This window comes from Peromyscus leucopus, chromosome X (genome assembly GCF_004664715.2).
Source record: "Peromyscus leucopus breed LL Stock chromosome X, UCI_PerLeu_2.1, whole genome shotgun sequence".
NCBI lineage: Eukaryota > Metazoa > Chordata > Mammalia > Rodentia > Cricetidae > Peromyscus > Peromyscus leucopus.
In genome coordinates, this window is record NC_051083.1 from 20715658 (window position 1) to 20828041 (window position 112384).

Here is a 112384-nt window from a genome sequence, read left to right on the forward strand (position 1 = left end):
GCTCTTAACCATCGTCACCTTTCCAACTCCTTTTATTGAATTTTGTACTGGATTTTTTTTTGAGACAAGGTTTTATTGTGTAGCCCACTCCTTCCTCGAACTCCCCACACACACACTCCGATTCCCAAGTGGAGAGATTACATCTTTTTTGGTTTTTGTTTTCAAATGACTCTGTATACTCTAGAAGTGATAATATAATTATTCTATTTGGCCGGCCGCCGCTGCCGCCTTTAATCCCAGCACTCGGGAGGCAGAGCCAGGCGGATCTCTGTGATTTTGAGGCCAGCCTGGGCTACCAAATGAGTTCCAGGAAAGGCACAAAGCTACACAGAGAAACCCTGTCTCGAAAAACCAAAAAAAAAAAATAAAAAATAATAAATAAATATTCTATTTGAATTAAATAATATGTTAGATTCTATTAGTAGATTTCCTAGTATTGAAATGATTCTTACATTCCTGGAATAAACTCCACAGAGTCATGAATTCCATTATTTAGGATTCTGTACCAGTAATCATAAGTGAGGCTAGGTCTACATGATTACCTTTACTCATGGGATCTTTGTCAGATCTTGTTATATTTACTCCATAAAATGATTTAAAAGTTGTAGATGGTGGTGTCTCAGGCCTTTAATCCCAGCACTCAGGAGGCAGAGGCAGGTGGATCTCTGTGAGTTCGAGGCCAGCCTGGCCTACATAGTGAGTTCCAGGACAGCCAGAGATACACAGTAAGATCCTATCGAAAAAAACAGAAACAAACAAAAGATTTAAAATGGTTCCTTGGGCTAGGACTGCGGCATAGTGGCAAAGTACTTTCCCAACATGAATGAGGCCCAGGGCTTGATCCCCCACTCTCCCAGAGCCACATAGAACAAAAACCATTCCTTCTTTAGGCTTAGAAAAATCAAATTGGCATTGGGTTTATCTGCTTTTGGTGTTAATTTCCCCCTGCTTGAAAAGATCTCAGACTAGTACTGCCAGGGGGCAGACAGCTCCATAAACATCTCTGTGTCTTCCAAGGACATTGTTCCATATGGAAATTTTGTCTCTTTGGGGCCAGTTTTGGTAAGTGACATTTTCCTGTGACATTATCCATTTCTTCCTGGCCTTTAAAACCTTTTGCACAGAGTTATGTAAAGGCTTTATGGGTGGGCAAAGTGCTACATTTCTGTAATCTCAGAACTCAGGAGTCTGAGGCTGGAAAGTCTCAGCTTGTTCAAACCAGTTTGGAAAACATAGCAAGACTGAGGCCAGCCATAGAAGACTCTCAAAAAAAAAAACTTTATGATGTTTAAAAAAATCTTCTTACTGTAGCCATATCCAAACTTTTCATTTGGCTGGGCAGTGGTGGTGCAAACCTTTAATCTCAGCACTCGGGAGGCAGAGCCAGGCAGATCTCTGTGAGTTTGAGGCCAGCCTGGTCTACAGAGAGAGATCCAGGACAGGCACCAAAAGCTACACAGAGAAACCCTGTCTCAAAACAACAACAACAACAAAAAAACCTTTTCATTTCTTACTTTGTGATTTGTGCTTTTTCCTCTTCTTGAATATATGAGCTATTTTATTTAATAGCTTTTCAAATTTAGTAGCTTTTAAAAACAGAATCAGCTCATTGATTTACTTGTTTATTAGTACCATTGCTGTCTAAAGCTTTATTTATCCTCTTACCTTTGTTGTCCAGTGTGGTGGTACCTGCCCTGAATCCCAGCACTTGGGAAATAGAGGCAAGAGAATCAGAAATTGAAGGCCAGCCTGGACTACGTAGCAAGTTGGAAATCACCCTATACTATATGAGAGCCTGCCTTTAAAAAGAAAGAAAGAAAGAGAAGCCAGGTGATGGTGGCCAGAGCTGTTACACAGAGACACCCTGTCTTAGAAAAAAAGAAAGAATTGCCGGGCAGTGGTGGCGCACACCTCTAATCCCAGCACTCGGGAGGCAGAGGCAGTCGGATCTCTGTGAGTTTGAGGCCAGCCTGGCCTCCAAAGCGAGTTCCAGGATAAGCACCAAAAGCTACACAGAGAAACCTTGTCTCAAAAAAAAAAAAAAAACAAAAACAAAAAAAAGAAAGAATTAAATAAACTTTTACCTTTAATTCTTTGTTTCCCTTTAATAATTTTTTCCTGTAACTACTTTTTTCTTCTTCTTTTTTTTAAGCTACTCTGTGTAGTTTTGGAGCCTGTCCTGGAACTCACTCTGTAGACCAGGCTGGCCTCAAATTCACAGAGAGCTGCCTGGCTCTGCCTCCTGAGTGCTGGGATTAAAGGTGTGCACCACCACTGCCCAGCTCCTGTAACTTTTTGAGTCTAATATTTGTTCACTGTGATTTTTCCTTTTTATTTGGTACTGGGCAAACACATTACTGTTGAGCTATATATCCCTTGTTTTGAAACAAGGTCTCACTAAGTTGTTCAGACTGGCCTTGAACTTGGAATCTTCCTCATGCTTCAGCCTCCCAGGTGCTGGGAGTATAGGCCTGTCACCAGGCCTGACTTCCCTGGTTTTTAATTTAAGTGTATATAGCTGAGAACTCACATCCTCTGTTTAAAGCAGAGGGGGCACACTTGAAGTAGAGCTTAGGAGGAGGGTTTAAGCTTTCAAATCCTACCCCTGGTGACATACTTCCTCCAGCAAAGACAGCCATACTTCCTAAACCTCCCCAAACTGTGCCACCAACTGGGGACCAAGTATTCAAATACTGGAACCTATGGGAGGGTACTTCTCATTCAAATCACCACAGTGGTGTTGCCCTGTCATTGTCTAGAAATTCAGCATTCTAGTGGAATTTCTCCTTTGACCCCAAAATTGAGGGTTTTTTTCCATATTCAAATGGAAGATACATTTAGTATTGATTGCTTGTTTTATCCAGTTGTGAGCAAAGAAGATCGTCTCTCCTAGTGTTGCTTTTTGGAACTCACTGAGATTTTCTTAGGGGTTAGTATTGATTTGTGGTTTCCATTTTCGGGATTGTTGCTGTCATGTGACTTTTCCTGGAGAGACATGAACAGTATCTATTGTATACCAGATAGGGCACCAACAAGAAACCAAAGAAACAGTCACATCTGAGTCTAGCTTAGCAAACCAGTGGGTTTACCAAGCAAGGGTCCTTACAGGAATGTGGCTGACTCAAAGGCAGCTGCCACACAAATGAGGCCATATTCCCATCCCTCACTGGCAGGCATAGGTCCTAGGATGTCCGCCTGCACAGGACAGGTTGACTTATGTGCTTGTCCCATCAGGGCCTCCATCTGTCAAGGCTATAATCAGGATATATTGTATTGCCATGGGATGTTCTGTATGTCACATGTGTTGCTCTGATTGGTTAATAAATAAAACACTGATTGGTCAGTAGCCAGACAAAAAGTATAGGCGGGACAAAGAGAAAAAAAAAAATCTGGGAGGTAAAAGGCTGAAACAAAGAGTCACTGCCGGCCGCCACCTTGAGTAACAACATGTAAAATACCGGTAAGCCATGAGCCATGTGACAAGGTATAGATTTATAAAAATGGGTTAATTTAAGATAAAAAATAAATAACAAGAAGCCTGTAACGGCCATACAGTTTGTAAACAATATAAGTCTCTGTGTTTACTTGGTTGGGTCTGAGCGGCTGCGGGACTGGCGGGTGAGAGAGATTTGTCCTGACCGTGGGCCAAACAGGGCTTAAAAAAAAACTCCAGCTACAGAGCAGGCCCATCACATTTTCATCCACACACAGGAGATGGGGGTGGGGAGTTGGCTGAGGCTCCATCGCTCAAAGCTGCCCCCAGTGACATGTGTACTTCCTTCCTCTAGCAAGGCTCCACTTCCCAAAGGTTCCAAAGCCTCCTCAAACAACACCGCTAACTGGCGAGCAAGTATGTAAATATGGAGCCTATTTGGACTAGTCCTCATTCAAACCACCACAGCAATCCAGCCCTGTTAGCAGTGCCTCTACTTATACCCTCTATGTACAAGACAGGAATGTGTGATGTCCCTTCCAAAACTGTATCAGTTCTTCAGTTATTGGAGAGGGCTTGGTGCCTTGAAATGACACTGGTCTTGGCACAGTCTGCATGACATTGGTGACAGGGCTTGCAGACACCCCATTGAAGTTGCTATAACTATGCATGCCACCTTTGCAGAGTTTAGTTCTGTGTCTTAGGGTTACCATTGCTGTGATGAAACACCAAAACCAACCTGGGGAGGAAAGGGTTTATTTCACTCACAGTCCACCATCAAAAGCAGTGAGGGTGGGAACTCACGCAGGGCAGGAACCTGGAGGCAGGAGCTGGTGCAGAGGTCATGGAGGAGTGTTACTTAGCGGCTTGCTCCTCGTGGCTTACTCAACCTGCTTTCTTATCGAAACCAAGACCACCAGCTCAGGGATGGCACCACTCACAATGAGCTGGGCCCTCCCCATTAATCACTAATTGAGAAAATGCCCTACAGGCTTGGCTACAGCCCGATCTTACGGAGGCATTTTTTCAATTGAGGCTCCTTCGACTCTGCTGTCTCTAGCTTTTGTCAAGTTGACATAAAACTAGCCAGCACAGCACCCCCAGAAAGACGCTTGACTAAATGGCCTCCAACCCAACCTTTAATTGGATGCGCTGTTGTAATTGTTACAAAGTGGAACCAGTGCGGGATTCCACCTGTTGCACTTCTCATCCGCAGCTAGCAATTGTTTTTCTCCAGTTGTAAATTGAGCTTTTGGCCATTTCCACAACTGGAACCAAAACTCCACTGGAACCATTTGCTCAGGATGGTTTTTTTTTTTTTTTTTTTTTTTTTTTTTTTTTGGTTTTTCAAGACAGGGTTTCTCTGTGTAGCTTTGCGCCTTTCCTGGAACTCGCTTTGTAGACCAGGCTGGCCTCGAACTCACAGAGATCCACCTGGCTCTGCCTCCCGAGTGCTGGGATTAAAGGCGTGCGCCACCACCGCCCGGCTCAGGATGGTTTTTTGTTTGTTTTATTTTGTTTTGAGACAAGGTCTCATTATGTAGCACTGGCTAGCCTAGAACTCACTATCTAGCCCAGAATGACCTCAAATTCATAGAGCTCTACCTGCCTCTGGCTCCTAAGTGCTGTCTACATGAATTCAGCGGCCCACACGCACTCACACTCACATATACACAGTACACACATACACCATACATCCCTCAAACATAAAATAATTAATTAAAAATAAAAATAATTGGCCAAGAGTGTAACACAGTGAGAAAATTATTGCCTAGTAGTCTAATGTGCATGAGGCCCTGCATATGAGGCCCTCAGCGGCTAGCCCCCTAAACAAGAAGATAATAAAGTGTTTCTTGAAAGTCTACTGCAGAGCACCTGTAAAACCTTCTGAGCCTGGGATGATGGAGAAGGGAGGTCTCTGACTACCATTTTAGATTGGATTTTTTTGAGATAGTCTCTCATATAGCTTAGGCTGACCTTGAACTCCCTATGTGGTCAAGGATGTCCTTGAACTCCTGATTCTCCCGCCTCCACCTCCCAAAGGCTAAAACCATAGGCATGAACCATAAACCCAAAGCTTTGTACATGCTGGGCAAGCCCTCTACCAACTGAGTTATGTCCCCAGCTCATGAATTACATTTCAATGTTGTTAATCTGCTCAAGTTCTTTTTATAATACTTTATAACATTTTTATTATTTTATGTTTCTCTATCATATTCAAAATTTCAGATTATTTCTGTCTAGTTCCTAAAAGTCAGGATTTCTGGCTGGAATGCCTGGCAGTGCCTTCACAAAAGCAGGGTGGAGGGATCAGGGGGACAGTCTGCCTGTCATTTGGGGTCTGGAGGGAGTTTGGCTCCCTTGCACTTCCAGAAATTGGCTATGTGTAATTCCATGACTTTGAATATTTGTGATTTCATGATTGCATATACTCATCTGTGAATGCGTGTGTTTATGCACTATGTTCTGCTGTCCTCCTGAGTAGACAACAATATAAGACTAAAAGAGTTTTCAAAGGGAAGTCAGTGGGGTGCCTCTGTGTAGCTATTCTTCTGTATCAGTTTGCACAGGTCTCTGAGCTGGAAGGGGCAATTCCATGGGTTTTCAATGTCCCTGTGTATTCTTGCATCTCTGCCAGCAAATGATTAATCCTGTGTGCTTTTCCATGCCTCTGAGTTTCTGCATCTGTGAAAATCAGTGATTCTAAGTATTGTCATGCCTCTGCCAGGGTGTGGCTCACTAATAATGGTGGGTTCCGAATGCAACTCTGAGTTTCACTGCATATATATATATATATATATATATATATATATATATATATGGAGTGCACGTGCTACGTGGCAAGTTTAGACTCTCCACGTCTGGAAGAAACATTACAACAGGAAATACTCTAGATTCCAGCTTCCGGATGGAATTTCACTCTGAAAACTACCCCTTCCCAGACCTCTCAATAAATGCAGCATTCTTTGTCTTTCTTCAAGAGGCTGAGTTGAGGGGGTTTATGCTAACCTTGACCTCAGAGGCCATGCCTTTCAGGAGGTTTTGGCAGAACCATGAAATTCCACACCCTGCCACTTGCCTCTTGCCAGGCCTACTTCTTCCTCCTGAAGCCTTTTATAGCTTCACTTTATCTAGCAGACTAATTCCAGTGTAAACTGTTCAGAGTGGCCAGATGAAGACACAGGAAGATGGGACAAATGCACAGAGCCAGGTTTCTGTGTTGATTTTTGTTTCTAGTAAATACATATAGGAAGACGGGGATAAGAGACAGATAGAAAGATAGGAAACAGAGACCAAGAAATAGGCTTTGAAAGATTGGAGCAGACAATCAGAAATGGAGCGCAAAACAATAGACAGGCGGAGAAGGATCCACAGAGAGATCAAGTTAAGCTTTTGTGACAGAGGACCTAGCTTAGATGAGACTAAAAGTAAGAAGAGACACACTCAGAGGGATGAACACGGAGAGTGCAGTCAGAAGAGCAATGAGAGCGGCCGGCGGTGGTGACGCACGCCTTTAATCCCAGCACTGGGGGGCAGAGCCAGGTGGATCTCTGTGAGTTCGAGGCCAGCCTGGGCTACAGAGTAAGTTCCAGAGGGACAGGCACCAAAGCTACACAGAGAAACCCTGTCTTGAAAAAGAAAAATAAAAAATAAAATGAGAGCAAGATGGCTAGGTGTGATGGCATACACTTCTTTTCTTTTTCTTCTTCTTTTTTTTGTTGGTTTTTCAAGACAGAGTTTCTCTGTGTAGCTTTTTGGGAAATGAGGGCAGAGACCAGGCATAAGGGGTGCACATCTGTAATCCCAGAACTCAGAAACCTGAAGTAGAAGGACTGGGAGTTTTGAGGGCAGCCTGGGCTACACAGTGAGACCCTATCTTAAAAAAAAAGCTGGACATGGTGTCTTTTACCTATAATCTCCACATTCAAGAGGCTGAGGCAGGATGATTATCATGAGTTTGAGGTCAACCAGGACTACATGGTGGATTGCAGTACAGCCTGGGCTGCCATGTCAGGCCTTATGTAAAAGAGAAATAAAAGAGGGCTGGAGAAATGGCCCAGTGATGAAAAGCACTTGCTGCTCTTGCAGAGGACCCAGGTTTGGTTCCCAACATCTACACGGCAGCTCATAGGCATCTGTAACTCCAGTTCCAGGAGATCTGCTGTCCTCTTCTGGGCCTTCTATGTACTGCATACATGTGGTGCTCATACATACATGCAGACAAAATATTCATATGCACAAAATAAAAGTAAGTCGTTTCAAAGGAAAGAAACAAAAGGTAAGAAGCATAAGTACTGCTATCATTAGTTTTTTTGTTTTGTTTTTGTTTTTTTAGTTTTTCGAGACAGGGTTTCTCTGTGTAGCTTTGCGCCTTTCCTGGAGCTCACTTGGTAGCCCAGGCTGGCCTCGAACTCACAAAGATCCCCCTGGCTCTGCCTCCCGAGTGCTGGGATTAAAGGCATGTGCCGCTGCTGCCACCACCCCACCCCCCACCCCCGGCATTAGTCCTTTTTTACAGATAAGGAGACCACAGCAAGGCAGTGGCAGTGCTAAGGCTGAATGCAAACAGTCTAGCACAGGGAACATGCATTTAACTGCTCTGTCATGTTGATGACATGAACACGTTGACAGGGACGAAGAATCCGAATGGGGGAGGGCGGAGGTGAAGAAACTGGAACAGAAAAGTTAGACTAGAGAGAGACAGGAGGAAGTAAATAGACGGATGCAGCGACATAATCAGGCAGAAGAGTTGGAGATAACCAGAGAGGAGAGAAATGAGAATAAAGTGTAGGGACAGGATGTGAGAGAAGTCAAGGAACCAATGGAAAATGAAAGAGAAACAAGACAGGCATTCTGGAATGCAGATGGGGGAGAACAATGTAGTCCGTGCATAAGGATGGAGAGACAGACCTAGATGAAGAACATGTGTTAGGGACAGGACACAGACAAGTGGCCCAAAACATAGCTAGAGAAAGTACGAGAGAAAGAACAAGCTGGGGGAAAATCTTGGAAAAAGAGCGGAGGGGCCGCAGAAATGGCACTGAGGTTAAGAGTAGGGGCCTGTTATTCATGGCTGTGTCCTCCATCCATATAACAGAATACTAGTTATGGGGAAAGCTCTCAACATTAGAATTGGGGACTGTGCATGCATTGATTTTTATTATATCCTTGTCTTAGTTAGGGTTTCTATTGCTGTGAAGAGACACCATGACCATGGCAACTCTTATGAAGGAAGACATTTAACTTGGGCCGGCTTACAGTTCAGAGGATTAGTTCATTATCCTCATGGCAGGAAGCATAGTGGCACTCAGGCAGACATGGTGCTGGAGAGGAACTGAGAGTTCTACATCTGGATCCACAGGTAACTAGAAGAGAGAGAGAGAGAGACAATGGACCTGGCTCGATCATCTGAAACCTCAAAGCCCACCCCCAGTGACATACTTCCTCTAACAGAGCCACACCTATTCCATCAAGGCCACTTTCTTAATAGGGCCACTCCCTATGGGCCTATGGGGCAATTTTCTTCCAAACCACCACAGTCATCAAATCCTCATAACTGGTATAGAAGGTATTATTATCATCTCCAGATGCAGAAACTGACACTCCAAATGATGCATAAGTGCGAAAGGTCACAAGGTATAAAAAGCCAGGTTCCTTTAAGATCCACTCAATATACTTAAAACTACTCAACTCAGATAACATCACTCCTTAAGTATACTACCAAAAGTGTTAATTGAGAAAAGCAGGAGAAAATAGTTTTAGTTTACTCAATATCACATGCTAGAAGAAAAGTTTGCATGAGAAACACTGAAGAGGTAATTTTTTAATCCAGATTTCACAAACTCATGGTGCAATGTGGGTCACATGTACTTTTCTGGAGAACTCAAAGGTGCTAGATCCCTGATGCAAAGAGAAGCATTTCTCATGTTCATTCTAGTTTATATTTTCATTTAAATCTTTAGGTTAAGTTTAAGCTTTTTAAAAGTTAGTTTTGAGAATTGAGACACAATACTAATACTGTAGGAATTGGTGAGGCCTTGACTTAAAGCTTTCTTTGTACTGTGATTTCCTTTTGGGTGTATTTTGCTAAGGGAAACTTGTTAAATTTTTTGTTAACTAAATTTTTTTCTTTTTTTTTTTTTTTTTTTTTTTTTTTTTTTTTTTTTTTTTTTTTTGGTTTTTCGAGACAGGGTTTCTCTTGTGTAGCTTTGCGCCTTTCCTGGAACTCACTTGGTAGCCCAGGCTGGCCTCGAACTCACGGAGATCCACCTGGCTCTGCCTCCCGAGTGCTGGGATTAAAGGCGTGCGCCACCACCGCCCGGCTCTAAATTTTTTTCTTAAAATAAAGACTTTTTCACAATGAAAAAAAAAGCCAGGTTCCAGAAAGGTCACAAGGTATAAAAAGCCAGGTTCCAGTCAGCCTGCTTCTAAGGCCTACATGTTTGGCCGGGGCATTCTGTTTCAGTGAAGGCTTGTTGGACACTTCAGGGCCTCTAAGACAAGTAAGTGGTCTTGGTCCTCTGGAGCCTCCACCATCTACTGGAAAAGACAGACTTGGTTATATCAGAGTGGGAAAGTCCTATGAATTGCAGAAATAACCCTCTGTGAGATAAAGTTGCCTAGAGAAAGCAAAGAAAGCTTCCTTAAGTAGGATAGTTGAGGGGCAGGTTTACATGACAGTTAGTGACCTCTTGTTTCCATGGATCTCTTCAGGGCTTTGATTAATGAACAGTGAAAAATCTAGAGTACTAACTTATCTTACAAGAAAAGTGAAATCTCAGGGCTGGAGAGGTAGCTCAGGGCTTAAGAGCATGGTCTGATCTTCCAGAGGACCCGGTTTTAATTCCCAGCATCTACATGGGGGCTCACAATTGTCCATAACTCCTGTTCCAAGGGATCTGATACCCTTTTCTGCTCCACAGGATCCTGTGTGCATGTGAGGCACATATGCTCACACAAGCACATACACATAAACATAAAAGATAAGAAAGTAATTTTTAAAAAAGAAAAGTGAAATCTCAGCTGGTCACGTGAGCTTATACCTGTAATCCCAGCACCTGGGAGGCTGAGAGAGAAGGATCTCCACAAGTTCAAGCCCAGCCATGGGTACATAGCAAGCAAGACTCTGTCTCAAAAATAGATTAAGATGCCCTAAAATCTTACACTTCATATGTAAAAGAAACAAAACAAGTTCTATCAAATTTGACACCAGTTCTAAAATGTACACATTTATTGCTTGCTTTAAATCTTTTTGCCCAAACTTGTTTTGTTTTGGGTTTTTTTTTTTTTTTTGGCGACAGGGTTTAACAGCCCTGGCTGGCCTCCAACTCAGAGATCCACCTGCCTCTGCCTCCCGACTGCTGGGATTAAAGGCACTACTGCCCGGTGGTGGTGAAACTGGAACTTTTTAAACTACTAATATTAAAAAAACAAATTTCTGGGGCCAGTGAGGGAGTTCAGCAGGTAACCCACAAGCCACCAAGTCTGAGGATCTGAGTGACTCCTGCAATTTGTTCCCTGACCTCCACTCATATATATCCACTCCCCCAACCCCCCCACCCCCTGCCGCCCCATACACAGAAAGGTAAAGTTTAAAAATCAATTAAAAAACAATTTTCTGTCAACTACAGTATTCAGGACTGAATACTATTTTTAGTCTCTCTGTAGAAAATGACCTTATCATCTCATGCTTTGGTGGCAAAATAGAAACCATCAATCAGATCCTAAGAATTGTTACAGAGCTTTAACCCGAGCATTTCGAAGGCAGAGGCACGAAGATCACTGTGAGTTTGAGGCCAGCCTGGTCTACGTAGGGAGTTCCGGGGCAGCCAGCACTACAAAGAAAGACTGTCTCAAAAAATAAAAATAAAAATAAAAAAGCTGCCAGGCGGTAGTGGTAGCACACACCTTTAATACCAGCACTAGGAGGCAGAGGCAGGTGGCTCTCTGTGAGTTCGAAGCCAGCCTGGTCTCCAGAGTGAGTTCCAGGACAGCCTCCAAAAGCTACACAGAGAAAGCCTGTCTCGAACCGCCCCCCCCCCCCCCCCCCCCCCCCCCCCCCCCCCCCCCCGCCAAAAAAAGCTACAGGACCTTCATCTTCCCACCATCTCCTATTTGGTTGTTAACTATCTCCTCACATTTATTGCTTGCTTTAAATCTTTTTGCCCAAAGTGATAATATTCATAGAAACTCATCTCATCCTCTTCACATCTGAAACTTATTCTCTGGGGTCCTCTCTGGATTCCAGTGACAAGTATTTTCTTGTCCCCTTGTCCATCTGGTCTGGGCTGGGCTCCATGGGGCTCAAAGAAGAATCAGATATGGAGTTGCCCTCCAGGGCTCTTTTGCTGGGGAGAAAAGAGGAGACCAGCAGTCCCATCTGGGAGGAGGGAAAGCTGCCCCGGGGGATAAAGGGCTCTTGGAATTTGGGCTGAAGAAGATGATCTGAACTTGCACCTTTAAGCACATGCTACCTCCCAACATGTCTTGAATTATTTTGTATGGCCCTCACTCCAGTGCTCCCTCTCCACAAGCCATTCTCCAGCTCCTGTGAGACAGGGCTGGAAACCCCATGGGTATGTGGCAGAAGCTAGGCTCCATAGGCTTCAGCATTCCTTTCCGGGAAGCCAGGAGTCCAGGATAAAATCAGACGCCTTGGCTGGTGGGTAAGGGTCTGCTCTGAGCTTGCAAGCTGGCCCCCTGAACACCGAATTCTCTCAGGAGAAGATGAACAAGTCTTAACATGGCAACAGGTGGAAGAGGAAAAGATCTTGATTTTTTTCCTGAAGCTGAAGCTATCTACAGCTGCCCAGGAGGAGGGAGATGAAAAAGAAGATAAAGAGACAAAGTAATGCTTTTGAAGCTAGAAGCCAGGAAAGCGGCCAGGCTCAGCAGTAGATGTCTGAGAGTCGCTGCATGGCTGTGGTGTTGAGACAGAGACAGAGACAGAGAGACAGAGATGGGGAGAGAGACAGAGAGACAGAGCCGGAGGGAGGGAGGGAGGGAGTGAGGGAGAGAGGAAGAGAGGATGCAGTGTCCTACAAGGAGAGTTAAGATCTTAGTGTCTGCTCGAAGGGAGATACCAAGGCTGAGTTCGAACTCAGAAAGCAGGCAAGCTTAGCAGTGAATCTACAGACGCCTGCTAACTCCATCAATTTACATGTTTATCCTTTTCAGGGACTATCAAGTAGGGCAAGAAAGACAGAGGGTGGGTTCTCCTTTCTTAGGCCCAGTGCCCCAAATCTCACCTCCCCCCACCACCACCCATGTCAAGCCCAGTGCCTCAGATCCCTGCCTCCACCCTTTCTCCCACACACACCCCCACTGGGTGTCATGTAGTCTGGGCTGGCCTCAATCTCCCTATGTAGCTGAGCACAACCATGAACTGTCTCTACCTCCTTAGTGCAGATTCCAGGCATGTGCCACCACACTCAGTTTATGCAGTGCTGGGGTTCAAACCCAGGGCACTGTGCACACTAAGCAAATACTCTCCAGAGTGAGCTACATCCCTAGTCCCATTTCTCTTTCTTTCTACTGGATCATTCCCAGCACAAAACAACCTGGCATCTCCTGTCTTAGAAAAAAAATCACTCTTGCTGTGCATGATGACTCATGCTTTTAATCCTAACACTCAGGAGGCAGAAGCAGGCAGAAGTAAGTTAGAGGCTAGCCTTGTCTACATTGAGTTCCTGGATAGCCAAGGTTACATAGTGAGACCCTGTCTCAAATATAGATAGATAGATAGATAGATAGATAGATAGATAGATAGATAGATAGATAGATAGACAGATAGATAGACAGATAGATCACTCTTGGGTTGGGCATGTTGGAACATTCAGGAGGTTGAGGTTGGGGGATTATGAAATCAAGGCTAGCCTGATCTACATACTGAGACCCTGTCAAACACAGAAAAAAAATAATTATTTACCTATCTCCTAATATGACACCCTGTTTCTTGACTCTGTTTTCTTTTACAGCATAGTTTCTCAGGGGGGTTGTCTACATAGCTAGCCCCACTTCAGTGAAGAGGAGGGAAGGGGTTCTGTTTCTTTGACCCCAGTGAGAATTCTGGGTCAAACTTCTCGACAACAAGCACTGTAGTCCATCAGTCCTGTTTGTATAATATAATGCATATTAAACTGGGTGTGGTAGCTCGCACCTTTAATCCCAGCACTTTCAAGGCAAAAGCAGACAGATCTCTATAACTTCAAGGCCAGCCTGTTGTACATAGTGAAGTGAATTCCAGGCCAGCCGAAGTTACATTTGTTTTTCATGATATACTTTATAAAGTTTAGAATACTATTATATGTACAGTTTGAATACACAATAAAACAATTACCCTTCCCACCAAGCTTCAAAACCAGATTATTTACTAATGACAAAACCCCCTTTGGAACCTTCCCCGATTGTATCTCTCTCTCCTACTTGAAAGGTAACTACTATCCTGGAATTTTCCCTTTCCCTTCCTCTTCTGCATGCTTTTAGAACATATTGCTGCATGCATGGATGGTTTAATTTGCATGTATTTCTTTAAATATATTACCGGTAACTTTTAAAATCAGCATTAGATTTTCAAATCTTGCCAATGTTGGTACATGTAGCTACACTTCATTATTTTTTTTTATTTCCTTTCTGTGTTCTAATATATAAAAGTGTCTCACTGTATTCATTTTGTACTTGCCTTTCCCGTTTCTTGCTGTAATAAATAGGCTTTTGTGAACCTTATTATGTACTCTCAGTGTGTATGTGCAAGGAATACTGTAGGGGACATTTCTCAAACTCTTGGTCCCTAGGTTCACTTCCCATTTTTGAGAGAGAGCTTTGCTGTGCTGTCCAAGCTGGCATGGAACGCTCCAGCTCCACTGATCTGCCTGCCTCTGGCTAGCAGGGAAATGTTGTGTACCACCATGCCTGGTTCCTGTTTTAAGAAGAGTCATATTTATTTGGGTGAGTATGTGTGTCTGTGTGTGTGCCATGTGAGTGAAGGTGCTCATGGAGGCTGGAGGTATTGGATCTTCTAGAACCAGAATTACAGGCAGCTGTGAGCTGTCCAAGAGAATTGAATGGGGAGCTGGGAACTGAACTCAGATCCCCTGAAAGAGCAGCAAGCACTCATAACTGCTGAGCCATCTCTCCAGGCTCCTGGTTTACATTTGTTTTTTGTAAATATTTTTTTTCCTTTTTTTAGTTTTTTTTGAGATAGAGTTTCTCTGTGTAACAACTCTAGCTCTCCCTGAACTCACCCACTCTGTAGACGAGTTTGAGGCTGGCCTCAGACTCAGAGACCCGCCTGCCTCTACCACAGCTAAACTATTGATCTCCCCTTGAAAACCTGTTCCTCTTTCTGTTATTTCAAATACCAAATAATAATAATAATAATAATAATAATAATAATAATAATAATAACAACAATAAAACCAGCTGAGTATGGTGGCACATGGGTTTAATCCTAGCACAAGGGAGGCAGAGGCAAGGTGGATCTCTGTGAGTTCGAGGCCAGCCTGGACTACAGAGTGAATTCTAGGCCAGCCTGGTCTACAGAGCGAATTCTAGGCCAGCCAGGGCTACAGAGTAAGACCCCGTGTCAACAAAACAAAGTAATAAATGAAGGTAAATAGTAAAAATTATTTTTTCAATAAAAAACTATGATATACTACAGTTTCTTTGGGCTTTTGTTTGTTTCTTAGTATTGAGGATTGAACTCAGGGCCTTGTACATACTAGGCAGCCACTACTGTCTATTTTTACTTTTTTTTATTTTGAGACAAGATTTCACTAAATGGTACAAGCTGGCCTTGAACTGAACATAACCCAGGCAGGCCTTGAACGTGTGATCCTTCTACCTCAGCTTCCCCAGAAGTCAAGGTTACAGGCCTGTGCCATCATGCCTAGCTCCACTATATTCTCTACTCATTTCTCAAATTGGCTTTCGTGTTTCCCCAAGTTTGAGCCACAACTAAAATGACTACTTCATGGGCCAGGGAGATGGCTCAGTTGGTAAAGGTACACGCTTTACACAAGCCTGATGGACGAACTCAGTTTGATCCCTAGAACTCACATAAAGGTAGAAGGAGACCAACTCTTACAAGTTGTCCTCTGACCTCCATATATGTACTAGAGAGTACGCCCCCCACAGCAATAATAATATTACTACTATTAAAAATTAATTACGGGCTGAGGAGATGGCTCAGTGGTTAAGGGCACCGGCTGCTCTTGTATAGGACCCAGGTTCAATTCCCAGCAAGCACATGGCAGCTCACACCTGTCTGTAACTCCATTTCTAGGGAATCCGACATTCTCATCAGACATACAAGCAGGCAAAACACCAATGCACATGAAATAAAAATAATTAAGAAATAGTTTTAAAAATTAATTAAAAATGCTGGGTGGCGGCGGCGGCGACGGCAGTGGCGGCAGCGGCGGCGGCGGCGGCTGCTGCTGCTGCGGCCTCGCACACCTTTAATCCCAGCACTTGGGAGGCAGAGGCAGGCAGATCTCTGTGAGTTTGAGGCCAGCCTGGGCTACAGATGCAGGACAGGCACCAAAACTACACAAAGAAACCCTGTCTCAAAAAAAACAATAATAATTAAAAGTAAAATTACTACCTTAATACATTTGCATTGTTTTTAGAATGGAATTCATTGTCCTTAGCATGGTCTAAAAAGCCCTACATAATTCACTTCTGTCTACTTTGACCTCATGTCCCAATATTCTTCCTTTGACTCACTACACTGTAGCCTTCCCATGGCTCCTAACTAAAGTTGTCCACCCAATGGATAGCAAACTGAAGATATTCAAATCCCTTATATTAAAATGGCAAAGTCTGTGGAACATAGCATGGATCCGTCCCCAAAAAGCAAAACAGTCATAGCATTTGTAACTAAACTATACATATCATCCTATATGCTTTTTTTTCCAGCACTGAAGTTTTTATTCATGTGAATCATTAAAAATGGGCATCTAGACCAGTGTCAAACGAGGGTGGGAGAGGAAGGCAGGGTAGACAAGAAGGAATTTCCATCTATTGGTAATAAAGCTCCAGGTTCATCCCATTATGGATTTCATAATCTCCCAGAGACACGTGGTCCTTAAAAATCGTGTACCACTTTTTAAGATCGATCTTATTCCAACGGGTGCCAGTTTGGGCCGCAATCAGTTTCTTCAAGTTCCCGAAGGTGTCCTCGGTGTTGCACTTGACCCAGACTTTCCTTCCTAGCTGGTCGTTGCAAACCACCTCAATCATTGTGGCTGGAGCTCTAATCCCCTCGAACTTATCGACGACACAACTGCTATCTATCTATCTATCTATCTATCTATCTATCTATCTATCGATTTATCTATCTATCTATCTCTTTTGGCTTTTTGAGACAGGATTTCTCTGTGTAGTTTTGGAGCCTGTCCTAGAACTCACTCTGTAGACCAGGCTGGCCTAGAACAGAGATCTGCCTGGCTCTGTGCCCCAAGTGCTGGAATCAAAGGCGTGTGCTATCCCTGCCTGGTGGTGCTTCTTCTTCTTCTTCTTCTTCTTCTTCTTCTTCTTCTTCTTCTTCTTCTTCTTCTTCTCCTCCTCCTCCTCCTCCTCCTCCTCCTCCTCCTCCTCCTCCTCCTCCTTCTTCTTCTTTTTTGATACAGGTTTTCTCTATGTAGCTCTGGCTGTCCTGGAATTTGCTCTGTAGACCAGGCTGGACTTAACTCAGAGATATGCTTGCCTCTGACTTCCAAGGACTAGGATTATAGTCATGTGCTACCATACCGAGTCTTTTTCCAAGTCTTTTTGACTTGAGGTTGGCTGAATCAGTGAATGCCAGTTCTCCAAAAGGTCTTTCTACTTCCTGAACCCTTCTCCTGGGACATTTTCACCTCCTTTCTTCATTGGCTGATTTCCATTCTTTTAGTCTTAACTTCAGTTTCAAGCTTTACCACACCCCTAAAGCTAAACACCAGCAATCCCCATATTCTTTTCCCAGCTCTCTGTTCTGTTCATTCATAGCTTTTGCAGTTTGCAATTGTCCGTGTTTATGTGTTGTGATCTTGTGTTCATTTATGTCCTATCGTCTCCAGTACTGGGCTGTGCGTTGTGAGGGTGGGGTTTGTCCAACACTGTCTGGTTTGTGATTCGCACTGCCGCATAGCTAGAGCCTCACATGGAGCCCAGACTACATGCTCAGAAGACATTCACGGAGTCAGCTGGAACGCAGATAAATGAAGTGGAATTAGGGGAAGGTGAAGAGAGCTCTGTGCGAAAGGAACACAACGTGCAAAACCTCAGCTATGATCTAACACTCAGGAGCCTGGAGCAAGAAGATTGATGCAAGCTCCAGGTCAGCCTGGACTGCAGGGTGAGGCTGTCTCCACAAACCAGACCAGCAAAACATAGCAACCCAGATCCTTCAGAGGCTATGTGCACGTATGAAATCGGCAGAGAATATTGTTAAAAGGAGAAACAAAACAAAACAGAACCCCAAACCTCCCGAGGCTCAGTAGGCCAAGCAACAGTCTTAGAATTGTTTCAACTTTGACTCAAGCACCGGGTTTAGAAAGGCTGGTGGAAAGCCAGCTCACAAAGAGCTCCGCTGAACCTCCCATGTTCAGGAGAGTTAATATTCTTTTGAACCCATGGGGACTTGAAAGATTCCAAACATGTGAATGATGTGATTTAATTTCAAAAGATAGAGACTGGCCAGGTGTGGTGGCACAGGCCTTTAATCTCAGCATTCAGGCCGCAGAAGGATCACAACTTCAAGGCTTGCCTGGGATACATAGTGAGACCTTGTCTCAAAAAGGGGGTGAGGGCTGGGGAGATGGCTGCTCTTCCAGAGGTCCTAAGTTCAATTCCCAGCAACCACATGGTGGCTCACAACCATCCGTAATGAGATCTGGTGCCCTCTTCTGACCTGCAGGCATACATGCAAATAGAGCAGTTATGTACATAAAATACATGAATAAATAAATCTTTTTTAAAATATATTTTATTTTATTTTTATGTGCATTTGTGTTTTTGCCATGCATGTCAGGGTCCCCTGAAACTGGAGTTACAGACAAGTGTGAACTGCTGTGTGGGTGCTGGGAATTGAACTCACATCCTCTGGAAGAAGAGTCAGCGCTCTTAACCCCTGAGCCACCTCTCCAGCTCGAATAAATAAATCTTAAAAAAAAAATACAGACTGCTGTCTTTCTGTGTTTCCTCTCTGCACTCTCTTCCTGTGTTTCCTCTCTCTGTTCCTTCTCTGCTCCCTCCCCCAGGCCTGGCTCTCTCTCCCCTCTTTTCCTTTCAATAAATTCTCTGCATACAGTATAGAGAATAGATTCCAGGACCCACTTGCTTTACAAGTGAGTGCATTTTGCCTAGCTTGCATGAGAGCCTGAGTTTGATGCCCAGAGGTGAAAAATAATTAAGAATAGATTCCAGGGAACAAGAGTGAAACAGGGAAACTGTGAGGGTAATGCACATTAGAAATTGTGCTGGCCTAAACCCGGGCAGTGGCAATGGAACTCAAGAGACTGTATAAATAGACTTTGGAGATATTCCTGTAAATGACAGGACTTGGTAATTGCATGGGGGTGTGTGGAAGAGAGAGAGAGAGAGAGAGAGAGAGAGAGAGAGAGAGAGAGAGAGAGAAGAGCCAGGGTATAGTTAGGGTTTCTACTTTGTCTGGATGTGAAGTATTTCAGAGTCATCAGCAAAGAACTGACAAGGGAAAAGACCAGAGAGCCCAAGAGACAAGGAAGAACCTGAAAAGGAAGAAAGGAGAAAAATAAACATCGTGTTATGCCATAGGGAAGTAATTTCAGGGGGAGGGAGTGGTCATTACCCAAATGCTACCCCAAAGCCAAGTAGGATGACCTCTGAAAAGATTCTTTTGGATTTCCTGACAGAAGCTATGGCAGACGTTTGGGGGAAGGAGTCAAGGTGAAGTGGAGCAAGGTTAAAGGTAAGTGGGAGGTAGGAAATGAGGCACTTGAGAGTGAGCAAGTCTTGAGTCATATGTAGAAAGAACATTTTTGGTGATTGTTTTTTTAGATGAAAGATACCTGAGTGTATTTAAAGTCGTTGAGAAGGAACTCGGGACAAATCCAGAGGTTCGGCAGTAAGAATTCAAGACCTCTTCTCTCGTGTCTCCTGTTTATTCCATGTAGTAAAGAGGTAAGGCACAAGTGACTTGTTTCTCTCTCCACAGGACATGCCTATAATTGGCTCAAAATGGGCTAAGTACTGGGGGACAAATCAAGATGTTGGGGAGACTAGACTTGAAATGGCCACTGTGGGTGAGAGTTAACTAGGAAATGGTGGGGAAATGGAAGAGAAAGTTGACTACTAATAGAGCGACAGGTCAGTTCGGAGGGACTTGTAGAAGCTGGAAACTGAGGGTTTATCATGACACAAAACTGGAAAATTGTAGTAGTATCCAGTAGTGTTCAGCTGCCTGGGCACAAGTATTGGGGCGGAGGGGAGGCAAACAGTTGGACCGATTCAGGATTGGGTTGCTGCCAGTCGAATAACGGACAAAACAAGGAACTAAGGCTAAAAGACTGGGAAAGTAAAGGACGGTGAGATCTGGCCTGAGGAAAAGAAGGGTAGCAAAGGATCACTATGAGCCAAGCCTAGCTTAACTCTGAAATACGTGGAAAGGCTTCTGGGAAAGAGAGTGATGGGAGAGCGGAAGAAGACATGAGATGCGACGGAAGGGTAGATTTTTGGAAATTGAGCCGGGAGATTTGCTTCTGTGGGACCAGGGAAGGATGGGAAGGAAAGGCGAAGGGAAGTTCAGGGCCAGCAGAAGGAGGGCCTTAAGCTCCTGCTAGAGGTGAAACTGGCCCTAGCGAGGGGGCGTGGCCAAGCTCAAATCCCGACGAGGGGGCGGGACTCTAGTAACTGGGTCCCAGCGCCGCGGTGGCTGCGGCTGTCTCAGCAACGGCTCGCGCCTCCCCATCCCCCCGGTTCCCAGGGCTCTTCCCGCCCGCCGCGGTGGAGACCCAGGCCGAAGGCGGGGAAGCCCGGTCTGGCCCGTTCCTCTGCCCGCACGGCCGGAGCATCGTCCTGGAGGACTGCCCGAAGGCAAGCCTCATAGTCGGAGAGCGCGGCGCACACGCGCGCCTCCCGGCCACGGCCGTCCTCTCTTCCCTCCTTCCTCTCCTCTCTCCCCTCCCCTCTCCTCCGCCCCCAGCCTCCGCTGCGGCGGGAGGAAGAACCCTTCCCGACCAGCCCAGAGAACCCAGGTCGATTCTCATTCCGGGCGAAAGGAGAGACCCCCGCACTGGGATCCAGCTGGCCGCTCGCCCCCGGCCACGGAAGTGACTGGCCGTCCATCAGGAGAGCGCGCGCCTAGCGCAGCCCCCGACCCTCGCCCAGCCGCAGCCGCATAGACAGCGCTCCCCCGCGGGCCCCCGGCCCCGCCGAGCCCACTCCCCGCTTGGGGCCGGGGCCGGCGATGCCTGGCGCGGCAACGGCAGTGGCCGCGGCTGCTGCTGCTGCTGCCGCCACGGCTGCTGGCCGGAGCCCGGGTCGGGGGCTCCAGGCTCCGCAGTGGGGCTGAGCCCGCAGCCCCGCCCCCCGAGCCTGAGGCCGCTGCTCCGCCGGGCGCCGGGCCTTCTCCGCCCGCGCCTCCGCCCCAGGAACTGGAGCCAAGCGGGGAGCCCGGGCCCCGCGCCCAGGCCCGGACCATGCATGGCCACCGAGTCCCGGGGGGCCCTGGGCCTTCGGATCCCGAACGCTCGGCGGCGAATACCCCTGGCGCCGCTCCACTGGCCTGTGCCGACTCGGACCCTGGAGCCCTGGAACCCGGACTGCCGGTGCGCAGGGGCTCGGGCTCGGCTCTTGCAGGCCCTTTGGATCCGCAGTTTGTCGGACCCTCGGATGCCAGCCTGGGAGCTCCTCCAAGCTCCCGGGTCTTGCCCTGCGGCCCTAGTCCACAGCACCACCGGGCCCTGCGCTTCTCCTACCACCTGGAGGGCTCGCAGCCTCGGCCTGGTGAGTGATCCAGACAGCATGGGAACCTGGGCCACGGGCCTGGTACTGGGAACGGGGTCTTGTTCCAGGGCTTGGGGCCGACGTGCTCACCCTAGCCCCTTGGGTCCCCTCAAACGCTATTCCTCCCCCTCCGGCAGCCTTCAGCCCGGTTCTTTCAGCCTTTTGCTCCTTGCTCTTGTCTGTCCCTTGCGCCCTCAATCCATAAGACTCCTTTCTCTTCCAACTGCTGAGGCTAACAGGAGAGGAAGCACTCCCAAGGAAAGGGGCAGGATTTCAAGGCAGCAATGGGGATGTGGTTGGGGGAATAGGAGAAAAGAAGTCTCCCATTAGCTAAGTGCCTACATTGGTGCATGGCATTGAACTGGGTACTTTTACGAGGATTCTTGTTTCAGCTTCAGGAGCCATCTGAAGTGAATATCATCAACCACATTTTTAGGGGTGTAGATAGAGGCTCGGGGAAGTAACTTGTCCAAGGTCACACTGTCATTATGGAATCCGTGGTCTTTTTTGCTTCCCCAGACTGAAGCTGGAGAGTAATGCCAAGCTTTCTACTTAAGTGATTTCCCCCTTATAGACTATTCAGTAGCCCTGAAGTATGAGAAAAAGAGAGAGGGAGATGGTGGGCTGACCCTAGACTGTGCTCTTGCTAGGTGTGTGTGTGGCCAGAGTACAAGGGGGGAGGGAGAAATAGGAGATACTGATGAGAGAGAAAGGTGGAGATGAGCCTGGAGGAAAGGACTGAAGGGGCAGGTAGGCAGGAGAACAGAAAGGTCAGAAGGGAGAGCTGCAGGGCCAGCAGATTGTTTGGAAAGATAATCAGGATGGTTGTTGGGTTTGCAGTGGTGGGACAACTCTAGGTCAGGCTGGGGCCACAGACGTGCTTGGGCCTTTTCAGAGCCCTGAGTATCTGAGCAGCCCAGCAGAGAGAGCCTCTGGGATATTCTCACATGGGCCTGAGGCTAGGAGCCTTGAAGGAAGAGCAGTGCATACCTGCCCTGTCTTCACTGCGACTGAAGGAGGTGCTGAGCGACTAGCTGTTTCCAGAGCTCCTATCTCAGCTTCCACAGGTCACTAGGACTGTGGCTCAGTACCAGGTAACAATTAGTAAAGCACAAAACATGGGCAGGATGTGCCTCTCACTGCTGTCCGTTGTTTGGATAGTTATGGAACCTCTGGGAGATTTCAACACCCCCCACCCCCCATCCCCCCACCCCACCCCCACATTGTGAACTGGAGATAGCCAGCTGACAACCCTTTTAATGCTCTGCTTGTCGCTTCTGCTGGCTTTCCAAACTCCCCTGGACACATGCTGCGGAGAGGGGGTTACCCCTGCATACTGACTTTATTTTAGCTCCTCCCTTCAGATCCCTGAACACCCACAACTCACCCACTGCAAAGCTCTTGCATTTGCTCTGCCTTGTGCCTGCTAGCCCTTCCCTCAGCCCTCCACCTGGCTTGCTCCTCATCTTTCTGGGCTCAGCTCAAATGTCCCCTCTGAGAGACCTTCCCTGACCACTTCTAAGTAGGGCCCCTCTTCTGAATCTCCATCACAGCTGCCAGTGTGTGTCTATCCTTACATTTAATGCCGGCTGAAAGTACCCTCTTAGATGTGTCTACTTGGTTATGGCTGTTCTTATGCCACCAGAATGTGAGCTCCTTGAGGGCAAGGGGTTTGTGTCTGTTTTGTTCTGTACTGTATACCTAAGGGACTAACTAGTGTAGTACCTTGTACTAGTGTAGTACATGGCAGGCACTCAATAAATGAAGACGTTTCTTTAGCAAACGTCTGAATAGATGGTAAGGAAACACACAGTGGACCCTCTGTAACTATTGCCTAAGAGGACACCGAGTTCCCACTCAGCAAATACTCTTGGTCTGGGAGTCAGTAGCTAGGAAGGTCTTGACCCTTGGCCTCTGCCCTCTCTAGTCAACATGGAGTGGATACTGAGCTTGCTTTTCTCCTCCAGCAGTTAGTTCTTCCAAATTCCAAAGCAGAGTACCCTTCCCCAACCGTTCTCCTCTTCTCCCCAGATCAACACACTGCTTTCAGGATCCTTTGCCCCAGTTAAGTCCTTGCCTCTATAATAGCATGATGGGTGTCTTTTATTTTTTTAGCTTTTTTAAATTTGGATTTTTGAAACAGGGCTTCTCTGTAGCCCTGGCTGTCCTGGAACTCACTCTGTAGACCAGGCTGGCCTTGAACTCACAGAGATTTGCTTGCCTCTGCCTCCCGAGTGCTGGGACTAAAGGTGTGCGCCACCACTGCCTGGCAGGTGTCATATATTCATATATATATATATATATATATATATATATATATATATATATATATATATATATATATATATTTAGGACAAGAGGTTTCTCTGTGTAACAGTCCTGCCTGTCCTGGAGCTCACTTGGTAGCCCAGGCTGGCCTTGAACTCAACTCACAGAGATCCGCCTGCCTCTGCCTCCCAAGTGCTGGGATTAAAGGCATGCACCACCACTGCCCGGCTAGGTGTCTTTTATTTTAATAAAAGGTAAAGATTGGGAATAAAAACGGTGTCAGGAAAAGACTTGCTCTCCCATCTAGCCATTCCTAACTTACTCTATGACCCTGGATGAATGGCTTCAGTTCTTGGCGCCTCAGTTCCCCTCATGTAGAGAATGATATCTAGGAATCTGTAAGATTCTTGTTTGCAAAGCCCTCAGCCACTGAGGACTTAAGAATACAGTATGAAGAGAGAAAACCCTTCTGAAGAAGAGGCCGAGGAATTTCTCAAGTCCTGACAAGGCGGGCACTGAGCCATATGATTCACAGTAGCATGGGTTGTGAGAGGCCCGCCTCCCCCTCTGCACAGCCAGCCCAGGGGTAGGCACAAGTGACTTGCTTCTCTCTCCACAGGACTTGCCTGTAATTGGCTCAAAATGGGCAGGATTGGTGGTTGGAGGGTGTGTGTAAGAGGGAGAGAGACACACACAGAGATACACAGAGAGAGACAGAGACCTGGACTCCAGTGAAAGGGCTGGAGACATTTTAGTCCACATGTTAAGCTATTCATGTGCCTGCTGGCTTCCTCCTTCCTTCTCCTGAGGCTTTTATTGAATCACCAGCCTTTGGTCCCAGTGGCATATCCCAGAGCAGCAGGGGGTGGGTGGTGTGAAAATAATAATTATGTCTTATCCATTTGAAGAGCTCTGAATTACCTCTGGGCCCTTTCTTTTGGTTATTCTGTCCTGTTTCTGGTGGAAAGTGTTATGCTCCTTTCCTAGGTTGATGAAGCCCAAGGCTTCCTTGGGTCACTGGGATAACCAAGTGAGATAGATACCAGAGAGCTTGTGGAGAGGGTTAGCATAGGGATTTGGAAGAATCCTACTGAATCCTCAGAACTGAGGCCCACAGTGTCTTCCCACATGCTGGGGCTTGGAGACAGCTTGAGGCCTGACCCTAGCTCAATCAAGGGAGTTGGACTTGTTAGGGCCATTTTGTTTGTTTGTTTGGTGGTTTTTTTGTTTTTTTTTTTTTGAGACAGGGTGTAACAGCCCTGGCTGTTTTGGAACTCGCTCTGTAGACCAGGCTGGCCTCGAACTCACAGAGATCTGCCTGCCTCTGCCTCCCCAGTGCTGGGATCAGCTGTTTTGTGGGGGGGTGAGAGAACAGCTAATGAAAGTAGCAGAAGGAACTGGTTCGTTCTTGGTTACAGCTTTAGAGACTCAAATTGTTCAGTGCTACAAAGTCCCTAGACACTGGCTGCTTCTGGGCTTTCTACCCTCAGTAAGCAGTAGAATTCTTTGTTGACCTTGAAGAATAAATGTCATTCTCAGAGCTCCAGAGTCTTGGAGTTAGAATCCAGGAATCTGGTTTCAAAAAAGATTCCCAGATAAGGGACAAGTGTAATGGTGCACACCTTTAATCTCGGGCAGAGGCAGAAGGATCTCTGGGTTCCAGGCCGCCAGGACTACATAGTGAGACCCTGTCTCAACAAGAGCAACAAAAGATTCCCAGAAGATTTTGGTGCATAGCCTAGGGGTAGAAAGAAGCCAGGCTTATTTTCCGATTGAGTCAATGGAGACTCAGAGAGGCGGTGATTCAGCCGTGGTCCTATAGCGGGTGAGCATTGTCTCTGAAGTCTTCTTCCTAGAGTCACATATGAAAGTCCTCAACTCACTCCAAGCTCAGAAAGGAAGCATGCGTTTTAAAAAAGGGACTTAATCCCTTGCCCCCATGTACACAAACACTGGGTGCCTCAGTTTACCTTTCTCTCCTGCTTTTGTGATGGCTGACAGTTGACTGTTGTTAACTTGGAAGAAAGTTGAGGTTCTGGAACTTTGGGCATAGGAAATTTGGTATCAGCAGTGCCCAATGCAAGGCTCCATTCTGTCTCAAGGGAAGGGACTTAGAAGAATGTCTACTAAGGCTCATAGACCTAGAAAACATGGAGGTCAGTTCAGCTAGCAGGTCTGGTGTCAGCAAAGACAAAGCAAACACGAGGCACTGATTAGAGGCCCTGATTAGAGGAGCGGTACTGGGGAAGAGTGGAGGGATAAGGCTAGCGAAGGGACTTTGTCCTGAGGGCACGCAGGCTGGTCGAGGGCTTATTCATGGGGAAGTGATGTGCTTAGGTGCTGGTGTTTCAAAGTTTCGTTAAGCGCACATGGAAAATGGATGGAAGGGATTAAGAGTAGAAGGGTGTGCTTGCTTTAGCAGCATGTATGCTAAAATTGGAATAATACAGAGAAGAAAAACATGGCCCTGTGCAAGGATAACAGGCCAATTCAGGAAGCATTAAGCCAGGCGGTGGTGGCTCACACCTTTAGTCCCAGCACTCTGGGAATGTGAGTTCCAGGCCAGCCTGGTCTACAGAGCCAATTCCAGGATAGCCAAAGCCACTGAAAGAAACCCTGTCTCTTGCCGGGCGGTGGTGGCGCACGCCTTTAATCCCAGCACTCAGGAGGCAGAGGCAGGGGGATCTCTGTGAGTTCAAGGCCAGCCTGGTCTCCAAAGCGAGTTCCAGGAAAGGCGCAAAACTACACAGAGAAACCCTGTCTCGGAAACCCCACCCCCAAAAAAGGGGAAGCGTGCGGAGAGGACAAAGTTGTGAGTACCATGTATTTTGTGAAAGGTGATGGTAGTGTAGGTTAAAGTTGCAGCAGGTAGAAAGTGGATTGGAAGAACATTTAAGTTCCAACATGGACAAGCCTTGGTAATGGCTGTAGAGGTCAAGGAAGGAGGAAAAATCCAGGATGGTTTTGGGTAGTTTTCTGAAACCAGCTGTCGTGACCTAGTGGATGATAGTGGAGCCATCTACACAAGAGAAGGAGCCAGTTTAGGGGAAAGTGATGGGTTGCGTTTGAGACTCGCCAAGTTTGAGACCTAGGAGGATAGCTAGGTAGTGATGGTCAGCAGACATTTGGATTTAGGGTTATACATCTCCAGAAAGGTTTCTATGTGAGAGATGTTTGGGAGTGTTCACCACCAACATACACCGTAAACCACAAGGTGGCTCTTCCGCAGGGTGTGAGTCTGAGGTTCTGTTGCATCCTTGAAGACAGATGCTGAGGTCAGTAAAGCCACATTCTGATAAGTCTCTTTGTGTGTGGCAGCTTTAAAAACATTTGCATGGGGGAAGAGACATGGCTCAGCAGTTAAGAGCACTGACTGATGTTCCAGGGGACCCGGGTTCAATTCCCAGGCCGGCTGGTGTCTGATCACATCAGGATTTTTTAAAAAAAGCCATTTGCATGGAGCTGAGGCCTATTGCACACACACTGAGAATAGCTGGCTTTTGCAAAGAACTCCTGAAAGGCAAATCAAGTATTACCGGAAAAGTGTTTGTGTGGCTCCTTCCTTGTTTTCCATGGTGAGGGCATCTGAGAAGCCTCAGGAGGTTTGGTTTAGTTTGGTTTCTTGGAGGAAAACAGAGGGGTCTCAGGCTAGAAACAGTGATGAGCTAGGTGGTGAGGTTTGCAGGATTTTTGGAGAGCCTAGGTTTGGGAAACATCTTAGATTTGGTTCCTAGTCAGCTGGAGCTTTTCAATTAAACAACAAAATGTCAAGACTGGGTAGGTGGGCAAGAGGGCTTCCCCGGATTAGAGGGATTGAACGTTTCCAGTGTAGCTGCATGGCGCTCCACTCCTCAGCCCTTTCAGATGTCCTATCCAAGGAAGGCCCAGTGAGGGCTCCCTCCTCCCTCCAGGGTGAGTGACAGCTAACAGTACCCTACTCAGACACAAGCAGTGGCTTTCTGCAGCCAGTTAGCTAAATGCCTTAGGCAGATGTGGTGCTGGCCAGACGCTGGCTGGGTGGGGCTAGGACCTGTCTGGAATGAGGGCAGGAAGCATAGCCTGTCGTTGGCTAGCCTCTTGGATTGAAGTTCCTTAATGCAGAGAGAACAGACACCCCTCGAGCCACAAATCCAGCCCTCCGGGGCTCTAGTGTCCCGTTCCTTCAGCCTGGAAGGCATTATACCTCCAGAATACCTGGAGTCAAGGTTCTAGGGCATCCACTGACAGGTTCCTTATGCTCCCCGGCCTCACTTCCCATCTCACAGCTTAGCTTCCCCATCTCTAATATTGCTTATCCCATTTGCCTGGGGTATCATATGACAGCCGTAAATACTTGGTGAACCTTGAAGAGAGAAAGTTGGGGAGAGGAGGCTGTTTCCATAACATGTCTGTCGATGGCCTACAGTGCGCTCAGCGTTGTGAGGTGTGCTGAGACATGTCCCTGTCCTCATGGAGCTCACATCTAGCAGGAAAGACACGCTGCAAGTCATTCCCAGCACAGGTGTTTCAGGGACACATGGAGAGGAGGCAGGTGACACATTACTGTTCAGACCTGAAGGGTAAGTAGATGTTCAGGCTGCAGAATGAACGACTTGTGCCAAAGCCCCGGGCGGAAGAAAGCACTTTCGAGGAATAGACAAGAGGCCATTGTGGCCCAAGGATGGGTGTGGGGCAGTGTTCATGAGCTTAGGCCTTTCTTGTTCCTCTTTTCTGGAGTTCAGAGTTCACCCCAAGGCTAGAAGAAGCCTGGCGGGACTATGGAGAGTGAGGGCCCTGAGGATGGAGGGAAACAGAGACTGGAAGCGGACATTGTATGGACTCCAGAGCTACTAAAGGGTCCCTGTCTGCAGGACTTGGGAGTTGGTTGGTAGAATGAGTTAAGGAGTGGTGGAGAAAGGTCAGTCTGTGACTTGGACCGCTTGGGTGAATGGAGGTGCTTGCTGTTCTTGGAATGGGAAAGGCAAGAGGAGGAGGAGGAGCCAACTGTTGGCTGGGGTAGGGATGTTTATTGTTTTTAGGATACACTGGGTCTTAGGAGCCCCGACGTAAGGCTTCATCTAGAACAGTGTGCAATAGGCACCAGATGTATCTTCCTGGGCCCCCAAGTAAGGACAGGATGTAAGTCACAGGTGTGTGACTGGAGCCGCCAGGGCACAGGGGGCTATCCTGCTGCCTTTTCCCTTTCGGCTGTCTGCCCCACTTCCTGCCTTGTGCTTCACAGTGGCCCTGAAAGGGAAAGGGTTAAGTCGCTGAGCAAAAGTCTGCTCTGGAAAGTGGGAAAGGCAGGGCTGGCAGGGCTGGCCGGCCTGGCCCCTGGGAGCTGCAGCTGGCATAGAAGCCCTTCCGCTAGCCCATCAGGCCAGCGCTGCCGCCGCCGCCGCCGCCGCCGCCACCGCCGCCCACGCTGCCTCCTTTGCTTTGCCTTCACCTTCTCTGCCCGCTCCCCCCCCCCCAGCTTCTTCCTGGCTCCCCCAGCCCGGGCCTCCCTACCTAATACATTCCAGGTGTAGGTACAACCCCTCTCACACTGCAGGGCAGCAAGGGAGAGAGTTAGGGAAGGTGGAAGTCTCCCTCGCTGTGCGTCTTTTAGGGTGAGTTTCCCAGTCTCTGGGACTTTCTCTCTCCGGAGAATTCCTTCCGGGATCTTTGAGCCATGTCTCTTGCAGTGATGGGGAGAGGCCCCCTCCCAGACCCACGTCTGCTACCTTGGAAAGTTTCCTGTGGTCCTGCTTCTCCGTACCTCAGTTTTCTTAAGTATAAAATGCCTTGCAATTCCCACCTCTTAGGGCTATCGTATGGATTAAATGCCACAGGCAAAGCCCAGAGGACCATTGTGGCCATGTTCAACAGATGGTCCTGGCCTGCCATTTTGCCTGCATCCCTCGGTGACTTCCATGCCCCATGCAGACCACCTTGTGTCCATCTCCATTCTGACTTGTCCCATTTTCTGTCTTTCCTCTCACATCTATCTGGGTTTCTGAAGGTTTCCTGCCTCCTGCTTCCTTGTCTTTGTCCCAGAATCTTTCTTTATTGAGGTTTGTTTGTTTGGGTTTTGAGACAGGGTTTCGTGTAATCCAGGCTGGCCTTAAACCTGTTATGTAGTTGGGCTGGCCTTGAACCCTTGGTCCTGCCCCTTGTCTCCCAAGTGCTAGGATTACTGCCATGTACCACCATGCCCAGTTTTCTTTTTATAGCGTTTCCTCTCCTAACTCCTCTGTGTATGCGGTTCTCAGATTGGAGCAGGCTTCTAGTGGGTGGGAGGGTGGATGCATTGGTTTTAGGGGGACAACCCTGGGGTCAAGACAGGGGTCAGAGGGATCATCCCTCTAGTGGCTTTGTCCTCACCGGGGAGGGTAATTCCAGCCAGCGTGGCAGCCCCAGCACTGGGTAATTACTGTCCCCAGTGCTCCCAGCTGCAGCTCCACTCCCTTCCCTTCCTGTCCTCTGAAGTCCCCAGCTCCTCCCAGGGGTGGAGCTACCCCCTCTGTCCAGAGAAGACCAGAGGAGGTGGCCAGGCCCTAATAGCAATCCAGCAGATAGAAACGGGATGGGCCACATGTGCTCTTCGGTGGCAGTGGTCCGTCTCCCTCTCTCTGTCTCTCTGTCTCTGTCTCTCCCTCTCTCTCCCGCTCTCTGTCTCTGTCTCCCTCTCCCTGTCTCTGTCTCTTTCTCCCTCTCTCTGTCTCTCTGTCTCTCTCTGTCTCTGTCTCTCTCTGTCTTTCTCTCTCTTTGTCTCTCTCTGTCTCTCTCCCTCTCTCTGTCTCTGTCACTCGCCCTCCTTCCCTCTCTCTGTCTCTCTCCCTCTCTCTGTCTCTGTCTCTGTGTCTCTCTCTGTCTCTGTGTGTGTGTGTGTGTGTGTGCCCGCGCACGCACGCACGCACGCACGCACGTGTGCCTGTCCTCTTGACAGTCTTTGTCTCCACGGGTTGTTTTCTGTCTTACTGTTCTTTCTGGATGCTTGTGTCTAAGTTGTCTGTGCATCTGTATATGTGCATGTGAGTCTTTGCATCACTGTGTGCTGTGTGCTCTAGATTATGTCATTTGGCTCCGTCTTAGCCCTGGAAGTTTCTAGCTGCTTCTCTGTTGGGTCTGCCTGTTTTATCTGTGTATGTGCCACTATGCTCCCCGAAGTCAGGGTTCTAAGAGTGTGGCTGGGGTAGCATAGGGGTGCTGGCCTGCATCTTTTTGGCATTTCCTGCCAATCCTTCCTATTCTGGAACCTTCTTGCAAACCCAGCACACTCTATCCTTTAGTCACCTGCTTTCCTCATCTGTACACCTTTCCAGGCATCTGCACTTTTCTTGTCTGTAGGACCATTCTGAGTCCATCTGTGTATACAACAAAAACACACCCTATTTGGGACAGCGGCTCAACTTAAAACCACCTCCTTTATAAAGTCGTCCTCTTCCTCCTCCCAAGTATGATTTCTTTCCCAGCTCAGCAAAGCCCCACGAACGTGCTCTGTGACTACACACAGACACACCTAGGATCCAGCTGCAGCTCAGTTACTCCAGCTGTGCAGCTTCAAGTCAGTTACTTTGCTGCTTTTTGCCTCCCTTTCATTTCCTTCCTTCCTGTCCTCCCTCCCTCCTTCCTTTCTTCCTTCCTTTTCCTTTTCTGTCATTTTTTTAAAAATTGCAACACATTCTCACTGTGTAGCCCTGGCTTTCCTGGAACTCATTATATAGACCATGCTGGCCTCCAACTCAGAGAGCCACCTGCCTCTGCCTCTCTGAGTGCTGGGATTAAAGGTGTGTGTCACCACCACACCTGGCTGTACCTGTCTCTTTATGTATACAGTGGAATTAATGGCTCATAGAGTTATTAGGAGCATGCCACAGGAAAGTGTCAACACAATGCCCGACCTAGAATAAACGTTCACTAAACATTTGAATTTCCATACCTCATAGCATCTATTAAATAGCAGCTTAGTGTAGCGCCATTGGTAGTGTGCTTGATTGGCACACACAGAGCCCTGTGTTGGGTCCCCCCAGCACCGCATGAACGCCGTGCACTGGTGTCTATCTGTAATCCCAGCACTCTGGAGGCAAGAGGATCACTAGGAGTCTAAGACCAGCCTGGACTCACTATGTAGTGAGTTCCAGGCTAGCCTCGGCTACAAAGTGAGACCTTGCTAGAAGAAGAACAAGAAAAGGAGGAAGAAGCTGAGGAGGCTGAGGAAGAAGAGGTCCCTGCTGCTAGGTCAGACATGGACTCTGTAGATGGAGACGGAGATTATAAACTCAAGATCATTCTGGACTACATAGGGGTTTTTGAGGTCAGTCTAGGCTAGAGACCATGTCTTAAAAAAAAATATGACAGCTTAAGTTCTAGAGAATTCTATATATTCTTCAGTCCTCAAAAGAGATTTGAATTCAGGGACTGCCTGACAAATATTATATGAAATAGCTTCCTTGACATTCTAGGTCCAGAAGAGGCTTGGCCCCTTCACGAGTTGGGACAAGGAGCCTCTAGGGCTGCTACCCAAGGCCAGAGCCTATCAATATAGGGTAAACAGCAGGGCTGGCACTGTGTTTTAGTGGGTAAAGACACTTGCCTTGAAAGCCTGTTGACCTGAGTTCACCCCCAGAACCCATGTAAAGGGGGAAGGAGAGAACTACCTTCACAAAGTTGTCCTCTGACCCCCTCTGTAATAATAATAATAATAATAATAAATAATAATAATAGATTAACAAATTTAAAAAGGTAAACTCCACAGGTATAAGAGGCCTAAATAACTTCTTAACATGAAAAGCCACGAGTTGCCCTTTCAGTATTTTTGTTTCAATTGGCCTGCTCCCTTTTTTTTTTGGTTTTTCAAGACAGGGTTTCTCTGTGTAACAGCCCTGGCTGTCCTGGAACTCACTCTGTGGGCCAGGCTGGTCTCGAACTCACAGAGATCTGCCTGCTGCTGCCTCCCGAGTGCTGGGATTAAAGGGGTGTGCCACCACCGCCTGGCAGCCTGCTCACTAGGGGATTCCATATAAAACTCTTGGAATATTGGAAGCTCTGAAATACAGGGCACTATTCCTGTGAGGATGGAGGATGGACGGTGTCTGTTGCATTGTGAGGCATGTGCTCTATAGTTTACCTAGTTCCCACCATTCCCTATTACTTTATCCTGTCTTCTTCTACAGAAAGCTCCTCACTTCACACAAGGGTGTACCCTTTATAGAAAACCCTTTACAAGAAAAAAAGTTCCTCTGTTTTTTTTTCTTTCTGGAGCTGAGGACCGAACCCAGGGCCTTGCGCTTGCTAGGCAAGTGCTCTACCACTGAGCTAAATCCCCAACTCCAGTTCCTCTGTTTTATGGACAAGCTTTCTCCCCTGTCAGTCTTTCACTCACTGACAGACCATCTGCTTTCTAACGGGTTTCTGTAGAATTCTCCTCACTTACACAATATCCCTCACTTGGAAGAAAGCTCTTCTATTTTACCCAAATTCTTCCTTCCACAGAGGAACCTTAAAAACAACAAAAACAAGGAGGTAGAAGCAGGAAGATCAGGAGTTCAAGTTTGTTCTCGTTTAAGTTTCAGGCCAGCCTGGGCTACATGAGACCCTGTTTCAAAAACAAATAAACAAAAAGTTGAAGGAGGACAGCAGTATACAACTGTAAACCCAGTGTTTGGGAGGCTGAGGCAGGGGAATTATCATGAGTTTGAGGTCAGTCTAGGGTACCAAATGAGTTCTATTTTTTTGTTTTTTGGAGACAGGGTTTCTCTGTGTTGTTTTAGTGCCTGTCCTGGAACTCACTCTGTAGCCCAGGCTGGCCTCGAACTCACAGAGATCTGTGTGGCTCTGCTTCCCGAGTGCTGGGATTAAAGGCGTGCGCCACCACCACCCGGCCCAAATGAGTTCTAAACCAGCCTGGGCTATATTAATGAGACCCTGTCTCATAAAAACAAACCAAAACTAAAAATCAAAGAGACCTTTTACAGAAACCTGTTTTGCAGGAGGGTGCAGTCCTTGGGAAGCTCCTTGCTTGGCAGACAGTTCCCACTTTCTAAAAGTATCTTTGCACTACCGAAATCACCCCATTTTATACAGTCCCCTTATAGTCAGGAGACTCGCAGACTTCTGAGAAGGAACTGCTGGACTCCCCTTGGGGTCGTTGCTGTAAAGAACACATTTCGCAGAGCTGTGTGCTTGCATTTTTCCGAGGGGACGTCTGCTAGACCAAGCACCGTCTGGATGCAGTGCTACCCTGAAGGTGGCCTGAGACAGTGGAGCTGGAGCCCATTCATGTTTGGGGGGCAGCTGGGAAGGGTTGGGGCCGCTATGCCTTCAACCTTTCCTTTTTCCCTCCAGCGGGGACTCTTCCTTCTCCTGCAGACCTGGGTACCCGAAGAGTGCTTTCCTTTTGTTACTGCTCTGTCTTCTCCACTCCCTCTGTTCTCTTTCTCTGCCCAGCTCCGACCTCAGAAATTCCAGCTGTTCCCAGGCAGCACCTCTTAGCCGGGAAAGACAAAATTTGGGGAGCTGTTAAGAGGAGTTTGCATCATCTTTGAGGAGCCCCAACTGCTGGGGCCATCTATTACTCTCCCCAGTCTCACAAGGACCAGCACACACGTCTTGTCCCCAGTTTGCATATGGGAAAATGAGTCCAGAGCTGTGTTGCTGTTTGTCCCAGGTTATCAGAGAGTTAACAGCCAAGGCCCAGTCTGCAGCTCTAATGGTTGTCTTGAGATGAAGCCAAGGCTACAGCTGGGAGAAGGGAGACAGGATGCTGCTGGCCAGGGAAGGAGGGAGAGTTGGCAGCTGAACTTTCCAGAAAGAGATGCGGGAGACGCAGGGTCAGGTTCCAGTGAGAATGGGCCAGAGGAGGAGTCTTTGTCTTCAAATTCAGCTAGAAGGTAGACCTGCTCTGCCATATAAACGCAGAAACACGTCCTAAGGGCACCTGCCAAACAGGCACATGCCAAAATCAAAACCAATATTTTGAATATTTTGCTATTTTTTTCTGTTCTTTGCATATTTCATGCAATGTGTTTTGGTCATACTCAGCCCTCTTCCCTGACTCCTCCCAGAGCCCCCCTTCCCTATCCACCCAGCTTGCTGTCCTTTTGGATTAACTCTATCAAGTCCAATTTGTGCTGCCCATATATTCTTAGATCTGTGGCCTTCCACTGGAGTCTGGTTGATCCACCAGTGACTACAGTCTAAAAGAAATCAGTCTCTCCCTTTCCTGGCAGCTATCCAGCTCATCACCACCCAGCTCATCTCTGACTCTTAAAATATTTTTGCCCCCTCTTTTACAATGATCCCTGAGCCTTGGGAGGAAGGGTTGCAATATTGTATATATCACAATCCTCCCATCTATCTATCCGTCCATCTCATTTAGGGCTGAACACTGCACACTGTCTTAGTCTCTGCACCTTGACTAGTTGTGGGTCTCTGTGTTAATCACCATCTACTAAAAAGGAAGCTTTGACAGGGTGGTGGTGACTCATGCCTTTAATCCCAACACTCAGGAGGCAGAGGGAAGTGGATCTCTCTGAGTTCAAGGCCAGCCTGGTTTACAGAGCGAGGTCCAGGACAGCTGGGGCTGTAACACAAAGTAACCCTGTCTCAAATATATATATTTCTCTGATGAGGGTTGATAGGGACAGTAATCTGTGGGTACATTGACAAGGATTTAGGAATCAGTTTAATATCATGTCCAATTATTCCCTCCTATGCCCTGCAGTTCCATCCCAATCCTAATTTAACCCTTCATCTTCCATTATTTTTCTTTAACCCTTTATATCACTGAGTTCTGTCTCCCATTGAAAGCCCCCTGCCCTGACCTCTTACTAATTTCCTGACCACCACAGATATTCCAAGAGAAACACAGATCTGAAGATTCAAAGCTAACACTCAGAAGTAAGAGAAAGCATTTGGTGTTTGTCTTTTGGGTTCTGGGTTATCTTACTCAGAATGTTTATTTCTAGCTCCGTTCATTTACCCATGATTTTCACTTTTCTTCACAACATTCCATTGTGTAAATATACTACATTTTCTTTATTCATTCATCAGTTGATGAACATCTAGGCACCTTCCATCTCCTGGCTGTTGTGAATAGAGCAGCAATGAGCATGGATGAGCAGGTATCTCTACAGTAAGATATAGAATCCTTTGGGAATATGTCTGAGAGTGATGTAGCTGTATCATACCGGTAATCTGTTTCTAGGTTTTTGAGGAACCTCCACAAGGATTTCCATAATGGCCTCACCAGTTTGCTCTCCCACCATCAGTGACTAAGTACTCCCCTTTCCCCACACTCATGCCAGCAGACAAGGATCCGGTCTGACTCTTCTGCATGCATCTGTCCAGTTTGACTCTTCTGTCTTTCCTCCAGTGTGTATCTATAGGAGTGTGGGCTCTTATGTGAGTTCTCAATGCCAGTACCATCCTGTTGTTATTACTATACTTCTGTTGTTTAACTTGAAGGGTAAGGGTCAACATTGCTATTTCTTGAGCTGGATCTCAATGGTAAAGCTCTTTGCTAGTGTGTGCTAGGTTACAACACACACACACACACACACACACACACACACACACACCAAAAAAAAAAACCAAACCAAAAAAATCAAACCCCCAAAATCATTGCCCTTATAGCCAGTTGAGGGCCTAGGGGTTGTAGAGGTAAAGTAAGTGTATACCCCACTTTCACAGCTGAGCTTGGGAGTATGTGGGCAACTCCTAGGATGCTAAGGGTATTTGCTTCCTGTCATTGCTAAGAGATAGGGAGTACAGCAGTGGTTGTGTAGTGCATGTTGTGCTGAGCACACTGCACACCGGCAGGATCCATGGGGTGGCTCTCTGGTTCTCTCTGGGTCTTAGATGGCTGTACATAGTTGGCAGACGGTAGATGGGGTGCCGCAAGATTTATGATGACTTTATATGTGAGTGAGAAAAGGTGGGGACTCTGGTAGAAGCCGAGGTGGAAGGAACAGCGCTGGATGTTCAGAGCCTTCATGGGGGCGTGGATGTGGGTCTATGTGTGTTAGCAAATGTTGTCAATTATCAACCGTAAGAAAAGTAGTCTGGAGAAAACCAATTTAGGATCTAGGTGGGTGGGATGGATGGGGAAGTAGGAAACGCTGTGGTTTTTAGAAAGGAGGAAGTGGGTCCTTCTCTAGCAGCTCCCCTGAGGGCAGGAATGAGATTTTCTCAGTCTCCGGACGGAGTCTAGCAGCCGCAAAATACAGTTAGCTTATTTAACCAACCTGAGGGAAGCCAGAGAGTTCAACAGGGCCATAACGGCCACAGAGATCTAGTGAAGATGGGTAGAAGGGAGTCATGGAAAATTGTGCCAGTAGGTTGTGAAGAAGATGCCACCAAGAAAGAGCACGTCTGGGACAAAGCCCACTGAGGGAAACTAGGAGAAACTGAGAAGAAGGAGTCTACAGAAGGAGGAGACAGGGATCTTGAATCTGTTTGCCTTCAGTAGGACCTCACCTTGGCCATACCCAGACTCCGGAACTGAAACCCTGCTGTCCTGTGGACAGGGTTAGGGGTATCCCTTTCAGTAGCCACACTGCTTTTCTATAATACCAGGGTCCTCTCATGTCCCCTGTGGCTTTGGAGAGCACGGTTAGGAAAAGAACCCAGACCAGAAGCAGTCTTCCTGAAAGTCAGCTAGTACCTTGTTGTGTGGCCTTGGGCCAGCCACCATGTCTTTCTTTGTCTTCATCTCTGCATAAGAAATTGGACATAAAATCGCTGCCTCCCTCATCTGGGACTCCAGGGTATCCCTGAGTCTGAATTTCATCCAGCTGTCTATTCTATAGGACTGCTTACAAGGAGGCACGGAATGGAGAGGCAGCCTGTGTAGCTCCCATGTGAGGGTCAGGTGGGTAATGAGAGGAGAGGGCCAGGGCAGAGCCATGGAGAATGATAGGCCACCCCACTCTGAGAAGCAGCAGGGGACATAAGGGCAGAAGCCCCACAAGAGCCCTGCTGCCCACCTGCTGGCCTGGCGGGGAGGGCTTGCCCAGGGCAGCTCACCTGCTTTGAGGTGTTAAGATCCGGGGAGCAGATGGAGAGCCCTTGGGACCCTGGCACCTGTGTCTATCTGTGGAGGTCTTCGTGGCAGTGGTGTCGGACTTTTCTTTGGGCTGTCAGCTCACAAATAACAACACGGAGACTTCTTATTAATTATGAAAGCTTGGCCTTTAGCTTAGGGTCTTTCCAACTAGCTCTTAGAACTTAATTAACTCCTGTTTTAAATCTACATTCTGCCATGTGCCTCTTTACCTCTCCTCAAGATGGCATGTCTGACTTCTTCAGAGTTTGGCTGGTGTCTCCTGTGTGCCTAGATCATCTCCCCTTCCTCTCTCTCCCCAGAAGTCCCGCCTATTTTCTCCTGCCTAGCTATTGGCCATTCAGCTCTTTATTAAACCAATCAGAAGGCGCCTTTCACACAGTGTGAGCATATATCCCACAACACGGCAGTGTGTTCGGCTTTGTTCAGTAGCTTTCTGGCCATCATCATCACTTTCTCTGGCCATGTGTCTTGGCAACTGTGTCTACACTTGTGCCACCCTCCAGGTGATTCATCTTCTTCAACCCTGTGCCCAGAGAGAGGACAGGGCAGGGCCAAGCAAGATGTGCTGAGCTGGGCAAGATCAGCCGCTCTACTGGGCCAGAGGTGAGGAGAAGAAAACCCTTTTGAAAGGCACAGCCTGGGCCCTGCCTGCTCAGGTGGGAAGGCACAGGAGGAAACTTCACCCAAAGCCAGGGACAAGGTAGAAAAAAAACCCACTGGGACCAGGATCTAGAGCACGTGTTCCCTCAGGCTGGGAAGGCTCCATGACTACCTGGCCAGTCTGTAGCTGGGATAAGGTCAGGAGCTCAGGGAAGCTGCTGTAGAACCCCTCGGTTCCCTCCAACCACTAAGAGACCTAAAATCCCCTGCGACTCTGTCTGCATGTGTGACCTTGTAAGGGAGGGTATGGATGTCTCAGTGGGTGAAGACAGCATGTGACACTTTGTTTAGAGCAGGAAGAGACAAGTGTCCTGTGTTTTGTGACTATATTTGTGTATATCCCTGAGCTAAGACCCTCAGATACCATGGACATGTTTGTTGCAAGAATGTGCCCTATGCCGGGCGGTGGTGGTGCAATGCCTTTAATTCCAGCACTCGGGAGGCAGAGCCAGGAGGATCTCTGTGAGTTCGAGGCCAGCCTGGACTACAGAGTGAGTTCCAGGACAGGCTCCAAAGCTACACAGAGAAACCTGTCTCAAAAAACAAAAAAACAAACAAAAAAAATGTGACCTAGTAAATTATGAAATGTATCTGATTTGTGTCCATGTTTCTGGGTATGTAGTGGCTTATGACATTATTCTGTTTTGATGTTGTGTGTAGCTTTTTTCTGACCTGGTATAATGGATTCTGTGTGGTTATGATATTTATTTGTAACTATGTTTGTAGGTATTCAAAGACATGTTAATGATATATTTGAAACTCCATGATCCTGTAATGTAATGTACCTTTGTAACTTGGTGAAACTGTGCTTGAGTAATATATAGTGCTATATAAAGTTATATGACCGCATGTGGTTAAGTGATTTGGTGTAAGACCATAGGACTGCCATTGTGTCTTCATTATATGTCTTTGTAACTGTGCTTGACTTTATTATTGATGATTCCCTAAGGCTATGTGATCATATATGGAATTATAGCTGCTAGTCTATGAAATTGTGTATGTATGCCCAGTGAGGATATGTGTTTGGATGTTTGACTTTGTGTGACCTGGCAGTTATATAAAGCACTGTAAATTCCATGTGCTTTTGTGACTTAGCGGACCCCCTTATGAGACTGGACTGTGACATGGGTAAAATCCTTGAGATGAGATGCCATGTGGCTGTGACACTGTAAATTGTGGCACAATGTATCTCACCCTGTGTGCTAGTTATAGCTGTGGGACCTCTTGTTTGTTTGGTTTCAGTTGGGTTTTCAGTATGTAGCCCAGGCTGGCCTTGAACTCACCATCCTTCTGCTTCAGCTTCCCAAGTGCTGAGCTCCTAGGCATGTGCTGCTGTGCCTGGTGCTCCAGGAGCTCTTGACTAGACTAGTACTCACTCCCTTGGCCTCACACCTGACTGCATGCATCCCTCCTTACACAGGGTTTTCATGACCCCCTTCACTACAGAAAAGATGAGCAGCTCTTGGTTCTGGCATCCAAGACTTTCCCATTCATCTCTAGCCCTACCTGACTTCTCTGTTATCTCGGAGGCAACCCCCACAGCCTCCTACCCAGCCACAACCACACAACTCCTGTACTCTTTCACTTGGGACATGTGGAGTGTGTGTGTGTGTGAGAGAGAGGGGGGGGAGGTCCATCATTGTTCCCCAAGCCTAAATCTTTCTTGTAAGTGTGATCATCATATCCTCTAGGGCCCCAAACTAGGGTTTAGGGGTCCTTATGTTAAGGAAGGAGAAAGTAAGAAAAGGATTCCTCCTTTTCAGAATTTGCTACTTGCTGCTTTAAAGCTGTTCTTGTACCTGCATTCTGGATACTGGTGGGGGGTGTGGGGGGAACGTGAGGTGGATGTGGAAGTAGAGGAAGGTAAAAAAAAAATTGGTAAGACCCTGAGATTTTAAGAAGCAAATGTTTGCTTATGAAATATGGTTTCACCAATGTGTATGTGTGTGTGCATGCAATGGGATTGGAACCTAGGCCTTATAAATGCTAAGCAAGTGTTCCATCACTGAGCTAACTCCCTAGTTCCCAATTTCATCATTTTAAAGACACTTGGCTCTACAAAACTGTAGACAAGTAAGTTCAGATATTCTCAGGGCTTTAAGAAATGGGATGAAGAAGACAAGAATGGTAGCTTATGCCTATGATTCTGGCACTTGGGAAGCTAAAGCAAGATTGTCATGAGTTTGAGTCCAGCCTGGGCTACACAGTGAGACCCTGTCTCAAAAACAAACAAAATAGCCAGGCAGTGGTGGCACACGCCTTTAATCCTGGCACTCGGGAGGCAGAGCCAGGTGGATCTCTGTAAGTTCGAGGCCAGCCTGGGCTACAGAGTGAGTTCCAGGATAGGCTCCAAAACTACACAGAGAAACCCTGTCTTGAAAAACAAAAACAAAATAATAAAATAATTAATAGAATGAAGACTGGCTATATAAACAAGAGCTATAGACACACACACAAACTTTCGGGTATTTACTTCTACTCCTAACCCAGTTAAATTCCTGAGTTTGGTTTAAGTCCTTAATTATCTACGGACATGCATGGAGTCAATATGCTAATCACAGAGAACAATTATTTCTTGGTGAAAATAGCCAGTCTCCACCTTGGGCCTGGTTCTCTGTCTAAGGCCTGGGAGAAGGGCTTCCTTGCAAAACTGTGGCCAGTGAAGGACTCAGAGGAGCCTAGCCCTAGATACCTGCTCAGATATGCTATTTCCTATTTTCCCTGAGGGTAAAATCAGTCACATCATGACCAGTTTCTCTCTTTCTACAGGACTGCACCAGGGAAACCGGATCCTGGTTAAAAGTTTGTCCCTTGATCCTGGCCAGAGTCTTGAGCCTCATCCAGAAGGCCCCCAACGACTCCGTTCAGATCCAGGCCCTCCCACCGAAACCCCCGGCCCACGTCCTTCACCACTGAAGCGGGCACCAGGCCCAAAGCCACAGGGTAAGTGCTTCCATGAAGAGCAGAGAAATGTACCAGAGAGGTGTACAAAAGGAAAGGAGAAATTAATGGTGGCAGAAGAAGAGGGAAGCGCCCTTATCTCAAGGGGCAGTGAGTGATACCTATCTGATGGCCCGAAAGGTGTTGCCTGTGGCTTACATATCCTCCTGGGATTTCACCTCAGTCTTGCTCTGTGCCTACCTCAGGTTGAAAAAAAAACAGCGGTGGTGGCAGCACCTGCCACTACTCCCAGCACTCAGGAGGTTGAGACAGGATCGTTGTTGTGAGTTTAAGGTCAGTCAGGGCTATGTTATCAGTGCCATTAGTACAGGCAAGCTGGGCTGTATAACAAGACTGTCTCAAAAGAGGGATGTAGCTCGATGGAAAAGTGTTTACCCAGCATGCACAAGGTCATGGGTTTAATCTCTAGCACAGAAGAGAGAATCCTGGGGTCTGTGAAATTAGGCATAGCCTGGCTATGATAACCACTTCTACAACCAGTTCAGTGATAGCTCCCTTTCTTCCCCATCCACCATTGCAGTTCCCCCAAAGCCCAGCTACTTGCAGATGTCCCGGATGCTTCCTCCACCTGAGCCCATTCCTCCGCCACCATCGCGCCCTCTGCCTGCAGACCCTAGAGTGGCCAAGGGTCTTGCCCCCCGAGCTGAGGCCAGCTCCAGTTCCGCAGCAGTGTCGTCATTGATTGAGAAGTTTGAAAGGTGAGTCTGATCCCTAGAGGACCCTGGGAGGGAACGGGGGGCGTCTGGGGCAGGAAGGGAGAGCTGTAGGAGAGGCCTCTTGGTCAAGCTCATACCCTGCCTCCATGTGTGTCCATCACCCACCTCAGAGAGCCTGTGATTGTCGCCTCGGATAGGCCAGCCCCTGGCCCCTGCCCAGTTCCCCCAGAGCCAGCCATGTTGCCACAGCCACCCCCGCAGCCAACAGTGTCCCAGCTCCCTGAGGGTGAGGCTTCACGCTGCCTGTTCCTGCTGGCTCCTGGGCCCCGGGATGGTGAGAAGGTACCTAACCGGGACAGCGGCATTGACAGCATCAGCTCGCCATCCAACAGCGAAGAGACCTGCTTCGTCAGTGATGACGGGCCCCCCAGCCACAGCCTCTGTCCTGGGCCTCCTGCCCTGGCGAGTATGCCAGTTGCTTTGGCCGACCCCCACCGGCCTGGCTCCCAGGAGGTTGACAGTGACCTGGAAGAGGAAGACGAGGAGGAGGAAGAGGAGGAAGAGAAGGAAAGAGAAATTCCAGTGCCCCCACTGGAGAGACAGGAGTCTGTGGAGGTACTGACCTATGTTACCCAAGAGGGAGGACCATGTAGAGAAAGAAAGAGCCTGGCATGGGCTTGGTTCTTCCCCCAGCCTGGTATTTCTCAAAACAGGGCATTGCTTCCATTTAGTCTACATAGCACCCCTGGTTTCCCAGTATGGAAGAGCAGTAGGAAAACCCTGCTCCTCTCCCAGATGACTGTGCCCACCCAAGTGACCATGCCTCGTTCTAAATGCCTGTTAGGAAGGTGCTTTCACTTTCATCAGAGAACCACTATGGACCTCAGGGGTTTTGTGACCCCATAGCTGTGTGACACTGGGGATGTCTCTTTCCACTCCTCACTACAAGCCTCAGTTTCCTCGCTTGTATGACCGAAACTCTCATGCTGCAGAGACTTCTCGGCAACTGGAGGAGGGGCAGAGAGCCTAGAGCCCTCGGTGGTTAGGAAGTCTTCCCATGCCCTGTCTACCTAATGTTTCTTCACAAGGTATCCTTGCACTCAAGTAAGGTCTCAGCCAGGATACCTACCTGCTTGGCCAGAACCAAGCTCGTGTGGGGCCGGGGAGTGCTGAGATGGAACGACACTCAGCAAGTGTGGAGCCGCAAACAAAGTGAGCCGACGGGCATAATCTTAGCCATTTTTACATTTCTGTGCCTTTCTCACACCCCACATACTCAGCAAGCCTTTGCTGACAGTGAACTCAATGAGGGAAGAAATAGCTGATATTTGGAGACTGTAATCTGCAGTCTGTTCTGTTTTTATTTATAGGAAATCTTTTAGGATTGGGAATGCGGCTTAGTGTAGATCATTTGCCTAGCATGCATGAGGCCCCAAGTTTAATCCCCAACAGTGCAATAATTAAATTAAAATAAATGAAATTGTCTCCATTACAAATGGACATAGGCTCTATTATTATCTGTCTTTATAATGGGACTCTTAAATACAGAAATAATTAGACAACTCATACATGCAAGTGAATGGTAGACTCGGATTTGAACCCGGGAAGTTGGAATTCCTAGTTCTCACGGTTAACCACCAGACTATGCTCAATGAGTAGAGAAAGCAGAGCAGTGGGTATATGAGTGTCTGCATGAGGAAGTTCATGTCTTCAGAATTGAGGGGCAAGCTTTATGACTGACTGGGAGCCAAGGATGAAGCTCCAGTTAGCTTTATGAATCAAATTGGGGTTATCTCAGGGTGGCACTAAGGTCAGAGCATCATGTGCCCTCTCTGGGGAGCCAGGCAGGATGACATTGCCTGTAATCCAGCTACTGGGGAAACTGATGTAGGAGGATCACTTCAGTCCAAGAGTTTGAGGGTACCCTGAGATACACAACAATACCTGATAAGTGAATGGGGGAGATAAAGGGAGGGGGGGAGAAAAATGGATGGAAGGAGCCAGGGTTAGGGTGGAGATGATGTTTCAAGGGTCGCTTCTCCTTTCCAGCTGACTGTGCAACAGAAGGTGTTCCATATTGCCAATGAGCTCCTACAAACCGAGAAGGCCTATGTTTCCAGGCTCCATCTCCTGGATCAGGTAAATGGCCCCTCTGGGGTCCCAGGGCCCTAGGATGTGGTAGGTAGGTTCCACAGGGCCTGAGCCTAACTCTCCCATTAGGAGCAGAATCCAGAAGTGGTAAGGTCTCTGGCTGACCTTGAAACCAATTCTGATTATGTTTACAAGTTTAATCCTCGCTCCTAACTCTTAACAGATGTGTACCAGCCCTATGATTGTGACCCTGACCCTGCTCACTCTTCCCCACATCTTGAATTTACCCCTCCTCATGGACCTCATTCTGACTCTTGACTCTCTTCTTGGCCCTGTATCCACTAGAATCCCTGAGGGTAGGGATCTTTTGTTTTCTCTGTTCCATCCTAGCCTTCAGGACAGTACTTTACACGGTAGACACTCTTAAAGATTTGTTAAAATAAAGGGCTCTAATTGCAGCTTTCTCTCTGAACCCGGATCGGCCTCTGATCCATCTTGCTCCAGGTCCTAATCTTGGTGAGCTGCAGTTCTCTCCGTTCCCACTCTCCCCAGTCTCAAGACCAGTACTGATCTCAGAAATGCGCAGAGCTGCCCACAAATACTGCCCTTACCTGCAAGCTGCCCTTTTCCCAGCTGAGCTCTGGTCTCAGTTGGACTCAGCACGCCCGCCTTGCTCCACAGGTGTTCTGTGCCCGGCTGCTGGAAGAAGCTCGGAACCGCAGTTCCTTCCCTGCTGATGTTGTCCACGGCATCTTCTCGAACATCTGCTCCATCTACTGCTTCCACCAGCAGTTCCTGCTGCCTGAGCTAGAGAAGCGCATGGAGGAATGGTGAGGGGCTCCAGAGCCAGACTCAGGCTGCTTATTCTGGCCTCAACTTGTATGCTAAGCCCAGATGTATACATGGGATTTCATTCCTGGGCTGGGGATGGAGCTCAGTAGCAGAAATCTTGCATAGAATATGAAAGGCCCTGGAGTCCATCCCTGGCATCATGAAAATAAGTTCATCTTTTTTTTTGTGGTATGGGGGTGTGTTTCTATACAGGGTTTCTCTGTGTAGTCCTGGCTATCCTGGAACTCACTGTGTAGACCAGGCTGGCCTCAAACTCAGAGATCTGCCTGTCTCTGCCTCCCAAGTGCTGGCATTAAAGGCGTGCGCCACCACTGCCTTGTACGTGCTAGGCAAGTGAGCTATACTCAAGCCTTCCTTGTCTTTAAAATAGGGATGATAATAATGGCCTACCTTGTAGGTTTATTTTAAGAATTAAATGTGTTAATACATGTTCAGAGATTACAAAAATTTCTGGCATGTAAGTGTTTGAAGATTATGAGCTGCTGTTCTTTTGTTCTGTTTTGAGACAGGGTCTCACTATGCAGATCAGGCTGGCCTAGATCTCACAAAGATCCCCCTGCCTTTGTCTCCCAAGTGCTAGTATCAAAGGTGTGCACTCCCATGTCTGGCCTGAGCTGGTGTTCTTATCAGTGCCATGGTGGAGGTGAGAATGGGAGATTGGGGATGCAGACAAATGGCCCAAGCCTAGCCTAGGAGTGATTCAAGAAGCGAATGCCCAAGAGAAGGGCAGGTTTAGGGACTGACTGGCCTTCAGCTTCTCTTCCAATCTAGATGATAGTGTCTACACCCCCTGCTTGAATGGTCTTCCCAAACAACAACCAAACTACCTGCTTAAAATTGTCTCCATGTTCCCTGCACTCACAGGATAAAGTGTGCCTCTCTTACAAAGCTGTGGCAGCAGAGGAATAATAACATCAAGTCTAGTTCCCATATCTCCCTTCCCGTCCTGTGACCTGAAATCCGCCTGGTCTCTCCCATCACACTGTGGCCAACAAGAGTTCAGCAAAACCTGGTTACTTTTCCTACCCTACAAGGCAGTGAAGTTCTCAGGGCTTGGCTGGGTATGGCTCAGCACCGTGTCCCTGGCACTACGCAGCTCAAGACTGGGCACGAATCAATGATCAGTGTATGAGTGGTCCTTACAGTATGGCAGGAGTGGGCGTTCCAGGGTGGTATAGTTTCTGGTGCTTAAGCAGGACAGTTGGGCCGGGTGTTTCCCAGGCTGCAGCCAAGAATCAAGCTGAGTCAGCTTCCTTGGCCTGCCATATAAGCAGCATTTCCAAAGAAGTAAGCCAGTTGAAAAATGGCTTTCTTCCTGAGGCTGGAGACTTGGGGGAGGATCAGCAGGACCGTGTCAGCCCCTGCTTCTACTCTAGGGACCGCTATCCACGCATTGGTGACATCCTTCAGAAGTTGGCCCCCTTTCTCAAGATGTATGGCGAGTATGTGAAAAACTTCGACCGGGCTGTAGAGCTGGTCAACACGTGGACAGAGCGCTCGACGCAGTTTAAAGTCATCATCCATGAAGTGCAGGTGAGAGCTGAAACTGGACGAAACACGCTACAGGAGGGGCCTGGGGGAGGTCTGTCAGCGGGCCTGAGCTTTCCTGTTTCTGTTGTAGAAGGAAGAGGCCTGTGGCAACCTGACCTTGCAGCACCACATGCTGGAGCCCGTGCAGCGGATCCCCCGCTATGAGCTTCTTCTCAAGGACTATCTGTTAAAGCTGCCTCATGGCTCCCCGGACAGCAAGGATGCCCAGAGTGAGTGTGTGCCCCTGGGCCTTCCCTGCTTTCCCCATACTGGTAGCTCTAGGCCAGCCATCTGAGGCAGGACTCCACATTTCATTCACAGGCTCGGCCTTCCGACGTTGTGTACTTAAAATCCCAGAATAGAATCTCTAAACTGAAGGGCCTACTACATTGAGGCTCTGTGGTGAGATTTCAGGATGAACCTCCAAGTTCATTACTCTACCTTATTTCCTGGAAAGAACCCAGTTAGGAACGTCAGGCTGGAACTATTCAGTCTAAGGGGCTTGCGCAGTATGCTCCTCTCAGGAGGCCATGCCTTTCTTAGGCTGAACTGGAATAGTCATCTCTGGATGAGGTTGTATTGGAGTGCAAAATGAAAGAGAGCTTAACTCTCCAGGGCCAAGCCAGTGTCACTAATTCTCCCTAGAGTCAGACTTCTGATTTTCCATCCTCCAGAGTTAGAGCTCCACTCGAGGCCCACTGGCCATTCCCAAGAATGAGCCCCCCTAAAGAATTCCAAGCCTGACCCGGAGCCTGATAATTGCCTTTCTAGTACTGATTGTTCCAGACTTCGTGTCCCCATGTTTTGTGCCTCTCAGGTTTGGATCTCTAGGTCTCCATTCACTGAACCACTAGAAAAGCGTTCGGTTTAGATTCCTTCCATATTCACCCCATGTACAGGGCCAGAGCCCAGTTAGAACTCTGGGGTCCAGCCCGTTTGCTCTTCCTTAAGCCCATACTTCCATCTCTTCATCATGAACAAAGAAGCTAAGTGTTTGTGCACTGTTCTAGGCACAGGGAGCTGAGCCAAATAAACGAGGTCCTTGACGCAGGGAGACCCAATAAACCAATGTGACAGGTACACAGGGAAATAGCTGCCCGGTGCTAAGCGTGACTTGGAGAAGGAGAAGAGAGTGACGGAACAGCAACTCGGCAGTCTAGTTTAAATGGGTCGCTTCTATGCAGGGAAGATGGCTGGACCAAAACCTGAAGAACGAGAAAGATGCCACGGGCCAAAGGGAGGGGAATGTTCCAGGCAGCTGTAGTAGCAAATGTAGAGTTCCCAGTGGTTCCCAAAGCAGGGGGAGATGGGCAAGCTGGTAGAGGTAGGTGTCTCTCCATGACAACAAGAAGACCAGCGTGACCTGAGCATGACAAGGGAGGGCGGAATGATAGAAGAGAGGTTGGTGGAGCAAAGCTTTGGAGGCTGAGATGAGGGGACTGATTTATTCTGAGTGCAGCGGATAGTCATGGAAAGGTCATGGTTAGGATTAACTGAAGAGTAGACGAAGGAGCCAGGAAATCTATAAAAAGGGCTTTGCAATACTCTTTTTAAGGGTTACGTTTTATTTTCAAAACTATATATGCAGAGTCTGGTTTGTACCAAACACAGTGGATTTAAGGAAGTAGAGAGTCATGATGACACCTGGGCTTTGCAATATGCTTGAGTGACAGCAGCTGGTTTGGATGAAGATAGTAGCAGCAGAAGTGATGAGAAGTGGTTCCATTCAGTGTACATTCTATTCGGAAGTGGCTGAAAAGTCTAGGATACCATGGATAGAGAGAGAGCTCTGTGGTTAAGAGCATATACCGCCTTATATACCCAAGTTTAGTTTCCAGCACCCACACCCAAGCAGCTGACAAGCACGGGTAACTCTGGCGCCAGTGGAATCAGATGCCCTCTTCTGGACTCTATGGGCACTTCCATACACACATGCACACACAATGAAAAAAGTCATTAAAAAAAAAAGCATGATGGTTCTTGCTGGGTGTGGTGATGCAGCTGGGAGGCAGAGGCAGGAGGCTCGTGAGTTTGAGGCCAACTTAGGCTGCATCATGAGAGCTGTGTGAATGATAGTTCTTGAGAGAGGCAGCTCAGTGAGCTGTCGGGTTAGACAGATGAGTCTAGAATTCCAGGGAGGGATTGGAATGTCAGTAGTCCACAGTTAGTATGCAAAGCCATGGTACAAGTGGGACTTGCCAAAGGGAGTGAAATATAATAAATTGAAGGGGAAAGGGGAGGCCAAGCTTCAAAGCTCAGGAAGGTGGGATCAGCAAAGGAGATGAAGAAGCAGCCGGAAGGGAGCAGGAAAACAGAAAGTGTGCACGTCACAGGGATGGGGAGCAAAGAGTTGGGTCCTGTGCTATGCACACTTCCCGAACCCTTTACTGAGGGCACTTTGCTAGCCAGCCTGGACCTCTTAATAGAGCAAGACCTCTAGAAAGTTTGGTAACTAAGCTCTGCAAACAGCTGCATACTAAGTACTATATTCCTCTCCCAAGTAAGAGTACCACTGAGGTGCCATAGGAAGCCATGAATCCTAAACTTCAGGACTGGAGAGGTGGCTTAGTGGTTAAGAGCACCGACTGCTCTTCCAGAAGGCCTGGGTTCAATTCCCAGCACCTACATGGCAGCTCATAACAGTCTGTAACTCCAAGATCTGACACCCTCATTCAGACATGCATGCAGACAAAACACCAGTGCACATAAAATAAAAATAAATAAATTATTTAAAAAAATCCTAATCCTCAAGAAAGTGTTTTCCAGCTGGGCAGTGATGGCGCATGCCTTTAATTCCAGCACTCAGGAGGCAGGTGTTGTAAGTTCAAGACCAGCTTGGTCTACAAAATGAGTTCCAGGACAGCCAGAGCTGTTACACAGAGAAACCCTGTCTCAAAAAACAAAAGAACAAAAACAAAACAAACAAATCAAAAGTGCCTTCTAGGCCAAGTACTGTGGTGGCACATGTTTGTAATCTTAGCTACTCTGGAGGCCAAGGCAGGAGGATTGACTACCTGGGCTACAAGGTAAATCCAAAGCCAGCCTGGAGAGCTTAAACTTAGTAAGGAAAAAAGTAGGGGCAGGCATGTACTTAGCCGTGGAGCACTAGCCTAGCATGTGTGAAGCCCCAGGTTCAATCTCCAGTAAAAAAAAAAAACCCTAAATGCATGGGGTGGCACACACTTTTAGTCCCAGCACTTGGAGGCAGAGGTAGGTGGGTACAAGGCCAGCCTGGGCTACAGAGTGAATTCCAGGACAGCCAGGACTACACTGAGAAACCTTGTCTTGAAAACAAAAACACAAACACCTAAACCCCCAATCAAACCAAACAATACAACATAAAACCATGTGTGTTTTCCAGCAAACCTCAGCTTCATTTTTCTCACAATATTGTTGCCTACCTCATAGAATTGATTTGAAGTGCTAAATCCAGTTAAAATTTTGGGCACAGTACCTGGCACATGGCAAAGACTCAATAAACATTAGCTAATTTTTTTTTTCCTGTAACTGAGGACCGAACCTAGGGCCTTGCACTTGCTAGGCAAGTGCTCTACCACTGAGCTAAATCCCCAACCCCTTCATTAGCTATTTTTGATGGCTAATGTCATCCATACTGCATTAGCCACTAGGTTGAGTTTATTGACTTCAGTTTCCTGTTCTGTACAGCCTCAACCTTATCTGAGTCTCTAGAACAAATTTCAGTGTTCCCTACATTGACTGCAAATGTGAGCCCTCCCCCAACACACACACAGACAGACAGACAGACACACACACACACACACACACACACACACACACACACACACACACACGCGCGCTTTCTATGATGGTTTTTGGAGCTGTTTTAAGTTAGGACCTCTGACTGAGAGCCAGCTAAGATTTGTCCACTGTGCTCCCTATGTTTTATGTTTCAAAGTAAAATCCATAAGCTGAGCCCCACTGAATTGTCTTTCTGGTTCTGCTGATTGACTCCCCTACTTTTATGTCCCAGACTAAACTCGAGAACCTGGACTCAGTTCCCAAACTGCCTGCCTGGGACTGCTGCCCTCAACTACGTACTTACACTAAGCCCAAGACTGAACTTCTAGACTGAGACCCCAGGCTTCCAAGCCCAGCCTAGGCCCCACTAAAGCATCTAACTTCAGACTAACATCCATACAACCAACTGCACACATGTACAACAGAGACTGTACACATGGGATTCCTGGTTAGGTTGATCTGTTTCCTGCATGGTACTTCACTAGACAGGTCCTGATAGCAAACACAGCCTCCAGTCTGAGCCCAGCCACGTATCAGGCCTAGGTTTATGTGCCCCTAACTTGCCAGTCTTATTGTCCCTATGGCTTCTACTGGGGTACGAAAGATGCAGCATATGTAGGAGAAAAAGCAGCTCTCATGGCACCTCCAGTTAGATAACCACCTCTCTGAGTCTCGGTTTTGTCCTCAGCTAAATGGGGCATAGTACCACCTGTCTTCTGAGGTTCTTTCTATTGGAGGAGCTCAGTTATACTAAGCATCTGTTTGGGATCCCTGAGGAAGGAAGGCAGTGGGAACTCGGCCCTGTCCTAGGAAGCTTCTTGTGTACCAGGGGATTCAGATACAGTGAGTGATGAGCACAGTATGACTTGTGAGACAGAGGGGCAAGGACAGTGCCCTAACTCATCCTTGGAACTTAGAGAAGGCTGCTAGACACAGTGAGCTGAATCCAGAAGACTGGCAGTTGGCCAGATGAAGCAAGACAGGACATGTTTAGGGAGGTGCATGTGGAGGAAGCCTCGGCGGTCAATTGAAGCCAGTAACCAAGGGCTTTGAATGCTAGACAAAAGGGCCGGGTCTTTGCTGTGCTGGCACAGAGTGAAATATTGGCAGATTTAAGCAGAGGGGAAACAGTAAACTGTGTGCAAGAAAGCTCCTTCTGGCCGCCAGAATTAAGGAAGAGTTGGAGAAAGGCCCAGCACCTGAAAGGCATATGGAGACCTGAGCTGGAGCAGTGGCCACAGATCTGCTTGAGTACCAGAATGCGCTCATCTTAGGAACAGGTTTTGGCTTGCCATCCATGTGGACATGTGCTTCTCCAGTCCAGGCATACATTCTGAGTAGGGAATCCACTGTGTAGAGTGAGGGCCATGAAGCTGCAGCCAGACTGTAAGCAGAGGCAGGGTTTGTTTACTATGTGGAGGCCTATGGAGCTTCATTTCAGTTTTTTCCTAACACCTGGTCATGGAAATACGGAAATTACAGAAAAGAAGACAGAAATAAGGGGCCAAGAAGCCACCCATGACCTGAGCCCCGTGATGAATGTTTAGGCATACATTCTTTTTAGATGTATGTATTTTCAAGAATTAGAGCATTTTGTAATATTCAAGTTTGTATCCTTTTCTTAAAAGATTTTAAGAATGTTTTAAGCATTTCACATATTAGTAAAAACCCTACATAAGTATTACTGGGAAAGACTGATATTCCATTATGTGAGTATGTTGTAAATTATGTAACTGAGTGCCTATGGTTGGACATTTAGGTATTGTTAAAACACCACTGCAGTGAAAGTGTATTTGTGCATAGAACATGTGCCTGTAATCAGAATCAGGAAGACAAACAATAGAATCTCTTCCTTCTTCCCGTACTGGTGCACTAGAATTGAACGTAGGGCCTCTAACATACAAGGGCACGTGCTCTACATCAAGCCACATTCCTAACTCCTTTGTTTTTCTGCTGCTGCTGCTGCTGCCGCCGCCTCTTATCTTTATCATTATCATTGTCTTCGTGTGTGTGTGTGTGTGTGTGTGTGTGTGTGTATGTGTGTGTGTGCATGCGCATGCGCGCACGCACTCAGGTCTTATGTATCATAGGCTTACCTTAGACTTGCTTTGTACCTAAGGATGACCTTGAATTTCTGATCCCACTACCTCTCCCTCCCGAGTGCTAGGATTATAGGCATTCACCATCACACTCTGTTTAGGTGATGCTAGGGATGGACCCCAGGGCCTACACATGCTAGGCAGACAGTCCACCAACTGAGCAGCATCCCCAGCGCTCTTGATTTTTAATCTTTTGTTGCTGTGGTTGTTTTGGTTTGGTTTGAGATCACCCAGGGGAATATGGCAAGATTCTGTCTGAAAACAAAATCAAAACCAAAAACGCCAAGCAAACAAAACAAACAAGAACTATCCATAGTTCCAATAGCCAGAAACAACTGTCCAAACACAACCAGGTTTCCTACCAGTTAAGGGTCATAATCATTTTACCAAGCTTACGTCTTTTTCAGCTTTTTTTTTCTTTTTGTCTTTCTTTCTTTCTCTCTCTCTCTCTCTCTCTCTCTCTCTCTCTCTCTCTCTCTCTCTCTTTCTTTTTTTTCCGGAGCTGAGGACCGAACCCAGGGCCTTGTGCTTGCTAGGCAAGCGCTCTACCACTGAGCTAAATCCCCAACCCCCAAGCTTATGTCTTATTGGCTGCCAACTATCCCATATTTCTGCTACTGTGATATTAGTCTGGACAGTTTCTGAGTTGAAATGATTTGACAATGAACGTCTTTTGAGACTGGCATTTGCTGGGAAGGGGCGAGATCTTCATGGAGGAGAGAAGTCCTCCAGAGCTTGCTCTCTGCCCAACTCCCATCTGATCACACTTCTCTGTGCCATAGAGTCTTTGGAGCTGATAGCCACAGCAGCAGAACACTCTAATGCTGCCATCCGAAAAATGGTAAGTGGCCCTTCTAGCCCAGCCCTTCCTTGGCCATCCTCTGTGGTACTCTGCCCTGGGATGGGGAGGGCGGGAGCTTGTGACTTAATGACATCCAAGGGGAGGTGTTGCTCACCCCAAGCTTTACCTTTTGCTCACTGCCAGGAACGAATGCACAAGCTGCTGAAGGTCTATGAGCTGCTAGGGGGTGAGGAGGACATTGTCAGTCCCACCAAAGAGCTCATAAAAGAAGGCCATATCCTTAAGCTGTCAGCAAAGAATGGGACCACTCAAGATCGATACCTCATCTTAGTAAGTGCCAGGTGTGGGCTTGTGGGTGGGCATGTCCTCCCTTAATACACAGAGGACCTGGTAGTCAGCCATTCAAGAATAGACCTCTAGCCAGCTGTCCTTTCTTCCATTGTATTTTCACTATGTGAGCTAGAATTTTTTTGCTTTTTGGATTATGTAACTGCAATTTAGATGTGACTTGGCCAAGGATCCAAGTCCACTAGCAAGTGACTCCCATGACATTTCTTTGTAACATCCTTTCTCTTTCCTCATTATTGCTGTATCCAATTTGAAATCTTTCCTCCATTTATTGCCTCAGATCTTAGCAGTTGTACGAGGGTGGGGGGGACTCACCATCCACACTAAGCCCCTGCACATGCATCCTAAATCCTTTCCTTCCTAGTTCAACGACCGCCTCCTCTACTGCGTGCCCAGGCTGCGGCTCCTTGGCCAGAAGTTTAGCGTGCGGGCACGCATTGATGTAGATGGCATGGAGGTGAGCACCATGAAATGAGAAGTGGAAATGTGGGTGGGGCGTTGGCATTGGGAAGAACATGTCTACTTTGACCCCAGTCTGTGCGTGCATATGCATATGTGCAGGACCCTGTGGAGCTCTGTAGGCTTCACCGTGACCCTTCCCTCTTCCATTCAGCTAAAGGAGAGCTCCAACCTCAACATGCCTCGGACCTTCCTGGTGTCAGGAAAGCAGCGTTCTCTGGAACTCCAGGCCAGGTACCTCTCTCTACTTCAGATATGCTGACACATTCCAGGCCTAGAGATCTATCTTTCCAGAGAAAGAGTGAACACCTTTCCCCAAAGATGTGGACTTGTTCTTCAGCTATGTATGTGTGGGATCCTGAAGACTACACACTTAGGGGCATGGTATGGGAAAAGGTGGCACTTTTGTCAAGAAAGCATTTTGGTGAATGAACAAGCAGCGTAGAGTGGGTTACTTAACCCTATCATGAATAACAGAATTGCAAATGGCTACCACCACACCTGGCTACCATCAGCCCATTTTAAGGTGAAGAAATTGAAGCACCTTGCTCTAGATCTAGCTAGCAAGGATCAGAGCTGAAACTGGAGCTTAGGCCACCTCAGCTTGTCACATGGGCTCCTAACCACTGTCCACACTGCTTTGGGACAGGTGACAGCGTGAACAAGGTTGTGATCAGGGCTGGAGGGTGAATGCACGTCAGTCTGTGGCCCTTCTCTGATAGGCTACATGGAAGTGAGAGGTGACTGATGATTGCATGGAGGGAGGAGGGAGAAGAAGGGGAAAGAAACATAGTAGTTGGAGACAAAGAGAGCCTCCTTGAGGCTTGCAGTGGGGAAGCAGGAAGGAGCAACACATTCCCCGAGACAGAAACCAGGAAATCTAGGAAAGGGACACACCACAGAGACATGGTATCTGCCTAGAGTTAGGGGCATCAAAATAATGCTGGGTAGAGAGGGTCCTACCAAGCAGTGTCTCTTTTCCTCCTAGTCTCAATGGGATGACATGGAGAGGTTACATGTAATCATATTTACTGTCTGTAATTAGCCCAGGTTGGCCTTGAACTCAATCCTCCTGGCTTAGTCTCTGTAGTGCTCAGATTACTGGTGTGAGCCACATACCAAGTTTCTTAAAACTTTGTTGTTGTTTTTTCGTGACAGGATTTCTCTGTAGCCTTGGCTGTTCTGGAACTCGCTTTGTAGATCAGGCTGGCTTCAAACTCACAGAGATTCACCTGCCTCTTCCTCCTGAGTGCTGGGATTAAAGGCGTGTGCTACCACTACCCGGCTCTTAAAACTTTTGAAGGGTTTATTTTAATTATTTTAAAATGGTGTGTGTGTGTCTGTGTGTGTCTGTGCAGGGTGGTGTGATGGTGAATGCAGGTGACTCTGGAGTCTTTAAGAAGCATCAGGTCCACTGGAACTGACAGGTGTAAACTCAGGACATGGGTGCTAAGACCTGAACTTGGGTTCTCTGCAAGAGCAGTACACACTGAGCCATCTCCAGCCAACTAATTTTTTTTCTTAATATAGGGTTTTACTATGTGTAGGCTGGCAGGCTTGCTTATGTAGAACAGGCTGGCCTCAAACTCACAGAGATCCACTTGCCTCTGCCTCCAGAGTGCTAAGATTAAAAGTGTACACTACCACACCTGGTTCCATTAATTATTTAAGTTAGTTGATTGTTGTATTTATTAACAATTTTAAGTGTTTATGGTGTTTTGCCTGTATGTATGTCTGGCAATATGTGCATGCCTGGTGCCTGAGGAGTCCAGAAGATGGTATCAGATACCCTGGAACTGGAGTTACATATGGTTGTGAAGTAGGTGCAGGGAATTGGGTCCTCTAGAAGAACAGCCAGTGCTCTTAACTGCTGAGCCATCTCTCCAGCCACTTAGAATTTTTTTAAATGAAAAATTTCAGCCCGGTGTGGTGGCTTTTGCCTATAATCCCACCACTTGAGAAGCTGAGACAGGGAGATTGCCAGAAGTTCAAGGCAAGACTGGGATACAATGTGAGACTTTGTCTGGAAAAAAATGAGGCTGGGGATTTCAAATATACAAAGAATAGTACAATAAGCGCCCATATTCTTAAGACATAGCTTAGCTGGTTCTCATCTTGGAATCAGCTGAGTGCTTTAAAAAAAAACTGATGCCTGGGTTCCATCCCCAAAGATTCTGATTTAATTGATCTGTGTGTATTCTGAACAAAGGTGATTTGATGTGTGTACCATGACTTAGAACCACCGATTTAAGAGCCCATAACTAGGGATAGGAACAAAGAACTTATTAGCATGCATAAGGACCTGGGTTCCATCCCCAGAATCTCTCCCCTTCCATATACAGAAGACAGTTATTGACACTTTACCAGATAGATCCTTTTTGGTTTGGTTTGGTACTTTTCCCCCGGAAGCCGTCCTTGGAACTCCTGAGTTCAAATGGTCCTCCTGCCTTAGTCGCCCAAATGGGACTAACAAATAAGAACCTCATCCTTATACACTTTATGTATTGGCCACAAATTCCACCATAATTCTTAAAAACCAAAAGCAAAATGTGTTCACTGTCAAGAAATGACAAGTTGAAAACTATAAAAAAGAAATCTTTATATGAATATAGTCAGAATAAACCCCTCTATGCTGGAGTTACAGATACTTAGCACAATCTCTAGCTTTTGTGTGGGTCCTGGGATCTGAACTCGGGTCTCGATGCTTGCATAGCAAGCATTTTACCCACTGAGCTGTTTTCCTAGTCCCTGCTGCCACCTTTTATTATGAACATTTTCCAAAATACAGAAAAGTTCAGAGAACCACAGCCAACACTAGTAAACCCACCATTTAGTTGACAGGGGTTAAATGGTACTGTATTTAGCTTCTCAATATCTATCGTTTTAGCCACCCACCAATCCAATGGCTTTCATTCTTTATTGGTATATGTCAATTGTACATAGTGATAAGTTTCATAAAGACCCTTCTGTTTTTCGAGACAGTTTCTCTGTGTAGCCCTGGCTGTCCTGGAACTCACTGTGTAGACCAAGCTGGCCTTAAACTCAAGAGATCCACCTGCCTCTGCTTCCCAAGCGCTGGGATTAAAGACGTGCGCCACCACCGCCTGGCAAGACATTTTTCATAGAAGTATGAATATCCTGTACTTTGACCATACTTTCCATTCAGACCCTCCCTTTGCTTCTTCCCATCCTTCCTCCCAACAGTCTTGCTTTTTCTACTTTGATGTCATATATAAAAATGATTTTATGTATAGTAAGATCTAGACTCCACAAATGAGATTAAAACACATATTTTTTTTTGCATCTGCCTTATTTCACTTAATATAATGATCTGTAGTTGCATCCATTTTCTGGCAAATTCCATAATACCCCTCGACACACACACACACACACACACACACACACACACACACACACACTCAACACACTCATTCATGCATACACATTTCCTTATCTGTTTGTCAGTTGACACAACCCAGAGCAGATTTCATAATGGCTGTTGTGAATAGTGCTATAATAAACATAGATGGGCATATATGTAGTATATACCTAGGAACTGGGTCAATATCTGAAATATCACCATACCAGATTTCAACTTATACTACAGAACCATAATTAATAACACGGTGCTAACACAAAAACAGACATGTAGATTGATGGAATAGAATAATAGGACCTTGAAATAAACACACACAGCCATACCCAACTAATTTGCTTACTTTTTGGTTTTTTTGAGACAGGGTCTTATGTAGCATAAGACAGCCTTGAACTCCTGATCCTATCTCTACCTCTTAAGTGCTGGGTTAACAGATGTGCCATCATGCTTTACTTAGCCACTTGATTTTTGACAAAGATGCCAAAAACATACATTGTAGAAAAGACAGCTTCTTCAACAGATGGTGCCGAGAAAACTGAATATCCAGTGACTTTAAAAAATTATTTTTAACTATGTGTATGAGTGTGTATCTGTGTATGGGTTTGTGCATGTTAGGGCAATTGCCCGCAGAGATCAGGGGCACTGGATCACCTTGGCATTGGAGTTACACGCAGTAGGAAGTACTCAGTGTAGATTCTAGGAACTGAACTCTGCAAGATTACATGCCCTTAACCACTGAGCCCTTTCAATAACTTTTTTGTTTTTGTTTTTGTTTTTCGAGACAGTGGTTCTCTGTGTAACTTTGGAGCCTGTCCTGGAACTAGCTCTGTAGACCAGGCTGGCCTGGAACTCACAGAGATCTGCCCGCCTCTGCCTCCTGAGTGCTGGGACTAAAGACGTGCGCCACCACTGCCTGGCTCAATGACTTTTTAATACATTTCCAATAAGTTGCAGGCTTTACCATACATCACCCTCCTCAAGAGTCTGGCATGAACATGAACTAGTTTAGTACTTGTTTCAGTACCACCACCACACCCTTTTCTTGGCAGATTCTTCATAGTGAAATGCACAGGTCTTAAGTGTACCACAGATGAGTTTTGACAAACATTTGATTGCAATGAGCATTCATTAGGGTGTGTGTGTGTGTGTGTGTGTGTGTGTTGCAAGTGCTGGAGATAGGACCTCACATGATAGATAAGCATTCAGCCACTAACCTACATCCCCACATCCCTCAATACTGACTCACATCCTAACTTTTTCACATCCTTACTTTTTTATATGGTGGTTTTGATGATGCAGTCAGATTTTCCTATTAGAAAAATACATTTAAGCCGGGCGGTGGTGGCGCACGCCTTTAATACCAGCACTCGGGAGGCAGAGGCAGGTGGATCTCTGTGAGTTCGAGGCCAGCCTGGGCTACAGAGTGAGTTCCAGGAAAGGCGCAAAGCTACACAGAGAAACCCTGTCTCGAAAAAACAAAAAAAAAAAACAAAAAAAAAACCACATTTAAAGCTTCTCAATATAGATGTGGAAGGAAAGTAAGAGTCCAGATGGGAGAGAGCAGAGAGTGAAGGGTCCTATTCCTATTGGGTGGTTGATAAGCTTGCACCAGGGCAGAGGCCTTGGAGAACACAAGGCTGAGGAAGAACCAGGGAAGAGCAGAGGAAGTCAAAGCATGTCTTGTAGCAGACATCATGCTGGGCACTTAAGTATAATGTTAGCGATGCTCAGAACAGAGTGAGAAGCACTGTCTTCACGGAAGGAAAGAAAACCCTGCCCTTTGCAAAGCTGACATGTTAGCAGTCATTGATACAGTTTCGTGTGTGTTCCATACTCTCATATATACTTCACCATTACCCTTTGTCTGAGGCCTAGCGCCTCCCTTTGGAACCCTTTCTTAAGAGCCCCACTCAAACTCAGGCTGAGGCAGGTCCCCTTCTCTGGACTCCTCAGTCTTTGTTTCCTCTAGTCTCAGCACAGATCCCCCTGTGTTGTCTCTAGGTGACTCCTCTAGTACACCATGAGCTCCTTGAGGGCAGGGACTTCTCTGAGGCCCAAGTTCCTAGTACTGGGATCTGGAAGACATTGTTGAATTTAAAAAATGTTATGTGACTTGTCTGAGGTTACATAATTTTTTTATTTTCAAGTATTTTATTTTTTTGTAATTTTATTTTTAATTTTTTAAATTCATTTTACATACCAACCACAGATCCCCCTCTTCCCTCCTCCTACCCACCCCCCAGGCTTCCCCTCCAACCCACCCTCCATTCCCTCCTCTGACAAGGCAAGGCCTCCCATGGGGCGTCAGCAGAGCCTGGTATATTCAGTTGAGGCAGGTCTAAGCCCCTCCCCCATCAAGACTGTGCAAGGTGTCCCACCGTAGGTAGTGGACTCCAAAAATCCCGCTCAAGCACCAGGGATGGATCCTGATCCCACTGCCAGGGGCCCCTTAAGCAGATCAAGCTACACAATAGTCATGCTTATGCAGAGGGCCTAGTCCTCTATTGGTCTAAAGTTCATGAGAGGTTAGGTCATCTTAAGTGAAGAAGTGGAGTGGAACCTAGGTCCTGTAATTCTAAAACACCATTCCAATTGCCTTTTGTTGACCTGCCTAACCCAACACCTTTCTTTTCTCCCCTACAAGGACTGAGGAGGAGAAGAAAGACTGGGTCCAGGTAACACCCATGGTTTTGTGGTAGGGGTCTGGAAGGGTATTAACAGGTCTCTTAGGGGCTGATATACTTTCCCTTAAAACAGAATGGGCTTGGACACCAGCCTTCCAGCAGATGCTATTATTGCCCTCTTACAGAGAAGCAAGCCGAAGTCCTGAGGTCAGATAGAAGCATTCTTTTCAAAAGCCAGCTCCTCTGAATCAGGCTTTCTAAAAGCTTGCACCTAACCAGCCGTCAGGAAGGCGGTCTGAGGAGGTTTTCCAGCCACCACTCCCCTTTCCACATTTTATAATTACCAGATGGAGACCTGGATTGAGGGAGGGATTTTCTCAGAGTCCTGAGTGTGTCAAGGGCAGAGCTAGGTCTAGAACTCTAGGCTAAGACATATGAAGGTGAGGGTAGAGATAGGTGTCTTGTGGTGTGATCTGACCTCTCATTTCTCACACCTCTTCACCAGGCCATCAACTCCACCCTCCTGAAGCATGAACAGACCCTGGAGACTTTCAAACTGTTGAATTCTACAAACAGGGATGATGAAGATACTCCCCCTAACTCTCCAGTAAGAGTCCTACTCTCTCCCGCCCCCTCCTCCCAGTACTGGGATCCCTTTGAGGCTGCATGTTCCCACCTTCCCTTGAGGTGATCTTTTTCTCAGAAAATAGGGACTAGAGAGCAGTGCAGGCCCCTAGGAGCAGTCTTCTGCTGATAGGGCTGCAGACTGTACCCCAGAAAGTAAAAATGACTTACCTCCAATAACAGTGTGGTAGGGTAGAGCCAGACCTTCTGTGTGTGTGTGCTCCCCAACCCTATGGCTCAAGCCTTGGAGAAGAGGCAAGGAGGGTCGGGCTGAGGAGCTGTCTGTGACCAAGACCTAACCCTCCCCCTAGAACGTGGACCTTGGGAAGAGGGCACCTACGCCTATCCGGGAAAAGGAAGTCACCATGTGCATGCGCTGCCAGGAGCCCTTCAATTCCATCACCAAGCGCAGGCATCACTGCAAGGCCTGTGGGCATGTGAGTGTTGGGAGGCAGGGGCAGAGCTAAAGTGGGGGCAGGCTGACAGCCTAAAAGCCCACTTCTGATTGGGTACCCTCCGAGGAGGAGGAGGCTGCAAGTTGGCTGTGGTAGTTGATACACTGAAGGGAAAGGCCCAAGGCAATTAGGCTGTTCTTGCCCACTTGCTGCCCCAGGTGGTTTGTGGAAAATGCTCTGAGTTCCGGGCCCGCCTCATCTATGACAACAACCGTTCCAACCGTGTGTGCACTGATTGCTATGTGGCCTTGCACGGAACACCTGGGAGCAGTCCAGCCTGTGGCCAGCATACACCCCAGCGCAGGAGGTCCATCCTAGAGGTAAGAGTTCCTAACCACAATCCCCAAAGTGTGCCCCCGTTACTGAGCAGGTGTGGTTGAGGTCTGAACATCTCAGACAGTAGGGTGCTGTGTGCACTCACTAACCAGGTGATCCAGGCTTGAGACAAGGAAAATGAGTATAAGGGTTAAAAGAGCCATTTTTATTAAAGTACTTTACACATTTCACCCTCACAGTAACTAATCAACCCATACTCTAATGTTTAATTTACATGTGAGGAAAAACTAAAACCCAGTGAGGGTATCTGGCTAGGTTGCAAGGCAGAAAAACTGCTAGGTTTTGTTTTATCTGAGACAAAGTCTTACTGCATAGCCTAGGCTGGCTTTGGATTTCCTATTCTCCTGCCTCAGCCTATAGGATTTTTTTTTTAAAGAACCAATTGCGTTTTTTATTATGAAATAGTTTAAGTAATACAACATAAAAAAGACATATCCCTTGACCCAGAAGCTGCCATTGTTAATACTGATGCTTCCTATCTTTCTAGGGCATTTTGGGGTGATTGTTTCATAAATAAATCAAGGTATCCCAAATATAAGGGAGCTTACTCTGCACCGGGACTGTTTTAAATGCCTTGTTTATGCTAATTTAAATCTCATAAACACCCTCTGTGCTCTTCTCACAAGTCCTGCATTTTCATCTATTGTTAGGACTGTGGGACAGATGGTGGTAACCACCCACTCATCCCTTTAATCACAATGTTAGAAGGACTTTCTCAGAGCAGGCAATGAGTGTAGAATGAAAGAAGAAAAAAGGTGAGCCGTGAATGTCACTTAGACTGTAGAGTGCCTGACCAGCATTTCAGTGTTCCCACCTCTTCCACTAGCTGTTAGAGGGAGGCAGCAGCCAAGACTAGCTTTGCTACCTTTGTCTGAAACATAATCCATACACCACGGGCCTGTTTAAGCGCAAAGAAGCCTTCTGTCAACACTGATGTACCCTGTGTCTCTGATCACAGAAACAGGCCTCGGTGGCTGCTGAGAACAGCGTCATCTGCAGCTTCCTGCACTACATGGAGAAGGGTGGGAAAGGATGGCACAAGGCATGGTTTGTGGTTCCTGAGAATGAACCTTTGGTGCTGTACATCTATGGAGCCCCTCAGGTGTGCATCCCATTCCTTCAGGTTTTTCCAGCCATCTGACAAAGCCAGGCTGTCCCTTCCTCGTATGCCTTGTCCTTTGGGGACAGGGTGAGCCTAGCAAAGGGAAAAATCAAAACCCCCATCCTTTTGTGACAGAGTATGTAGAGACAAGTGTTTGGAGGCCAAGGTATGGAGGGAAAAGGAGGGTAAAGTGGCAAGTCTAGCTTTGTGGAGCAAACAGGAGCGGAGTCAGGCACCTCTAGGTCTGACTTTAACAATGTGCACATAGAGGAAACTGTCCAAAGACCTGAATCTGTAATAATAGTAAAGACTAGCAGTTGGTTTGGGCATGGGGGAGACAGATATGTAAACCAGCCTGCCTTCTAGTCCTAGTTCAGACATCTTCCTGTTCATTACAGTGAAGGCAAGGGTCTTCAGCAGAGGAAACAAAACGAAGTTGTTTCACTGGGTAGAGGGCACGGTCCAGCCCAGAGATGACACTGGCTCTGTCCCTCCTTCCCAGGATGTGAAAGCCCAGCGCAGCCTGCCCCTCATTGGCTTTGAGGTGGGGCCTCCTGAGGCAGGGGAGCGGCCTGACAGGAGGCACGTCTTCAAGATCACACAGAGCCACCTAAGCTGGTACTTCAGCCCAGAGACAGAAGAACTCCAGCGGCGCTGGATGGCTGTGCTCGGCAGGGCGGGCCGTGGGGACACATTCTGCCCAGGGCCCACACTGTCTGAAGACAGGGAGACGGAGGAGACACCAGTGGCAGCCACAGGAGCCACTGCTGATCCTCCTGAAGCCTCCCAGACCCGAGACAAGACCTAGAGGGTTTGGGGGGGAACTAGAAACTCCTGCCCCACACTCCAGCTGCCCATGTTCAATTGGGGGCTCCAGCCCACTCCCAATGCAGTCAATACTTGAATTCCCATCACGGGCACTTTCAATCCCGAATGCTGGGTCTTGGGTTTTTTAATTCATCTTTTCACAAAATGTGGGCTTTTTAAAAACTATTCCTACATTGATGTTAATTTTTTAAATCCCTCTCCCCAGGGAGGGCAGGAGCTAATTGCTAGACTCACTTGAATTAGGCTGTTTCCTCCCAATACCCCACAGATCCTACTTCCACCCAGTTCCCCACAAAAGCACCAGAGGCAGGAGACCTGGATTCAAGTGCCAGCTCTGTTACTGACCCTGGAACCCCAACCTACCCTTGTCTCCTCAGCCAGTGTCTTCACATGTATGACTTTACATGGGGCGGTAACTAGACCCTTCTTGCCTTTCCCATGGCTTATAGCTTCTACCTAGCCCCAAAGCAATCCAGTATTTTATCGTCCAGACCCATGGCAGGGCCACTGGGGCAGGACGGGAACGGGAGGGGGGAGGACAATGGATACTGTTTTTTAAAGAAAAATACAGTTTATTTCAGGCTTACAGTAACTTTCAGAACACTGATATGGTCCGTTCGTTTGTCCAAAGTCCAAGGCTACTGGGGGTGGGTGGGTGGGTGGGTGGGGTGCAGAAACTACTCTTTCACTGAACTCTGAAGCTCAGCTCTCAGAAGGCTGATTCCAAGGTTAAATCGTGGATTAAACAAGAAGGTGTTGTGTTATTAAGGTCTTAAGCCTCATCCCTGGACTTAAAACAGCCCAACTTTCCCAAGTTCACCATTTAGTCAAGTCCTTCAAACTCTCAAGAGTATTCAGGGTGGGAGCATTCACAGGAGGATGCAAGTTCTGGGCAGGGGAAGAGTTGCTCTGTGGGAGGCTGGGGTGAGGACATTGGGGAGGTACCACACTTACATCTCCTCTCTTCCAACTGCATGTTTATCTCACCATTCCCAACCCAGCCAGCCTCCCACCACTGCAGAATTCTCATCCTTCCCACAAATTTACCTGCCTGCTGTCCACAAGTCTGGCTTCTACTCCAACCATAGCCACACTCATTGTCCATCTTCACATTCACTGCACCTAGGAGGCACTATGCTGGGAAACCTGGTCTTATCTCTCATATGGTACCTAAGGTTCAAAGGGCTGGAATAGGTCCCATCAACACAACCAAGGATCCTAGGGCTTTTCTTCCCCTGGAGGGAAGGACAGGGGAACAAGGTAGGAATATGGTTATCAGGACAGAGGTGTATATAACCCTCTAAAACCGCCCCTATAACTCTCATAATACTTAACAAGGGCCCAAACCATTTACTGCCCTACTCATTTCTTTCTCCGGACAATGGTCCACCCGTCTTCTACTATATCCTCTTCCTTAATAGTCTGGGGGTCTGGATCAGAGGGTTGAGGCTGGGGGCAGACCACATCCGTTGTGGGCCCATCATTTGTAGCTGTCACCTAGAGGGAAAATATAAGAGAGAGCACTAAGTAATTACCCATGCTCTGCTCCCAACTTCCCATGACTATATGAACTATCTTTTTTGATGACACCACCACCACCACCACCTACAGCCATCATCACTTCCCTGGGAACCTAGCTACTCTTCTAAAAAATTAACATTTGCAACACCCCCCACCCCCACCTTGCACACCACACACAGGCACCTCTTTCACCTCCATTTCTTCCACGCTGTCCACATCATCTTCAGCCACATCAGGTTTTTCGGCCGTCTTAAGCGGAGTAGCCATGACCTTGCACTTCTTTTGGTTGATCTGAGCAGTCATCTCCTGCAGAGCAGCCCCATCACCCTTCTGGAAGTGGTGGAACATGGCCTGTAGCTGCTGACTCACCTACCAAGGAAACATCCAAACGGCTTGGAGTTTTCAGACAATCTATCATAAAACCAGCCTCTGTTTACAGCAGACTAGAGGGGTGTGGAATTTTCCAGAAAAAAAGTGGGGTTCTCTTCTCCCTAAGAAGTTCATCCAAGCATCTGGGAACTGGTGGATGCATATAATGGGGAGGCCTCTGAGGCAGGATTGTGAGTTTGAGGTAGACACTGTCAACATAAGAGTGCTGGCCATGTGTTTAATCCCAGCACCTGGGAGGCAGAGGCAGGCAGGTCTCTGTGAGTTCAAGGCCGGCCTGGGCTACATAGCGAGTTCTAGGCAAGCCAGGGCAACATAGTGAGACCCTGTCTCAAAAAATAAAGCAACAACAAAGTCCAGTAGAGCAACCACAAATCAAGAGCTTGGGTGAGAGTGTGAAGCCTTGAGTGAGGGTCTCCCAGGAGAGAAGGTATTAGAATTGCACACCTATAATCCCAGTACTTGGGAGGCTGAGGCAGGATGACTGCTATGAATTTGAGGTTGGCCTGGGCTACATAGTATTTCAGGCTGCCTAGGCTGGAGAGTAAAAAAAAAAAAAAAACAAAAAACTGTCTCAAAAAAAGGGAGAGAAGATGCAAATGAAAGATAATCTCACCAGGGTGAGCAGTGTTAATCAGAACAGGAATGGAATTTGATCTGGCCCAGCTTGTGGCATGTGGGAAAAATCATTGGTTGAGAATGATCTCAAGAGAAATAAAGGTAATATTTGAAAATGCAATAGGGAATCTTGTCTATGCCTCAAGAAAAGAATGGTTACAACCAAGAATCTTGTCCCAGACAGTACGAAGAAGAGCGAGCAGGCAGGGGCCTGACAACAGTTTCCATATGCTCACCTGGGGCAGGCTCCCATCTTCCACAACTGTATCAAACTCAGTGGTCATCAGCTCCCCAAGGAAATCTTCCACTTCTTCCAGATCCAAGTCAGCTAAATAGGAAAGGATAGGACCCTTTAGACAAAGATCAACTTCATCAGCCCTGCCCACTATTCTTCAATACATATCTGCTACATCTGGTTGGGAGGTAAAGGTGCAGTGAGCCTTTATTCACTAAAACACCCTCTTTCACTTTGCCTATTCTAACTGACCTCAGCTTAAGGTGACCTTGAAATAGCCTCAGAGCCTCCACTTTCTCATTTCTAAAGAGAGGCTAATAGGGCCCCCTGGAGGGTCTGTTAGGAGGACTCATCTAACACAATGCTTGGCACAAGGGAGATGAGATCTCTAATATTAATTTGCATCACTTCAGAGCTGAAATACTGAAGTATAGAGACCCTTCACAGCTGTGGCTCCACTAATACAGGAGTTCAGAGACTCAACGGTAGTGGGTAAGAAGAAATGGATATGGTACTCATTGGTTTTTTTGGTGCTGGGGATCAACCCCAGGGTCTGGCACATGCTGGGCAAACAACCACTGAACTACACCCTCAGCTGGATGCACTACTTTTAAAAATGAAATCACAACCTAAACAACCACCTTCAAACTTTATGACTCTGGCTAAGCCCTGTTCACTAGACCTCAGTTATCTTACGGGTCCATGCCTTCTTCTCCCAGACTAGCTTTCTCTTCCCTACATGCCTTCTTCTCCCAGACATAACTCTTCTACACTTGTGCTTTTACAAGCTATTGAAATCTAATAGCCTCCAAATTTCTTTTCCACTCAGGCTAATTATGTATCCAGATGTTAAACAGGTGCCTCAAGTCCCCATTTCCAAAGCCAGATTTATTATCCCTGCCTTCCAAACCAGCATCTCATCCTACAAGGTCCCTCTATCCAAACGAAGTTTCTTTTTTTTTAAAAAAAAAAAAAAAGATTTATTTATTACATATACAGTGTTCTGTCTGCATGTGTCCCTGCAGGCCAGATGAGGGCACCAGTTGTCATTACAGGTGGTTGTGAGCCACTATGTGGGTGCTGGGAATTGAACTCAGGACCTCCGGAAGAGCAGCCAGTGCTCTTAACCCCTGAGCCCATCTCTCCAGCCCCAAAGGAAGTTTCTTTTTTTTTTTAAAGATTTATTTTATTTATCATGTACACAGTGTTCTGTCCGCATGTATCCCTGCAGGCCAGAAGAGGGCGCCAGATCTCATTACAGGTAGTTGTGAAGCCACCATGTGGTTGCTGGGAATTGAACTCGGGACCTCTGGAAGAACAGCCAGCGCTCTTAACCTCTGAGCCACCTCTCCAGCCCCCAAAGGAAGTTTCTTAATCTACCCTGCCACTCACCACAAATGTCTCTTTCCCCAACCCTCTCTATGGACAAGTATTCTTTTTCCTGACCATTGCCACTGCCCTATTTTAGGCCTTATTTTCTAGACCCAAATAGCCTTCTCATGAGTGTTTCCTTCTCATAATCTATACTAACTACTTTCTGAATTTTCTAGCAAACACCATCCTATTACTTACTTTAGAACCTGCTCATGAATTTTATTACCTATTGTGAAGTTTGCCTTTGATATAAATATTCTGCTAGGCTTAAGGAGTTGTTTTGTTTTTGTTACAGGTATCATGTAGCCCAGGCTAGCATCAAACTGTGTAGTCCAAGGCTAGCCTAGAACTCCTGATGATTGGTGATCCTCCTGCCTTCACCTCCTCAGTGCTAAGATTACAAGCATGAATCACCATGCTTGATTAATGTGGCTCTGGGGATTGAAACTAAGGCCTCTTACATGTCATGCAAGTACTCTACCAATTGAGCTACATCCCCAGCTCAATTTTGCTGAGTTTTAACAAGGATTTCCATAGAAAGCTAATGAAAAACAGAGCCAGGATTGATAACACACACCAATAATCCCCGCACTCTCAGGAAAATGAAGCAGGAGGAACATCAATTCCACAACAGCTGGACTATAAAAGGAGATACTGTTCCCAATTACCACCACCACCACCACCATTAATAAAATATCAGCTGGGGGGGGGGGAGAGAACTTATGTAATTTGACTGGAGAAACTTTTTCTGCATTGAACATCTAACTGGACAAGTCTTCTATAGCTTGAATTTTACAAACACCGGCCTAAAGGATATAATCAAAGGCACATAAGGCTTCGCATCTCTTACCCTTTAGGGTAAGGGTTGTCTCTGTACATGCACAAATACTCTACCACTCTTCCATTCCCTTACTACATGGGGGGGGGCTTTTCAAAATACAACACTTAATGTTTCTACCTACATCACCCCTTTTCATTAAGACCCACCCCAATCGCTAAAGGCTAAAGACCAAAAAAAAAAAAAAAAAAAAAAAAAAGGCTGCCAGCCTGGTCTACAGGGCCACACAAAGAAATCCTGTCTTGAAAAAACAAAAAAGGGCTTCTCCTCAGGCCCAGATAACTCAAGAACTCTAAGCACCTCTTTATCACGACACTTGTCATCCAGTATTTTAACTATCCACTTTCTTATCTGAAGTCACTCACGAGATACACCCTCAAAACTACCGCATGTAATACTCCTACTGGGTCCTCGTGTTCTCTTATCTCCACAAAGACAAAGACAAAGCAAAGGGAGTACGTCTTTGCTGGAGAAGTAGCCATATGTGGTTACCAAGCACAAGCACTTGAAATGGTGCTAGTCTCAATTAAGAAACGCCCATTAAGACCTTTAAAACTCCAGATTGTAAAATTTTAATTCTAAAGATGTATAAAATGCTTAATTCTTATGACACACCAAAATACTTTTTTTATGTATATGGTGCTTTGCTTGCATGTATGTCTGCACTCTCTATGGACAGAAGATGGTGTCAGATCACCTGGAACTGCAGTTACAGACAGTTATGAGTTACCATGTAGACTCACTCGAGTCATCTGTAAAAAACAAACACTCTTAAATGCTGAGCCATCTTTTCAGCCGTGTTTCACTTACTTGTCAATTATGTGTATATGTACATGTGTGCAAATGAAGAAGACTGCATCCTCTGGAGCTGGAGTTACAGGTGGTTTGTGAGCTACCAGACAAAGGTACTGGGAACCTTACTCATGTCCTCTGGAAGAGCAGGAAGCTAAGCATCTCTACAGCCCTTTCCTTTTAAGGACAAGTTCTGGCTATGTAGCCAAGAACTCAGAGGAGTTCTCCTACCTCAGTCCCCTTAGTGCTAGAATTACAGACATGGCCCATATGCTAGGCTTTGGATGTGAATTTAATACTATTATAGTTGCTTCTTTCATTTATTCATTCATTCATTTGTGGTAGCGGGGAATTGAACCTAGCGTCTCACATGTAGTAGGTAAGCACTTCCATAGAGCTACATCCCCAACTCTTTATTTTTTATTATGAGACAAGGTCATGGTAATGTTGTTCAGGTTAGTCTTGAACTTGAGGTCCTTTTGCCTCAGGAGCAACATATTATAGGACTGTACCACAGGGCTTGGCTGCCTTTTATTAGAGGCATTGCTTTTAGTTTTGGTGGTACTAGAGATGGAACTCAGAAACATGAGCATGCTAGGAAAGTGCTCTACCACTGGGCTACACGCTTCACCCAACAATCTTAAAATATGTTTACCTGAGTAGGGGGAGTCAGACATCTTAAGTGACTCAGTCCTCTCTTTCCATGTGGTCCCATCTATCAGATTCGGATCACTATGTTTGTTGGCCTTTGCCCACGGAGCCATCTTTCCCTCCCCTGACCCAGCAATTTTACGATATGGCTCGCACAGTTCTATTAGTGGGATCTTTTCATAACCATTTCAGGAATTAAGAGACTCTCTGGAAGGTAAAATGTGTTGGCCAGGATCATAGCACTATATAGTGTTACTGCCTGCAAAGCACCCGAAACGCACGATTCTAATTCCAAAGTCACCATTCATTCGATAAGACAAGCGCGGAGGCGGTTGTGGCGCACGTCTTTAATCCCAGCACTCGAGAGGCAGGCGGATCTCTGAGTTCGAGGCCAGCCTGGTCTACAGAGCGAGATTCAGGACAGCCAGGACTGTTTGTTACAGAGAAACCCTGTCTCGAAAAAATAAAAGATAATAATTTTTTAAAAAGAGAGAGAGAGAGAAAGCACGGGCTCTCTAGGACGAGGCTCCGCCGCTCCAAAACCCGACAGACAGACAGCAACGTCTCACACTCACTCACCATTGGCGATGAAGTAATCCTCCACTGCACCCCCCAGCCACTCGGCCTTCTCCTGGCTGTGCACGCCCCCGAAGCCATTCTCCACAGCGATCTGTGAACACAGGCCCAAGCCAACCATGACAGCATGGAAACCGGAGTGGCGTGGCGTGGCGTGGCGTGGCCTGCCCTGGCCTGGGAGTCTGCCGCCTACACCGCCCAGCCGAGGCTCTGGCGCCTTGCCTGGCCAGCTCCTATTGTGCCCCAGCCCTAATTGTGACCCCCGCCGTGGTCCCACTCACCTGTAAAGCAGGCCAAGCATCCAGAGCCGCGCGGACAGCAGCTCCGAAGAGCACTCGCACGTCTTCCCCAGCGCCCGCCATCATCCGTTTGGATCACGTGGCTCCCCGGAAGCCCAATCGCGCGTCAGATCTCGCCAGGCAAAATGAGCCAAACGCCGATTCTCAGAACGCAGACTCGTTTTCTGCTGACCTGGCAGCAAGACCAGAACAGTTGAAAATTTTGTCAGTGATAGATGGTTGCACTTACCACAGTAAATCTTAATAATTAAAGTTGAACCTGGAGCCGAGGACTTAGGGAGGGTAGCCGAAAGAAAGAGGGAGGGAGAAATAGGTAGGGGGAAGGGAGGACCGGGGAGGGGGGGAGGGAGACCGGGGGGGGGGGGGAGAGAGAGAACCTACAGTTGAGGGCCTGTAAGAGGCTCAATGAATGAAGGCAATTGCCACCATGCCTGATGACCTGAGTTAGAGCCCTAAGTCCCACATGATGGAATTAGAGAACGGACTCCTGCAGTTTCCCCGTTCCCCTCCACATCCTTCTTTGCATGAACAGGTACATGCGCTCACATACAATAAATAAATGTAATTTTTAAAATTTAATGCTACATTTCAATAGCATCGTAACACCTGTATAGAACATTGCCGCCAATAGCAGCAGAATACGTTTGTTTTGTATTTTTAATACAGTATTTGTCTTCCCGGAAACAACTACTTTCCCCATACTTCCTGGGAAGGTACAGGAAACAGAACTGTTTATCCTAAAGATGGGAGGAGAAAGACCACTGACTCAAATCATCATGGCCAAATTAATTAAAGCAAGCAATTAATTAAAACAAACTTTTTTTTCAGTTGTGCACACGGGCTGCCTCCCTGTAAGGTGGGGTTTGAGAGGTCAGCATTGGATGTGAAAAAGACAAGGTTTTTATAGTTCAGGGGTAGAGAGTTTCTAAATGGGAGAAAATAGGTGGGGTTACAGGAGCAGGATAATCATAACAAGTTAGTCATAGCAAGCTCCTGAAACATACCTGATTTCAGGGTGGTCATAAAGTAGCCATAACAACAGGTAGTCCTAACAACCTTTTGAAACAATGGTAGGGTTGCAAAATGGCTATAAACAGCTATTTGAAACAAAGACATAGTTACCACTTCCTGGAACAGGCAGTACAGAACCATTTGCAGTTAAGGTGACAGGTGGGGCATAGCCCAATCCTTAAGAAACAGATTTAATCAGAAACAGGAATGAACCTAGTTTGTCTTTACTATAAGATGGCTTTTAAAAGCCGGGCAGTGGTGACGCACACCTTTAGTCCCTGCACTCAGGAGGCAGAGGCAGGCAGATCTCTGTGAGTTCGAGGCCAGCCTGGGCTACAGAGTGAGTTCCAGCAAAGGTTCAAAGCTACACAGAGAAGCCCTGTCTCAAAAAACAAACAAACAACAACAACAATAAAAAAGATGGCTTTTAAGCCTAATACGGAGGCAGGCTGGTTCTTAAGAACACACAGGACAGAAGAGGCATGCAAGGTCAAACTAGGGAAAGTAGAAGAGGATATGGCTACTTTTGCTTTGCAAGACAAAGAGAATGGGAAAGGGCAAAAGAATGCCATAGCTTCTGAGAGGGCAAAGCCTGGAATCATAGGACTGAAGTATTAGGACTTAGCTCTCCCGACAGGCAGACAGATTGGGAGAGATGCCATGACAAGGTAATAAAGATGGTGAATTTCCAAGACAGCAGCTTGCTTCTTCACCTTCCAACATGACTGGCTTCCTCCTCACCCTAACCAGAAAGAAAAGCCTGACCACTTAGAGGCCTTGTAGGCTTTTTCTCCGGCCAGTAGGACCCCTGCTCGATGGCCTGGCTCAACAAAGTCAAGGCCAGAACAGAACATGTTACACTACAGTTGTGGGCCAATCAGCCACCCTGTCTTTCTTCAAACTGACCAACCCTAAGTTAGGGGAGAAAGACCCTTCAAAGATGTAAACAACACCCACACCAACAAAAAGCTGGCAAGAAGCTGGACTTCTCTTTTCCCATCGGCTTTGCTCTGTATGTTTGCTGTACACGTGTGTCTCCTCACCCCTAACCAAAGCTTCTCTTCACCAGGCTGGTTTGGCCTGCTGCATTTGAGAATTTCCTAGAGGTTACCTGTTGAGCTTGAGATGTTTCCTACTTTTGACTTCTTTAAGTGACAGAGAAAAACAAACCCAATCAAAACCCCAGATGGTAACACAACAGCTGTTGTTTCAGAAAAGGGTTCTCAGCATAACCAAATACAGATCCAATTCCAGCCCCAGAGCCAGCCACTCAACTGCCTATGTCCCAGCCCACAATGGACTTGCCTCCTGTGTGGATGTCCTTTGAAATGGCTCCACTTTGGAAGCGTTGGAGACAGAGAAATAAGGTCAAGGGATGTGTCAAGCTGCCAAGGTTCTTACTTGTCATGGTCTCTGGTCAGTTCAGTGCCACTGAAGGTATCAATGGGTACAGTAGCTAAGAAGGTGACTTCACCAAGGAGCTGGTGGCAATGAACTTGGAGCAGGCATGTTTTCAGAGGTGAGGGGTTGAGGTAAGAGGTGCTCCCAGTCAGAGAACTAGGATGCACATTTTAACAGCAAAACACACATACAAACATATTTTTCATTTATGTGTGTGTGTGTGTGTGTGTGTGTGTGTGTGTTTCTCTCCTTTCACCAAATGGGTTCCACAATAGAACCCAGGTCCGGTCTCAAGCTTGTGGCAGATGGCTGTACTCCCTGAGTCTTTCTCCTCCTCCTCCTCCTCCTCCTCACCTTCTCCTCCTTCTCCTTCTGCTCCCCCTTCTTCCAGAGGCTTGGTATTATCAACACAAAAACAATATTCTCACTTCAGAGGCAACAAGAGACAGTTTATTCTTGTGTCAAATATGAGTTACGGCGGCCAGGATTCAGGTTGCCCAGAAAGATATTTTCTTTTGTGGAGGTGTTTAAATGACATTTTAGTAGTTACAAAGAACGTCATAAGTCAAAGCATTTACTAAATCCTTTGATAGGGACCATAAGTAGTGAGGTGAAGGAAATTCTGCATAGGTTTCAGAAACTGTCTGATGACATTCTTAGCTTTTGGGTTTGTGGATGCTCACTGTCAGCTAAGTATGTATTTTATTTTTTTAATTTATTTTATTTGCCTTGGTGCTTTGCCTGTGTGTATGTCTATGTGAGAGTGTCAGATCTTGGAGTTATAGACAGTTGTGAGCCTCCATGTGGGTGCTGAGAATTGAACCCAGGTCCTCCGGAAGAGCAGTCAGTGTTCTTAATTGCTGAGCCAACTTTCCAGCCCCCAAGCATATATTTTAAAAATTTTAATAGTCACAAGGATTTTAGTTCAGACACAAGGGAAGACAAGGGATGCTTTTCAAAGGCACCAAAAGTAGTTCAAGGTGCTTTGTCTCTCAACTGTAACTTTTTAACTGTCTGTAATCACAAGGTTCAGTCATTTGGCCTTGTAGAACCTTCTATACAGACGTAGTTTTTCTTCTCTGGGAACTTCAGTTTACACTGTGTAGCCATGACTGGTATTGCATGCGGATCCTCCTAAGCTCACCCTCCTAAATCCTAGGACTAGTGATGCACCACCACACTTAACAGAGAATATACATTTTCCCAAAGTTCGCAAGAATGTTCTCCAAGACACACCATACATATGGGAACTTGGAAAACACAGGGAAGCGAATTTGAAAAACACAGCATACCAAAATTTATGTGATGCAGCTGAAGTACTTAGAGGGCAAGTTTTTAACTTGAAACAAGAAAGTTCAAGCTGTAAATATTTTTAAAAGAGCCAGTGGGGACATACAGCCCAGCACTGCCCCCAGCAGCCTGAGTTTTCTCCCCCCCAGGTAAAGCCAGACCCTTGACTACACTGCAGGAAAGAGTTTCAGGATAGGCCAGCATTATGATATAATCATCCAGTTTTATATGATTGTTATGACACGGTCATCATGATATATGATAAGCAAAGTTAGGGCTTATTTAACTACAAGCATTTAGAGGGAGGAATACTTAGGAAAGGAAGGGTTTGTTCTGCTGAACATAAAAATATAATGATTTCTAATGACATTCTGCTGGCCCAATAGATCAGTGTCTCTCACTCAGCCATCATCAGAGAAGCTTCCTCTTGCAGTAGATAGGAATTAATACAGAGACCCCCATCTGGACAATGTGAAGAGAGTGGGGAAGTTTTGAACACTCAGTCTTTTTTTATTTTTTATTTTTATTTTTTTTTTCAGACAGGGTTTCTCTGTGTAGCAGTCCTGGCTGTCCTGGAACTCACTCTGTAGCCCAGGCTGGCCTCGAACTCACAGAGATCTGCCTGCCTCTGCTTCACGAGTGCTGGGATGAAAGGCCTGTGCCACCATGCCTAGCTTGGAACACCCAGTCTTAAATGGGATGTCCTCATCAAACCCCTCTTCAGAACTCTGCAGAAAAGAAGGCAAAAGGGTTATAAGAGCCAGAAGAGATGGAGGACATCACGAAGATAAGGCCTTCAAAACACACCAGGACTGATGCCCACAGGGCCTGCAGAAGTCTAAGCCAGATGGGATTGCAGTGCTTAGAGGGGAAATAGACTCAAGCCCCCATCCCTAATCCAGAAGGTATCTCCAACTGATAACTACTCAGAAAGGAAAACCTACTCTTCTCAGACCACGAGTAAGGGCAGGCTCCACACCCAGCAGTAGATGGGCAATAAAAAAATGAATTCAGTGGTATTTTTGTCTTTCTAGCCTTTTGCTTGTATATTATGGTTTCTGATTTTGTGTTTTTTGAGTTTTGTTTTTTGGGGGGTGTCTGTATGTGTTTCTTGTGCTTTTTCTTTGTTGTTTTTTGTTTGTTTGTTTTTTTAATTCTGTTTTGTTTTCTAAACAGAGAGAAAAAGAAAAGAAGAGTTGGGTAGGTTGGTGAGGAGGAAAGGAGTATCTGGGTGGAGCTGGGGGAAGGGAGGCTGTGATCAGAATGTATCGTATGAAAATTATTTTCAATTATATATATGTGTGTGTGTGTATACAGACATATGTATGTATGTATGTATGTATGTATGTATGTATGTATGTATATAATGTAAGGGCCTGACCAGATAGCTCAGTGAGTTAAGTCACTTGCTGCCAAGCCTGACAACCTGAGTTCGATCCTGGGATCCCTCCCATACAATGGAGGAAGAAAAAAAAACTACCACCAATTGTTCTCTCATCTCCACACATGTGCTGTGACATGTATGTGTGTGCACATGTACAGACACACACACACACACACACACACACACACACACACACACACACATCACTAAATAAATAAAAATGTAAGAAAAAGTTTTTCAAGCGGTGAGCTGAGCTGAGGCATGATGATAACGTGCCTGGAAATCGCAGCACCCATAAAGCAGAGGCAGAGGCAAGAGGATTAAGGCCACAATCGGGTGACCTGATCCACATGAGACTGTCAAGAAAAAAGAAAGCAAGACAGAAAAAGGAAAAGAAAGGAAAGAATAGGCCGGGCGTTGGTGGCGCACGCCTTTAATCCCAGCACTCGGGAGGCAGAGGCAGGCGGATCTCTGTGAGTTCGAGGCCAGCCTGGGCTACCAAGTGAGCTCCAGGAAAGGCGCAAAGCTACACAGAGAAACCCTGTCTCGAAAAACCAAAAAAAAAAGAAAAAAAAAAAGAAAAAAGAAAGGAAAGAATGGAAGGTTAATCAAAGTAAAAAAGATGGGGCTATGTATGGTGGTGCTTGCCTCAGCACTTGGGAAGCAGAGGCAGGGGAATCTCTGTGAGTTTGAGGCCAGCCTGGGCTACAGAGTGAGTTCCAGGTCAGCCAGGACTACATAAACCCTGTCTCAAAACAAAACCACACAAACACAAGGGCTGGAGGGATGGCTTGGTACTTGCTCCTCTTGCAAAGGACCCAGGTACGGTTCCCAGCACCTGCATGGCAGCTCACAACTGTCTGTAACTCCAGTTCCAGAGGATCCACTGCCCTCTTCTGACCTCTGAGGGCACCAGGCACGGATTCAGTGCACAGGTATACACTTGGGCAAAACACTCACACACATAAAATCAAAATAAATAAACCGTAAACAAAACAGATTTCAATTCTGAGTAGCCGTCTGAGCCAGAGCGCAGGCTCACAGCTAACACTGAGTTACCATCTCCCACTGCTGCTTGTAGGATGAGCAGAGTAAAGCAGCCATCCTATTTGGTCATATGCATTCTTTTGTGACTTGAACAAGAGCAGGTTCTGTGGAATGATACAAAAGGAGACTGGAGTTGGCTGAAGGGGAAATGGAGGGTGAAGAAGCGATAAGATGTACCTTGTCATTGGAAGAGCTTGGCTGTGAAAGAAAATGGGCAGTAGGGAGAAGAGCTCACACAGTTCAGAGGAGGTTCTTCATTTTATTTTCTATTTTTTTTTTCTTTTCGAGACAGGGTTTCTCTGTGTAGCTTTGGTGCCTGTCCTGAATCTCACACTGTAGACCAGCCTAGCCTTGAACTCACAGAGATCCGCCTGGCTCTGCCTCCCTAGTGCTGGGGTTAAAGATATGTGCCACCACCACCCGGCTATTATATTTTTCTTGAGACAAGGTTTCATATTGCCCAGTCCGGTCTTACACTTGTTAAGTAGTGGAGGATGACTTTGAACTCCTGATTCTCCTGCCTCTACCTCCCAAGTACTGGGATTACAGGGGTGCACCATTAGCCCAGCTGGGATCTTAATGGTGGGAGATAATAGAGTATGTGATGGTGGTCCCAGGGAGGAGAAACTAGTGGCATTAGAGTTCTGAAGGAACTAAGTCCTTCAGTGGTTAAGAAATAGACATGGAAGCCTGGCATCACAGCTCACTCCTACAATCCGTGAACCTAAGAGGCAGAATCAAGAGGGTTGGGAGTCCAAAGATGCAGAAGTGGAGGGGGTAGTCTTTGACATGAGGTGGCACAGCTCTTCATTGATGTGATGAGTCTAGGTGGTAGAAACATTGTCGACTGAGTGATGAGATAAGGAAATTCTCATTTGAGTGTGTCTATTTGTTCTTGTTCTTTGTGTCTTCTGAGACAAGATCTAAGTAGCGCAGACGAGTAGGAACTCTGATCCTCCTACCTTGGCTTTGCAAGTGCTGGGATTATAGGTATGGGTCTCATTACCTAACAGAATGTGTCTATTTCCTTTTAATTTATTATTATTATTATTATTATTTGTTTTTTGAGACAGGGTTTCTCTTTACATAGCCCTGGCTGTCCTGAAACTCACTCTGTAAACCAGGCTGACCTCAAATTCAGAGATTCACCTGCCTCTGCTTCCCGATTGCTAAAATTAAATGTGTGCGCCATCACCACCCGGCTCTTTTATTTATTTTTAAAGCTATATTTTTATCCCCATCCCTCTCTCCCCACTTACTATGACTATGTGGGTGTTGGGAACTCACATCCTCTGGAAGAGCTGTAAGTGCTCAACCACTGAGTCATCTCGCTGGCTCCTCTTTTATTTTTAATTTTATAAATGTGAATGTATTTATTTATTTATTTATTTATTTATTTATTTATTTATTTATTTTTGTATGTAGTTGATGAGTGTGTGTGGAGGTCAGAGGATTCTTGGGGGCACAGGGGGAATCGGTCATCTCTTTCTACCCTGCGGGTTCTGAGGCTCAAACTTGGATCATCGGGTTTATAGCAAGCGCCCTCACTGGCTGAACCACCTCCCCAGCCTCCACGTTTCCCCCTGTAGACGCTTGAATTCATCCTTCTTCTCAGTCCAAATAATTGTTTCCACTGTCTTCTGTAGAGCTGGCTTAGTGGTCATAAATTCTTTAAGCCTGTTTTGATCGTGGAAAATCTCCCTTCAGAACTTGATGCACTTTATCCCAAGTCCTACTGGCTTTTAAATGTCTATTCAGAAGTCAGCTGTTGTTCTAATAAGCCTGCCTCCCTTTATGACAGTATTTCTCTCCCTCTCTTTTTACTTTTATTCTTCTCTCACACATTACATCTAGACAGCAGTATCCCTTTCCTTTCCTCCTCTCTTCCCAGTACCCCCTTCCCCCCCATTTGCCTCCCCCAGATCAACTCCTCCTCTGTTTTCCTTAAAAAAAAAAAAAAAGATCAGGGCTGGAGAGATGGCTCAGAGGTTAAGAGCACCGACTGTTCTTCCAGAGGTCCTGAGTTCAATTCCCAGGATCCACATGGTGGCTTACAACCATCTGTAATGAGATCTGGCACCCTCTTCTGTATACATAATAAAAATCTTTAATAAAAAAAAAGATCAAGCCTCCCAGGGATATCCACCAAACATGGCCTAACAAGATACAGTAAGCCTGGACACAAACCCTCATATCAAGGCTGGATGTGGCAACCCAGTAGGAGGAAAAGGGTCAAAAACACAGGCAAAAGAGTCAGAGACACCCCCACTCCCATTGTTGGGAGTTCCACAAGAACAGCAAGCTACACAACTATAAGGTATATGCGGAGGACCTAGCTCAGACCCATACAGGATCTGCGTTTTTTGCGTCAATTTCTGTGAGCTCCTATGAGCCCTGCTCAGTTGGTTCTGTTGCCCTAGATCTTGTAATGTCCTTGACCCCTCGGGCTCCTACAATCCTTCCTCCCCCTCTGGTAGTTCTCTCTTGCAGCTTTTAATATAGCTAGTGTTTTAATTATAAAATGATGTGGGAAGTTTCTTTCCTAGTCCTATTTGTCAATTTTGTGTTCTATAGTCGGGTTAAGGTATAATTTTCCTCTGTTACACTGGTATTTAGCACATCAGACTCTATCTCCCCCCACCCACAAGTGGAATACTGTCTCTGACAACAGTTACTATCCAGAGATAGACCCACTTAAAAATAGAGGAATAGTCAGCTACAAAACAAACACTCTTTAAGTGCCATTCATTGTAGGGGGGTAAGGGACACTGGTAGTACTGTGTGTGCTAACATATTGGTTATTGTGGGTAAGATTCTAAAGAAAATGTAAAAAGAAGACAATATGACAAGTGATTAGTACTGAGTTGATGCAAGTAGAGAGGAATGTAGAAAGGAGAACTGTCAGGGCAAGGGGGGGGCAAGAGATGAGGATGTTTTGGCTAAAGGTAGACTGAAAAGAGACAGCTAAAGCTATGTTGTTAGACAACGTAGGGCTGTCCCTATCGCTCAGGAGGCTGAGCTGCAGAGATCCTGCAAACCATGCCGATCTTTGTTCTTTGGGAGAGGAAAGAGAAGGAAATATTAAGGAGGAGGGATGAGAAATATTGGGCAAGAACAGAGCAGGACCATACTGGTGGACTGATTTGACATTGAGTTAAATAAAGCAAGAATATATGTGAAGTTAAATATATAGCTCCTGTAACTTTTTTTTTGTTTTTGTTTTTGTGAGACAGGGTTTCTCTGCATAGCTTTGCGCCTTTCCTGGAACTCTGTTTGTAGACCAGGCTGGCCTCGAACTCACAAAGATCCACCTGGCTCTGCTTCCTGAGTGCTGAGATTAAAGGCGTGCGCCACCACCGCCCACACAAATTCATAGAGACAGAAAGATTAGATGTTATCTCAAGATGGAGAAGAAAGGAATATAGAGCAATGATTTCCTAAGTACAGAATTTCTGTTTTGTGTGATGGAAAAGCCCCACAAATGGACAGTAGTATCAGGACATAATATCATGAATATAATAAATCGTATCATAAATATAGTTATTGAATAAATACTGCAAATGTAATCAACGAATACCACAAATGTAATTAATACCATGAGTGTAATTAATGAATATCATGAGTGTAATTAATATCTTGAATGTAATTCATGCCACTGAATTGTGAACTTAAAAATGGTTACAGTTGCAAATATTATGTTCATTTAAAAAATAAGGTGGAATGTAATCACCATACATTATATGTGTGTATGAAATTGAAGACAGCAATGTTCTAAAATAGAAAGTGGTGATGGTGTCATGGGCCTATGAGGATGCTGGACTAAAGTCTATCAAATTGTGCAAACAGGTAAATTGTATACTATGTGAATTATTTGTCAATAAAGATTTTATAAAATGTAAAAAAATATATGTGAAGGACAGGAAGAGCCATGTGGAGATACAGGACATATAAACTGCCTGGCCTGATAACTGCATTCTTTTTCTTTTTTGATTTTTAGAGACAGGGTTTTTCTGTGTAACAGTCCTAGCTGTCCTGGAACTCGCTTTGTAGACCAGAATATCCTCGAACTCACAGAGATCCGCCTGTCTCTGCCTCCCAAGTCCTGGGATTAAAGGCATGTGCCACTGCTGCCGCCGCCACCCGGCCCTGATGACTGGATTCTATCTGTATTTTCTTGTGTTCCTTTCCTGGCTCCTAGAATCCTGTCTTACTGTTCTGAGCCCCTTTGCAATGGGCAGTCCCAGTTTCCTCTCTAACTCTTGCTTTGGATGATGGAATTGTACTGCTGTCCCAGCCTATGAGCAGTGCTCCACTGGCACAGTTTCAGATGGTGGCGGCACCTCCACAAGTGCCACCATGGTCCCGGTGGCACATGCTGGCATTCCCCCATGCAGCTTTCCCCGGTGTCCCATGAACTGATTGGACTCTGTGCAATAGTTCTACTGTTGTCTTTAGTTCCCACGATGTTTTCAGCTCGCTGAATATTATGTGGATCTGATTCAATGCTTCTTTTCCACAGCCCCATGGCTCTTGGTCTAAATTTCTCACAGAAGGCCTTGGGCTGCCGAGCTGCTGACACAGCAGAAGTCTTTTTGAAATGGCATCTTGTTTCTCTCCGTCAGTTTTCTAGTGCCAGGCACTCAGTGCCAGGGGGAGGAGTCCCCCTACCCCAGTGTCTCCTTCTGCTAATGCTGCTGCTGCCCTGGGAATGGCCTTTTGTCCAGCTGCAGACTGTCTGTTAACTCTTATGACAGCTATTTTCCAGCTTTTCCCAGATTATTCCATGGGGACACTGGCAGACCGTGACTGAGTATCACTGCTATTTCAATTTTTTTCTTTCTCCGTTTTATTCAGGCTGGAACCCAAGCCCATGGAATGGTTCTGCCCACATTTAGGGCATGTCTTTCCTTAATTAACCCGATGTAGAAAATTCCTCATAGACCGGCCGAAAGGTCTGTCCCCAAGGTGATTCTATACACTGCCAAGCTGACAATATTAATCATCACAAAGTCACCACTTGCCAATTTGACACCTAAACATGTTGTTTTTAGGCTACAACTCCCACCCATTGTTCCTTATATACTTATGGTCACCTCTAAATGCAAAATGCATCCAGTCCAACTTCAGAAATTGCCATAGTCATTAACAGCTTCAGGACTGTTCAAAAGTGCAAGGACAGAGTCTCTTCTAAGACTCAGGTAGCCTCTTAACTCTGAGCTCCAACAACATTAAAAATTTACATGGGCTAGGGAGGTGGCTTAGTAGAGTACTTGCCTTATAAACAGGAAGACTTGAGTTTGGGCCCAAAAGCCCACAATAAAAAACGAACAAATGCCAGACAGTGGTGGTGCACTCCTTTAATCCCAGCACTTGGGAGGCAGAGGCAGACGGATCTCTGTGAGTTCGAGGCCAGCCTGGTCTACAAAGAGAGTTCTAGGTCAGCCAGGACTGTTCCACAGAGAAACCCTGTCTCAGGAAAAAAAAAAACCAAACCAAAACCAAAAAAACAAACAAAACCAACCAAAGAAAACCCAGGTATGGTGGCCATGAGGAGGCAGATCCTTGGGGCTCTCTGGCCAGCCAGCCTACCTTACTTGGAGAGTTTCAGACTAATAGGAAGCCTTGTTTCAAGAAAAGTAGGTAGCTTCTAATGAGGGACACCCAAGGCTGACCTCTGAGCACCAGCATGCACACACATGCACACACATGTGCATGTGCAGGTACACACATACCAAGTTACATATTTTCAACATAAAATGACACAGAGTAAACATTTCTCTTCTAAAAAGAAATGGGAAAATATGCCAGGAAATATCAAACAAGTAAGACAGAACCCAGCAGGGAAACTCCAAGTCCTGTAGCTCCATGTTGGGCATCTGGGGCTGGTTATGGTATTATCTGGGATACTAAGGGAGCGCTGCACAGTCAGCCCTGGTACCTGCAACACACATGGCCTCTGTCTTGAGCCAGCTCTACTCCGTGCCTGCAGGTTTCTTCAGTAGATGCCCCACAGTCCTGGCATCTCTAATACTCTGGGCTCTCCATTGAAATCTAGGCTTTACCTTCACAACTTTACACAATGCCTCTGAGGGCCTCCTTGAAGGCAATCCAATCCTGAGTTACATTGCTTGGCCTCTGTGGTCTTCTGGAACCTTGAAACAAGCCTCCACGAACATCCTTACTCTTGCATCTATCATGCCTATAAAACCAACAAGTACCATGTGGATGGAGCTGCCAAATTCTGCTGCCAGTTTGAAATATAGCCTGCCCTCGCCCCCCACTTTGGACCACAGCCTCTAGGCTGGCCCTGGGCAACACTTTCCTATGTGGTTGTTTTCCCAGCAGGGAAGCCCTTGACAGCATTTGCTATTCAAATTTCACCACCAGTTTCATAAGATGGAGCTTCAGAACATCTTATCTCCCTTTTAAAATCTCTTCCTCCCCACATGGTGTGTGTGTGTGTGTGTGTGTGTGTGTGTGTGTGTGTGTGTGTGTGCAGGTGCCTGTGGAGTATGGAAGAAGGTGTGTCAGATCCCTTGCAGCTGGAGTTACAAGTGGCTGTGAGCCACCCGACATGGGTGCTGAGAACTGAGGTCCCATCCTTCACAAGAGCAACATGGGCTCTTAATCACTGACTCATTCCTCCAGCCCCCAGGGGGGTTCTGTTAATGGCACTAACCTTTTTATCTGTCTCTCTGTCTATCTCCATCTCTTAGATTTTCATTCTTTTTTCCCTTCAGTCTTTTGTTTTGTTTTAAATTTAAGTTTTTATCTTTGATATTATAGTATAGTCACATTTTTCCCTTCCCTTTTCTCCTGCCAACTCTCCCACATTACTCCCCCCCCCCTTCAAAGTCATGGTCTCTTTTTTCACTAATTGTTATCGCATGGATAGATGTTTGTGTATATACGTATATATTCCTAACTACAACCTGTTCAGTCCATATGATGTTACTAGTATGTAGATGTTCAGGGTTGACCATTTGCCAATCTCTTTAGCCGTTACAAGGTGCTTTCTCATGGTCCATCTCATCTGCACCTTTAAACTTTCACTTTTCCCCAGCAAACATCACATTTTCTATCTTTTTGCTCCACCTGTTGCTCTGACGGTAGGCTTGGCTAGGCAGTGTCATTGTCACATCCAGAGCTCCTCCACGAAACAAATCCATCCATCACTTTTTTTTTTTTTTTTTTTTTTTTTTTGGTTTTTCAAGACAGGGTTTCTCTGTGTAGCTTTGCGCCTTTCCTGGAACTCACTTGGTAGCCCAGGCTGGCCTCGAACTCACAGAGATCCGCCTGCCTCTGCCTCCCGAGTGTTGGGATTAAAGGCGTGCGCCGCCACCACCGCCCGGCTCCGTCCATCACTTCTGAATTGAGTCCATCACTTTTGAATTGAGCGTCACTCCAGTTCTCAGGACACATGTCATACGAAGCCAGATTCTTTGCTAAAACACAACTCCAATGATCTTTAGCCTGGTTCCTGGTAGAGTTCTTATTCCCTTTTGAAACAGCATGAGCTGGGCCTGTACTGCCTGGGTTTTTCTCAGTATCCTTGCCTTCCAAACTTCCATAAGAATGCCCCATTAAGCTCCACTTATAGCATCCTTGGGCTTTTTTAGCCCCGAATCCCAAACTCTTTCATATTTTATTCACAAACCAGCCCCAGAGGTCTAAGAAATTTACAGTCAGTGTCCTAGTGTGTTTTCTATTGCTGTGATGAAGACCACGACCAAAAGTAACTTGAGAAAGAAAGGATTTATGTGGCTTACACAGTCCACCTTGAAGGGAAGACAAAGCAGGAACTCAAGGCAAGAACCTGAAGGCAGAAACTGAAGCAGAAGCCATACAGGACCACTGCTTACTGGCTTGCTTTCCGTGGTTGCTCAACCTCATTTCTTTCTTCTTTTTTAAAAGATTTATTTATTTATTTATTATGCAGAGTGATCTGCCTGCATACATGCCTGCAGGCCAGAAGAGGGCACCAGATCTCACTAGAGATGATTGTGAGTCACCACGTGGTTGCTGGGCATTGAACTGGGAGGGGGGGAGCCAGTGCTCTTAACCTCTGAGGCATCTCTCCAGCCCCAGCCCTATTTCTTATCGTACCCAGGATCATTCACAAAAGGGTGGCATTGCCCACAGTGAGCTGGACCCTCCGTTAATCAATCAATTAATCAAGAAGATTCATGTTTGCATTGCCCACAGGACAATGTGATGGAGGTTTTTTCTCAACCTGAGAAGATCTCTTCCCAGCTGACTTTGGTTTGTGCCAGCTGATAACAATCTAACAAGTACCGTCAGGTTTCTCAGGGCAATGGCTCCCCATCTTGGTTCCAGTTGTCTGTATTAGGTACTCTTTGCATTGCTGTGACAAAATACCCATCAAAGCAACTTCAAGAAGTAACGCTTTGTTTTGGTTCACATTTCGAAGGTCTAATGCATCGTGGCAGTGAAGCCATGGTGACAGGAGGGGGGTGGGGGGTGGGGGGGGTGGCTGCTCGTATTGCGCACGCACTCAGGAAGCAGATAGATGAAAGCCGGTACTCAGCTTGTCTCTCATTTTTATTCAGTCAGGGACCCTAGCCCATGGAATGGGGTCTTCCCACTTCAACTAACCGAATCTAGAAAGTCACTCACAGACACACTCAGAGGTTCCCTCCTCCCCCAGACATTCTAGATCTTGTCAAGTTGACAATCATATTAGCCATCAAAAATAGCCAGCACCAATAAGTAAGGAAATGAAGTTCAGCAGGATGCCATACTCCTGCAACCCCAGTGCTCAGGAAGCAGAGACAGGAGAATCCTGAGTTTTAGGCCAGCCTGGTCTATACAGTGAGATTCTATCTCAGCACCACCAGCACCACCACCACCACCACCAAGTTTAGGCACAGGTTAGCTAGGTCCTCTGTGCAGGATTTTACAGGCTACCATCTTGTATGTGGCTCAGGCTACAGTCTGTTTTGTTTTGTTTGAGACAGGCCTTCTCTGTATAACAGACGTAGCTGTCCTGGAACTCACTCTGTAGACCAGGCTGGCCTCCAACTCATAGAGATCTGCCTGCTGCTGCCTCCAAGTGCTGGGATTAAAGATGTGTGACACCACCACACTAAGCCCAGGCTACAATCTTGTAAGGTATATGGGTCCTCTTTCAAGCTTACATAATTGTAGGTGTAGAAATAATACCTTCAAATCCTGGGAGCTATCTTTCATATGACCCTTTCTAGAAGGAAATATGACTTAAACAAGAATTTTTTTTCTTTATAGAATAGTTAAGTCAACTTGGACTAGGAAATGATGATTGGAGAATGGCATGCTTGGACTGGAATTTGAGGAGATGGTCCATTTTGCTGAGAACAAGGGCTTAGATGTCACCATGGTAGCAAGAGGTTGACTTGGCCAGAAGATAAGTTTGCTTATGGAGAAGTTGAGCCTAACAGTGCAGGATGACATATGGGGCATCTATAGCTAAGTCTTAAGCATTTAGAAGAGCTCTGTGAACTCTCAGCTGGAGCCCTCAAACAGATCCTAAGGTACAGCTCCAAAGATTTCATGGTTTTTCCAGATCAAGTCCCAAACTGAACCTAGAAGAAAGTACACATGGGTCCAAGTAAACTCCCAGGGAAAGGTTATGGTCCTGATTTGTCAGAATTCTTTTCCTACAAAAATTCATGATATGAGAACCCACCTGGAGCTCCCAACCAACTGTCAGAAGGAATGTGCTATCAAGTGTGTGTTTGGTTTGTTTTGTTTTTTTTGAGACAGGTTTCTGTCTCCCGCGTTCTGGGTTTAAAGGTGTGCGTCATCACACCTGGCTCAAGTGTTTGTTTTTGAGACAGGGTCTCACTCTGTAGCTCAGGCTGGCCTGAAACTCAATACCAGACCAGGCAGGCCTGGAACTCCCAGTAATTTGGTCACCCTCTCCCACGTAGTTGGATTACAGGCGTGAGCCACTAAACATGGCTATTTGGTGTTTTGGGGGACACATAGACAGACAGACAAGCACACACGCATGCATACACACACGCGCACACGCGAGCGCGCACACACACACAGAGTTTACAGAATGAAGGAAGACTGAAGAGTGTGGTTTTCAGGTTGCTGTGGTTGGATAAAGGCACCCTAGCTATTGCCCACTCGAAGGATGATCTGTGGACCAGCAGCATTAGTGTCACTTGGGAGCTTTAGTAGGGCAAAGGCTCTCAAGCCCCACTGACTCAGAAACTGGGTTATAAGAAGATTCCAAGGTAATTTGTATGCTCATTCGAATTTAGAGATGTACTGCCTTATCTAAACTGGCTTGGGTCATGTGCCCATCTTTGACTAGAGGGCAGGATACCACAGCTGACAGTCCTGATAGATTATAACCAGTAGGAAGAAATTATCATTTATATATACCCACTAAGGTCTAGGGTGTAGATCAGGCTCTGGATTCCACCAGGGACTAAGACAATCTCCCATCAGAGATGGCAGTTTGCATACAATCCCAGAACTCAAGGGGTAGAGTCAGGAAGATCTCCAGTTTCAGGCCAGTCTGTGGTAGACAGTAGGAATCCTGTCAAAAAAAAAAAAAAAACAGAATCATGTGTCAGGGAAATGTGTTATCAAAAGAATAGTGGATGAATGCTGAGCAGCCAAGAACCACCACATAAATGACCTCAACCTTGTTCTTCCTTGGGTGAATGAAGTTTGGGAGATAGTTTTTCTGAATGAAAAATTAAAAACAGCAACAACAAACCCCTGTGTATTCATCCAATGTGGACTCTCCCTGTACTGGAGGCAACCAAATTCTTTTCCTCAAGACAAGGAATTTCAGGGATTTGAAAGAGAATGCCCCTCAACTCTTGGAGTGTACCCTAGGGAATGGGAAGAGTGAGAGTTTATGACGGGCCAACACCTTCCTCAGTCTGAACCCAGTGCTGCAGAGCAAATAATGTCTCCTGAGGAGAAAAGCAGTATGCTAGGAAAGGTGGCCAGATAGGCTCGCAGCCTCGAAAGGAAGCTGACTAGTGGTCAATAGCGACACGTTGTGGCAATGACATACAATGACAGTCGTGGCAGTCAACCATCCTTCAGTCCCACCCCTTCCGATCTGGAGAGCCTCCGTTTGCAGAGTGTATAGATTACTGGATACATCCGAGGAAGGAAAACTCCAAACAGCTTATTAATCTGGTGAATAAAAGTCCAGACCTGTTGCTGGTTTTCATTTAACTGGAGAAATAAAACCATGAATACATCATCTTCAAATGGTGAACTGTTCATCAGCCTATACATTCATGCTTGTTAGTTTTCTTTCCCCAATCAGAATACATGGAGAGAACAGGGACCCAGTTCATCTTATTTCTGCCCGCCCTCCAAGAGCCTAGCCCATGGTAGATATTCAATATACGTTTTGATTTTGTTTGCTTTCAATTTTTTAAATTTTATTTTATGTGTATGGGTGTTTTGCCTGCATGTGTGTAGCCTGGAACTGGTGGTAGTTTTCCTGCCTGAGCCACCACCAGTTCAAATAAATGCATGGTAAATGAATGTGATAGGTGCTTCAATGCTCTAAGAAGAAGTAACAGAAGACATTGGTAATTATACAAATCCAAAAGTAGCCTAATGTGGCCTTTCTCTTCTTTACTGCAGTAGCAGTTCGCTTCCACTGGGGGCTCCCCTGAGCTGTCACCAAGACTTGCCCTGCTTCTGCCCGTTTCCCGATCCTCTCCCTCATCCAACACTGTTTTCTTTTTTCAATACCATTTTCCTAAAAACCCTTAACTTCCCGTAATGCCACTAGCAACATTCCTAACTCTCCCTTACCAGATCCAGTGGCCCTTAAATAGTTTCTGTAAGGGGAAGAGCCTCCAAAAGTGACCTCTAGCTTCCTTTTCTCTCCTTCCAATCTTTAGTATACTGTGCTGTGGTCTACTCAAGGATTATTTTTCATTTTAGAAACACAGTATCATGTAGCCCAGGCTAGCCTAGACTTCTCTATGTAGCCCAGGCTGGCCTCAAACTTCTGCTGTTCTTGCTTCCGACTCCTCAGTGAAGGGGTTAAAGGTGTGTGCCACCATAGATGGCAAGGATTTGTTTTATTTGATTTGCTCAGAGTACTGTTGCTTCCCTCATATCACAAGTATAACATTTGAGAATTTGATGAACTGTATATCAAAAAATATTCACTTTGGTAGGGGGAGATGAGAAAAGGGAAGGTGAGAGGCAAAGGGGGGGGATATTCTCAAATGACACTTTGTCTCAAAACACCAGAAGTAAACAAAAGAAAAGACAAATCAGCTGTTGGGGATACATACAATGTAGGAAGACCCTCAGTGGCTTCACCTGTACTGAGCACATTTTTTTCCCCTAAAGAATACAGCTTTATTCCAGCCTGGGAAGCAGGTAGGCTGACTGCAGATCTTCAGCTCTCCCTCTGCTCCTCCAAATCCAACCCTCCCCCAATCTCATTTCCAGCTCTGGAGCAGAACACCTGCTGCAGCTCCCTTCCCCCTACCCTATCTCCAGGGGATTACACGCATTTTCCCCCTCCAAACTCCTTACCCCTAATAATTACTTTGTCCCAGCCTCCAGCAGGCCCTCCCTGAGAACCCACAGCCACTCTGACTTGGGAAACAAGTTGGATAACTTCAGATCTTCACCTCTCCCTCCATTCCTCCAAGTCCACCCCCCAAGTCTCATTCCCAGCTCTATAGCAGACCTTCTGCTGTGGCGTCTCCTCGCGTCTATGGCTTTCCCCCATTCTCCACCACCATTCCTAGGGGACTAAGCAGATGCTGGTGGAACACCCTGCTTTTCCCCATCCTGTGAACCCCCTTTACCCCCTCCCCAGGCCATCCCCATTCCCAAATGTCAGCTTCCAATACCCGGAAACATGTTTTCCCTGGAACCACTAGTGGCCATAACTATCAGAACCCCAAACAAATGTCTTACCAGGCAACACACAGTGATAATGCTCTCCTAAGAGCCACAGAGAAAAACAGAAACTAAGGGACAAAACACCCACACAACAAAGAAAGGTCAGATATCAGCACCTAAATTTGCGTTCTGCCCAATCCCAGATGCTGAGACACCAGTGTAAAAATATAATCAATAACAGCCAGGACAGTATATCTGCACTAGAGTCTTACTATCCTACCATAACACATCCTGAATATTCCAACACAGCTGAAGCACAAGAAAAAGACCTTAAAACTGCCTGTATGAAGATGACAGAGGTCCTTATAGAGGAAATAAAGAAATACCTTACAGAAATCTATGAAAGAGCCTCAGCAGCAGGCCAGCAAGTAAGAGCCTGCCATCCATTGGGCTCTGTCACCTACAAAACCCACTTTGCCGCCCAGACCCACTGAACCCATCATCCTCCCCCTGGGCAACCATGCCCTCCCCCGCCCCCCTCAACAACAGCAGCCCCTAGAGGCACAAGCACCACCTGCACCAATTGGAAGAAGAGCCCCTGGAGGCACCACCTGCAAGCATTGGAAGAAGAGCCAGCCCCTAGAGGCACAAGCCTCACCTGCACCAATTGGAAGAAGAGCCAGCCCCTAGAGGCACAAGCATCACCTGCACCAATTGGAAGAAGAGCCAGCCTAGAGGCACAAGCATCACCTGCACCAATTGGAAGAAGAGCCAGCCTAGAGGCACAAGCATCACCTGCACCAATTGGAAGAAGAACCAACCCCTAGAGGCACAAGCCTCACCTGCACCAATTGAAAGAAGAGCCAACCCCTAGAGGCACAAGCCTCACCTGCACTAATTGAAAGAAGAGCCAACCCCTAGAGGCACAAGCATCACCTGCATCCATTGAAAAAGAGCAGTCTCCCCGTGAACAGCCCTCTCCAGCAACATCAGCAGACCCTATAGGCACAAGTGCCACCTACACCAGTTGGAAGAAGGGGCACAGGCAAAACCTACACCTGTTGGAAGAACAGATCCCATAGCATGAGTAAAGCCCACACGAGCCAGAAGAACTGGACAATACACTGGATCTAGGCACCCAAACCCCCACAAACCTCAGCTGAGACAACCCTGACAACCAGCCAATCAGCAGAACCCTTGGCCATTGAGGCCAAAAGACAATAAAGGAAACAGACAATAAAGGAACAAAAGACCAATTCAACTAAGACATCACAAGAATCAACACCTGTTCCTATAATTATCCCAAACCCAAAAGAAAAAAGGACAGTGTAAGAATAATTCAACAACATAAAGAACAATATGGCACCACCCAAACCCAGTGGTTCTACAACAGCAAGACCTGAACATCCTGATGCAGATGAAGCAGAAGAAAATGACCTTAAAACTTTATGAAGATGATAGAGGCCCTTAAAGAGGAAATGAAAATTTCCCTTAAAGAAATCAAGGAAAGCCGGGTAGTGATGGCACATGCCTATAATCCCAGCACTTGGGAGGCAGAGGCAGGTGGATCTCTGTGAGTTTGAAGCCAGCCTGGTCTATAGAGCAAGATCCTGGACAGGCTCAAAAAAACAAAACAAAACAAAACAAAGAAATCAAGGAAAAGACAAACAAAAATTGGAAGAAATCAATAAATCCCTTAGAGAAAGCCAAGAAAAAAATCAAACAGGTGAAGGAAACAGTTCAAGACTTGAAAATTGAAATACAGGTGATTTAAAGAAATCACAAACTAAGGGAATTCTAGAATTGAAAAATTGGGGCAAACAAACAGGAACTATAGATGCAAGTATAACCAACAGAATGCAAGATATGGAAGAGAGAATCTCTGGCATTGAAGATATGATAGAAGAAATAGATTCATTGGTCAAAGAAAATGTTAAATCCAACAAATTCTTAACATAAAATATCCAGGAAATCTGAACACCATGAAAAGACCAAATCTAATAATAATAGGGATAGAAGAAGAATTCCAGCTCAAAAGCAGAGAAGGACATGGTTATAAAGATACAAGAAGCTTACAGAATACCAAATAGACTGGACCAGAAAAAAAGTCCCCTCACCATATAATAAGCAAAACACTAAACATATAGAATAAAAAAGAATATTAAGAGCTGCAAAGGAAAAAGGCCAAGTAACATATAAAGGCAGACCTAACAGAATTATACCTGACTTTTCAATGGAGACTCTAAAAGCCAGGTGGTCCTGGACAGATGTTTTGCAGACACTAAGAGACCATGGATGCCAGCCTAGACTAATATACCCAGCACAATTTTCAATTACCATAGACGGAGTGAATAAGACATTCCAAGACAAAATGAGATTTAAACAATACCTATCCACAAATCCAGCCCAACAGAAAGCACTAGAAGGAAAACTCCTAGCCAAGGAAGTTAGCTGCACCCAAGAAAACAATAGGCAATAGATAACCCCACAGCTGCAATTCCCAAAGAAAGGAAACACACACATACATACCAACATCAAAACTAAACCCAAAAATAACAAGAACTAAAAATCACTGTTCATTAATATCTTTTAATATCAATGGACTCGATTCACCTATAAAAAAAGATACAGACAAACAGAATAGATAATAAAACAGGATCCATTCTTCTGCTGCATACAAGAAACACTCCTCAACTTTAAAAACAGACACTACACCTCAGAGTAAATAGATGGGAAAAGACTTTCCAATCAAATGGAGTTAAGAAACAAGCTGGTGTAGCTATCTTAATATCTAACAAAATAGACTTTAAACTAAAATTAATCAAAAGGGATGGAGAAGGACATTTCATATTCATCACAGGAAAAGTCCATCAGGATGAAGTCTCAATTCTGAACATTTGTGCCCCCAATACAAGGGCACCCACATTTTTTTTTTTGTTTTTGTGAGACGGAGTTTCTCTGTGTAGCTTTGTGCCTTTCCTGGATCTCACTTTGGAGACCAGGCTGGCTTCGAACTCACAAAGATCTGCCTGCCTCTGCCTCCCGAGCACTGGGATTAAAGGCATGTGCCACCACCAACCAGCAGGCACCCACATTTGTAAAAGAAACATTACTAAAGCTTAAATCCCACATCAACCCCACACAGTAGTAGTGGGAGACTTCAACACCCCTCTCTCACCAATGGAGAGGTCCGCCAGGCAGAAACTTAACAGAGAAATAAGGGAACAAACAGACGTTATGACTCAAATGGACTTAATAAATATCTATAGAACATTTCACCGAAACACAAAAGAATATACCTTCTTCTCAGCACCTCATGGAACCTTCTCTAAAATTGACCACATACTTGATCACAAAGCAAATCTCAACAGATACAAAAAAATTGGAATAACCCCTGTATCTTATCAGATCACCATGGCTTAAAGTTAGAATTCAACAACAACACAAACTACAGGAAGCCTACAAACTCATGGAAACTGAACAATGTTCAACTGAATTACCACTGGGTCAAGGAAAAAGGAAGAAATTAATGACTTCCTAGAATTCAATGAAAATGAAGGCACACATACCCAAACTTATGGGACACCATGAAAGCACTGCTAAGAGGAAAGTTCATAACACTAAGTGCCCACATAAAGAAGTTGGAGAAATCTCACACTCACAACTTAACAGCACACCTGAAAGCTCTAGAACAAAAAGAAGCAAACTCATCCGGGGAGGAGTACAAGACAGGAAATAATGAAACTGAGGACTGAAATCAATAAAATAGAAACAAAGAGAACAATACAAAGAATCAATGAAACAAAGAGTTGGTTCTTTTAGAAAGAACAAGGTAGATAAACCCCTATCCAAACTAACCAAAAAGAAGAGAGAGAATATCCAAATTAACAAAATCAGAAATGAAAAGGGGGATGTAACAATAAACACTGAAGAAATCCAGAGAATCATCAGGTCATACTTCAAAAACCTGTACTCCACAAAATTGGAAAAATCTAAAAGAAATGGACAATTTTCTGAATAGGTACCACATACCAAAGTTAAATCAAGACCAGATAAACAATTTCAATAGACCTATTACCCCTAAGGAAGTAGAAGCAGTCATTAAAAGTCTCCCAACCAGAAAAAGCCTAGGGCCAGATGGTTTCCATGCAGAATTCTACCAGAATTTCAAAGGAGAGGTAATATCAATACTCCTCAAATTGTTCCACACAATAGAAACAGAAGGAAAATTGCTAAACCTTTTTATGAGGCTACAGTTACCTGATACCCAAACCACACAAAGATGTAACAAAGAAAGAGAATTACAGACTAATCTCCCTCATGAACATTGATGCAAAAATTCTCAATAAAATACTAGCAAACTGAGTCCAAGAACACATTTAAAAAAAATCATCCACCATGATCACGTAGGCTTAATCCCAGAGATTCAGGGATGGTTCAACAAATGAAAATCTGTCAATGCAATCCACCATATAAACAAACTGAAAAAAAAACCATGATTATCTCATTAGATGCTAAAAAAGCCTTTCATAAAATCCAACATCCCGCAGTGGTGGCACACACCTTTAATCCCAGCACTTGGGAGGCAGAGTCAGGTGGATCTCTGTGAGTTCCAGGAAAGGCGCAAAACTACACAGAGAAACCCTATCTCGAAAAATCAAGAAACCAAAAAAAAAAAAAAAAAAAATCCAACATCCCATCATGATAAAGGTCTTTGAAAGATCAGGGATACAAGGAACTTACCTAAACATAATAAAAGCAATATATAGCAAGCTGACAGCCAACATCAAAATAAATGGAGAGAAACTCAAAGCAATTCCATTAAAATCAGGATCAAGACAAAGCTGTCCACTCTCTTCTTATTTATTCAATATAGTACTTGAAGTTCTAGCTAGAGCAATAAGACAACAAAAGGAGATTAAGGGGATATAAATTGGAAAGGAAGAAGTCAAACTTTTGCTTTTGCAGATGATATGGTAGTATATATAAATAAGTAACCCCAAAATTTTGACCAGGGAACTCCTATAGGTGATAAACACCTTCAGTAATTTGGTGGGGTACAAGATTAACCAAAAAAAAAAATCAGTAGCCCTCCTATATATAAATGATAAACGGGCTGAGAAAGAAATCAGAGAAACAGGCCGGGCGGCGGTGGTGGCACACACCTTTAATCCCAACACTGGGAGGCAGAGGCAGGCGGATCTCTGTGAGTTCGAGGCCAGCCTGGACTACCAAGTGAGTCCCAGGAAAGGCGCAAAGCTACACAGAGAAACCCTGTCTCGAAAAACCAAAAAACCAACAAACCAAAAAAAAAGAAAGAAAGAAATCAGAGAAACAACACCCAACATCCTTCACAATACCACAAATAATCTTGAGGTTACTGTAAAAAAAAAAAAAAAAGAAAAAGTGAAGGGCTGTATTACAAGAACTTCTAGTCTCTGAAGAACGAAATTGAGGAAGATATCAGAAAGTGGAAAGATCTCCCATGCTCTTGGACATAGTAAAAATGGCAATCTTACCAAAAGCAATCTACAGATTCAATGTAACCGCCATCACAATCCCAACACAATTCTTCACAGACCTCAAAAGAACAATATTCAACTTCATATGGAAAAACAGAAAACCCAGGATAACAAACAGTCCTGTCCAATAAAGGAACTTCTGGGGGCATCACCATCCCTGACTTCAAGCTCTACTATAAGAACACCTTAGTATTGACATTAAAAACAGACATGTGGTTCAATGGAATTGAATTGAAGACTCTGACATTAATCCACATACCTATGAACACCTGATTTTTTACAAAGAAGCCAAAACTGTACAATGGAAAAAAGAAAGCATCTTCAACAAGTGGTGCTGGCGTAACTGGATGTCAACATGTAGAAGGCTGCAAATAGATCCATATTTATCACCATGCACAACACTCAAGTCCAAGTGGCTCAAAGACCTCAACATAAATCCAGTTACACTGAACCTGATAAAAAGAGAAAGTGGGAAATAGCCTTAAATGCACTGGCGCAGGAGACTACTCCCTGAATATAACACCAGTAGCACAGACACTGAGATTGACAATTAATAAATGGGTCCTCCTGAAACTGAGAAGCTTCTGTAAGGCAAAGGACACAGTCAATAATACAAAACAGCAACCTACAGAATGGGAAAATATCTTCACCAACCCCACATCTGACAGACAGCTGATCTCCAAAATATGTAAAGAACTCAAGAAACTAGACAGCAACATACCAAATAATCCAATTAAAATATGGGCTACAGATCTGAGCAGGTAATTCTCAACAGAAGAATCCCAAATGGCCAAAAGACATTTAAGGAATTGCTGGACGTCCTTAGTCATCAGGGAAATGCAAATCAAAACAACTCTGAGATACCATCTTATACCTGTCACAATAGCTATGATCAAAAGCACTGACGACAGCTTATGCTGGAGAGGATGTGGAGCAAGGGGAACACTCCTACACTGTTGGTAGGAATGGAAACTGGTACAGCCACTTTGGAAATCAGTATGGAGGTTTCTCAGAAAATTGGGAATCAATCTACCTCAAGACCCAGTTACAACACTATTGAGCATATACCCAAAGGATGCTCAATCATACCACAAGGATACTTGTTTAACCATGTTCATAGCAGCATTGTTTTTAATAGCCAGACCCTGGAAACAACCTAGATGAATAAAGAAAATGTGGTACATTTACACAATGGAGTATTACTCAACTTTAAAAAACAATGACATCATGAAATTTGCAGGTAAATGGATGAACTAGAAAAAAATCATCCTGAGTACGGTAACCCAGATCTCAGAAAGACAAACATGGTATATACTCACTCATAAGTGGATAATAGATATAAAGCAAAGGATAACCAGGCTACAACCCACAGCCCTAGAGAAGGTAGGTAACAAGGAGGACCCTAAGAGGGACACATGGATCACACTGGGAAGGAGAAATAGATGAGATCTCTTGGGTAAACTGAGGGGGGGATTATAGGGGAGAGGATAGAGATGGAAGCATGAGGAATCAGAATGGTCGAGTTGGTAGAGGGATGGAAAGGGAGAACGACGAAAGAGATATCTTGATAGAGGGAGCCATTATAGGGTTAGGGAGAAACCTGGTGCCAGGGAAACTCCCAGGAATCCACAAGGATGACCCCAGCTAAGACTTCTAGCAATAGTGGAGAGGGTGCCTGAGCTGGCCTTCTCCTGTAATCAGATTGGTGACTACCCTAATTTTCATCATAGAACCTTCATCGAGTAATTGATGGAAACAGATGCAGAGATCCACAGCCAAGCACTGGGCCAAACTCCAGGAGTCCAGTTGAAGAAAGGGAGGAGGGATCATATAAGCAAGGGTGGTCAACATCATGACAGTGGAACACACAGAGACAGCTAACCCAAGCTCGTGGGAGCTCATGGACTCTGGACCGACTGCTAGGGAGCCTGCATGGGACCGACCTAGGCCATTTGCATATGGATGATAGTTGTGTAGCTTGGTCTGTTTGTAGAGTCCTAGCAGTGGAACCAGGACCTGTCCTGGCACATGAGCTGGCTTTTTGGAACTTATTCCCTATGGTGGGATGCCTTGCTCAGCCTTGATGCAGTGGGGAGGTTGGTCCCTGCCTCCACTTGACATGCCATGTTTTGTTGACTCCCATGGGAGGCCTTACCCTTTTTAAGGAGTTTGTGGTCGGGGTAGAAAGGAGATGGGAGGAGGGAAGGGGAGGAGAGGAGGGAGGGGAAACTGTGACTGGTATGTAAAATAACAAAATTAATAAAAAGAAATCTATGAAAATACAAACAGTAGAAGGAAATGAATAAAACTGTTCCTAACATAAAAATGGAAATAGAATCCATAAAGAAAACCCAAACTTAGGGAAATCTGGAAATAAAAAATTAGGAATTTGATCAGAAATTACAGAGGCAATCTTCATCAACAGAATACAAGACATGGAAGAATCATAGGCATTGAAGACACGATAGAAGAATTGGATACTTTGGTCAAATAAAATATTAAATCTAAAAAACTTCTGGTATAAAACATCCAGGAAATCTGGGACACCATGAAAAGACCAAACCTAAGAATGATAGGAATAGAGGAAGGAGAAGAAACCAGGTCAAAGTACAAAAATATTTTCAACAAAATCATAGAAGAAAATTTCTCTAACCTAAAGAAGATGCCTATCAAAGTACAAGAAGCATAGAGAACCCCAAATAGACTAGATGAGAAAAGAAAGTCCCCACAGCACATAATAATCAAAATACTAAATGTACAGAACAAAGAAAGAATATTAAAAGCTAAAAGGGAAAAAGACCAAGTAACATATAAAAGCAGACTTCTCAATGGAGATTCTAAAAGCCTGAAGGGCATGAACAGATAAACTACAGAGACCACAGATGCCAGCCCAGACTACTATACCCAGCAAACCCAGCAAGACTTTCAATCACAACTGATAAAGAAAATAAGACATTTCATGATAAACCAAATTTAAATATCTGTCTACGAATTCAGCCCTACAGAAGGTGGTTTGAATAGGAGAATCATGTGTTTGAATGATTGGTGGTAGAGAGTGGCACTATTAGGAGGTGTGGCCTTGTTTGAGCAGGTGTAACCTAGTTGGAAGAAGTGGGTCACTGGGGGCTGACTTTGAGGTCTAAGAAGTTCAAGTCTGGCCAGTGTGTCTCAGTCTTCACTTCTGCTGCCTATGGGTTAAGATATAGAACTCACGCCTTTAATCCCAGCACTCGGGAGGCAGAGGCAGGCGGATCTCTGTGAGTTCGAGGCCAGCCTGGGCTACCAAGTGAGTTCCAGGAAAGGTGCAAAGCTACACAAGAGAAACCCTGTCTCGAAAAACAAAAAAAAAAAAGATATAGAACTCTCAGCTCCTTCTCCAGCACCATGTCTGCTGGATGCTGCCATGCTTCCCACTGTGACAATAATGGACCAAACCTCTGAACTGTAAGCCAGCTGCAATGAATTGTTTTCCTTTATAAGAATTTCTGCTGGGCAGTGGTGGCGCACGCCTTTAATCCCAGCACTCGGGGAGGCAGAGGCAGGTGGATCTCTGTGAGTTCGAGGCCAGCCTGGGCTACCAAGTGAGATCCAGGAAAGGCGCAGCTACACAGAGAAACCCTGTCTCGAAAAAGCAAAAAAAAAAAAGAATTTCTGTGGTTATGGTGTCTCTTCACAAAAATAGAAACTCTAAGACAGTTGCTACAAGAAAACACAGTGACTAAATAATCCCAGATGCCCAAATCAACAGAGAAGCGCACGCGCGCGCGCGCGCGCGCGCACACACACACACACACACACACACACACACACACACACAACCAACTAATGAGGAATTAACAAACACTGCTCATTGATATTTCTCAACACTAAGGGTCTCAATTCTCCATTAAAAGAAGACACAGACTACCATAATGGATGGGAAAACAGGATCCATCCTTCTGCTGTATCCAAGAAACACACCTTAACATCAAGAATAGACATCACCTCAGGGTAAAAGGTATTCCAAGCCAATGGACCTAAAAAACAAGCTGGTGTAGCCATTTTCATATCTGACAAAATAGACTTCAAACCAAAACTAATCAGAAGACATGGGGAAGGACACTACATAATCATCAAGTCAGAAATCCACCAAGAGGACATTTCAGTTCTTTTTTTTTTTTTTTTTTTTTTTTGGTTTTTCGAGACAGGGTTTCTTTGTGTAGCTTTGTGCCTTTCCTGGAACTCACTTGGTAGACCAGGCTGGCCTGGAACTCATGGAGATTCGCCTGCCTCTGCCTCCCAAGTGCTGGGATTAAAGGCGTGCGCCGCCGCCGCCGCCGCCGCCGCCGCCACCGCCGCCGCCGCCGCCACCACCACCACCACCCGGCGACATTTCAGTTCTTAACATCTATGCCTCAAACACAAGGGCACCCAGGTTCATAAAGGATACACTACTACAGCTTAAATCACACATTGACCCTCACACAGTGAGAGTGGGAAACTTCAATACCACACTCTCACCAATGGACAGGTCATCCAGACAAAAACTAAACACAGAAATGCTGGAGCTAACTAATGTTATAAACCAAATGGATCTAACAGATACTTACGGAATAATCCACCCAAATACAAAAGAATATACTTTCTTCTCAGCACCTCTGCAACATTCTTCAGAAGTGACAATATACTTGAACATAAAGCAAGTCTCAACAGATATAAGAAAACTGAAATAATACCTTGCATCTAGGACCATGGATTAAAGCTGGATATCAACAACAGAAACAACAGAAAGCTTATAATGGGGGAGAGAGAGCCCCAGATGGCTGTCTCTTGTCATCAAATGAAGCTTCCAGTACCAGAATTGGTTTACATCCCAGTTGTTGGCCAAAGGGGTCCCATGGTAACCCCCAAACAACCCAGGCTGTTTCTAAGACTATAGGCTGATCTCCACAAACTGACAGCAAGACCCCATTGCTGAAGACAACACCCACACAACTCATCAAACATGGAGATGTTGAGAAGATGCCTACAAGGAGCCTTTACCCCTATATGCTAGAGTCTTTGGTATAGGAGGGTATTCGGTATGCTAAACAAAAGTCGGTCAGGTAGCAGTGGCGCATGCCTTTAATCCCAGCACTCAGGAGGCAGAGGCAGGAGGATCTCTGTAAATTCGAGGCCAGCCTGGTCTACAGAGAAAGATCCAGGACAGGCACGAAAGCTACATGGAGAAACTCTGTCTCAAAAAACCAAAAAAAAAAAAAAAAATAGCCAGCCACAAAACTATTTTTTATTTTTATTTACAATGGTGGTACAGAGCTTGTGAGAGTAACCAACCAATATCTGATTTGACTTAAAGCCCATTCCAGGAGATGGAACTGACACTGCTTGGGTGAGCAAGAACCAGAGATTAAATAGCCCAGAAGCCTAGGGTCAAATGAAATAATAATGTTCTTAATAAAAAAAAAAAAGTAGTGATAAAATGACTCCTAATGAAATTCTGCTGTATTCATAGATCAGTGCCTTGTTCAGCCATCATCAGAGAAGCTTCCTCCTGCAGCAGATGGGAACAAATACAGAGACCCATAGTCAGACATTATGTAGAGAGTGAGTGAGCCCTAACTGGGATGTCTCCATCAAAACTCTCTCCTCAGAGCTCAGGGAACCACTCAGGAGAGGAGGCAGAAAGAGTGTAAGAACCAGAGGGGATGGAGAACACCAAGAGGACAAGACCCTCTGAATCAACTGAGCAAAGCTCACATGAACTCACAAAGACTGAAGCAGCATGCACAGGGCCTGCCCCAGGTCCTGTGTGTATATATTATGGTTTCCAGTTTAGTGGGGATTTTTGTTGTTGGTTTGGTTTGGTTTGGTTTTTTGGTTTTTCAAGACAGGGTTTCTCTGTGTAACCCTGGCTGTCCTCCTGGAACTTGTTCTATAGACCACACTGGCTTCGAACTCACAGAGATCCACCTGCCTGTGCCTTCAGAGTGCTGGAATAAAAGGTGTGAGCCACCACCACCTGGCAGTTTAGTGTTTTTAATGGGACTCCTGAGACTGCAAACTAAGGGGTCTCTGATCTGATTCTTGTGCCTTCTCTTCAGCTCTTTTCCTCCTGTTAGTTTGTCTTGTCCAACTCTGATGTGATAGTTGTTTTATCTTATTATATTCTATTTTGTTATATATATGGCTCACTTCATAAAATGGAGTGACAGTGTCCATACCTGACACTGTCAATGAGGCCAAGAACCTGAGACTAGATAGGTATTTGGCTCTAGGGGCAACCCTACTACAGTTATTCTACTAAATGAACATAGGAATACTTTAATGACATATTGCTACACCCATAGATTAGTGCATCCCTTAACTCTCATCAAAGAAGATTTTCCTTGCAATAGATGGTAATTAACACAAAGACCAACACAACAGCTAGACAACATAGTGAGAGCATATGTATGACCCAGCCCTAGGTCTTTATCAACCTTCCCCCCTCAAGGCTTAGGGATCGAGGCAGAAAAAATAAGCGGAAAGATTTTAAGAGCCAGAGGTAGTGGAGCAGTGCAAGGAAACAGCATTTTCCTAACTCAGCAGGTTGGTGCATATATGAACGCGGAGATTGTGACAGCATGCGGAAATATGCTGACCAGACAAGTTCAACCTAGAAAACAATCCTAGCATGCAGAAGGGGAAATAGGCACAAAGCCCCATCCCCACCGAGAAGCGATTGCAAGAGGGAAAATCAGTTCTTCTATAATGGAGCTGACACTGGGTACAACGACCACACCACAAGGCAGGCCATACACTCAAGAATAGCTAGTCAACACAAAAGGAACTCCCTGGGTTTTATTTGAATTTTTTTCTGGTGTGTTTTGTTTTGTTTTGGTGTGTGTGTGTGCTTTTATTTATTTTTGTTTTGTTTTTCTTCGGTTTTATTTATTTGTTTGTTTACTGGTTTTTGTTTTTATTTTTGTTTATTTGTTTTTTATGACAGGGTTCCTCTGTGTAGCTTTGCGCCTTTCCTGGAACTCACTTAGTAGCCCAGGCTGGCCTCGAACTCACAGAGATCTGCCTGGCTCTGCCTCCCGTAAAGGCATGCGCCACCACTGCCCGGCTTGGTTTTATTTTTTTAAAGAAAGAATGAAAATGAAGTGGATGGGTAGGATAGGATCTGTGAGGAATTGGAGGAGGGGATATGATCAAAATATATTGTATGAAAAAGTTTCTAAATTGAAAATAAAATAAAATACTGACACATATAATCTTTAAAAATAAAACTATTATATATGTAAAACAGGCTACTAAGTGAACATTTAAAAATTGTAAGTTGTGGCCAGGTGGTGGTGGCACATGCCTTTAATCCCAGCACTCAGGAGGCAGAGCCAGACAGATCTCTTTGAGTTCAAGGCCAGCCTGGTCTACAGAGCCAAATCCAGGACAGGCACCAAAACTACACTGAGAAACCCTGTCTCGAAAAACCAAAAAAACCAAACCAATCCAAAACAAAACAAACAAAAAACCTGAAAGTTGTGAATTGCATGGAAAGGTTTGTAGAAATCTTCTAAAGCAAATTTTATATTTAAAAATAGAATACATAGGAGGCCAGCCTGGTCTACAGAGCAAGTTTTAGGACAGCCAAGGTTAGGCAGTAAATGACAGAAAGCTGGTGAAGATGTAATTGAACAAGGAGGCCATGTTCCAGCCCCAGGAAGCAGCAGAGAGTTAAGGACAGAAGAAAGGAGTTTTGGAATAACGCTACTGAGGCCAGGCATGTGTTGGAGGAGTCCCTGAATAGAGACCTAGTAAAGAGGCTGTTGTATGAAGCTGTGAAAATGAAGCCTGGATTGTGTTGGAGAACTCAAGTTGTTAGAGATGCCAGAGTCATGGGATACCTGCCAAGGAGAGTTGCTAATAGGGAATAGAACAAGCCCACGAGATAGAAGTGTGTTGCAGTTGGCAAAGCTGAACAGAGTTGGAGATATGAAGAACATTTTGACATCAGACACAGAGCTGCAGAGTTTGGAGTTCGCCCAGTTGGTTTTTGGTCTTGCTTTGGTCCAGTATTTCCTTACTATGCTCCATTCCCTGCATTTTGGAATAGTAATATATGTCCTGTGTCATAATATGTTGGAAGTATGTGATCTCTTTTATTTTGACTATTTATAGGGATAGCACAATTAAGAGATTGCATAAATCTAAGAGACTTTGAACTTTAAAACAAATTTGTGAGTATTACAGACTATGGGGACTTTTGAAGTTGGACTGAATATGTTTTTGTTTTGTTTTTTAACTGTGATATGGTCAGGGAGTAGAATGTGGTGGTCTGAAAGGAAATGACCCCCAAAGGGAGTGGCATTGTTAGGTGGTGTGGCCTTGTTGGAGGAAATGTCTCTGTGGAGGCGACCTTTGATGGTCTCTTTTGCTTAAGCTTCCCTCAGTGTGACAGTCAGTTGACTTCCTGTTCCCTGAAAGCCAAGTGTAGCCAGCATGACATCTGTGTGCATGCTGCCGTGCTCCCCACCCCGACAAAAATGGACTGAAATTCTAAAACGGTAAGTGAGCTACTCCAGTTAAATGTTTTCCTTGTAAGAAAAAAAAATAGAATACATAAAATAATAGCAGCTGGGGGTGGTGGCGCATGCTTTTAATCCAGCACTCAGGAGGCAGAGGCAGGTGGATCTTTGTGAGTGTGAGGCCAGCCTGGTCTACAAAGCAAGTTCCAGGACAGCCAGAGCTGTTACACAGAGAAACCCTGTCTCAAAAAACCAAAATAAATAAATAAATAAATAATATCAAAATGAGTCTATATGTAGAAAATGGACTAGAAAGATAAACACCAAAATTGTACTGGGAGTTGTTTTGTAGTAATGCATCATATTCCTTATCTTTTATATGTCAGAATTTTTCTGTAATAAAAACATTGTTTTTTTTAATATAAAAAATGAATACAGCATTCACATTGTATTAATAATCCAGAAATGGTTGAGATTTTGTTTTTGTTTTTCAAGACAGAATCTCACTATGTAGCCCTGGACCTTGCTCTGTAGACCAGGCTGGCCTAGAACTCGGAGATGTGGCTGTCTCTGCCTCCTGAGGGCATGGATTAAAGACCTGTACCATCACCAACTGGCAATTGACTGAGATTTTTTGAAGCAAAGGTTTCCTTTGGCTTGGAGCTAACTATGTAGCCCAGTGTGACTTCAAACTCTTGGCTGTTCTCCTGCCTGGGCCTCCTGAATGTTGGGGTGACAGGTATGAGCCTAAAGCACAACAGTAGAGCCCTTGTCTAACAGACTTAAGGTCCTGGGTTTGCTCCCCAGGGCCACAAAACAGGTAAATTTTATGTTATCTGCATCTTGTCACATTTTAAAAAGTGTTAAAAGCAGGGCTGGTCTACAGAGCCGCATCTGGTCCCTGCCATATGGGACTTCATTTGCACTTCAGTCCCTTTTTTCCTGTTTTCCTAGCATATCACCTCTGGAGCTTGATAAGATACTGTTTTCTCTGCCTGGAACTTTCCTCCCACCGTCTGCCTGATGTTCAATGTACCTTTCACCGGACCAACTTTCCCTGACGCTAGAGAACGGTTGGGAACCAGCTGTCCATGCTCAAGCTTACCTTGCACTTTTTCTTTCCAATGTTTGTCATAGTCAAATACTTGTAGAATTGATTAATGCTTGTATCTCCAACTAGAATGTCAGGTCTACAAAGACAGATTCCCTGTTCTGTTTACTACTGCAGCCTTATCCTAAAGCACTTAGATAATAAATATTTGCTCATTGTCTGAATGGGTGACCTGCTTTGCTGATTCAAGGGATTTTAGACTCCAGGGCTGGACACAGACCTCAGTTAATGGAGTGTTTATCTAGTATGAGCAAAGCTTTGGGTTCCATCTCCGGTACTGGCGTAAAAAGGGTCCTCATATCCGAGACCCATTAGCCTCAGCCCAGAAACCGGACTTTGAAAGCATGGTGGGTGCACACTGGTAATCCTAGTATTCCTGAGGCTGGGGCAGGATTGCAAACTGGAAGTCAGCCTGAGATACACACTGTAACTGTCTCAAATTTACACAAAATAACACAAAACTGGTCCACCTCAGAGCTAGGTGATAAGCAAACTGTAAACTCAAATATGCCACCAAACCAAAAAGTGCTGTTTAATTAATTAATAGAGTGGCTACATGGTTGATTAATGAAACATCCAAGAGAGATGGAACATTCTAAGTGATATTGGATGTTGAAGTAAGGCAACTGTAGGAATAGAGCAGTCAACTTAAAACTCTTTCCTCTGTTCTTGTATTTTGTTGTTGTTGTTGTTGGTTTGTTGGTTTTTGAGACAGGGTCTCACTATGTATCCATGGCTGGCCTGGTGCTCCATAAGTAGACCAGGCTGGTTCCAGATTCACAGAGATCTGCCATCTTCGCTTCCAGATTGTTGGGATTAAAGGCATGCACCACCATTCCTGGCTCGACTCTTGTATTCTTTGTTCCTGACTCCAAGATGCCTTCAGATTATAAACTGGATTCTCTTGACATAGCAGAGACAAAAACAGGTATTATCTCGTCTGTTAAGAATTTTTTTAGATTTTGTTGTTGAGACAGTCTGGCTAAGCTCTGGCTGGACGACTGGAACCGACTATGTCATCCAAGGCTAACCCCAGACACATATTCCTGCCTGTCTGTCTAGTGCTGTCCACAAAGACAATATACAATGGAGTAACAACCAATTAATTAAATAAGAAGCAAGGTATTTCCAAGCAGCTGTGCATGGTACTGCACATCTCTCATTCTACTACTTGGGAGGCTGGGCTACAGAATGAGATTCTTTCTCAAAAATAAATAAAAGTAATTTCCAATATCACTCAACTCAGTTAAATAATAGGAAATGCAGTATCTTACTCAAGAAGTCTTAAGTAGTGGGATTTCAGAGTCGGTTTAACCTTTTCCATATCACTATAACATAAAAATTGGCTTTTTTTTTTTTTGAGACAAGGTCTCACGTAGCCCAAGCTGGCCTTGAGCTTGTATGAAGCTGAGGATGACCTTGAACTTCTACTCCTTCTGATTCTATCTCCTGAGCACTGGGATTATAGCCATCACACCTGGATAAAACCAACTATCAAGAAAAAAGAGCAGGCTCTCTTTCCCTCGACCCTCGCCCTTCATTACTCCCACTCAACTCCAGGCTGTTCATGTAGATCTCAGCCATTTCTCCGTCATTGGATGATCCCCGTGTCTTTCTTGGGGTCCTGTTTTCCAGGTAGCCTCACTGGTGATGTGAGTAGCAGTCCAGTCATCCTTGTTCCACATCTAGTATTCTCCTATGAGTGAGTACATACCATATTTGTCTTTCTGAGTCTGGGTTACCTCACTCAGGACAATTTTTTCTAGATCCATCCATTTGCCTGCAAACCTCATGATGTCATTGTTTTTCTCTGCTGAGTAGTATTCCATTGTGTATATGTGCCACAATTTATTTATCCATTCTTCAGTTGAAGGGCATCTAGGTTGTTTCCAGGTTTTGGCTATTACAAACAATGAGAGCGGTAGATCCCAGCTGGATCAAGAAAAGAGAGGGAGAACAAGGAATAGGAGACCATGGTAAATGAAGACCACATGAGAAAAGGAAGAAACAAAGTGCTAAAGAGGCCCACAGAAATCCACAAAGATACCCCCACAAAAGACTGCTGGCAATGGCCGAGAGACAGCCGGGACTGACCTACTCTGGTGATGGGATGGCCAAACACCCTAATAGTTGTGCCAGAAACCCCATCCAAGGACTGAGGAATCTGGATGCAGACATCCACGGCTAGGCCCAGGGTGGAGCGCTGGGAGTCTAATTAGCGAGAAAGAGGAGGGTTTATATGAGCGAGAATTGTTGAAACCAAGGTTGGATAAAGCACAGGGACAAATAGCCAAACGAATGGAAACACATGAACTATGAACCAATGGCTGAGGGTCCCCCAATTGGATCAGGCCCTCTGAATAGGTGAGACAGTTGATTGGCTTGATCTGTTTGGGAGGCATCTAGGTAGTGGTACCAGGTCCTGGGCTCGTTGCATGAGTTGGCTGTTTGAAACCTGGAGCTTATGCAGGGACGCTTGGCTCAATCTGGGAGGAGGGGACTGGACCTGCCTGGACTGAGTCTATCAGGTCGATCTCAGTCCTTGAGGGAGGCCTTGATCTGGAGGTGGTGGGAATGGGGGGTGGGCTGGGGGAAGGGGAGGGGGGCAGGAAGGGGGAGAACAAGGGAATCTGTGGCTGTTATATAGAACTGAATAGTATTGTAAAATAAAATAAAATAAATAGATAGATAAATAGATAAAGAAAGAAAGGAAGGAAGGAAGGAAGGAAGGAAGGAAGGAAGGAAGGAAGGAAGAGCAGGTTGTGGTGGTGCATGCCTTTAATCCCAGCACTCAGGAGGCACAGGCAGGAGGATCTCTGTGAGTTCAAGGACAGCCTGGTCTACAGAGTGAGTTCCAGGACACCTGGGTCTACACAGAGGAACCTTGTCTCAAAACAAACAAACAAAAAAAGAAAAGAAAAGAAAATAGAAATCCAGACAAATGTAGTGGTGTACACTTTTAATCTTGACTACATTAAAAAAAAAAAAAAGGAAAAGAAAAGAAAAGAGGGGCTGGAGAGATGGTTCAGTGGTTAGGAGCACTTTTTACAGAGGACTTCTGTTTTGTTTCCAGCACCCAGAGGGTGGCTCACAACCACGTGTGACTCCAATTCCAGAGAATTGCATGCCTTCTTCTGACCTCTGCAGGCCCAGGACTGTACATAGTGGACAGACACATATGCAGGCACAACATTCGTACAAATAAAATAAATCTTTTTATAAAAGAAAAGGGAGAAGGAAAGAACAGAAAATGGGAGAAAGACATGTTTTGAGGTGTTGTTCTTAATAAAAAACGCAGAGCCAGACAGCAGGGTGAAAGCTGAAAGATCAAAGAAGAACAGCCAGCTACTAGTTCTTACCTCTAGGAAATTCTTAACCTAAAGAGAGTGAGTTCCTGCTTCCTCATGCCTTATATACCTTTCTCTGCCCAGACATCACTTCCTGGGATTAAAGGCTTGTGTGCTTCCCAAGCAAAGGCATGGGATCTCAAGTGCTAGGATTAAAGGTGTGTGCCACCACTGCCTGACCTCTATGTGTAATCTAGTGGTTGATTCTGTCTTCTGATCCTCAGGCAAGTTTATTCGGGTACACAGTAAAAAAAAAAAAAAAAAAAAACTCTCAAAAATGAAAAAAAGTTCAACATCATTAGCAGTCAAAGAAATACAGGTTAAAATTACATTGAGATTCCATTTTACCCTACTCAGGATAGCTATCATCAAGAAAAGAACAAATGCTGGTAGAGCTGTGGAGAAACAGAAACCCTCATAGACTGTTGGTAGAAATGTAAACTGACAGAACCTCCATGGAACCCAGTTTATCAGATGACCCAGCTAAATAATTACTGAGTATGTCCATGAAAACTTGACGTCAACACATACGATGGAGTTTCTTGCATTTCCATGCTTTCACAATAGCCAAGATATGGAGACAGCCTAGATACCCACCAACAGAAGATGTGGGCCAGGGAACCGTCCAAACATGTAAAAGTCCTGCTGTCAAGATTGATGACCTGAGATAGTTTCCCAGGAGCCACACAGAGCAAAGAGCGCTCCTCGGACCTCCACACTTGGGCCTCAGACATGTGTTTACGTGTACATATAATCAGGAGAAAAAATATTTAAAAAAATGAGGTCTATGTCTATTTATACAGATGTGAGTTCTAGTTATCCATAGAGAAGAATAAAATTATGACATTAGCAAGACATGGATAGTATCAGAAGTCATTGTGTAAGCTAAGTAAGACAGGCTGAGAAAGACAAGCACTATATATGTCTCTCATATGCAGAGTCTGGATTCATATGTACATACATGCATACATACATGATGTGAAAATAGACAGGGAACTAAGAGAGTGAAAGGCTCTAAATGGAAGGGTGAGGGGCAAACAAAGTAATGGAGTGAAGAAAGAAAAACACTCTTTCATATGAAGAATGTGTGTGTGTGTGTTCATGTACATGCCATGAAGGCAGCAGCAGGACTATCTGGGGGGTGATGGGGAGCAGTGAGAGGTGGGGAGGAGGGTAATGGGGGTGAACATGAGCAAAGTATGATGATACATGTATATGAGAATGCCATAATGAAACCCATTATATTGTATGTGAACTAAAAAGCTAATTTGAAAAAGGAGAGAAAAGTCTTGGAAAAGAAAATGAGATAAATTTTTGAGTGTGTGTTTTTTTTTGGGGGGGGGTGTTATAGGTCTATATTTAGGAGTTAGGTATGAGAAATTTTTAAATATGATCACAAAACAAAATCAATGTACCAGATTCTCATGTTTCCATATAGATGAATCAAAACTTTGGGAAGTAAATGAGATGAGGTATTGCATGGTAACAAAGGCAGGGAGTTTATAGCAACCAGTAACTGTGCAACTGGCATTGACGAGATCATTGAAATGGGCATGATTATTGTTAGCATTCAGGCATCTGTGCTGGCCTGCCCTCAGGGTCCTGACAGGATAGACCTCAGCGGCAGCCTCTAAGAGCACCCCCTGTGCACATTCGCTACATTTCCTTACAAAAGGCGGGCCTTGCCCACCTCCTGCCCCTTTCTCCTTCTCTTTCCTTCAATCTCATCCCCAGGGACCAGTCTCTGCCCCCTACTCTCCCCTCTCCTCAATAAACCTGCTTGGGCCCTGTTGTATAGTGTGACTCCTTCCCATTGTTTTTGTTTTTGTTGTTGGTTGGTTGGTTGGTTGGTTGGTTTTGGTTTTTTTTTAGTTTTTCAAGACAGGGTTTCTCTGTCTCCATCTTCCAAGGTTGGAATCACAGGTGGGCTGACACACCCACCTGGTATTTATCTGGATTTCTGTTTTGTCTTTTTTTTTTCTGGAGCTGAGGACTGAACCCAGGGCCTTGCACTTGCTAGGCAAGCGCTCTACCATTGAGCTAAATCCCCAACCCCGATTCTGAGTTTCTGGAGATCTGAACTCCAGTCCTCTTATTATGTAGCAACCACTTTAACTACCAAGCCATCTCTAAGGCCCATCTCTATATACTTTATTTTTTAGATTTTTAATCTTATTGTATTATGTATGTAGGTGTTTGCCTGTATGCATGTATGTGTACCATGTGCATGCCTGGAGCTCACAAAGGCCCGATGAGGGTGTCAGATTTCCTAGAGATGGAGTTACAGAGGCCTATGAGTCTCGATGTGGGTTCTGAGAATCAAACCTAGGTCCTTTAGAAGAGCATCTAGTACTCTTAACTACTGAGCCATCCCTCCAACCCTCCATATACATTTAGAAAATGAGAGAGACAGGACGACAAATCACAGGCTAAAAGGAAATTGATCTTATTGGCCTGAAGGGCATTGGGGTATCCCTAGGATTTCTAGACTACACATAGAAACCCACCAGCTTTAACCAATGAAGACTTAGTTCTTGGTCACATAGGAGATGAGGAAGCCCTGGAGCCAAAGCAGGGCCCCAACAGTGTAGGAAAAAAGAGGGAAACTGACAAGGGCTACTACAGTGTGGCCAGAGGAAGTTTCTCCAAAACCATATGACTAGACTTTTAGGGTTCTATTGCTGTGGCCAAACACCATGACCAAAAAGCAAGTTGGGGAGGAAAGGGTTTATTTGGCTTACACTTCAGCATTGCTGTTCATCACTGAAGAAAGTCAGGACAGGAACTCAAGCAGGGCAGGATCCTGGAGGCAGGAGCAGATGTAGAGGCCATGGAGGGGAGCTGCTTACTGGCTTGCTTCCCATGGTTTGCTCAGCCTGCTTTCTTATAGAACCCAGGACCAGCAGTCCAGGGATGGCATCACCCACTGTGGGCTGGGCCCTCCCTCATTGATCACTAAATGAGAAAATACCCTACAGCTGGATCTCAAGGAGGCATTTCCTCAGCTGAGGCCCCTTTCTCTGAAGACTCTAACTTGTGTCAAGCTGACACACAAAACCAGGCAGCACAAGGAAGGGGGAGAAATAAGCCTGGAGAAGTAAAAACCAACAAGCAACATAGCCACACTGCCAGAGTCTGTCTGCCCGCCTCTCCAGCCTGAACAGAGCAGTCAGTCCCTTGGCACTGTTCTTCCCTCGGCTTTGTTCCTAGCCATGCTGAATCTGCAGGCATTTGACCCTTTCCCACTACATATCGGTCTTATTCCATCAGTGTTTCCCTTACAAGAGCCGCAGAGGAACATCACTGAATATTTGTGAAGATCAAATGCCACCTTGGCTTTTATTTATGTACTTTCATCTTTAAATCAGTTGGAGTTATTTCCAAAAGAACATTTTAACCTTACCCATTCCACTGATTGAAATGCTCTTCAAAGCTTCTCCAAGGAGTCATAGGAAAAATGATCCACTGCTATATTGATTATTCATTAGAATTACATTTGTGTGTGGAGTAAATTGGTTTTAAAAGCCCTTTCTGTTTTCATTTTCTTATCAGTTGCTTGATTCGAGGCAAACCAAGTGCTTAAATGGTGTGGTTTCTTAGAAGAGTTTTATTTCCTAGAAAGGCAAACCAAGCTCTCAGACGAACATTAATTGTATGTGGAGCAAGGAAAGAGAGCAAGTGTGGAACCAGTGACAGGGCTCGGTGGTTAAAGGTGCTTGCTGTCAAGCCTGATGATCTGAGTTCGATTCCCAGGAACAAACATGGTAGAAGGAGAGAACCAAGCCCACAAATTAATCTCTGACCTCCACCCATTTGTCAAGGTGTGCACATGCCTCCCTGCCTCCCCCTGGCCCATAATTAAAAAATAAGACTTAAGATCTGAGTGTGGAGCTCGCTCCTTTTTCCTCGTTGGTCGTCTGAAGGCAAGATGGGTCACCAGCAGCTCTACTGGAGTCACCCAGGGAAGTTCGGCCAGGGTTCTTGCTCTTGCCACGTCTGCTCTAACCGCCAAGGTCTGATCCGGAAATACGGCCTGAACATGAGCCGTCAGTGTTTCCGCCAGTACGCGAAGGACATAGGCTTCATAAAGTTGGACTAAGCGACCTTGAATGGATTATTCAAGACTGTCTACACAATGAAACGGATCATGCTAATCTTTGTACATAAAGAATAAAAAAATGGGCCGGGCGGTGGTAGCGCACGCCTTTAATCCCAGCACTCGGGAGGCAGAGCCAGGCCGATCTCTGTGAGTTTGAGGCCAGGCTGGTCTCCAAAGCGAGTTCCAGGAAAGGCGCAAAGCTACATAGAGAAACCCTGCCTCGAAAACAAAAAAACAAAAAAAGAATAAAAAAATGAAGACCTTCTCCCGCCCCCGCCCCC

General features: G+C 45.7%; 4 protein-coding genes and 1 pseudogene across 6 annotated transcripts; 3 read left to right on the forward strand and 2 right to left on the reverse strand.

The window, feature by feature from the left end:
* Nucleotides 1–16357: 16357 nt before the first annotated feature.
* On the reverse strand, nt 16358–16692 carry LOC114702895 (ubiquitin-like protein 5). The gene has a single exon (XM_028883511.2). The coding sequence runs from the start codon at nt 16673–16675 to the stop codon at nt 16454–16456; it is 222 nt and encodes a 73-aa protein (XP_028739344.1). The 5' UTR covers nt 16676–16692; the 3' UTR covers nt 16358–16453.
* Nucleotides 16693–20533: 3841 nt separating this feature from the next.
* On the forward strand, nt 20534–63860 carry Fgd1 (FYVE, RhoGEF and PH domain containing 1). 2 transcript variants are annotated; one of them, XM_028883467.2, is made up of 18 exons: nt 20534–21400; nt 41127–41300; nt 41839–42016; nt 42145–42589; nt 44024–44113; nt 44747–44895; nt 46294–46450; nt 46539–46677; nt 53088–53146; nt 53291–53437; nt 53820–53912; nt 54069–54148; nt 59935–59965; nt 60420–60521; nt 60850–60975; nt 61152–61313; nt 62288–62431; nt 62934–63860. In XM_028883467.2, exons 1-18 carry the CDS (start codon nt 21094–21096, stop codon nt 63237–63239), a joined length of 2889 nt encoding a protein of 962 aa, XP_028739300.1. In that variant the 5' UTR covers nt 20534–21093; the 3' UTR covers nt 63240–63860. The 2 variants fall into 2 exon arrangements, with proteins under 2 accessions (XP_028739300.1, XP_037055349.1); XM_037199454.1 differs by lacking the exon at nt 62288–62431 and having other exon boundaries at nt 20794–21400; nt 62934–63851.
* On the forward strand, nt 26079–26172 carry LOC114702901 (annotated as a pseudogene).
* Nucleotides 63811–70651, reverse strand: Tsr2 (TSR2 ribosome maturation factor). Of its 2 annotated transcripts, none has more exons than XM_028883469.2 (5): nt 70533–70651; nt 70255–70345; nt 66022–66113; nt 64973–65149; nt 63811–64756 (listed from the first exon to the last, which is right to left on the reverse strand). In XM_028883469.2, the coding sequence occupies exons 1-5, from the start codon at nt 70614–70616 to the stop codon at nt 64622–64624; spliced, it is 579 nt and encodes a 192-aa protein (XP_028739302.1). In that variant the 5' UTR covers nt 70617–70651; the 3' UTR covers nt 63811–64621. The 2 variants fall into 2 exon arrangements, with proteins under 2 accessions (XP_028739302.1, XP_028739301.1); XM_028883468.2 differs by having other exon boundaries at nt 64964–65149.
* A 41272-nt stretch (nt 70652–111923) lies between these two features.
* Nucleotides 111924–112103, forward strand: LOC114702896 (40S ribosomal protein S29-like). Its single transcript, XM_037199466.1, has one exon. The coding sequence runs from the start codon at nt 111933–111935 to the stop codon at nt 112101–112103; it is 171 nt and encodes a 56-aa protein (XP_037055361.1). The 5' UTR covers nt 111924–111932.
* Nucleotides 112104–112384: the final 281 nt, after the last annotated feature.

Bases quoted from the DNA above. Each gene is read 5' to 3' on its own strand.
- LOC114702895 (XM_028883511.2), bottom strand. From the start codon at position 16,675: ATGATTGAGGTGGTTTGCAACGACCAGCTAGGAAGGAAAGTCTGGGTC.
- Fgd1 (XM_028883467.2), top strand. From the start codon at position 21,094: ATGCATGGCCACCGAGTCCCGGGGGGCCCTGGGCCTTCGGATCCCGAA. The intron at 21,401-41,126 runs GTGAGTGATCCA...CTCTTTCTACAG, and splicing joins GGGCTCGCAGCCTCGGCCTG to GACTGCACCAGGGAAACCGG. The intron at 46,451-46,538 runs GTGAGAGCTGAA...TTTCTGTTGTAG, and splicing joins TCATCATCCATGAAGTGCAG to AAGGAAGAGGCCTGTGGCAA.
- Tsr2 (XM_028883468.2), bottom strand. From the start codon at position 70,616: ATGATGGCGGGCGCTGGGGAAGACGTGCGAGTGCTCTTCGGAGCTGCT. The intron at 66,114-70,254 runs GTGAGTGAGTGT...TTTCCTATTTAG, and splicing joins GGATTACTTCATCGCCAATG to CTGACTTGGATCTGGAAGAA. The intron at 65,150-66,021 runs GTGAGCATATGG...TTTCCTTGGTAG, and splicing joins AAGATGGGAGCCTGCCCCAG to GTGAGTCAGCAGCTACAGGC.
- LOC114702896 (XM_037199466.1), top strand. From the start codon at position 111,933: ATGGGTCACCAGCAGCTCTACTGGAGTCACCCAGGGAAGTTCGGCCAG.